A 114,299-nucleotide genomic window follows, 5' to 3' on the forward strand; every position below is an offset into this window, starting at 1 on the left:
AACTATATAAATGCTAGCTAGCGTTATTTGTTGCAAGTTTAACAATAATGTAAGTGTCTACATACTTTATATAAGTGTACATATATATAAGTAAATATATTTACTTATATAAAGTAACTTTATATGTGTACACACACACATACACACGTTCTTTCTTTTTCCTTTGTTCACGGCCAATATCAAGACTTGGGTTGAGAGGAGGAGAGGATGGATTTTCGTGAACTAAAAACCAAAATTTAGGGGTTTTTTTAAGAGTATTGTCTGTGGTCTTCCTTTCCAAGCAGAGCTGAATTGGACATGTCTGAGTCTCCAGGACAGATTTATCAGTCCCAGTTGTTGCCATTGCCATTTCTAGGGGGAGAAGACTGTGCATCTAACCACTTTAGTGATTAGAAATCAACCCAGAGTTGTCAATTGTCCTCTCAGCTGTCAATTGTCCACATTTGCCTCCTGGCGTAGCTTTAGACAAGGGGAGAGAGATGCCCAAATGGATGTGAGACAAGAAGGTGAACAAGTTCCCTCGCACATTATATGACATTCATCTTCCTAATCATCTCTGATCATAATTCCTATCAGAGACCAGAACTAAACAAACCGGAGAAGTTCTCATTCCTTAGGGATCCTTAGGAATAAGTGGATGGGAACATGGCCCATTTTTACTTCTCCCAGAAGTACCCTGCTTAGACTGAAAATAACAGTAATAGAAAGAGGGCACTTAGCTAAGAGTCTATGAATTTCATCAGGGCCCACATAAACACAATGAATAGGGTTCTTTGTTTTAATCATTGAAGTTTGATTGCTTAAAATGGAAACTTTGGCACACACTCTCCAATTACCAATGTTATTTTAATTTCATTCATTTGATGGTAGCTAAAAGGAAAGAAATCCTAGGAAAACTGTAGGCAAATGGCTTCATTTTTGTCATTTAAAATACATTAAAGAATGTTTTGGAAGCTGGTAAGAGTGGGGAGCTAAATTATTGCGGAACTCTTCTGTGTTACATCCAATATTTTGTTGGTGATTTATGTTTTTATAATTAACCCTCTACCTAACACTACTAGCCAATGGAAGTATATTGAAGCTATATCCTCTAACATTAATTTTTCCAATTTTATCTGTCCTAGATTATTAGTCTACAAAGGCATAACTTATGAGGATATTGGAGCTGCTCCAAGTTCTTTGCTAAAATAATGTTCATTACACAGGATCTAACATAAAGTGTTTATATAAAAAAATTTAATAATTCAAAGTTGAAGGTATTATAGGAAGAAAATCTATAAAAAGTATTTAGAAGTAAATGGATCTTTCTTCTTATAACTGATTTGGATTTCAATTATGTTAGTCATTCATTCATTGGGTAATTACCTTCTTGTCTTATACAGGCATTTTTCATTTGTCTCAGGAACTGAATGGGAATGCAGTCTTGATCCATAATTATTTTGCTTATAATTGTTTTTCTATGATAACCTAAAATTTACATTTAAATATATCTCCGAGGACTTTGTGTAGACCCTGTAGATCAGAGATTCTAAACCTGGAGTCTAAAAATATTTTTCTATAGTTTGATAACTGTTTGATTCCCTTTATAATATTATGTATTTTGTTATATGCACTCAAACTACTCTGAGAAGAGTTCTAGAGATTTCATCAGACAATCAAAGAGGTCCATAACACACACAAAAATGAAGAACTACTGCTACAGAGGTTTCCATTCTCTGAACCTGGGAAGAATAAGTAGATTACTTTGACTGGAGGAAGGGACTCTTAGGATGGACAAGCAACATAGGTCAGATGCATCTACAAGGAACAACAAGATCACTGAGATACTCAGTTAATCAGAATTACCCTTTGCACTCCCATTTTAAGAATTTACCACAGCAACTTATAAGTAAGAGATGCTCCATAAATATTTATTAATGTATTTAGAAGAAAGGAGAGTAAGACCAGATTTAGTGCACACATTAGCATCACCAACACAATTGCATTTATTCCAAAGATGTATAGTCAAATCAATTTCCTATACCTCCTATAAATACCTAAAGTACTATATTACCAAAAAAATGCTTTTGGGGATGTTTATAGCTAAAGGCAACACAAAACTTGAGAGTTCTAAATTAAATATAACCACATCTCCAGGGCCCATTTGTACGAAACTCTTTCCTCTTTGGTGGAGATGAAAAAAAGGAAGTCCATTTCCAAAGTATAGAGTCAAAGCCTGGGTTACTTTACTGCATCATCAACATAATACTTAATAATCTTCCACAGATTCTTTAGTTCTCATGAATTCCAGAATATCCAAAATGAGAGAGTGGTCTTTCTATTAGACTACACTGGCCACATCAGGAAGACTCTATCTAGCACAGTGTTCAAAGCATGGGTAAGTTAGACCTGACCAGAAAATAGGATAATGAGACAATTCCAGCTTCCTGCTAGACACTGAATGGTTGTTAGAATTTTAGATGTCTATTTCATATATTAGAGATTTAAGAGATATGTGTTTATTTTCTTAACTTCCTAAATATGACCCAGTAAGATTTTTACTGTTCTGACTGTCCTTTAAGGATCTGACTAGGACCACTGGGTCAAAGTAACAGTGAGGTAGACTTCTAGCTCAATCTAAGCAAAAACATCTAAATGTAGTTAAAACTGGTATAAGCCTGACTCCCACAACTCTATCTTGTAGAACCAAGGCTACCTGCCTATCTGGGAATCCTTGAGGTGCTCCTACAGAATCCTCTTCATTAACTAACCCTTTCATTAACTTCTTGTCTCCTCCTAAGTTGGAGCCTTTGCAGGCTAGAAAAAGGAGTAATATCCAGTCTCTATTCTCCCAAAAAGTAAAAGGTCATTAGCTTGGATCTGACTTTTCCAATGACATCCCAAGTCCCCATGTCTTGCACAAAATGAATGAGAACATGGGAAAGGAGAAGACAAATCATCAAAGCCTCATCCATTGTTTTCACAACAGAATCACTCAGCCTGGGATGACTTCATTCATCTCTTTAAATCATGACTTTTCTTTTCTCTATTTGGAATGAACAAATGGAAATAATAATAGTCCCCTACTTCACACAATGTCATCCAGTGGTAAATGTTTATTTCATTAAAATTCAATGACATCATACACCAAACATATGTGTGTGTATGTGTGTATTTGTGTGTGTGTGTGTGTGTGTGTATGTATTTGGGTGTGTGTATGTGTGTGACTAAAGAGAAAGAAAAGCAAGGTTTATAATCTGAATTACTCAACTAATTTCAATATGGACCAGTCCTTTGAAGGAAAATGTCTATGCCTACTTCTTTTATAGATATAATAAAAATATACAATAATATGTTGGTTAACAGAATTTCCAGATATTTGAGATCTTCTACTCTTGACTAATCTAATCATATGTGGAGCATTTAATTTAAATTATGATATGTTCATTTTGTAAAAACAAATCTCCCAAGGCTTAGAAAACACTATATAAAAATGTCTACTTGAAATACTTGGAACAATTTCCAAGTCATTACTATAGAGAGAAGCATATAGAAATGAAGATCAATGACATGCTCTGTTTATTGACAGATTAAAGCTAAGAGTTGATTCAGTAACCAAGAAATTAGGTCATCATAACACATATTTTTTTTTTAATTTAAGAGTGGTTAATATTGCCTACTTGTTTTGAGGAATACTTGAAACAACATTTTGGTAATACAAAAAGGTTAGATGTCACTTTAAAAAATATTTATTAAAAGAAGAGACTTTATTCTTTTTTCTAATTCCAAATTCTCTCTCTTAATACCTCCCTTACCCAATAAAAAGTTAATAAAAAAATTACAATTTAAAAGCCTAATATAAATAGATATACTGAGGCAAAACAAATTTCCTCATCATTTCTTTGTCCCCTCCCCCTCCAAAAAGAAGAAGAAGAAATAATTCAATCTGCACTGAATTCATCAGTTCTTCATTTGGAGGTGAATAGTATGTTTCATCATAAGAAATTGTGAAATTAGAATTGTGGTGGGTCACTGTGTTGATCACCGACTAAGTCTTTCATAGCTAATTATCCTTACATCTTTGTTATTGTAATAGGTCATTCTCCTGTTCTGTGTAGTTCATTTTGCATCAGTTCATACAAGTCTTCCCAGGATTTTCCAAAAACATCCTGCTCATCATTTCTTATAGCATAATAATATTTCATCACAATCATATACCACAATTTGTTTGGCCATTTCCCAATTGTTGGGTATCCGATTATGTTTTTAATTCTTAATCACCACAAAAAGAATTGCTACAGATATTTTTATACATATAGGTCTCCATATGTTCTTTCTTTGATCTCCTTGGGGTACAGGCCTAAGCAGAATTGCTGAGTCATTGGGAATACAAAGTTTAAAAGTCTTTTAGTTATAGTCCCAAATTACTTTCCAGAATGGTTGCACTAGTTCACAATTAGTGAACCTGTTCTCCTACATTCCCCCTAGAATGCCATTTTCTTTTTTGGTCATCTTTGTTGATCTGAAAACTGTGAGATGATATCTGAGTTGTTTTAATTTGCAATTTTCTAATTATTAGTGATTCAGAACATTTTTTCATGTCACTATTGATAGGTTTGATTTCTTCCTCTGAAAACTGTCTTTTTATATCCTTTAACAATTTATTATTTGGGGAATTTCTCTTATTCTTGTAAATTTGACCCAGTTCACTATATATTTTAGAAATGAAGACTTTATTAGATATGTCACAAAGATTTCCCCCCAGTTTCTGGTTTTCTTATCATTTTAGTTGCATTGATTTTAATACAGAAACATTCATTTTGAACTGTTCTTGATACGCAGTCTGAGGTGTTGGTCTATGCTCTCTAGACTTTTTCGGTTTTCAGAATTTTTTTTTGCAAATACTGAGTTATTACCTGAATATCAGGGATCTTTTTTGCTTAAGCATATGTGAAATCTGGGTTAGCACCCTGGATGCCTTAGAATTAGCCGGAGTCAGGATAAGCAAAAGCCCTTGGTCTTTAGGGGGAGAAGTAAAGGACAATTATCTGTATACACCAAAAGATCATGCCAACACAGAATAGTGGGAAGGGCCATTTTCCAAGCATATGCTAATAGAGTATTGTCCAATGGGTAATTAGCCTTAAGTGCTCGGTTGTCTGATTCCAGTGCACCTACTCAGAGTTTCAGCCCTTTACATCTCCCACTTTCTTTTGTTGTAGAACACTTCTCAAGGAGGTGAGAACCCCAAAAAGGAGGTGATCACATCCTCCCTGAGTTCTCAGGAAAGGAGGTGAAAACACTGAAAAGGAGGTGATTATGCCCACCTGGCTTCTCAGGAAGGGAGGTGAAAGCAGTAAAAAGGAGATGATCACACCTTCCCTGACTTCTCAGGAAGAGGGATGAAAAACACCAAAGGGAAGTGGGGAGTGAAGCCAGATATTGCTAGTGGGTTTCTGAGCCAAAGGATCTTATTAGAAACAGGTATGCACAAACCCATCAGCATGAGCGGTATTACACAAGCACATACCAATAACACACAGGCTAGCAGTGATGACTCTCCCCATAGTCAGGGCAGGCTCAATGTGGTGTAACAAACATGAATTGTACATGCAAGTAGTGATATAACAAACAATATGAATCAACATGGTGTTGTAAAAGATTTCCAGAAGTCCTAGAAGGAGGGTATGTAAACAATAATCACACATACGCCTCCTTCAGCAGACAAGAGATAGTCCAAAACCAATCTATTGTCCATTGCTTCACATGTCAGGGAATCCAATGATCCCTGAAAGTTTTTGAAGTCATGCAACAATCTTTTTATATATCAGAGAATCCAATGATTCCTGAAGATTTTGAAGTCCTGCAACAGTGTTATGTCTCAGAGAATCCAATGATTCCTGAGGGTTTTGAAGTCCTACAACAATCTTTTCATGTCTCAGGGATTCCAATGATTCCTGAGGATTTGAAGTCCAACAATTTTTGATGTCCATGAGTCAAATGCCGTAACTGCCATGCTCTTTCAGTGGTGGGCACAGTCAGTGATGGAATCACCTGATGTTTCTTAGGTCTACTCCTTCATTTCAAGGGTCTGCTCTGGATGGACAAGGCAAATATCTCATATTGGCACCCATCTGATTCCTTCTCCATCTGTAAAGATAAGCAAACCCTCTCCCAAAGCAGTTAACCTATCTGACCCCTTCCATTCACCACTTTCTGGGTCTCTCCACATCACCTGGTAATTATCTAAAGATAGTGGAGCTGCTCGCATTGGACACTGCCCTTCCAGTGGGTTATAAAACCTGTCTGCCGGAGCCAGTGCATCTTTGTCAAAAATCAAGAAGTTGATAGTATAAAGAGCTAAATTTAGAAGTTCTCTAGGGTTATCTGTGGCTCCCCCTTTCTTTTGTTTTTGGAGGAACATCTTAATGTCTCTGTTTCTCCTCTCTACTATTGCTGTCCTTGAGGATTAAAGGGTATGCCAGTAGTGTGTAAAATCTTATCCTGTGCACAAAAGTGTGCAAAATGTTTAGAAGTATATGCAGGTCCATTATCTGTTTTTATTGCTTGTGGCACATCCATAATTGCAAATGCTTGTATGAGGAACTCGGTGACCACTCGGGTTGTCTCTTTTGCTGCTGGTATTGCAAAAGTGAATCCTGAAAAAGTGTCTACCACAACATGGATAAACGACAGATGACCAAAAGATTTATAATGGGTCACATCCATTTGCCAAATTTCAGTGGATCTCAAACCATGAGGGTTCTTCCCTGGAGTCAGTGTAGGACAGTGGAAAGGAAGGCAAGCTGGACAGACTTTTACTATGCTCCTGGCTTCCTCTCTTGTTATTCCAAATTGTAAACATAAAGCTCGGGTAGCCTGATGATATTTAAAATGAGATTCTTGGGCTTCTTGAAATAAAGTATTGGCCAATATAGTTAGAAGGCTATCTGTCTTTGAATTACCATCAAAAATGGGACCTGAAAGTCCATTATGAGAGTGGACGTGAAAGATATAAATCTTGCCTGGATGCTTTCTCACTTGCTCTTGAAGTTCCTTAAAGAGCTGATATGTATTAGAGGCTACAAATTTTATTTGGGCTGTGGCTGAATAAGCTGAATCAGATATTATATTTATATCTCCTGGATAATAAGTAAGAGCTAGAATGATTGCATACAAGTCATTCTGCTGAGTGGACTAAAAAGGAGTTCTGACTACTCTCTTTATAGTTAAGTCACGAGAGTATACAGTGCAAATATTATGTTTGGATGTATCTGTAAAGATAGTTGGTCCTTTAAGAGGAACTTTAGAAACTTTTTCTTCAAGAATCTGTTGCCAATTATATAATAGTCAGGTTATCTTTAATGGAGACCCGTGTATAAAATTTGGAGATGTGGCCAATAAAATTTGCCACTCTCAGATGATCTTGCAGTATACATTAATTTGTGCATTAGTATAAAAGGTATATGTCTTGTCAGAGCTTATCCCAGATAATTGTACTGCTTGCTTACTGGCCTTCAATAAAATTCTAGCCACAAGCACTGGGTAAGGAGTAAGGCTTTGCTCTGGTTGTGCTGGAAGGTTCACCCACTCTTTCACACTGTCTCCTTGGAGCAAAAACTGATATTTCCAAGGGTTTTTGAATGACTCTTTCAACCACATTGGATAAAGCCAGTTCAACTTTTCTCAAAGCCTCTTGAGCTTCTTTTGTAAGCTGTGTGGTGAGTTAAAAGCACTGTCTCCCCTTAAAATGTCATATGATGATTGCAATTGATAGGTAGTCAAGCCTAACACTAGACACATCCATTGGATATCTCTTATCAATTTCTGAAAATCATTCAGTGTGTTTAGCTTCGCTGTTCTTAAGGACAGTTTTTGAACTGTTAGCACCTTAGGGTATACTTCATATCCTAAATATTGAAAAGGAGCATGTCTTTGAATTTTTTTCTGGAGCTATGTGCAATTTGCAGTTTCTTAGTATTTCTATGGTCTTTTGTAGACATGCTTCTAACATTTGTTCCTCAGGTGTTCATCCCAATATATCATCTTTGTAATATAATAACATAACTTTTGGAAATGCTTTTCTTACTGGAGTAAGAGCAGCAGCAACATAATTTGACATATAGTAGTGATGTTTTTTATTCCCTGTGGCAAAACTGTCCATTCATATCTTTTAAAAGGCTCAGCTAAGTTAACGCTGGGCATTGAAAAGGCAAATCTTTTCGTATCCTCCTTATCTAGAGGAATAGAATAGGAATAATCCTTAATGTCTATAACCCAAAGAGGCCATTCTCTAGGCAAATGAGTAGGAGATGGAAGTCCAGGCTGAAGAGTTCCCGTAGTTTCCATCTGTTCATTTACCTTTCTTAAATCAGTCAACATCCTCCATTTTCCAGGTTTCTTTCTTACAACAAATACTGGGGAATTCCAAGGACTTAGTCCTTGGTCAAGTTGCTCCTGTACTATATCTAATAAGGCCTGAATTTTATCACTAGCTAAGGACCACTGTTCTATCCACACTGGTGTATCATTTTTCCATTGGATAGGAACAAGTGAAAGTGTTGGCAGACCTTCAACAGCAGCCCTGCCTAAAAAACCAAAGTACTCATTTGTTGTTGTAAAATGTCTCTTCCCCACAGATTGATGGGGATTTTTTCAACTATAAAAGGAGTAAAAACTCCTGTTTTACCTTCAAAAGTCCATCTCAAAGGGGTAGCACTAACTTCAACTGCTATTGATCCTCCTATGCCAGACATGTAGGTGTCTGTCTTAATCTTTGGCCAGTGACTGGGCCAGTTGGCACCTCTAATGATTATATGATCTGTATCTGTGTCAACCAATCCTTCTCATGGTAGGCCATTTATATAGATAGCAAGCATAGGTTGGTCAGCTGTCACAGCTGCTGTCCAGTATATTCCAGGATTTTGTTGCTTAGAGTCAGAATCTGGGAGACTATCACCAGGTTGCTTATTAGGAGTCTGTATCAGTCGGGAGTCGGGAGGCGCATTTAGGGTTAGGGTTAGAGTCGGGAGTCGGGAGGCAGAGTCGGGAGTCGGGAGGCGCATTTTAGGGTTAGGGTTAGGGTTAGGGTTAGGGTTAGGGTTAGAGTCGGGAGGCGCATTTAGGGTTAGAGTCGGGAGGCGGGAGTCGGGAGGCAGGAGTCGGGAGGCGGGAGGCAGCGCATTTAGGGTTAGAGTCGGAGGCATTTAGGGTCGGGAGGCATTTAGGGTTAGAGTCGGGTTAGAATGCCTCCCGACTCTAACCCTAAATGCGCCTCCCGACTCTAACCCTAACCCTAAATGCCTCCCGACTCTAACCCTAACCCTAAATGCGCGCGTTGATAAGTCACACATTGTCTACCTATATTAGTGACTGGAATATTATCTACACATTCCCCAGTTTCCCCCATTAGTGTATGGATGAACAGTGTTTTGTAAGTACTCTCAGGAGGTGAAATGGTCAAACCTACTGTGCCTGGAGGCAAGGGATCTATAGGCTGGAGAGGAACAGATTTCACCTCTCCAGGGGGTATCTCAGTTGTCCCAGCTGCATACAACTCTATTCTCCCCAATTGCAATCCCTTTCTCCCATCAGGTTGCTTCCTGGCTGATTGATTGTGTAATCCCTTTCTCCCATCAGATTGCTTGCTGGCTGATTGGTCATGTTTGGGTATTGAACTTCTAAAGGCTCTCTGGGTGTAGCATCAGCTGCCATCATGCCCCAAGTATTTTTTGCCTTGGGCCCTGGGGCTGGGGCTCCCATCCTGTTCCCCTGAATCAGCCTACATTCTGATGCCCAATGGAAACCTCTGTTGCATTTTGGACATGGGGTTTGGGGTCTTATTCTCCCACCCTGTTTTCTCACTCTGTCTCTATGCCAACATTGAGCTTTCAGATGCCCTATTTTACCACATTGAAAGCATTGACGAGTCTCTCTGGAAGTCACTTGCCAAAAGGGACCCTGTCTTCCCAAGTTTGGGTCGTGGGGAGTCTGCATCATAGCCTGGCTATAAAAGGTATTTGTGCCCACTGTGGCACAGCATCTTATGATTTCCTCTAAAGGAGCATCCTTGCGTAGTCCTAGTATAATTCTTCTACAAACCTCATTAGCATTTTCTTTAGCAAGTTGCCTTATCATAATATCTGTTACTGCATTTTCACCAATAGTTTATATGATAGCTGTCCACAAACATCCCACAAAGTCAGAAAAGAGTTCATTTGGTCCTTGTGCTCTTTTTGTGAAGGCTCACGCTTGTCGTTTTTATTGGGGAGAGAAGCCCATGCTTTGATAGCAGCAGCAGCAGCAATTTGCTCATATGCTGCTAAAGGGTAATTAATCTGTACTGAAATGTCTGCATAAGAACCTACACCTGTTAGTTGGTCATAGGTGACTGGAGGATTAACTCCACTATGACTATTTTGTTGGGCTTGTATCCTACAGAGCTCACTATATTCAGAAAGCCACAACAAATTTTGTCCAGGTTCTAAGAATGTCCTTGCTATAGATTTCCATTCCCTAGGGGTTAAGACTTCATATGCCAAATTCTGTAATAACATCTTAACATAAGATGATGTAGCTCAATAAAGAGTGCAAGCATTTTTCAGGTCTTTGAGGATTTCTAGATCAAAAAGAGTCTATCTTCTACTTTCTTGACCTGAAGAGTTAAACTGTTGAATCACAGGATACATTTCTATTCTCAAATCAGCTATATCCTGTCCTTCTTCTGTGGCTTTAAGTAGTGCCTTTTGTAATCTAGTCATAGGAGGGGGTGATTGCTGAGGGGGAGGTGCTGGTGGCATCATGGCCCCTCCCACTACTCCTCCTCCCTCCATCCCGGAAGGTGGAGTTGATGGGGGCATGTCAAGAACATGCTCTGGTTTAGGTGGGGTTGAAGCTGCCTTGTAAGTGCAAGAATCCCCACTCCATTCAACATCACTTAAGTTCTCATGCCCTCTGGTGATATTGCCATTAATCTGTCCTTTTGTCTTCCTCTTTTTCCTCACACTTCCTCATCTGGCTGTTCTTAAAACTTTTCTTTTTTCTATAACTTGCTGGATTCTTTAGGGCTAATTGTATTATGTTGTATATGTAGAATGTTTCCTTGGAAATTGAATCAGGACCTTTATCATTGTAGTATTCACATAGTTGATCTCCTACTAGTTTCCAATTATCTGCCCCATATCTTCTTCCGTTAAGAACCAAGAGGATGTGCATTCTAATGAACCCAAGAGTCTAGCGATCTGCTCCCAAGTTACAAGTAAGCCTTGTCCCTTGATCAACTTGAATATGCTTTCTATAGTACCCCCTTGGTGCACTATACATGCCTACTGTTCCCTCAGACAAATCAAAACAGGAAAAAGTCATTTTAATTTGGAAAGTCATCCACTGTATCCTGGGTCATCATCAACTTTTGTCAACCACTGGGCTTTACTGACTAGAGGAAATGCAATTCACTTACAAATCAAGGATTAGCTATCATTAAGGAAAGTTCTGTTTTCTAATGCTTTTAATAATAGGTAGTGTATTTCGTCAAAAGCCTATTCAGCTTCCATTGAAATAATCATTGGTGGGGGTAGGGGTGGAGTTGGGGATGGGAGAGAATCTTTTCCTAATACCTGCCCCATTTCAGCTAGAAAAGGTTACTAGTGTTGCCCTTAACAAAATAAGTTCCCTGTTTGTCTATTAAAATACCCTACAAGGTCTTCTTCAGTGAAATTAGGGTACTTGATTCACATGTTGGGCACCAAATGTGAAGTCCAGGTTAGCACCCTAGATACCTTAGAATCAGCTGGTGTCAGGATAAGCAAAAGTCCTTAGTCTTTTTAGTCCCCCAAGGAGGGGAAGTAAAGGAGATGGACAAAAATTCCATGAGCTCTCCACAACCTCCTCTCTCCTCCTTGTCCACAGCCAAAGCGATCCTGGCTTATCTTACTCCACCCCCTAATCCCTCCTACAATTCTCTGTATACACCAATTATCAAGCCAGCATTGAATAGTGAGAAGGGCCATTTTCCAAGTGTATTCTAATAGAGTGTTGTCCAATGGGTAATTAGCCTTAAGTGCTCTGTTGTCTGATTCCAGTGCACCTACTCAGAGTTTCAGCCTTTTACAAGAATATTGTATACTTAATCTGTTCCACTGATCAGCAATTCTATTAATTACCAACTTAGTTTGATGATTACAGTTTTGTAGGAGAATTTGAAATCAGCTAGGTACTGATAGGTCTCCTTCCTTTCCCTTTGATTCATTTGATCCCCAAGATGAATTTTGTTCTAGTTTTTTCCCTAACTATAAAGTAATTATTTGGAAGGCTGATTGATATGACATTGAATAAATTAATTTAAGTAATACTTTTATTGTGTAATTTTTATTATAATGGCTTAGCTTAGCAATGAGTAATTAATATTTCTCTATTTAAATATGTTTAGATCTTTGTGCCAAGTGTTTTGTAATTCTGTTCATGTAGTGTGTGTGTGTGTGTGTGTGTGTGTGTGTGTGTGTGTTCGTGGTGCCAGGTAGATTCCCAAATATTTATACTGTTTCTAGATATTTTAATAGAATTTATTTCTTCCTCCTCGATTTTGTTCACAATATACAGAAATGGTGATGATTGGCGTGGGTTTATTTTATATACTGCCACTTTGCTGAAGTTGCCAATTGTTTCAATTAGTTTTTTTTTTAGTTGACTCTAATGTTCTCTAGGGCAACTATCATATCACCTGTAAAAAGTGAGTTTTCTGTCCTCTTCATCTGTTCATTCTTTCATGTTTGTTCTTGTCTTATTGTTACTTATTGCTTATTTTACTGCAATATCAAATAGTAATTATATCAGACATCCTTATTTCACCTTCTTTCTTCAAACAAAAAGCTTTTGTCCTTATCATGTATAATGCTTGCTCAGTACATGCCTACTGTTCCCTCAGACAAATCAAAACAGGGGAAAGTCATTTTAATTTGGAAAATCATCCACTGCATCCTGGGTCATCATCAACTTTTGTCAGCCACTGGGCTTTACTGACTAGAGGAAATGCAATTCACTTACAAATCAAGGATTAGCTAACATTAAGGAAAGTTCTGTTTTCTAATGCTTTTAATAATAGGTAGTGTATTTTGTCAAAAGCCTATTCAGCTTCCATTGAAATAATCATGTGATTTTTTTGGATTATTGATGTGGTCAGTTATGTTAATAGTTTTCCTAATACTGAATCAACCATATATTTGTGGTACAAAATCCAACTTTTTCATGTGTATGATCTTCTGATAAATTTCTATAACCTTGCCTGTTTTTTAAATTTTTTTGCATCAATAGTCATTAGGAAAACTTGGATTATAGATTTCTTTCTGCTTTGGCTCTCCCGGGCTTAGGTGTCATGATCATATTTGTATCAAAGGAGGATGTTTTAATGTTTAAAAAAGAACCTTATTACACCCAGTGAAAGAACTCTGCGAAATGAGTGTGAACTACTACATATCATTTCCAATCCCTCTGTTTTTATCCATTTACATTTTTGATTTCCTTCTCAGGTTAATTTTACCTTATTTCAAAATTCGATTCTTTTTGTGCAGCAAAATAACTATAGATATGTATACATATATTGTATTTAACATATAGTTTTAACATATTTAACATGTATTGGTCTACCTGTTATCTGGGGGAGGGAGTGGGGGAAAGGAGGGGAAAAGTTGAAACAGAAAGTTTTGCAAGGGTCAATGCTGAAAAATTACCCATGCATCTATCTTGTAAATAAAAAGGTATAATAAAAAAATAAAAATAATTTTAAAAGCCAAGCTTACATTATATTGAAACTAATTTTTAAGATTCTGTAGGCCCTGGAGTCAGAAGGACCTGAATTCAAATATGATCTCAGGCATTTCTAGCTGTGTGACTCGTGGCAACTTATTTAACCCAGTTGCCTCACAACAACAACAACAACAACAACAAAAAGTTTGGTAGAATTAATTTGTAAATCCATTCCATCATTTTTGTTTTTTGGGGGAAGAGTTCAATTTCTTTTTCTAAGATAGGCTTATTTAAATATTCTGTTTCCTGCATGAGCAATGTTTTTTGTACAATATTTTTGTAAACATTTAGTCTTTTTATTTTTAAATTATCAGTTTTGTCAACATATAACTAGGCAAAATAATTCCTAATAATTGCTTTCATTTCTTTATTGGTTGTGAATTTACGCTTTTCATTTTTGATTTTTTTTTTCCAATTTGGTTTTCTCCAATCCTTTTTAAAATTATCCAACATTTATTTGACTGGGTTAAAAAAAAAAAAAACAATTCCTTGTTTTATATACTGGTCACAGGAACAATCTAATAGTGGCTGCTAGAAATCTTATTCTGACCAGCAGAACAGATCCCTTCATGTGAGAAGATAATAATGCTAGAAGGACACTGAGAAGCAGTTGCATTCCCTGACTCAAATTTATTTCATTCCCAAATCACAAGAAACATCTGCCTCGCTATGGTTGTATTCCATAAATTTTATTATATTGTCTTGTCATAATCTTTAATGAAATGACTTTTTTGAATGCAACTTTTATTTCATTATAGTCAAAAAAAATTTAATGTTTCTGTTTTACATTTGTTGGTGAGGTTTTTATGATCAATTCTTGTGAAGGAGCTTTGCATTGTTGAGAAATAGGTATATTTTCCAGAGATCTATTCTAACTTTTCTAAGATTCTACTACTTTTATTTTATGGTTATATTTACTTAGTGTAGTTTTACTGTTGTTCTTCCTATAACTCATTTAAGTTTTCCCCCCCAAGAATTTGGATGCTGTGCCATTTTGTACATATATGTTCAGTATTAATATTGTCTCTGGTACCTTTTGGCAAAATGAAGTTTCCTGCCTTGTTCATCCCCTTTAATTAGACCTATGTTTGCTTTTGCTTTGTCTGTAATCATGATTACAAATGGTTTTTGGTAGTTGACTTTTTAAATTCAGCTGAAGAATATAGTCTGTCCCAGACCCTGATTATAAAAACAACTTATTTTGGGGTTCTGGTTTCTAATCTGCTTCATCCTTCTCACATACATAGCTATGATTGCTATTTATTATCTTCATTCTTATACTTATCCTTTTTACTCTAAATTTAATAATTTGTTGTACTTCTGATCGCTACACTTCCCTTAATCTACCCTCCTCTCCCCTGTTTCCCTTTTCCTACTAAGATGAGTTTCTGCTTCTGTGTATGTTTGTTCATCTCTCCTTGAACCAATTTAGATGAGAATGAGGTCCAAATATGGCCCACACTATTTTCTTCTCCACTGTAAAATGTTTCCTTGAACACTCCACTTATGACCTCCCTCTTCGTCCTTCCCCTTCAGAGAACAGAGAACATTCCTTCTCCTCACCCTTCCATTCTTCTTGAGTAATCTACGTAACAGAATCATACACAGACCCTGTAACCATACTTCCTCTAAAGCCCTACATCTTTTCCCTATCTATGAGTGTAAACAGTTTAACCTTGTTTAATCCCTTATGTTTGTCTCATGTTTCCTTTTTTATGCTGCTCTGGAATCCTACATTTGAACATCAAATTTTCTATTTCAGTTCTATTTCATCAGGCATGCAAAAATGTTCTCTTTCATTGACTTCCCAGTCCCCCTCTTCCCTCCATGTCCCATGGGGTTATGTTCATTTTTGCCAGATAGGTCATACTTGACTGTAATCCTAGATACTCTTTTAGAATTCCTCCATTCCTTTACAATGGTAACTGCTAAGCCTCATGTGAACCTGATTGTGGTTCCTTGGTATCTATTTTTTTGGTTTTATTTTGTGATCAGGGAGTTCTGAATTTTGACTACAATATTCCTATGAGTTTTCATTTTGGTGTTTCAGGAAGTTACAATTCTTCATTTTGCTCTTTGGTTCTTAGTTGGGCAATTTTTTATAATTTCTTAAAATACATCTGGATTCTTTTTTTGTTGATCATGGCTTTCAGGTAATCCAAAGATTTTTAAATGATCTCTCTTCAACCTATTTTCCAGGTTGTTTTTCCTATGAGATATTTCACATTTTCTTCTAATTTTGGGGGGAGGGGCTTTTGATTGTTTTTATTTCTTAATGTCTCGTGGAGTCACTAACTTTCATTTGGCAATTCTAATTTTTAAAGAGTTAATTTCTTTAAAATGTTTCAGACCTCTTTTCATAATTTTTGAATAGCTTTTTCTTTTTTCTAACGCTCTAGCTTTTTTTTTTTTTTTTTTTTTTTTGCTCTTTTTAAAATATCTCTTCTAGGAATTCATTTGACTTGCGTTCAGCCTGCATTTTTTTCCTTTGCATCTTTGCATATAGATGTTTTCTTCTGAATTTGTGTCTTGAGCTTCCCTGCCACTTATTAGCTCTTATTAACCAGTTTCTTTTTTGTTTGCTCCTAGCCTCCTCCTTGAGTTTGAACTTCTATGCTTACTTCTTACTTCTCGGGGAAAGGGAGATGTCCTGGCCTGAGCTTTTTGTTTTTCTATATCTCAGTCTGGGGGTAAGGTTTCATTGCTTCCAAAGTAGTCAATCAGAGAGAGGTCTGCTCACTGCCTTCCGGGTCTAAACTCTCCAAGTTTCTGACCCATGTTTGGATCTGTTGGCTTCTGCAAGGTCGAGTTTTTATAGACTAATGTTGGACTCAAGTCACTATTGGCTTGCTGGGAGGTTCTGTAGGTTCACAGGGACTGAATCATTTTGACTCTTCCCCACTTTGGTCTTGGTTTTCTGTATTGGAATACAGGCTTATCCCCAGAGCTTAAGGTTAGAACTGAGTCCTTTCCATTCGGAGTCAGAAAGATGGAGCTAAATTCATGTTCAAGACCAGTCCTCTTGGTCCTGGAACTGTGACCAAGGAATGGATAACAGTAACAGAGCTGCCAGTTGGCATATGTTCCAGTTCCCAGCACTGATCAAGGATTTCCCCAGGCTTAACCTCCTTACCTGAAAATTGTCCCCTGCTGCAGACATCACCACTGTGCTCCTGGCTGGGCCCCCCAGCCCCAGTGTCTGCAGACCTCTCTGTCTTCCTAAGTTGTTTATTGTGGCCTTTTTATTGGCTGTGGCACATTTATAGATTGTTGTGGGATTGTGTTGGTGAGTTAGGCAAAAAGGTAGATTCTCACTCCATCATCTTGACTCTGCCTCCTAGACATTTCTTTTACAATTCTTTATGAGATTGACTTGTCTCTGCAATGCAGGTAAAAAAGTCTTCTGAAATTGGACAAATTAAAAGTAATAGATACAAACCTACTATGCTAAATAGCTAAAAGAGTATCATATTTGCAAGGGGGGGAGCTAATTTATCCCTATGAGATCCACTCTGTCTGGCTTTATAAGGATGTTGCTGCTCAGCAAATATCATTATCATCATCATCAATAATAATTAACACCACATAGTTAGGCAGAATATTTACACAGCTCTTCTCTTACAACCAACCCCAAATAATAGTTTATTCTACCGCTGAGGCAACCGAGGCTAGCTAAAAGAGTGACTAACCCTGTACCATACACAGCTAGCGAGTGTCTGACACGAAATGTGGCTCTTTGCCACCCGATTACAATTCCCAAGTTCAAAATTTATAGTAAGATCTTTTTTCCTCATCCCCTTACAAAAGATGATGAGCTTCAACAGTGCCTGAAGATTCATGGTAGAAAAATCAGGTTATCTCATTTTATTAAGTTTTATTATTATTCCATGAACAAGCTCTTGATTTTAGTTTTAACTTAGGATATATCTCATTTAAAATCTGTAAACATTCTGTGTTCTTTGGAATAAAATTATTATGGAATTCTAAAAAATAGTAGTACTACATAAAATAAACATTCTTTTAAGTTTATCAACTTTATGGCTTCAAATAGTGTTATTTCTAAAAAGGCATAAAATTAATAAGTAAAATTGTTTTATGCTATTTGTTTATTGTTAATCTGTAAAGGTGTAGGGCTAGATTTGGAATTAAGAAAACAAGAGATCAAATCCAGCCTCAGACACCAACATGCTGAGTTAATCTCACTGAGCCTCAGGGAACTAAAGACTTTTAGGAGCCCAGCTCCACAAAAAGCACAAACACTAAGGAAACAGCTCATTTTGGTTTTGCAACACATATTTTAGAAATTTTCTAGTCAGTATAATTTGAACTACAGAGTTTTATACACTGTTTTTGATAAAATCTCAAAATGCATTTTAAATGAACATGCATTGACCATCTCTATAGTAAAATATTAATGGGCCATAAGGTCAAGCAGTAATTTAGACTATTGCAAACAACAATGAAACTGTTATTTTACTGTAATCTTCATTTATAGCTAATGTGCAATGACCATCAAAATTATATTTAAATCTATAAAACCTAAGCGTCTCAAATAAAGTGTGACATGATTTAAAACACATACATGGTATCTCATCTGAAGTTATTTTACCTCAAAAAACTTTTTACTATTAGATTTAATGGATATCTCTCAGATAAGCCTTTTACTGCTAGATTTAATGGACATCTCAATTTTGAAATATTATATTCAGTGAGGAAGTTATAATCCTTTGGTTTTAAGTATCTATATGAGTAACTGTAAACAATTTACTAAAGACAAACAGTTCCATTTTCTTATTACATTTCCTTCATCCACAGTTAAGGCAATTCTCTCCTACAATTAAAAAAACTGAAAACAAGTTCTATTCCTTGTCTCCAAAAAAGGCTATACTATATCCAAAAGTCAGTGTCTATGGCTATTCCTAATTGAAAATGTAGCAATACCTTGTTTGTTCTATGCAAGAGAAATGGACTGTCTTGAGATGGCTCCCTCAAACTAGCCTTTATAGAGGATTTTCTGAAGCTTTACAAAATATTTTCTTCATAACTGTGCTAGCATACATGGTGTCCCTTAGTATTCACAGGAGAGTCTAATGTACTTTTCTGACTGGGGGAAAAAAATCTGATTTTATCTCTAGCTTCATTCACTAATAAATAAATAGTGTTAAGCATCTTCTTTAGGAACTTTATCATGTCAAAATACTATCAGTAAAAGTCGACTATATAAATATGTGATTCTGGAATTTGAAGCCATGGAAGGAAAATGGACATGGGAGACTTTTTTCTCTTTAAAGTCCACATAACTTCAATGACCGTTGAGCAATAATTTTATTTTTGTTGCATGAACCTCCTCCTTCTCCCTTCCCACCAAAAATTCATTTTATCTATTTTGAAGAGTTCCGATATCCTATACCATCATTCAATTTTTAAAAGGCATGTCAAGAATTAAATATATTGACACAAAAAGAAATTAACTGGATCAGATGTTTGGAATGTGGTGATCATGATGTTATACAGGAAGAAGGGAAGGTAAAGGAGGATCAAAGAAAGAAGAGGCAAATGGGGATAGTACTGTGCTACCCACATCTCCATGAAATGTTTCTGTGGCCTCTGAGAAGGCGCCTAACTTCAGTCTGAGAAACACGGCCATGGAGGAAGCTTTTATGAATGAAGAAAAAGGGAATGCTAGGTAGGAATAATTTAATTCATTGCTGTTTTGTGAGCCTTAGATTTTTACAAAAATATAAACTACTGAAGATCTTATTTGTGAAATGCAGTATTTCATTACTATGATTTTTAAATTGCGATTGAATTCTGTATTACTTGGCATAATTGAAGTCTGATAAAGTATTTTAACAATGACATGCAGAATAAATCTAGACCCAGGGATCAGATACTTTTACTGAACACATTGTTTCAAAAGATCATTCTCACTACAGTAACAAAAGCAAAGAAAGTTAAAAATAAGTTTACAATCTTTAAATTAAAAACATGAGAAACACAATACTGTACATATGGAAACAAACCATTTTACATGCATACACACATTATATAGTTAGCAACATTATCATAAGCAGCAGTCATTGTTTTTCCCTGTATTTTGATTGTAACACTATAGTAGTTATTTATTTGTTCCTTTTTGGGAACTACTTAAATTGAGTCATATAGCATGATTGTATACACTATGAAAATGACTACATGATTGAAAAACAGACCCAACAAGAGCCTTGAGGAGCACATTCATTTTGAAATAAATCATTTATGCCAGTGCTTGATGAGTCTATAATTTCATAAGCCCAACATGTGTATATAGGCATGTCTGTGAGCACAGACATTGCTGGGTATATATGTGTATATGTGTATATTTATATAGAGTTGGGAGTCGGGAGGCGCGAATTTATATACACATATACACATACATACATAACTACTTTCACAGATAAAAATCACACATGACATTTTAAATGAGCCTGATATTTTGAAATACCCAGTAGGTTCAGGTAACTAGGATTTCCACAGCTGAAAAAATAGCTTGACATAAATTCACATTTTGAAAATCAAAGTAATGAAATCTATCTACCAGGTAATTTCTCTATCAGGGTACCAGCCCTAGAGCATTACTATGGAAGCAGATTTAAATCTGATTTCTCTATTTTTAAATAGCCTCTTTAAAATGTCCCAGAAGATGCATATGACATGTCATTCACTTGTGAATTCTGCTCTCCAGTATAAATGGCAGCATCTTCTATTGATGATGTAGATACATAAGAAATAAAGTACTTGTATATTCGAGTACTTTATTAGCAATATGTACACTAGCTTCATAAAACAACTAAATTTTACATGTATGCAAAATTGTGAATGAAATTTCTGGTTAAGAAGAAAACAAAATATAGTAAGTGGTTTTCCTCTCCATATTTAACTGCAAATTCCCTTTTGCCCTTTATTTGACCCTCTCTATTCATGCATATCACTGAATCCTCGAGGCATTCACCCCACTTTGTCTATGGCGCTCTATTCAGAGCCTTGCCAAAACCCTGGTAATCCAGCGGGACCTTCATCCTCCTAGGAGGTGGGAAGATGCTTGCGAAGGATTTCTTTGGTTGCCGAGGATAGGGTGTCTGGGAAGTTCACCTCGAACTCTATGAGCAGGTCGCCCCGCTGGTCAGGGTTTTTTGGAAAGGGCAGTCCATAGCCTATAATTCTTCTCCTCATTCCAGGCTTCACAACTTCATTTATCGTCATGGGGATGGTTCTTCCTTCCATTGTGGGAACATTGATGGAGCAGCCACACAAGGCCTAAAAGACCAACAACAAAGTCAATTTGCCAAGAAGTAGAAACTTATTGCATTATCTTTTTAAGTTTAATGCAAACAGCGACTACAAAATATCCGTTGTGACTAAGGCAAACCTTACAACTACCAACCACCTGTCAGAAACCACCATCATTTTCACCCCAAACTCCCAATAAGAACAGAGACCACTGTATTGTTTCTGTTCTTCAGCATCAAGTCTTACCTGTGGTCAGTGCAGAAAACGATTCTATTAAACTGAGGTCCAATATAGAAAAACCTTGAAGGGGGGAGGGGGAAGAGTTTCATTTCCAGGTAAGGAAAGTCCTATGAGCCATCTTACCTATTTCCTTTCCCCTTTGGAGGTCCATTTGGCAGGTTAGGAAATAATGCTTTAGAGGGAATGACATATCCCTATTTCAAACTACTTATTTTCCTTTCTACTGTATCCATATAAAGCTTAAATTCAAAATCAACATTTGAGGACAAAGAATCTTGAATTTTTCCCATTTTCCTATCTAACTGTATATATCAATTAATCACCTAGTCTTGGGGGCAGCTGTGACACACCTCTTACCAGACCATGACACAAAGGCTGGATCCAGCAAGGTAATCCATCAGTACTGGCTTCTTCCTTACATGCTAGAAGGAAATGCTGAGCTGGGCCTGGACCTGCTGAGGTGAGAAGCCTAAAGACTATATCTGGGTAAAAGACGCACTGATGATGCTGACCCCGAGGGCAAAGGTAGATGTGCAGGGACAGGAGCGGCGCAGGGAGCATTATCAGTCTGAATGCATGAAAGACATTTTCCAGATATTTATGACCAGAAGAGGAGTTGGGGTAAAATGGGAGGGCACAGACCAGGACCCTGGGGAGGTGGTGACCTGCCCTGATATTCCCCGGGGAGCATGGCCATTCAAGCTCTGGACCTGGCCCTTAAAATCTGGTGCCTGCTTCTCCTCTTCCCCAGGCTGCCCTTACTCAGGATCTCTCTGGGAATACTCAAGCCATGGGCCAGCACTGCAAAGCAGCGAGCCAATGAGGGGCTATGGAGAGTTACAGCAATCGACATCAGCAGAAGGCCCAACCACACAAAGAAAACCACATATTTGGCAAAGGATTGTTGTTAGGGCTTCGTACACAAGATTGAAGGTTTAATGAAAGCTTGCAAGTGAAATTTTTAAATTACAAAACAGATAAAAATTATTTCTTTAAACAGTAAATTGTAAATCCTAACTAAACTATACTATGATAAACAATCTGAAGGCACTGAAAGCTTTCCTTATCAGAGTAAATAATGCCTACAGTGCCCTCCACCATATACCTGGGAGAAAAGGAGGTGGGAACCAGGACATGTTTAATCATAAGGAGTACAGCTGTGTGGTAATGCTAGGGAATATTCAAAGGTATTTATGATGGGGAAGCAAGTTTGCCTTAGGGCATTTTCCAGTCATTTCCTAAATTCTTGTGACACAAATTGGTTAAATGTCAATGTTTCAGATCCTGTTTTATAACTTACCTCTCGTAAACTGATTCGGACGGGATAGATAATATTGGATCCATCCCTCTTAAATTGTGTATGCTCTTTATCTTTAATGACAAAAACAATATCCGCTGGAATACTATTGGGCATTTCATCTCCTTCCCTTGGAAAAGTGATTTTTGTTCCTTCTTTCCATCCTTTTTTTATTTCAATGGTGAGAATTTTGTCCTCTGTTCTAACACTTCTCCCATCAGGGTTCAGCCTTTTTCGGGAAATCTTCATTCGTTTGGTACAACCATTATAGATTTCTTCAAGAGATACTTTAAGTTCATGGATAACTGGGGGGTCTTGCCTGGGTCGAGTTGAACCCACTGGGGTCCTCTCCCTAGGATACCCATTCATGCTGAAACCAAAGGCACTAAAAGGATCTCCATCTACTTCCATTTCTTCACCATCTCTATTAGTAGCCATTCTTCTACCAAAGAAGACTTCAAAAGGATTGGCGCCACCGAAAAATGCTGCAAACGTGGCATGAGGATCTCCATGAAAGGTGTACCGGAAGGTACCTCCATGTCCATCAGTTCCACCAGCTCCTCCTTTTAAGCCTAGGTGAGATGAGCAACATGTTAGAAAGACACCCTTGTGACACAAAATAGAGATGCATAGTTCACAACCCACTTGAGCTATGAACTACTCAAAAGAAACAAGGAATGTGTTCACTTAGGGGAAGAAGAAGGGGTCCACATCTATGATTCCCTTGTTCGAGGGACCAAATTGCTTGGGAACACTGACGGGTTAAGGGACTTGGCCATGGTTAACCAGGCTAATGTGTCAGGGGCAGAAGGTCTTCCTATTCCAAGAATGACTCTTTATTACTTCTTATAATTAAAAATCTAAAAGACTGTGCCACTTTTGTCTGTTTTCTAGGCCAAAATTTTCTAGGGTTGTTCTTTGATAATGTTTTACAATCCTAAAGAGCAGCAATATAGTGAACGAGAAGGGAAAAAATGGCATTTTGAACTTTTCATCACAGAGATGACTTTTGACTTGTCACTTTTAAAGTCAGAGGTCTTTCCATAAGCAAATATTCAGAAACCAGAATTTAACTTGACCATGAATTTCAAGTCAATAGGATTACAAATTCCTCAGGAAAGAGACTTTTTTTGTACATTTAGGGTTAGAATTAGGCTTAGTATTTGTTACTGACTGAGTGGCAAGTAATTGGTAATAACTCTAAAGAAAACTTTAACTAGCTTGTTTAAAACAAACAAACACCCTCTACCAGCTAAAATTTCACTTTAATTGTAAAGAATAAAAAAGAGAAGATTTTCAAGGTATGGAAAGGATAGAAAACTAATCATGAAGCCCCTCAATGGAAAATATCCTATTTCTAAATAACAGAATTTAATTTTAAGAGTTATCACTCTAAGACTGCCACTTCAATCAAGCCGAATCTATAGAAAGAGAGGTGTCAGAGCTCTGGACACATATGGCTGTTGTATCCCCAGCCCTCAGGGCACCTCACTGTCATCAAATCACTGCTAGATGGCTAGATGGCCCAAGAAAGAGACAGTGTAATTATAGAAAGAACATACTAAAAACTGAAAGCTGAAAGTCACAAGATCTTTGAGGAGTTTAGGATAATGCTTCTGTCACTCAATTCTGAATTGGTTAAAATTATGGAAGGGTCTTCTCAAGGATATTCCCCGATAAAAAAATTTAACAAAATAAAATATAAAAAATTATGTTAGGGACAGGGCTAAAAGCTCCAACAGGCTAAATAACCTGCTAAATCCAACCTTAAAATGAAATTCTTTGCTTTATGTTAATAGAAGAAACCACAACAAAAGATGAATAATCATCCCAATGAATATCACTGAGGAAACTCAGCTTGTCCCTCCCCCCAATTGCTTTCTCTTCCATACAAGTGTCTTGTCCCCCCCCTCCCCTTATGTTTGGTCATGCCTTCTGTGTGAGAGTTGGTATCTTCTAGGTAAGTCACCTCCCACTTGCAGTGGCCATGTCGAGTTATGACAACAACTCCATTGATCAAAAGATAAAAGAATCTAATGAAAAAATGTTCATTTGGATCTTTTCCCACCAGTCAAAAATCAGAGGACTCTCTCAAAACCAACACTGTCCCCACTGAAATCCAGGAACCCACACACCCATCTCAACCAAGCATTCTGAACCTGAGGTCCAACAACTTGTTGAAAATGTTGATATAATTGGCTTCCTTTGTAATCCTCTGTATTTTTCTTTATATTTAAAACCATGACTCCATGAAGTGCTCTAAGCCTTCTCTAGACCACTGCCAAATTTGTAAAGAGCCTCTAATCTGGTCCAATACTTTACTAAGAGATGAATCCACGGTATCCCTAAAAAGTAGTCAACATGTCTTTCCACTTCTCGACCCACCCCCGACACACACATGTACACATCCACAAAGACCTCTAGTGACAAGGAACTCCTCAGCTTTTGGGACAGCTTATTTCATTTTGGAACAACTCTAAATGTGAAGGCAGTTTTCTTTTATCCTGAGCTGAAATCCATCTCCCTTTAGCTTTTCTCCACTGGTTCCAGCTCTATTTTTAATTGGAGTCATGTCTTAATTTCAATCATCTCACTTCTTCATCCCAGAGATCTAAAATAATTTTGCCAAACTTCCCATAGTAAGTTGTGCAAAGGCTATTGCTCCCATTTCACTGAAATGCAAAAAATTACCAGATGTGATCAGTATGATGATGACTCTGAGGAAGAAAATTAGACAGAAACAGTGTGAAAGGTCTGCTTATCACAAGGAGCCATTCCTGTGGAAAACCAAAACCCTAAGATAAGAAGGTCTCCATCTACTTGGGATCCCACTACTCTTCTTGGGCCTATTATTCATCCCGGCTCTTCCTAATACAGACTAAACCCTGGCAGAGGCAGGGCACAGCAAAGTTTTCCAGAATTGTCCCACAGGAGCCTTTCTTTGAGCCCTCTGACCTTGGAATTAGCACCTGCTACATGCTGGCATCTATGACTTTCTTAATGAAAAAGGGACAGCATCTGTCTCCTTGCAGGTGCGCAGGCAGAGAGAGGATCTGAGTTTTGAATATACCTCAACCACCTACTACCTGGGGTTCCTAATGGAAATCCCCAAGGATCTGTACATTTCAGTTTCCTCACTTATAAAATATTGGGGTTTTCTTTAGGCTTGAAACCCAGGCTCTTAGGAGAGAGGGCAAAGGAGAAAAAGTGCTCCAAGACATTCTGAGAAGGGAGATGTTACCATCAAGCCCAGGGGCATCAGAGAAGGAATTACTGAAAAGGGAAGAACAGATTCTACAGGTCAGAAGCAGGGTGTGTGTGGCTAACTGAAAACATAAATGGATGGAAGGGAATATGGTAAAAAAGAAATTAGAAGCTCCACTCCAGAATCTCTACTGAAGCCTCAAGGCAATCAAGCTCCACTGTATACTGGAGCAAGGAAGGGACCTAGTTAAGGCTATAAATTAGCCAAGGAACTGTGGCAGCTCTGTGACAGATGGATGGGCAAGGTGAGAGCCTGGAAGCAGGGATACCAACAGGGAAAGCAAAAAAGGCACACTGGATTGCTTAATAACCTGTTTAAGAGATCAGGCTGACCTGTATTTGGGGATGAACATGTGACTAGAGAGAATGGATGAAGAGGAAGCTAGAAATGGAAGGAGAATGCAAAATCCCGAAGGTCAGAGATGGCAGGTTGTGTATTTCCTCAAGTTTTCCTGACTCCAAGTCTGATGCTCTAATAACTACTCCATCTAGCTGCCCAGGTTGTCTGCTTCCAACAGCACATGGGTCAATCTGTCCGGAGAATAGAATGTAAGGACTAGAGTTCCAGAAAGTATCAAAAGACATGACAAAAATGACAAGAAAAATGACCAGTGTGGGTCTTATCTGAGCATCAGATACCAGAGTGCTAGAGGGGCTCTGGGATGACCCTTTTGGAAGCTGTATGGAAGGTGTATGTGAGGGGAACTGTCCAGGTGAGAGGTGCTGAGGAGAGCAAGGAATGAGGACAGTCAGGGCTTAGGGACAGTAAGGGACAAGTCCAGGCCAATGTCAAGGCCAGCAACTTGGGTTCCTGAGAAGGTTATTGTGCCCTAGGCGGGGGTGAGTTGTGTTAGACATGCTGTGTTGGTATGCCTCGGGGCTAAGGGGGAGATAGCTAGTGGTAAGAATGCGAGAATAGTGAGCAGAATACTGATTTTCTAGATTAGCTTTGAAAGAAAGAGCTAGGATAAATTTAGGGTTAGAAGGCTAAAGACAAGATTTTTTGGATTTTTGTTTGGGGAAGGGAGGAAGATAAGGAAGATATGAGCAAGACTAACATAGGCAAAGGAAAGCAGTCAGAAGATAAATGATGGAGTAAAGTCCTAGAGAAAATGGAAGTTAACCTGATAGGAAAAAAACCCACCTGGACTTACCAAAAGGATAAATGTCAGGGCAAGGAGAATTAGGTTAGCTTCTTATAAATGGGTTTTCTTTGGGGATTCAAAGTTATCTGAATTGTTTGCAATTCTAGGGAAATAGATTCATTTGGCAAAATAAGGTAAAGACATTAACTATGTAGAAAAGAAAGAAGTAGGAAAAATCATCACACCTGAGCAAAAAGGGAATAATGCCAACACAACTATTCAGTATCTAAATAAAACTTAGCAAGCCATAAAAAGTAATATTATATTTACAAATAAAATCATTTTGTAGAAAATTTGAATAAAGAAAATAAAAAGGACCCTAAAAAATCCTTATGTGAAGTTTTCTGTAGATGATATCTGATCATTTGTCTATCTTCAGAGGAAGAAATCTACATTTCCTTTTCAGGATATAGCCTTCTTCTTCAAAGATCTCATTTTAAATGTGAACAATTCCATGATAATGCTTAATTATATAAAATTTCAACTGTGTTTAAATCATCTTTTTTCTAAGGTTCAGAATTCTTAACACATCATAAATTGGAGGGGAAAGGAGGCAGGCAATTGGGGTTAAATGACTTGCCAAGGGTCACAACAGAGTGTCACATATCTGAGGTTGAATTTGAACGCAGGCCCTCCCGACTCCAGGACTGGTGTTCCATACACTGTGTCATCTAGCTGCCCCCACATCAAAGATTTTCAAAAGGTTCTTTTTTGGAATCTACATTCATTACATGTACATAGCCATACCAAATAGAAACAGTGATGGACATTTTACTAGTAGCTGCAGCTCTGTAGTTTTAAAAAGTCAGTTGCCCACAAGCTTTCTCCATAGTCCTGATCCCAATAGCTCCTCCATGCACCTGATGGTCTGCTTTTGAGTGTATCTCTTGGGAAGGGTCCTTATCCCAAATGCTACTCAGGCACACAATGCTGGGCACTCAGCAGGGACAGGATTATAGAAATATGCATTTGGAATGATGGATAGACACAAACCCAATGATAGAATATAAAGCAATACTGCTTTAAAAAGAAGTCTTTAATGTTAGCTATAGGGACTAGACCCTGATTCCATTGATATGAGGAGCTCTCAGATGAGGAACCTTCCAATATGGCTGACATTTCTGTGAAAGACAATCTTCGGAAACTAAGAATTTAAGCAACTTGCCCAGGTCTTGGAGGCAGTAAGTAGCAGAGGACTTGGCCTAGGTCTTCTGTCCACTAAACCATGCTGTCATCTCCTTAAGTTGTTCAACCAAGACAAAGATATAATTGGTTTAGTGTCCCATTATAAGGATAAATTTTCTTAAGGCCTTTCTTAGCCTCCTCAGTGCTAAAGACATAGTGTGCATTTAAAAAAATGCTTGTAGATGGACTATGGTTTATTTACTGTGGCAAAAGCTAAAAATTCGTCAAATTTATTTTTCACACCCTCCCCTCCCAAACAACTTTTTATTTGCTATAAATTTAGATTGGTCAAATTCTCTTGTAAGACAAATTACTTTTTTCTTAAAAGTAGTATCTTTTGGTAGTACTGAACTGCCTTAATAATGAGCTTTTTTCAATATTTGCTCTGCAAGAATCTGACATGAGCTATCCCACTCACAAAAATAACCAGTTAAAAAGTATAACATTCCATCAAGCTGATTATTTGCATTTTAAAGATTTTTAAAAGCTGCCATTTATATGGCAAAATTAAACTAAGATAACTTCTATCAGGACATAGCATAAATACTATCTATCAGTTGCCCCTGCCCAGGGGACAAGCTCAGGAAGTGATGCTCTTATGGTCCTCTAGTGGAAACCCCACAGCTCTCTTATGGCTACCATGGTGAAAACAAGGTGACCCCAAACAATGACTTAGTGCTGATCCACAGACATTGTGGAAATCTATTAATAGAGACCCCTGGCAAGCTTTCTCTTTACAGTTAAGAGAGCCTTCTCAAAAGTTTCCTCTTCAAAATTAGGAAGATGGAGAGTAACTTTGAAAACAAATTCTAAATTAACATACTGAGGAAATTAACTTGAGTCTGGCTAATATCTAATCTCTTAATCTACATAAAAACACCGGAAGGAAGAAAGGCATGCTTTTGGTTCAATATTAAAATTTTGAACGAATAATTTTGTTTCAGCTCCAAGATTCCATGCCTAAATTCAACAGTGTTCTAACCTGGTAGCCATTTTAGGGTAAAAAATTGCATTTCGGGGGCCTCACTTTCTTGGCACATGATTGCTGTTTACAATTAGGCTAAAAACTTGTTCTGGTATTTTATGACATCAGGCAAATTCTTTCCTTTCCAGGCACCAAGCCAAAAACAAGCTAGAAACTAGATGCCAGAGCTCTTGCTTCTAAGGGCTGCTCTGTCTTGTTCAGTCAATACACTAGGGTTCTTGTATATAAGGAGATAAATCATTTGCTTTTAAAGGTAAAATAAAATACATAAAAATCCTCCTAATTTTAATTGTCAAACAAGACTCAAAAGAACAACAGGCTATTTATTCATCTCTCGAATAAAACAAATTCCAAAAGGGGTTGGACATAACTTCTGAAACTCAGTGCCTGGAACGGTTTTAAGTTTCTTTTCAAAAATAGATCCCAAGTCAAATCATGGAAAGTGCGTCGTATAAAAACACATCGCTTATTCAAACGACACATTCAGCAAATAGACAATTCAAACACAAGCAATCAAGCAGGACGTGGTCCGGTCATTTTGGTCCCTTTCTGGCCCGTGTACACGCTCTCCTCCTCCACATAGGTCCCAGCGCCCCGGGTGAACTAGGACAGAATGGGAGACAGACTGACAAGTCACCCCCACCCCCACTGACATCCTCCCGCTCACACACACAGACACGACACTTACCCTCCTCCCCATACTGATCATAGATCTCTCTCTTTTTAGGATCACTCAGAACTTCATAGGCTTCGGCCACCTCTTTAAATTTTTCCTCTGCTTGAGGAGATTTGTTCTTGTCCGGATGGAATCGGAGGGCTTGTTTGCGGTAAGCTTTCTTAATTTCTTCATCAGAAGCTCCTTTCTCAATCCCCAAAATGGAATAATAGTCTTTCCCCATTCCGAATGTCTTGAAATGAACTTAGATTTCCCTTTATGTAAGAAAAAAGATACAGATGTACCTGTAGTCTTAGCGACAGAAGGACCCTAAGAAACCGAGAGCTCGCTGGGCAGTGCCGGGCACCGGGAGCCGCCGCCTCCCTGCTTTGCTCCCTCCCTCCCTCCGGCTCCTTCCGAGACAAACAGAGACCTCCTCTCTCCTGGTCCTCCCATTTTATACTACGTGTCTCGGCACCTTCTAGAAGAGCCAGGGCTCCGCACGTCACTTCCCAGGCTGCCTCCGGCCAGGACCAGGCTCTGGGCTGCGCTCCTCCGGGATTAACTCTTGCCCTGCCTTCTCGCTGCGCTCAGTCCCTCCCCCTCTCTCTCCCGGTCTGGGCCAAACGTTTGGGCAACAATAAAAACCAACCAAGGTTATTTTGTTTCCATTCCAGATCATTAAAGATCAGATAGACTCCTAAATGAGCCCTGAAGTAGACTCCAGAAAGCCCCCAAAGCTGCCCACCATTGCCCTCTCCTTAACTTTGCAGAAAAGCCCCTACCTTTTAAGTCAGCTTTTGAGGAGCTGAATCTCACAATCCTAACTTTCTTTGGTATTCTCCTGTTTTTACTTTAAGACAGCACCGGGTTCTCCAAACCTAATGAATCATTTTCTTCTCCTTTGCTTTTTAGAAACGTCAGGCTAATGCACGAGGAAAATGACCCCTGCTAATGCCAAAAGACACTACCGATTTCTGTAAGCTCAACGAGACACTAATTAATTCCAGGTTACATGGGGAGCTATATAATTGGCTCATCAAGAACAGGGGCTGATCAAGGTAGAGATTTGAGTCTTAAAGTGAAATACTTGAATCTGTCACTTCAAATAAACAAGGCAATCCCAAATCATAAAATGACTGTCCAGTTTTCCTCAGAAAACCTTTCACTCTGTGAAATGCTAGCAGAAAATCTGGCCTCAAGTTACCCTTCTAATTAATGTTAGCTACAGGACACCAAGAGCTGAGCTCTAAAGCTGGAAAGGAACTACAGTCTTCTTCCTCCTCCCTGCTGCACATGGAAGGAAACTGAGTTCAAGAAAGGAAGGGTGGACAGTTGGTCTCAAGTCACCCCTTGTAATCTCAATTGAGTGCCCTCTAAATACAGACTGAGGGGAAAGCGTTAAGGGAAATTTTCATGGAACACATCGTGCCATATCCTATTGTAATTTGGGATGGAAGGAGAAATACCAAAATACTCAGTGTATCCCGCTGGGCTGGGAGTGTGAATCCCATCTCAGACACTGCCTCTAGTAGCAACTGGAAAGCAGAGATGGCCTCTAATTGCTCTGGGCCTGTCTCATCTGTAGGAGGTTGAAGGTTGGACTCAATTCCCCAATCATGTCCCTGCCAGCTCTAAATCTCTGGCACTCTGGGTGGTCACAGGGAGCCACTCCTCTTGGAGGGTTTTCATCTCCATCTTCTTTGGCACCCATGGTTCTTTACACATCATGATTCTTTAAAACCTTTTCCCTCAAAAAAAATTTTTTTTAAATGTAAATATTTTTAAAACTACCCTAATGGCCTAAACACAGAGATACTCATGGGTATTATGGGAAAAGTTGTAAGTATGGAATTGGGAGCCATGACTTCAGTTCTCCCACAAGTCACCAGCTAAGAGGGAACCTCCATTTTTGATCTGTAAGTCATAAGAGCTGCCATATTTCAGGGAAGCTGTGACCCTGTGGATCAAACCCATGACACACATTAAAGCAACCGTACAAAGGTGACCCCACTATTTTTAGCCATCTTTGGATTCTCACCTCAGAGGCCAAAGAGCTGCACACGGGGAGTCCCCAGGCTTCACTGAACCTTTGGGGACAGCCTGATCTTGTGTTTAGGAAAAAGCACAACTCCATAAGGCTACCTTCTCATTTCAATTATTCTAAAATGCCCAATGCCAAGAAATTGAGGACAGGAACAAATACCTGAAGCAATGAGCATGAACATATGAAAATTACCCTACAATGAGAATGTATTTTCTAGGGAAAACACTGAGTTTCTTTAAAAAACGAAAATGCAAATTATCATCAGACCAAATCATTTTTAAGTGGCCAGAAATGTTGTTAGAGTCATTCTATATACAATGAAGACTTGAAAAAAATGTTACTAAGATTTGTTTTCATTACACTGATAGAAACAAAATCATCCAATCAGCTGTACAAACCAAGGTGTGTCAGTGGACTAAACCAAGGTAAGCACGAGAGGATGGAGAAACACTGCCCCTCATCCAAGGGGAATTCAACCTAGAAAGCCAAAGTTTGGCAAGTTTGCCAAACTGCCAGCTAGTTGTTTTGGTTGGCTTTAATTAGTTGCAACATGTTTTTAAAATCACAAAAGTAAATTTCAATTTAATTCCAAGTCAGGATCAGCCACTGTCCTTTCTAAAAAGTGCTGATTTTTGTTATCTGATAAAACGTATAAATGTTCTCCATAACTTGGAGCTGGACCCAGGTCATCCAAGTTTTATAATTTTGCAGAAACTTAATGTGATTATTATCAAATCTGTATTTGTTATTACAAAATGATCCATTTGCAAAGCAAATTAATCATCATGTATCCCTGATTTTCTTCACTACCATTCACAACTCCCAAATTCTAGTTCAAATGGTTTTCCCTTTTTGCTTGGACAATTAAAATAGCTTCCTAATCTGTTACAAAAATAACAGAGGTAGTTAAGTGGCTCAGTGGATAGAGCAATGGGCCTGGTGTCAGGAAGATCTGAGTTCAAGTTTGACTTCAGATATATAGCTTTGTATCTTGAACATGTCACTTCATCCGTTTCCTCAATTCAAAAAAAGAGATAAGTCATCTCCCTCCTATTAGGTGGATCAAATGAGATAATTGTAAAATGTTTAGTCTAGTGTGTGGCAAATTTTATGTAAATGTTTATTTTTCATTATTACTACTCCAACCTTACAGTTGTGAGGATCAATGAGATCTAGGTACAAAGGAGGCAATTACTAAATGCTCTTTTCCCTACCTAATCAATTCGTCATTAACTTCTCTTTCCTCTAATCTGCATCCAGATTAAGAGATTAAATTAAAGTACACCACTCCACTACTTAAAAATCTTGAATAGTTTTCCAATGGCTCCCAAATAAAAATCCAAAATCCTTTCACCTAGGAATTCTCAGGCCTCCTCAACCTGGCCTCCAATGCCTTTTTCAGCTTGCTTTCCTCCTGCACTTCACTACCCTTCCAAATACTTCTCATAGTTTCCCAACTCTGAGCTTTTGCTCACATCATTGCCTCCTCCTAGAATTGTTCATCTCAATAGATACTACTATAATTCTTTTCTTGCTTCAAGGTCCATCTCAGATGACACCTTTCCCTGGTCTTCTCAGGCAGAAATTATTTCCCAATACCTTTTCCCAACATCTGTTTTATAGTTATGGGTCTCATTTCCCCCATTAGAGTATACATTCCTTTAAGGCTAGAATTAGGTCTGATTTATCTTCTTCTTTACCTCAAAGCTTAGTAAAGTAGCTTGCATACAGTAGGTGATAAACATAAAATACATGAATATTTAACATCTGCATTAGGAAGTTTGTTCTCAAAAAATATATATATTTCAATTGCACAGTTTGACTTATCTTGGAAATTTCCTTCAATAATAATCATTGAAAAACTAGCAATATAAGTCTACATATATGTTGAGTTCAAATTTTTTATTTCTTCTCTTTGCATTGCTGTAGTCCATGTTTATACATTTGTGTGTATGCATGTGGTTTTTCTGCTCCTGCTTGCTTTTGTATTAGTTTGTGTGTTTTCTCATGGCTCTCTAAATTCTTCATAGTCATCATTTCTCATGGCACATTAATATGCAACTAAATTAGTGACATACAATTTGCTTGGCCATTAGTCAATGGCCCATTTGGTGGATATGGGACATTTTTGGTTTTGATCTCCCTAAAGAGATCCTTGGATCAAACACAAAAGTGTTTTGTAAACATCAAAGTACTACATAAATGATACCTATGATGTTTTGGCAAAACTTCAATTTTTATTTTTTTCTATAATAGGTTTTTTATTTTTCAAAATATATGTCAAGCCAGTTATCAATATTCACCCCTGCAAAACCTCCTGCTCCAAACTGTCTTCCCTCCCTCTTCATCTCCTCCTCCCTTAGACAGCAAGTAACCCAATATAGGTTACACATCTGCAATTCTTTTAAACACATTTCCATTTGTCATGCTGTGCAAGAAAAACTAGATCAAAAGTGAAAAAAAGAGAAAGAAAAAACAAGCAAGCAAATAACAAAAAAAGTGAAAATACTACATTGTGATTCATATCCAGTCCCTCTATTCTTCTCTCTGGATGCAGATGGCTCTTTGCCCAAATCTTTTGGAATTGGTCTGAATTACCCTATTGTTGAAAAGAGCCCCGTCCATCATCTGACATGATGATCAGCTTATCACATAACCTTTTTATTGCTGTGTACAATGTTCTCTTGGTTCTACTCATTTCACTTAACATCAGTTCATGTAATCTTTCCAAGCCTTTCTGAAATCAGCCTGCTCATCATTTCTTATGGAACAATAATATTCCATTACATTTGTATAACTTATTCAGCCATTTCCCAACTGATGGACATCCACACATCCACTCAGCTTCCAGTTTCTTGCCACTACAAAAAGAGGTGTCCTTTTCCTTTTTATGATCTCTTGGGGACACAGACCCAGTAAAGACACTGCTCAACTTTTATTTTAAAAGGAAGATTAGCAGGCAGCTATTGTTATTACCTCTTTAAAATTTTTTGAAATAACATGTTAGGAATAAAAACTACTAAATGGCAATTTTGGGGAGATGAAGCTGAAAAAGAGGTTGGGGTTCTTGGGCTGAATCTAGTAAGATGAAATTCAATAGGAATAAAAGTAATGTCTCACTCTAAGGTTTCAAAAATTCAATTTGCAACTATAAGTTGGGGGAAGAATGGCTGGTGAGCAGTTTTGATTAAAAAATATCAAAGGATCTTAGTAACCTGAAACTTCCCTTTAGGTCATTAAGTGATAGGTCAGTCAAAGAAGCTGATTGATGTCTTAGGCTTCAATGACAGAGTTCTGACTCTCAAGCACAGGAAGGTGACAGTCCTTCTGGTATCTGCCCTAATTAAAAAAAAAAAAAAAAATCTCCAGTATTATGATCATTTCTGGGCCCTGACTGAAGTTTACAGAGACCTCTGATAAACTGGGAATCATCCAGAATCAGAGTGCAAAGGGTGAAAGGGCTATGAGAACTGAAGAAGAACTGGGAACCCTGGGTAGAAACCAGTAGGAGAGAAGCTTCAGGGGATTAGGGCTGCCTTAGGAAGGCCTAGAGGCCTAACCAATAAGTGTGAACCCATGAGTTAATCAAGTTTCCTATCTAAAGAATGTTCCTAATAAGATGGCTGGGATAGCCCTTCCAGAAGGGCCATAAAGAAAATTCACGTACCTTCTTGGCCTTGGTGGGCCTCTTGTTCAGGTGTTCTTCACTTGGCAACTGGGATTGGATACTATATTTCAGTGGTTGCCAAGGATGCAATTCCATAGCACTTTCAGAGAGTGATGATAACTATTTTATTCTTGTACAAATTCTTCCTGTACATGGCATCTTACTCATTTGTTTGTTTCCAGGAAACCTGAGCAAAAATGAGCTAACACTTTTATATCTATGTTGTGTGCACCACTTGATATTATTCTTCGATCAAACACTCATTAAGCAATGACTGCATACAGGGTACTATACTGAAAAGACAAATGAAATCTTTCCTGCCCTCCAGAAGAGTTTACATTTTTCTGGAAGTGGGGAGGGTACACCAGAGAAGTAAATACAAATCACTTGGCCTTCCTTTGTATCCCCAGGGCCTTAGCACATCGGTGGCAGTTCTAAAAATTTGATTAAAAAAAAAAAAAAAAAAACATTGTCAAAGAAGGGGCAGTCACAGGATGGGGAGGTAGAAAGGAGAGGTCTCTCCAAACTGGCTCCCGGATGATAAAGATTAGAGGAGAGAGGCAATTCCAGCTATGAGATGTTCCTGGTGCAAAAGTATGGAAACAAGATGGTGAGCTGAAGGAACAAAAAACAATACAAGCAACAGTTCAGAGACCTGACTGGAAGTAGAGTGGAAGAAGGAAACTCACAGGAAATAAGACAGGAAAAGCAGGAAGAATCCAGCATCACAAAAAGGCCTGAATTTCCAATTTCAGAATTTTGGTCTTTGCCAAGGATGCTAATAATTCATGGAAGATTGCTACATATAGAGAAAGGGGGATATGATCAGTTCTTTTTCTGGAACAGTGATTCAGCAACTCTATGAAATAAGGACAGCAGCAGGGAGAAAGATGGACCAGTCAGTCAACCAGCATTTAGTAGAAACACTTCTTATGTACTAAGCCATAAGGAAGCTGTTTCAGGACTTGGCAACTTGTAAGGATGAAAGAGAATAAAAAATCCAGTCTAACTACATGGTAGAATGATGATACCCTCAAGAGAAAAGGAAAAATATGAAGGATAGATGGATTTGGGACCAAGATATAAGGAGTGATACCTGCAGGACATCTACATGGAATTTTTCAACCAATCATGGTGATTTTGACTCAGTTTCCAACAAAGGAGAAAGCACCAATCTGGACATAACTAAACTCACAGATGGGATCAAGAGGATATAAAATGAAAACAGATGGAGACCCAGAGCAGAACCTACAGACATCCACAGTTAAGAAGAAGTTTGGAGGACAGATGGGATACTGCAGAAAATGTAAGTACAACTGAAATTATTTTTAAAAATAAAATAGCTAGCATTCATCTGGCTGAAGGATCAACAACAATCCTGAGAGGTAGGTGCTACTATGATCCCCATTTCAGAATGGATAAGGTTTGACCCGCCCAAGGTCACACAGTCAGGGAATATACTTTCTCAAGTCCTTTACCCATGTTCAAATTGGCAGAGTGGAGAAGGAAGCGGAGAACTCCAAGTCTGACTCCTTCCACAAACAAGTCGGTCTCTTCACCTGTAGAATGGAGACAATAGATGCCCCTACCACACCTTGAGTGTTTTAAGATCAAATAAGTTAGCCATGTGTTGGGTAGCACTCTGGAAATGCTATCAGAGTCTCTGCCCGCAGGACACGGGCACTGAACACTCACACATGCTTTCTGAGGACTAATCCAAATAGGAACAGAGAGGTATACACAAGCTTAAGGTCGGCTGCGTGGAGGTGAATGACCAAGCAAAGACAGACACAAAATGGCCCACCTCAACCCTGTATATCATGTGAGTTAAAGATCAATCATTAGATTGAGAAAAATATCAATCTTGAAATCATAAAACCAGTCGATACTGGTGCAGAAAGAAGGTACACTAAGTAGGAGGATGGCTCACAAGTTCTCCTTGGGAAAAACAAGCAGAGGAGTTGGCAGGATTGACTCTCTCGTAGTTAAAAGCTAAGCAGGTATCATTTCACAGGATATTCGATCATCTTATATTTCAGTGATAAGCACTTGCAACCCTCCTTCCAAACACCGTAAGGCTAACTGAAGTTTAGGGACCAGTTGCAGATCATGTGAAATCCCTTGAAAGATCTAACTAGAGAAAACACTTGTGACTCTCTGATCATAATATTTGGGAAGGCTTGAAAACTGGTCATTTCACCAGATTCAAGGAAGAGGTCCAGTTTAAAGAGGCATTTGTTACAAATGGGGAGATTCTGGAGAGACATAATATCAAGCTCCATTACCCTCTCCTGAGTCCTCAGAGGGGCTGGCCTTAGCACATGGATGAAGAATGCCCCTTATCCAGAACATTACAGGCAACTGAATGGCCACCTTACAAAGCTGACCTAAATCGGGGATTGACCCTGCCTAGGAGTGTCGTCAAGGAGTACTGAAAGGTCAATGAAGTAAAGACACATGCATGGACCTGAGAAGACTACTGACCTTATGAAGGAGGGCACAAAGGACATAGCTGATGAAATATATGGCCAGAAAAGATGCCTGCTGGGTAATTTCAGAGAGGCATGGAGAGACCTGCACAAACTGATGCTGAGTGAAGTGAGCAGAAACCAAGAGAATCTTGTACTTGGCAGTAACAAGATTATGTGATGTTCAACTCTCTTGGACTTGGCTCTTTCCACAATGAGGTGATTCTAGCTAGTTCCAATAGATTTGGAATGGAGCCATGTGAATCTAGAGAGAACTACAGAGACTGAATGTAGATCACAATAAGTATTTTCACCTTTGTTGTGGTTTGCTTGCTTTCCCCCCCTCATTTCTTTTCAATTTGATTTTTCTTGTGCAGCATAATAAATGTGGAAATATTTTTAGAAGAATTCCAAATTTAACCTATATTGGGTTATTTGCTATCAGGGGAGGGAGAAAACTTTGGAACACAAGGTTTTACAAGGGAATATTGAAAACTATCTTTGCATCGATTTTGAAAATAAAAAGCTATTAAAAAATTTTAAAGATGGCTTCTGGGCTACATACTCTTATAGCCATATTATCCCAAGAGAATATGAAAACAGCCAATGACCAGTTTAAGAAAGGGTTCAGACCAGGCACACAGTGGTTTGCAAACTGTCTCACTGAAGAGAACTCAAAATGTCAGGCAGTTAAGGGATTCCACTAGAGTCTAAGCCATAAATCATCCATTTTCCAAACTGCTGCATTATTTGGGTTTATTTTAATTAATTGTGTAAGTTTTTTAAAACTACATGGAGAGAAGAAGACAGCATGTCCAAAACAGAATTTGTTCCCCTTTTTGCTAAGGACACTCCCAGCCCACCAGTCATTCAAATGTGCATTTTTCCCTACCTCCACTCTCACATCCTATTCTGTCTCCAAAACGTTTCTCTCATCTTTCTCTTTTTCTTTCTCTCTCGCACATGCTTCTTCATAATCTCTCTCCTGACCAGTAAGCCTTCCATTTGGTGTCCCTGCCTCCTCCTCTCCACATAGCTGCCAATGATGTGCCTAAGGTGTAGGGGTGACCACATCATTCCCAGGAACTCTTCACAATACCTAGAATCCAATATAGTACATATGTTCCTGCAAAGTCCTTTCCCCCTCCTCATATACTTCAAAACTCAGCTCAAGCACCATTTCTCACATGAGGACTGTTCCGGTCCCCAATCCCTAAAACTTCCCCCTAATCACATAGCATCGACTTTTGTGTTTTGTATCTACTTCTATGCGGACACGTTTCCTTAACAGAGTGTAAACCCTCAATGCAGAGATGGGGTGACTTGAACTTTGTCTCTCCTTCACCTAGCACAGCGTCTGGAACATATCATGCATTTAATAAAAGCTTGGAGGATTGCTTCATTGAATAAATACTAGACATGGACATGGAGTCAGGAGTGATCTGACACAGTGGCCACTGGCAAAACATCATCTCTCCAACTGGGAGTTTCCTCACCTGTAACGCGGACAATGCCTGCAGCACCTAGCAGACAAGGTTTTTGGGAAGATCTAACTTGAGAGTAGTTTGTACACATGTATAATTCCCTTGTTTGTGGAAATGTGTATATATATGAGCATTTATTCAGACATAGGCAAACATGTACATGGATGCATATGCACAGATATAAAGCACTCTGCACACCTAAAGGAAAAAGAGGCTCGACATCTGCCAGACCAGCCCTCTTTTCCCCTGACAGAAACCTTTCAGGTTTCTGAAAGATCAAAGGATGAGCAAGTTCTGAGAAGAACATAATCTTAGCTTTGCACATGTTGACTCGATGGTATCAGCTGGAAATTGTGAGTCTGCAACTCAGAAGAGGGGGTCTGGGCTACAATGAATGATTTAGGAATTACCTCTCTTCCTTCCCTCTCCTCAGTCTAAGCCCCCAGACCCTGGCACTCACTCATCTGTTCCCCTTTGAATTTCCAAGGCCTTCTCAATCTACATCCTTCAGCATTCAAACACTTCCTAGTGCTGATCATTACAGTCTGGCTGGGCTTCATGTAACCCAGATGATGGTGCTCAAAAATAGATGCCTGTTCTAACAAAACAATGAACTCTAAAGAAATTCCCAAAGGTGGCCCTGTGGACCAACAATTAGTAAAAGGGGCAGTGAGGAGTAGGCAGAGTAGGGAAGGATTTCTACTGAGGCATTCATTCACACTCATCCATCCCACCCCGTACAAAATCTTGTATTCCACTTTAAGTAAAACCTGACCTAGGGAAGAGAGGACAAAAGTAATTTTCCTTTCTTTGTCTTATCACATTTTCTTTCCCTTCTTTTCAAGCCCCAGCCCATCACTAGCTTATTTTGGAGACAAAGGAGTCATTTGGGCTAGGACGCCTACTTGAGGGTCTAGTCTATTACTCGATTCCCAGTAAGGAAGCACCACTAACTGAGCTCCTCAAATGTATAAATAGCTGTTTCACTGTTCAAGTGTAAGTGAGAACTAAGAATGGAAAAGGGAGAGGCTACCTCAAATAAGCAAGACGACCATGCAAAGCATACTCTGACCTCTGAATGGTGGAGACCTTTTGAGTTGAGCTATAATACACTGCTTAGCTCAGCATAATTTTTTTGGTAGTTCCCCACTGGTTTTTTAAAAAATGTCAAGTGTTTCTCTTGAATTTGAATGATTAGCTTTCACTGTGAAGCAACATTTTGCAATAGACAATGTACAGAATGGCATAAGTCTGTCAAAAAATCAACTAGTCAATTACATCGACAACACTTCTGAATAAATAATTCATTATGATCTCTGGATCCCATCATTTACAGTCAAGAATGTGGCTCTTCAGTGTTTCGATAGTCTTTAGAGACAACATTCAAATGCTGCTCACTTTAATAAATAGTCTCAATACAACTGTTCAGTTCAACTAGCATTTATTAAGTCCTGACACTAAAATGGCCAGAGAGGTATTTTTCCAGTTGGGACCATTGTTATCACTATAAAACTTTTAATTTTTTAAACACAGAAAAAATTATCAAGTCATCTGGGATATTTAGATTCAGAATAATCTGTTACACTTTAGGGACTATCTGAAAAATTAGGTAATAATATCTAATCCATATTATGGAAAAAAATTTTTTTTAATTCTGAGGGTCTACTACTAAGGGTTTATAATCTGAGAGAGGACAGACATACATAAAATGAGGGGCAATAGGAGTTGAAGGTATTTCGGGTTAGGGTTACTTAAAATCACAATACCAGATGACTTATAGGTGCTCAAAGGCTAAGTAAGGTGCGGCCAAACTGCAAAGGCTTTAGCAATGGGCCTGGTATGTTTGCTGCCCATGAACCATCCTAGTTAACTTCAAAATGTTTCTTAACAGTTGGAGACAGTAGCTGGACGTTGGCATCTGAAGTCCAGATGACCCAAGTTTGAATCTATCCTCAGAGAAGTATTAGCTGAATGACCACAAGTCATTCCCCTTTTGGCTGCCTCATCATGAAACGGGGATCCTAATATCCCCTATCTCCCTGGATCATTGGGAAGACCGAATGAGATCTATTTGTCAAGCACTTATTATCTGGCCCATTGGAGACACGACTTAAGTGTTAGCTGTGATGGTCAGCAGGCTCAGAGATTCTCAAAGACCATCTGTGGAATTTCAGAGAAGGGTCGCAATGGGCCTCAAGTGAAGGCAGTGTCTCTGACAAAACTACAATTCCTGCAGTCAGAAGATTAAGAAACCAGAGAAGCAAATGAAGAGGCCAATGAATACCTAGATAAGGACTACAAATCAAGAACTAGAACCTGCCCCTGGGAGATGGCCATAATTTATTCCAGTGTTGCTAAGAATCGACCCATTTCTGGAATGTTTCTTCAATTAACTCCTTTAAATAAAATTTAAGAGAGGAGACAATCATTCTTGTTTTTAACTACAATGAAATTGAAATCAAAACTTTTACCTAGCACTTGGCATCACAAAAATCTGTGAGATGTACTATTCTCGTCTCCATTTTACAGAAGAGGAGAGTGGGAGAAAAGTTAAATGAGCTATCCATGGTCACACAGTAATGGTAAGAAGTTTCAAAAGGCCATTAATAGTTAATAAAACTGAAAATTCAGCCACGGACACATCTTAGCTGGATGACCTGGGCCAGTCACTTCCCCTTGGCTGCCTCAGTTTCCTCATCTGCAAAATGATCTGAAGAAGGGCCAAGACCTCCTGTATGGGGACAAAACTGGAAAATGATTCCACAACAAAAGCCTTCTAAGAACCAGCACTATCAGCAACCTTTCTGACAGTGATGGGATACCAGGAGGAGGTCTTGGTAAGAAACTATGTGCTCTCACTCCTTTCAGGTCCCACTGGATGAATGAAGCAAACTCAAAGATGTCTTGATTAAACAGGATCCCATCACCACACTATCCAGAAGTGTATTTCTAGGGGCCATTCCCATTCTACTTCCATCTTGAATTTTGGACAACTAAGATCGCTCACTTTTCTTTGAACACGTCCCTCATCCTCCTGTTTCCACATAGTCCAAACAGTTTTCTGCCTCAAGACACAATCTTGTCTAACCCCATGTTTCACAGCTACAATCCAAATCCACCTCCACAGTTCTTAATTCTCAGAACACTTAATTTTTTTGCCCTTATTTGTTTACTTTATAATTGTTTTTCCTCCTCTCTTAAGTCTAAGCCCTTGAAAAATTTTTAAACCACTTTTGTATGCTTTCCTACAGCACCTAGCATAGTATCTCATATAACAGATGTACTCAAAGAATTAAGTTCTATCCTATATTTTAAAATAATTATTTTCTATAATAAGATATAGCATTGATAAGATTCTGGCAAGAATTGAGGCCTGGACTAGTGATCACCAAGACCTACGGTACAGGTGTTTCAAATGTTTAACTTACCTAAAAACAAAATTTCAAGCAAAATATTTTTAAAACTTTAAATAACTCCTCCAAATGTGTAAAAAAAAAAAAAAAAAAAAAAATGAAGTTAGACTAGGATTTGATGAAGTGACAGACAAGAGCAAATGAAACCAGGAGGCAAATTCCAAAGAGATCACTACTATAAATATAATGTCAAAACAGAGAAGAGTCCTATTTCAGGGGGGAAAAAGTTTATTCGAATGTAATTTTAGATACTTTCAGATCCATTATGTTTGTTTTCATGGGAAATAAGAAAAAGTAAGATTCATCTCATGATAATCTTTCTCTAAAAGAAAGACTTAAAATTAAAATAAGATATTCACAATTAAGTGTTGGAATCCTTACAAAGTGTTAACTCATTAGAGTTGATAGAGACAATAATTATCTAATTTAGCATGGTTTAGTATGATTGATCTGATCCTACGAGGAGATATTATGGGCCAGAACTTGAAACAAGGTACTAAGTGGAATTGAGGAGACAATGTTTAAATCTAGTTTAGCATTGATTTAATCATATAACAAATAATGATTTCCCAGTGATATAATGATTGGTGTGTACTCAGTGAACAGCATATAAGCAAGCAGCTCTTAGGGCCAAAGAGCACTCTGGGAGATACAGAAGCCCACAAGCCCACTCTTGGAGCGAAGTCAGATTCATTCCATCTTCCACCTTTGTGCTGGCTGGAGACTGAAGAAAGCAGAGGCAAAGGACAAGCTGCAAGAGCTCTTGGAACCAAGCAGAGAGATAGGCCTCTAAGAAAGCCCAAGGGGCCCAAGAAAGAGATAAGAAATAAACATTTGGATTTTATCAGCTGGCTGCATTTGGAGTGATTATTACTCTGAAATGAAACTAAGGCTTCCTCCAGAAAACCTTCCCAAGAAACCTGCTCCCAGAGAGAACCATTATATTTTAAAGAAGAGAACACAACAATTAAGGATTATTAATGAATGTTAAGTGAAAAATCAACATGCGCTTCTGAATCACAATAAAGATTTTTTGGTTAAATTTTCCCCCATTATACCCCTAAGAAACAGGGAAACAAACTGAGAATAATAGAATACCTTCATTTCATATGTACTATGATTTGATGCAACCAATTCAGTGATACCATGGAAAGAATACAGATGAGGATGTCAGAAGAACTGAATTTTCATCTTGGATCAATGAATAGCTTTTCCTCTTGGCTCAATGAATATAGCTGGCTGAGTAACTAGGTAAGTCATCAACCTCTCTGGGATTCAGTTGCTCCTACAGAAAATCAGAGATTAGGGTAGAGGACATCTAGAGTACCTCTAGAGGCTTAACATTCAGTTACTAATGGAAACTGAAGGGAAACCCATCAATTAGGGAATGGCTAAACTAATTATGGTATAGTAACAGGATGCTATTTTGCTGTAAGAAATGAAGGGGATGGTTTCAAAGAAATCTGGGAAGACCTATACAAAATGATACAAAGTGTAGCGAGAACTAGAACAATCTATTCAGTAATAGCAATATTGTAAAAACAATCAACCGTGAAAGAGTTAGGTGTGAACTTTGATCAATACAATGATTCACCATAACTCCAAAGGACTCATGATATCAAATGCTATTCACCTCAAGATCAGCTATTCACTAATGGGAAAAGATGATGTCAGAGGGAAAACTGGGACACTAATACATTGTGGGTAGAGTTGTAAATTGATCCAACTATTTTGTAGAGCAATTTGGAACTATGCCAGAGATAGCAAACTACACATGCCCTTTGATCTAGCAGTGTCACTACTGGGCTTGTATCCCAAAGAGATATTAAAGGAGGGAAAGGGACCCACATGTGCAAAAGAAAAAAAAAAAAAAAAGTTCATAGCAGCCCTTCTTTTAGTGGCAAAGAACTGGAAATTGAGTTGGCCTTCAGTTGGAGAATGGCTGAATAAAGTTATGGGATATAAATGTTGTGGGAAAATGGGATGATTTAAGCCAATTCCAATAGTCTTGTGATGGAGAGAGCCACCTGCATCCAGAGAGAGGACTATGGGGACTGAATGTGGAATCACAACATATTCATTTTCAACATTTTTTGTTGTTTGCTTGTTTTTTGTTTCTCTTTTGAGCTGATTTTTGTTGGGCAGCATGATAAATGTAGAAATATGCTTAGAAAAACTGCACATGTTTTAACTTATAATGGATTACTTGTTATGGGGGGAATAGGGGGAAAGGAGGGAGAAAACTTTCAGACACAATGTTTTGCAAGGGTGAATGCTGAAAATTATCTTTGCCTGTATTTTGAAAAACAAAGTTTTCTTAAAAAAAAAAAAAGAAAGAAAGAAAACTGATGGAGTTCAAATTTAAGTATAACTTCCCCCTTAATTTCTTTTTATTTTTCAAACATGGCTAATACTGAAATGTTTTGCTTGAATTCACATGTATAATGGGTATTGTATTTCTTGTCAGAAAGGGAGAAAATATGGAACTGAAAATAAATATTCAATTACTCTTAAGACAAGTTTCAGCCAAGCCCTGCCCTAAAGGCTTCCTAGAGTCTTAAGAGACCCAAAGGATGTGCAGTCAGGCAAGAACACATGAGACTACAATCCTGAGTATTTAGCAATCAGATATCTCCTAAATTATGTTTTATTTATAAGAAAATACAACTTAAAGAAAAGTACTTTCCCCCCCAACTCACCAAAAAGGCATTTAATATATGTTGGTTAGCTTTTCTACATGTTTTCTAATCTCTCTCATGAAATAAATGTATAGCCTTACTAACAAAATACAGCTTAAATATATGAAGGAAAATAAATCCAACAAGTTCATTAAAAAGGAGCAACATTTAGTCTTAATGAGCACAGATCTATGTCACATTTGACAGAGTCAGTACTAGAAAATATCTTTAATATCACCCAAATGACACTTGGGTAGCCAAAGCAGGATCCAGAGGTAAAATCTTTGGAGACCAGATAGGTCCCACCCTCTTGGTCTGGTTCCTCTGTCCAGACCAGCAAGTGGAAATTAATGCAGCACACAGAACCTGACTCAGGACTGCTAAATGGCCTGCCCTTTTTTCCACTTTTTCCTTTGTGGTTTTGAATGAGACCAACAACTCTGATCTAACCCTGTCCAGCTTTTCACCTGGCCCCAGCCAGCGGCTGCCTCATCTCTTTGTCTTTATTCTTTCCTGATCTTACTTTACAACAGCAGGGACACTGGAGTAGGAAGAAGAGCCGCGAGGGGCACAGCAGGAGCTGCACTAGATGGCACAAAGAGAAATAGTGACCTTCTCTACATGGCAGCTTCATGACCTTTGTCCTTGGAGCCTAGTCTCCTCTGGGACCTTGGGTGAGTAAGGGGAGAGTAGTGTGGATCAGTTTGTGAGACATATTTTGAATGAACTATTCTTTCAATACCTTCCCAGTAAATCCCTTTTCTAAAAGCTCAGTTAAAATAACTGATTGCTATGCAGAGTACTTTAGAGGGGACTCAGAAGCTACAATCCTGAAACTAGGTACCCTTAGAGCAGTGAGAATAGTCAAATCTCCCTAGGGAACCCAACCTCTCTGCACAAGTGCCCAAATGGGTACAGCCCTTAGCAATGCTGCATATGCACTTAGTCTTTCAAGAAGACTAACCTTAGTAACAGACCACAAGGCCTTAAGATTTGCAAAGCACTTTATATTATTTCATTTGATTATCTTATTAGTTAGCCACTATTATTTTATTAAAATAAAAACCATTAAGCATCCAAGAATGAGTGGATTCTTCTGAGTAGTATCTGAGAGGATATTCTTCCTTTGGATGAAACTGTCTACTTTTACTCATTTGCTATTTCTTTTTTACCCCAAATATGAATATAATCTGTACTAACTTCCTGCATTTTAACAGACATACTAACTTTAGATCAAAAATCAATGAAAACTGGTCCTGCCATGGGGAAAGTAGTTAAAGGGGGGACATGGAACCCTTCTTGAGTATATCTTTCCAGAATCCATAATCTTACACACTGAACCTAGGAGCTAGGTGTATAATGGAGAGAGTACTGCAACTGAAGTAAGGAAATCCATTCTCACACATGGCTGGAAAGATTGCCTTTAGAATGATCTGAATAGAGGTATTTTACTTATTTAGCTCGGGTAGAATTCCTATGATCATGACCTTAGATGGAGTTCAAGACACACCAACCTTATACTAACATCTACCCCACAACTAATACTGTGTTTAAGATTCAAGTATAAAAATTGGCAATATTTTTCCTTTGCCAAAATAAAAAATAAAAGAAAATCCTTGTGTTGATTAGATCTTCTAAAGGAAAAACAGGTTATAATCTCTTATTGCCCCAATAATTTCCTCCTCTATTCACAAATTTCTCAACACCTCAAAGCAATCTGGCTTCCAACCACAATTCAAACTGCTCTTTCCCAAGTTAGGATGGTCTCTCTAGTTGCCAAATTAAAAGGTCTCTTAGTTCTCATCTCAATACTTCTCTGAAGCATCCGACACTACACCACACCTCCTCCCAAAGGCTCTATAGCTTCTGAGTTTTCTGTCCTAGTTCTCCTCAGCTGGAAAGTACTTATAGGTCATTTCCATGGGAAACCATTCTTCCCTTCAGGAGACACACTTCCTAGACAGGTATCCATCAAGAGCCTACTGACCATTTCAAAGCAGGTGTTCCCTTGGATATCTCAAATTTGGTGTGCTCCACAGAGAACCTACTAGCTTCATCCCCCAGCCCCAAATCAACCCTTCTTTCTGTTTTTACCAAGAACGACTAAACAGAAATCAATTCCGTGCTATCCTTTACCTCTTGAATCTAACATTTCCTTATCCTGTCACTCTATTTTTACATTTCTCACATTCCCCTCTTCCCCTCCTTTATTGTAGTGGTCATTCTCTATGTCAAGCCCTTATCAAGTCTTTCTTCTCTGATCCATCCAAGTCTGGTCATGTACATTCCCACACTGGCTCCATTCCCACCCAGGCACCATTCCCACCCCAAAAAGGCTCCAATATCTATTGCCTTTTGGATCAAATACCTCTGTCTGGCACTAAATAAATATATGTATATGTATAAGTGTATGTATGTATATATATGTGTGTGTATATATATATATATATATATACACACACACATATATACTACACATCTAACAATTTACACTACCTCCAGCCTACCTTTCCAGAAATTACATCTTATGCTCTTCCCAAAATGGCCTTTATATACTCTGGTGTTCTTTTCTTTAAAATAATATATAATGGTTCTCTCTGGGAGCAGGTTTTGGAAATCTCCCATACTTGTGAACTCCAATGAGTACTTAAAATACATTAGTGAGTTAGAGAATTAAGTACCATGCTAAAATTAGGCAACTGACTTATCACCTTGTAAGGATTTGCTCTAAGGTGTGAACCAATAAGCATTGTATCAATTCCATCAAGTTAACACTAGGATTCTAACAATATACTCACATATTGTCTGTTCCCTTGTAATAATGAGCATTTTATGTGAGTAGATTAATTGCATTATTGTGAAAACAGACACCTCGAACAAGTTATTTAGGGAAGGGGTGGAGTGCTTCTAAGGCTCAATTTCTCCCCATGTTTTAATATCTCCCCCATCTTCAAACATCATGATTACTGATTCCTTAATACTCTCACAATAGTGCTCAGCACCAGTTCAGACCTTTCTACATATACTTAGCCTAGTTCAGATGCTTTTCTCAACCTAATTTTCTTTATAATTATTCAGTGTCATATTTGCTTATTCAAGAAACTCCAAGGGGTGATAATCTACTTTCCTTGCTACTGAAAAGGGTTTGTTATTAAAAAAAAAAAAAAAAAAAATCTTTGCAACATCTATCAAAAATATAAGGTTGATTCAACATTATGAGAAGTATACACTACTTACAAAAACAATAAAAACAAATACCAATAGAACTTTTACCAAAACAATGTCAAAAACAAAGGAATAAATGGATTTTTACTTAATATAGCAAACTAGAAATCAATCTAAAAACAAGAGTCAAAATTACCTTTAAAAGAGAAACCCTAGAGGCGTCTCCTGTTATTTAATACAGTTCTAGAAAATACTATCAATAAAATAAAAACAAGGAGAACACTGCTTGACATTTACATAATACCTTTAAGGTTTGCATAGTGTTTTATAGATATGATTTCATTTTACACTCACAACAAGCCTGGGAGGTAAATACTGTTATCATTTACAGTATTTACAGATGAAGGTACTAAAGGAGATGTTCAATTATTTGTCTAAGACTCAAAGAGTCAAAAAACTTGTAAGCATCTAAGGCAAGATTTGAACTCAGATCTTCTTGCCTTTAGGCCCAATGCACAGAGTCATTTATGAATCTTATTATCAAATAGGAAATAAAACTAACACATGAAGATAATGTGATGATTTTTTCAAATACTAAAAAGTCAACAATTAGTAATCAGTAAGTAGCCAAATATAAAGTGAAGGCAAAAAAATTACCAGCTCTTTTATCAGTGACAAAACCCAGCAGATAGACTCAAAACTAACATAAAATATATGGAAGTCCACCCCAGACACACTTACATTAATGTTAAGTATAAAACATTCTTTACCAAAATGAACCCTTAAATAATTACAAAATGTCCACTGATCTTTGTTAAGTTATTGCAACTTGATAATAATATGTAGCTTCACAGCAGTCAAACTGCCAAAGGATCACACTACAGAATTAAGACAAAAAGGTAGCAAAATTCAGATGGAGTTCAAGAATCTCAAGATAATGAAAATAGAGGAATGCAGAACAGGTCTGACAATGATGGATCTCAAAGCATACTACAAAGTGGTAATCAACAAAAGCATTTGGTATTTATTAAAAACTGGAGGGAGGGAGGATGCTCAATCAAACAGATTGGATATGCAAGATCAAGCAATGGAACATAGGGCAGTGGGCAGTGTTCAGTAAACGAAAGGACCCCAACTACTGGGATGACTCCAGATAGCTGATAAAAACTAAGAAAACTAGAAAGCAGTCTGATATAGATAAGACTAACCTTCTGCATTATAGTTTACATAAACTCCATATGGATACATGACTTAACCTATTCACACCTGTGCCTTGTAGTCATTTGCACTACTTGCCTTAAGTCAGATTACCAAAGTATAAACTAATTTAATTTGGTTTTAGCAAATCCATGGAGTTTCCTAGCTCTGTTTTCTGAATGATGTTTGTAAATGGTAGTTATTTTCATGGTGATCTATTTTCTCAATTACTCATCACATTATACAAGATGACCTAAAGTCCCCCAACATTTTCCCTGTTCCCTCTGGACATATAAGAAAACTAGAGTGTGAGGAGGCATTGTAGTCCCTCCTTCTGTCTCTTCTGGTTTCATTCACAGAAAGAAAACCAAGATTGGTTAAATTCAATTACTCCAAGAATAAATCAGGGACAGGATTTCTCTCCCAGGAGAGAATCAAGAGAATGAACAGAAACATATCTCAAAGGGATTGAGCCCCCCTTTTCCAGGTCCTCTTTGCATACCCCTCTTCTACTGTGACTACAGGAGGCCCATCCCCAGCTCCGAGGAATGCTGGATGCTGTTCTTCACTTCCTGGATGGCAATTCATCATCAAAGTCTCCTAATGACAGACCACTACGTTCAGCTCCCAGAGTGACTGATAAGAGCCTGCAGGGAGTGCTAAATGAGTCTCACCCCACAAGGAGACATCAGAGAAGAGTTGGGGAGTCTGCTTGTGAATTGATACTCTGTAATCAATATTTAGTCTGGAGAAGCAAACATTTCACAATATCATAAGGTAATTATGATAAGGGGAACAAAACGTTACTTCTAAGAAAGCATCCAACCTACTATCAAGAAAAAGATACTCTTTGTTTCTCAAACATACAACTGTCAAAATTAACATTTTTAGTGTTCTTCATTTAAGCTGAATAACATCTTGCTCACAAGAAACCAATAATTTTTGTTAATTTTTCTTTTTATTCAAAGAAAACAAACATTTCCACAAAGTAGAACATAAGAGAAATATAAAACTGCAGATCTATACTGTACGACTTGCTTTTCCTAATATATAAGTAATTCAACATGTAACTTTCAAAGCTGTCTTGTGTTGTATCTTTTCCCTGCTAGATTTCATCCAGTTGTCTTTTGCACATTTTTAAAAGTGCTTCAAGGACCCCTTTTCAATTCTTTTTCTCTTTGACATCCCCAAGTCATGCCCTCCATCAAAAACCAAACCCTCAAAACAAGTTCTCACACTGGCTATGCCAAAAAAAAAAAAAAAAAAGTCTCATTTTGTACTAAAAATTCATCATCTCTTGTCAGAAAGTAGCATACTCTCTGGAGTTAGTTGGTTACTGAATTAAGATTTTCAAAATAGACTTTCTGTATACAAATATTAATTATATAAATTGTTTTCCCGGTTCTGTTCACTATCAATTCATACATACCTTCCCAAGTTTCCCTAAAACCATCTCTTTTAACATTTCTTACACTGCAACAGTATTCTATTATGTTTATTAACTGCAATTTGTTCAGCCAATCCCCAAGAGTTTAGCGCACATCTTTTCCCTCTTTTCTTTGACCTCTAGGGTACAGACCTAAGTTTAAACATCTTTCCCAATTGCCATACACAATAGCTACAGTGAGACTGTGTTAAATGGCTGTGCCCTCCTTGTCTCCTACAATCTTCATTTTGCTTTTCTATCATTTTTGCCAGTCTGAAGGTATGAATGGACTCTTAAGACGGTTATTCTGCATTTCTCAATGAGCACCTTTCAAATGACTCCCCCACGACAGCTCATCTGAAGCAAGTCCATCCATAGCCACACAAAAGTCTGCACACAAGTGGTCACCACTACTTCCCTCCTGCCATGTTCTGCCAAGGCTAAAGGGAGTTCAGCCCCACCAATACCACCTCTTCCTCGAGGCAGCCTGTTCTCTCTACTCCTAAACCTTTCCATGATTTCCTTTATGGCTCAGCCCAAGCTTTTCTCTTGAGATCCATAATTATATTTCCAAGCGACTCCTGGACAGGGACACCAACCATTCAAACCTTAGCTTAGCTTTCCCTCTACCATTCTCTTTTCCCCTTCTTCCTTGCTACCTGGACCATCTTCCTGGGCAACCCAGTCAGGATTCCTCTTCATCCTTTCCCTCACCCCACTGCCATGACCTCCAAGCATTTGTTGTTGCCCCCTCCTCAAATCCAAGTGTGCACTATCGCTGGATCTGCAGGCCCCTAAAATCGTGGGCTCCCCACACACCTTAGCCCAGAAAGGAAATCCCTCACTCCACTTTTTCTGTCTCCATTAATGTCCCTCATGTCTGCCCCTGTCGCCCCTACCTGTCCACCCCAACCCTCCACCTGCTGAGTTCTCTGAGGAGGCCGCTGCCCACTTTTAGATCAATGTCATTGCTCCCATTTGAACCTTGAGCTTCCTTCCTTAGACGTGCTCAGCGGAGGGGTGGAGGCCGTGTCCTAGCAGCCACCTTGTGACTCTCTCCAGGGCCTGAGCTCCCCAGGAGGACTCTCCCTTTGTTCTCCTCCTGACCGCCATGTGTTCCCGAACAGAGCGCCCCGGCTTCTTTTGGACCCTTTCCAGTTCTGTACAAAGCGAACAAACATCTTGAGACAGGAGTGCACAGACCACTGGTGATTTGGGGCTGTCAGAGACCCCTGCCAGCAACCAACGTCGATGGTGAAAACCCATGGCCCCCAAAGAAGCTGCAGCTTCAGGCATCTCGGCCCCTTCCTCAAAAGAGAAATGCTGACTGTGGATTCAAGACAGGCTGGCAGAGAGACAGGATGGTGAGGTGGCTCTGGGGGCAGAGCCCCGGGCCTGGAAGACAGCCCTGGGTGGTCTCTCCCCTTTCTGACTTCCCCAAGGGCCTCACAAGGTTGTGACTGCTGCTGTTCCCTCTTTTCACTTTTCCTGGCTGGCGGAGGATGAGGAAGACATCCAAGGGGACTCTGGCACTCGAGCACCCCAAATCTTGACCCTTTGCAGTCATCAAATGGGCTCAAAAAGCTGGTCCTCGGTACCTGCTGCGTGCAAGAAGACGGGCAGAAGAAGGGACTGCCAGGAAGGAGGGGAGGACCCCGTGAAAACGACACATACACAAGACAGACAGAAGACGACCTGGGCACCCAGGCTTGTGGCACACAGCGAGACTCCTCAGGGAGCCACTGGGGCCTTCAGATGGGAGCACAGCCAGCAAAGTCCAAGAGACTTCTGGGAGGGGAAAGAAGAAGCAAAAAGCCACTGGAGGGACTGAGATGGGGGGGAGGGGGGAGGAGAAGGGAAGCTACAAGGGAAGGTTCTCAGAACCCCAGAGAAGCAGGCAGGGCCCCCCTATAGGGAGAGGGGCAAAGGAGCAGGAGGAGTGGAGGGGGAGCCAGTCTCCTGGGCCCTCTCTCTCCTGCACCCACCGCCTGTCCTCACACAAGGGAACTACCTGATCCCCGCCCCCTTTGGAGAATTCCCCACTAAGAGTCATCTATGCTGCCCGCCCGCCCCCCCCCCGTGGCTTTATTATCCATGTCCCTCCCCCCCACAGCCAAGCTCCCCAGGGGAGGGAGCTGTCAGTTCTTTTCCCGCCCCTTCCCCCCACCCCCGCTAGTCACGGAGGCGGGGTCTGCATTATCCCGCCGGCTACAGTCTCAGGGAGGCTGTTATTCCCAAGCCAAGGGGGAAAACGAGTGGTTGTCTTATCCCTGACCCCCACAATGTCTCCGGAAGGAAGGGGCTGCTCCCCCTACAGTCCGGGGAGAAGGGGCTGCTCCAGCCCGGCCTGAAGTCTCAGAGCAAGAACCACCTCCTTTCTCCGCCTCCGGCCCTGGGGGGGGAGCTGTCATCCCGCCCGCCCCCCCCCCACAACGCAGAAGGGAGCTGCCTTATCCCCCTCCCACACACGCCACGTCCCGAAGGAAGGGCTGACCCCTTCCGCTCCTCGATTCCCCCCTCCCCCCGCCCGGGGCTGCAGAAACCCCGGGGTGAGGAAACCCGCGGGATGGGAGGCGGTGGGGAAGGCTCTACGCCCCTCCCCCTCGGACTTACCCCTCCTCCTCCAGAGAGCCCCCCGCCTGCGTCACGGCCGCTTCCCTTTCCTGGCCAGCATGCTGACCTCGCCCGGCCAGGCCGGCCCTCGGAGGTTCTGCGCAGCCCCCGGGCCGCGTCCGCCCGGACATCTCTCCGGGCCGCCCGCCCTCTCTCCCCGACGCCTCCACAGCTGGCCGCAAAAGAAAGCCCCAAGGCGGCCTGCGCCTCTCTCTCCCGCCCGCGGCCGCCGCGACGTCATGACGTCTTCTGGGACTGTTGCGTCACTGGCGGGCTGACGTCACGACCACAGGACCTCCCCCCGCCCCTCAGAATGGCCGTCCCGCTCTCCGCTCTCTGGGCCTGACCGAGCCGCCGAGCTCTGTCGCCGACCCCCGACCAGCCACCCCACGCCGCGGCCCCCTCCCCACTCCGGTCAGCCGCCCACCTTTCGCTCCTCACCAGACACCGAGTAAGGTCGCCCCGTTGGACCTTACCGAGCTTGCTTGCTGGAGGGGGCGGGCGCCCTGCCGCCAGCAGCAACGAAAGGCGACGGAGGCGGGACCCGAACGCCATCCCCCTCTGGCGTCACCTACAGATCTCGCGAGAACTTTGGCGCTGCGCCGCCGCCTCCACTCTCTCTGCCCAGTTCCTGGAATCTTCCCAGCTCGCCCCGCCCCCTTCCCCAACCTCGCGAGATCTCCGTGCCGGTGTCCCCGCCCCCTGCACGGCACGATGGTCGCGCAAGAATGTGATCCGGTCCCGCCGGCCGCCATTTTCTTTCTTTCTTAGCAGCGCGCTGGGAGAGGGAGCTCCGGGACGCGCGGCAGCGGCCACCGCAGCTGGGCCATGGCAGACTACTCAACGGTCCCCCCTCCTGCCTCGGGCTCTGGCGGCGGCGGTGGCGGCGGCGGCGGCGTCAATGACGCCTTTAAGGACGCGCTGCAGCGAGCGCGGCAGGTAGGGGCGGGGTGGGGGCGTGGGGCGCGGGGCCGCGCGGCCGGGGCCGGGCCTGAGGGGACCGCGGCCGGGCCCGAGGCGAGGCCCGAGGCGAGGCCCGGGAGGGACGGGCCCGGGGAGGGACAGGCCCGAGGCGCTGGCCCGGGGCCTTCCCGCGCCCGCTCAGCACGTGCCTGCCGTCCGGCCTCGCGGCTCGGCCGGCCGGGGGCCTGCAACTCGGGGCCCGCCCCCTGGCGCCCGCCTTCAAACGGCCCGGGCCGAGGCGGGGGGCGGACAGAGGAGGGGGCTCCCCACGTGGGGGGGCACTCCAGGCTTCCGGAGGGGGGAGGGGGGCGCGCACGTGCGCGGAATGCTTGGGGGGCCGCGCGCTTCTGCGGGGGGAGGGGGGAAGGAGGAACCGGACGCGGTGTCGGAGTGATCGGGGCAGGTCTGAAGAGCGGGAGGAAGGGTCTACGTCAGGATCTCCCCTTCCAAGGAGGGGAGCTCCCGTCTTCGCGGGAGGCGTGATGAGGGTTCAGCCCCCACCCCAGAAGGGACGTTTCCGTAGGGAGGGCACTTGGGGTTCACTCGCCTGCAAGGGCGGCGCGTAAGGGATCGACCCCGAGCTCCCGAGTGCCCCGGGAGCTTGGGGAAAGGTTTCAGGGAGGGCCGTTCCTGGCAGGGCCCCGCTCCCGCTCGTCTTGCCTGTCAGCGAGGTTCTGGAGAAGCCCCCAGACGTGGCCCCCTTGAGATCCCTAGAGCCAGGCCCCCAGCCAGGCGTGTCCCCTCGGGACTTCCCTTGCAGGAGGTCCCCGTTAGAACAGCTCGGCTGGGGACCCCCTCGGCTCTCCGGGTGCCCACGGCGCCCTGAGCACCACCCCCCGGGGTCTGCACGCGCCGGGGTCCGGCCCCACTGGGGGGGGGTCCTCTTAGACGGCAGCCTCCGTAGGGGCTGGCTGATCTCGGGGAAGGTCGCAGCGCGGTGGCTAACGTGAGTTCTTGGAACGCCTTCCCTCTGGTCCATCCCGAGAGCCCTGGGCGCAGGGTGAGCCTTCATCTTGGATCAAAAAACTCCTGTGAGCGTAGCTTTAAAACTCACAGAATGCGCTGCAGGCTCTGCCGCCTTGGTCCGCTTGTGCTTGGTGGAGGGGCCCCTGATTCTGGGAGTCGGCCTGTCCGCGGGTCTCCTTTCCGGTCAGGGAGGTGGGCGCAGAAGCCTGGTAGCGATCTAGACAAAACGCTTCCAGAGCGAGAGTGACAGGTGATGACTTCCTAAAACACCAGAAGGACCAGGAACAGCTATTGCAGAAAAGGAAACTTAGTTTGAAATAAAATGTTTCATCTTAAGCATCTTATTTGTCTTAGGGGTGGGGGGAGGGAAGCTCTGTGTGAACTGATGAGTCTTGGTCCTTATTCTTGAATCCTGACTTGGGTAGTGTTCAGGCTTTCTGAGCACAAACCACCTGTGAAGCATTGGGTGTTAGGAGGGTAGGAGAACAGGCTCTTGGTGAAGAGCCTGAGAGCAGTATTAATTGAGTCACCTTGAGCATCAGTCTAGAGAATCTGGTCCAGTCTTTTAGAATTGGGTCTAACGGGGTGTATCTTGAACCTTTGGGCAGAAAACTTGGTACCTTTCACTCCCATGTTTTCCTTGCATTGTTGCTGTGATGTGTCAGCAAAGCTGAAATGGGCTGTGGCTGCCGGAGTCCAACCCCTAAGGTTACAAAGAAGCAGACTGAGGCTTAGATGAGGGACTTGCACAAAGCACTGGGCCGCTCCTTGATTTCAAATGCTTTTAACGCTTAAGAATAGGCTGTGAAAATTTAAGAGCAAAGCCTTTAAAATGGATTTTTAGAGATTAATTATTCATCCTCCGTTTTAAGAAAGTCTTATAATTTGGAATAATGATAGAACCCATTTACAACCAAGAAAAATTTGTTGTTGGCCCTTGGCTGCTCTGTTAACTTTTCACATTTACACTGTTATTACTACTATACTTTATTGTAGGAAATTAAGGTTAGACCACCATTGTACATATTGTACCACAAGCTCAAAGCAGACATGAAATAAATGAAGTTAAATTAAGAAGTTAAGCCAATTTTGTTAATCAAAAGAAAATAAAGTCAGATGTATCATTGTAATGACATGGATTGGAGAATTTCTATTTTAAACAAAGAATGCAGATAGTCCCAGAAGAGAAACACATAATTTCCATTGCAGAAAATTATATATATATACATATATATATTCTAAAAGGCAATGGAGTTAAGGATAAGAACAAGAAATGTCAGGAAAAAAATTTTTTCATCAGATACCTCTGAGAGAGTTCTGAAGTTAGTCCTGATTAAAGAATATGCTCAAACAGTCCTCGCCTCCATATCAATAATAAATATGCTCACCTGAACAACTTCAACATCCGAGCAGTTTGGCAGATGTGCCAGAAAGGTTTTTGATTATTAGGAAGATGGAGTTGTGAATTGGTCCACCCGTTTTCAAAGCTATTTGGAAGGATGCTCACCCAAAAGAAAATCAGTAAACCTTGTTTAAGCATCGATGTGCTGGACAGCATAGAGTGCTGAGCTTGGGAGCCTTGTGTGACCCCAGGCAAGTCACTTGACCCATCTGCCTCAGTTTCCTCATCTGTAAAGTAAGCTGTAGAAGGAAATTCAAACCACTCCAGCACCTTTGCCCAAAACATTGCAAAAGGAGTTCCAGAGTTAAGACCACCAAAAGGACACAAAAGGGTGTCCAGGGAGGGGGAGCAGAGGAAAGAAGCTGTTCCATCCTGGAAGAGTGGGCTCCACAACAGAAAGTGCACCTTCCTGGGGCCTTTTTGAAACCACTGGAGAAGGCTAGCCCCCCTATTCTCCCGGGTGACGCTGCCCTTGTTTGCTTTTACCTTTGGTTCTCTGGGCAGACATTCTGGGCTTCCATCTTCATCTGCATTTTTAAGTACCAGTTAATATTCATCCCATTCTGGGTAGTACAAAAGGATTTGGGAAGGCAGCAATTTTTGGTTGACAAGGACTGACTCACTGCAGCAATTTGTATTTTAAATAGTCTTTAAAATGATAAAGGGAAGTTTTTATGGCAATTTTAAATATTTTAGGAAGCTAAAACCAAAGTCAACTGGTGGTTTTCTGTTTTGATTCTCCCCCCAAGTGCTTGAGGGCAGAGTAATGAGGTAAAAATAGAGAATGATCGTTACTCACAAAATAACAAGGGAAACCTAGAAAATACAGTTAGAAGTACACCAACACAAAGTGGACAGGCTGAGTTGGTGTGGACCCTGGAGTGGGGGTGTGCAGGCACTGACTGATGGGCAAGAAGTGGTTCAGAAGGGCCATGTCTGAAGAAGGTGGGGGGAATCAGCTGCATTCTGCTGAGATCATGAAGCTCTTGGGCTCTATCCCAGGGGCCAGTTCAGTAGAATTCAGGGCAGCCTTTTGATTCTGTAGTAGACCCAGTGAGTCAAGAAGAGAGGGGTTTGTCCCACTTAATGCATTCCTAAGGCCCTAGTCATGCTAGATTGGGCTCACGATTGCAGCCCTAAACAAAGAAATAGTTAGGCCCACTCACTGTCTTTTCCAGAGCTCCCCAAAGTCTCATGGGGGAAGCCTTGGTCCTGGAAGAGAGAGCAGGAGAGGGGATGCCATCTCTGGTCTCACTGTGTGGGAGCCATATGGGACTTGAGATCAGCACCTGCTTGATGCTGCTGTTGGGGATTTATGGGGACAGCAGCTCTAGGGAGGGGCCCAGGCCAGTCACTGAAGAGTGAGAATTTGCTGCTCTTGGGAGGATTCAGACCCCTTTGGCCATCCAAGGAAGCCCATGCACATGTTCTATAGTTAGAAGCCAGCTCAAGTGAAGAACACTTTCTTTAGTAGAATTGAGTCCATGAAGGGATGATGGGACTAGAGGAAGGAGATGGCGGTAGTGCTGTTCCAGCTGCCTGCCTGTCTTCTTTTATTTATGAAGTCCTTTTCTCCTTTTTCATCTCAGAGATGCTATCAGTTTGCCCAGTTTTGAGTGTGCTGTGCTTGTGCAGTGCCACTTAAGAGTTGTAGGAATGGGGGGAGGGGAAGAGGCCTTTCCAACCCTTTTGTCTTCCCCTCCACTGCACTCTGGCCAAGGGACCAGGCTCTGCCTGAAGATGCAGCCAAACCCACTTCCAGGTCTGCCCTAAAGCCAGTTTCCTCAGAAGCTCCTCCACCATTCAGCCTCCTTTTAAACTTGAGTCAAGGGTATACCGTCCTTCCCCCTCACCCAGGTCCAAAACTGCCACTGGGTGCCACATCCTGCTGAGTTCCTCCATTTCTTCAGGCCCTCATCCTCTCCCTCTTGAGAACAGGAGTTTCCAAAATAAAATGACCTTACCTGAATGGGGAAGGGGGTACAAGAAGTTTGTTGAGGGCATAGAGAATGTCGGATAAGGAGTCCTCACCAAATCTCAACACCTTCTCATGCTCCATTCATGTAAGAAATTCAGAATTCTTTCCTTTCCTATTGGCTAGGGGGCAAGGGAAGATGTTTCAAAAACCAAAGGTCATGGGCATCCAAAAAAGTCAAGAACCCCTGGCAGAGACTGGTCCTGACCCCTGACCCCTGCTGGGTTGCACAAACCTATCAGTTCCTTTAGGGCTTAAGGGCATGGTCTTGCCCCCTCTTATCTCGCCCATAACCATTTTCTGGCTTTAGAATCCTAGCCCTTGCAGGGAACCTTGCATTCAGCAGCCCTGTCATTCTTATGCCTAGATGAGGCTGCTTTCCTACCCGATTTAGAGATAACTCAAAGGCCGTGGTCTCCTGCTGTCTTCTGGGGCTGTCTCCAGTCCTGATTTCTATCCGTCCACTGGACCCAGGTGGTTCCTGAGGTCATGGTCTTCTTTGAGAACAGAGAAATGAGACCATGGATAAGGCAGAGGAAGGAAAGCATGTTTTCAGTCCCCTGCTACATGGCAGGCTCTATGCTGGCTGCTTTATATATACTTTATTTGGTCCTAGCAAAAGAGGTATGGTATATCCCCATTTTACAGCTGGAGAAATAGTGATAGGTGAGTGTCCCAGGGTCATCAGGTAGTAAATGTTTAAGGTGTGGGATTCACATTCAAATCTTAATGACTCCAGTCAATATTCATTGTGCTCCCCAACTACCCTTAGTAGAGGAATATGTGTAAATATTTTTAAAGAATTACTTATCTGATCAGAAAAGAAAAATCTTTTATTTTTGTTTTGTTTCTTGAAAATAATGAACATGTTTTTGCTTTTTCCCCCCCCTCAAGATTGCAGCCAAAATTGGAGGTGATGCAGGCACATCACTGAATTCAAATGACTATGGTTATGGGGGACAAAAAAGACCTTTGGAGGATGGAGGTACGCTATTTACAATTTCAGTGTTTTCTTTTTTTCTCCCAAAGATTTCCAAGTTTGCTTAATTGCAGCACAGACACTGTGACAAAAACATCCCTTAATTTCAGAGAGGAAGGAGCTACAACTGTGGCCAGATCTGTTGGCTTGGGATCTCCCTGAGCTATAGGTGCCCTTGCCGATCCTTCTGTAGAAAAGGAAGCGGGATGTGGATCCCGCCTGGGCCCATGTCCTCTCTGTTGTTGTTGGCAGCAAGACACTAAAAGGATGTGCCCCTTGGGGTGTTTGTGATTGTCGTGTTTGGTGTTTGTGGGGTTTGTTTTCTGTTTAATTTTAAAATTAGTCTGGGTCTTGGAATAAGGGCTCTGTGTCTTTCAAAACACTTTGTTTTGCATCTCACTGGTAAGAAGCAAGCTCTAGTAAGTCCACTCAAGTTGCTGGGTAGGGTCGATTTAGGAGCTCTGGCACCTTTTTTTTTTTTTTTTTTTTAGGTCTTGTTTTTAACTTTTCTTTGTTTTTTTGTTTGAAGAGGATGGTAGCAGCCTACAGAATGTATCCCTAGCCTTTGACCAGGAGTGCTTGTTTCCATTCATAACAATGTTTTTGCTATTGAGCGTGAGGTCTTGAATTTACAGAAATGAGCTAATGATGCTTCAGATGCTATATGTAATGTATTCTTTTTATCTCATGTGTAGATGGCTCTTGGACAAATCCGAGCAGTACAGCACACTGGGAGGGAATGCCCTCTCCTTTTAAAGGCAGGAGTTTTTATTTATTACCTGTGTTTAGTGTGTAAACGTGAAATAAACGGATGGCTTCTCGAAATGGACACACACAGACATTTCTTGGATTCTGTGTCTCAGTTTTTGCTGCACATCTTTACATTGTTTCATCTGATGAACTTGAATCTGGGGTGGGAAGAAGCCTCTGAAGGGTTATTTCCTGATATCGAATGTCTATTTTAAAATATTCATTGCATTCGTTTGCACAAAGGACTGGAGAAAGAGGGGATTTATGTGCTGGGCATGTGTGACAGTCAAGATTGAGGCTGCGTCACAGTGGGATTTTTTTCTTGCCTACCTTTGTCACTATCAGGTAGACTGAACTCTTGGTATGCCCGTCTTTTTCCACATTTGGAGAGGTTTTTTTAAATCTTTAGTTCCTACTTTGGAAGCATCATTAGCCCTTAGCATCCAATTCTTTGCTTGGTAATAAAGCTAAATACTGTCTTTTATCATTCTAAAGTACTTAGCTGATATTAAGGTCTCCGGTCGGATGTCTCTAAAGTTTTTTTTTGTTTTTTGGGGTTTTTTTTGTTTGTTTTTTTAATGTTTGTGCCTCTTTAAAAACAAAGAATAAAAATCTTATTTTTTTAGGATATTGTTTGGGGTTGGTGGCTTTTTGTGTTTTTTTTTTTTTTTTTTCGTTTTTTGTGTGTGTGTGTGTGTGTGTGTGTGTGTGTGTGTGTGGTTTTAATTTTTAAATTTTGGTTCAAATGTCAAACTAAAGTACACCTCTAAAATTTCAATAAAATATGTACATCAAGGGGTATTCTTTTTAAAAAAAAAATGCTACAGTTGACATTCATGGGACAGCCACTAGTTTAAAGGTTGTCTTGTGCTTTTAGACCAAAATGTTTAAAAACTCTTCATTTTCTAGATCAGCCAGATGCTAAGAAGGTCGCTCCTCAGAATGATGGTGAGTATCCTGGTTTCAACTGAGCAGGAAGATTTTGTTAGTGTTTTTACACAGTCAGGATGATTGAGATGAGTTATTCAAGAGGGAGTTTATTGATTCTTGCTGCATTGATTTAGTGCTTTCTCTGTAAACCCTTCTCAGTTCCTTCTATGGTCATTTCCTCACTTCTGGTCAAGGGTGAGCAGTAAAAATTATGCTAGTTAGATGGTCAAATTAAAAATCCTACCTCTGACATTTCCCAGGCTTGGGGATTTTTCTAGACCCTTGTCACCTCCCTGGGAAGGCTTATGGCCCCAATCTGGGGTGATGTGCCACACCATGACAAGCCTTGAATTTTCAGTCACTTCAAAATCAGAACTTCACTGTGCAAGCCAGGAGGGAAGTGGTTAAACCATGCATTTACTGATGAACAAGAATCTTTTCAGTTCTTAAATCTAAAATGTTCTTGTTTGGAAAAGGACATGGTTATTGTGCCCTATCCCTGCTTCTAGTGATCACCCTTGAAAAGCCCAGAGAATTGAGAATAAGTTGCTTGAGACCATTACCTTTTCTCCTCACTGACAGCCACTTTCTAACTAACTTTGTTCTTTTCCTTCTCACTTTGAGTTGTCTGGCTCATCTTTTTTAAATGAAGTGTAATGATCTTAGCTAATTGTGAACTGTATCATTCAAGAAAAGTTCTAAGTTGCAAACATTCATTCTTTTCAGCCTTTGGAACCCAGTTACCGCCAATGCATCAGCAACAAAGGTAGATATGTGCACAGTTCCTCCACATTCCTTTCTTTGCATGTTCTCAGTTCATTGTTGGTGCACACATAATAGATTTGTGGGAGGTGGCAGGGATGTGCATTTTTACTGGGATGAATGTGATTTAGGAATATAATTGATTAATTTAAAGGAAATTACCAGAAAACTAAATGTTTCACATATAATGTACTGGTATTTTCTTTTTTTAACTTAAGACTCCAGTCTTTTTAACTCAAGATTTCAGTTTTGTGTGGTTAAAGGGATTAGTTCTGTCCATAAATATACATTGAAAACTCTGGAGTCATTGGAAGCAGTACAGTACCCAGACCATTGGGTCTGGAGTTAGCTAGCATACTACCTAATGTTTAACTTGGTTTCTTTTCTTTCTTCAAATTAAGGTCGGTAATGACAGAAGAGTACAAAGTTCCAGACGGAATGGTTGGATTCAGTAAGTGATGAGAAGTTAGAAGTAACAAACTAAAACATTTGTCCAATCTTATCTTCCTGAAATTTTCAACCACTGATTTTCTGTCTTTATTAGTAATTGGCAGAGGAGGGGAGCAGATCTCACGCATACAACAGGAGTCTGGATGCAAAATACAGATTGCCCCTGGTAGGAGAGCTTCTCTTAGTTTGTTTTTGCCTGCTAGGGACTAGATCCAGACTCTTGTGTCACTTTTAAATGGTTGCGATTTTTCTTTTGTTTCAGACAGTGGTGGCCTACCTGAAAGGTCTTGTATGCTAACTGGGACCCCTGAATCTGTTCAGTAAGTATGCTAGGGTCTGGCAAGCAGGCTCATTTTGCTTACTGAGGACAGGCTCCTAGAACTTGCGATTTCAACTCTTCCAATCACTTCGTCCTTCATCACCCTTTGCACAGTTAAAGATGCTTAAAGTTACATTCTCAGATGGCGGCAAAGCTAGAGGATCTTCTTAATCGAAACAGATTTTGATCATCTAAATTTGCCCAATTTAAACACTGCTCTTGAACAGACTTTTTAAAGGAAAGAAAAAACATTAAGGTAGTTCTGAGCCAAGTGCTAGATCAAAAAGGTTCCGTTTAATTCTCACAACGATTCCCAGTGGCAGTGCTCTTATCTGCATTTAAGTGACTGGGGCACCTAGCTGCTCTGCCATGTTGTGCATTCAGAATTAACTGAGTGTAATAGAGTATGAGGGAGCAAAGCCCTAGAGACATTGGGGGGTCCAGGTCAGTGGTAATCCCAGTAGTGCGGTGTGTGGGTGTGTACAAGTACGAGCGCAAGTGCCTTCTCTTTAGACAGTATGTTGACTGGGTCCCTGCCATTTACCCTCTCCAGATCAGCCAAGCGGTTACTCGACCAGATCGTTGAAAAGGGAAGGCCAGCCCCTGGCTTTCATCATGGGGATGGACCAGGCAATGCTGTTCAAGAAATCATGATCCCAGCCAGCAAGGCTGGGTTAGTTATTGGGAAAGGCGGAGAGACCATTAAACAGCTTCAGGTACCAGGCTATAAAACACTTGACTGTTTTGAATCTTTCTCGTTGTTATTTGTGATACACATGACTTACTTTGAAACAGGAGCGAGCTGGTGTTAAAATGGTGATGATTCAGGATGGACCCCAAAACACAGGTGCCGACAAGCCTCTGAGGATCACGGGCGACCCCTACAAAGTCCAAGTGAGCATCGCTGTTCTGTTGGGGGGGGGGAATGAGATCTGTGCCCACAGAGCCTGTCTCAGCCTAATGGACCTTGCTCTGTCACCCTTTTTCAGCAAGCCAAGGAAATGGTGTTGGAGTTAATCCGTGATCAAGGGGGCTTCAGAGAGGTGCGGAATGAATATGGGTCAAGAATAGGAGGAAATGAAGGCATAGATGTAAGTATTGTTGCTAGGGTCGCTTGGAAGACACTTAGTGTCCCCTGCCCCCTCTATTTTTTACAAAGACAAAGTGAGTAAACAGTGACTAATGCCAGCTGTGTCAGGGCCAGAGATGGCCACCCAACCCTGCTTTTCTGACTTAGAATCAACCACTTGTCACCATGAGCCAGACCACTCCACTTTCAGAAAAGTTTTGTCATCCTTTCATGCTGCGAAAACCTGACTCGTCTTGACTCCCACTAAACTCCATTGCCTTTCCCCAGGTCCCTATCCCAAGATTTGCTGTAGGAATTGTGATCGGCAGAAATGGCGAAATGATCAAAAAGATTCAGAACGATGCCGGGGTTAGGATCCAGTTCAAGCCGGGTGAGCATTGACGCTTGACTCTTAGGGTCATTTCCTCCTGGGGGCGAATTTGAGGTGACCCCAATGTGTGCACTCTTTACAGATGACGGGACCACCCCAGACCGAATAGCCCAGATCACGGGCCCTCCGGACCGATGTCAGCATGCGGCAGAGATCATCACTGACCTGCTTCGAAGCGTCCAGGTGAGGGCATCCAGTCTCAAGTTGTTGCCTCTCTCTACCCCTCAGTTCTCTGCTGCTCCTTCATTCCTAGCTTGGGAGGTGGGGGGGGGGGGGGGGGGGGGGGGGGAGGAAAGGCCATCAGAACATGCCTCCGCCCTAGACCAGACCTCCACAGGTTGGTGCTTGTCATTTCTCCCTAGGCCGGCAACCCTGGTGGACCAGGACCTGGTGGTCGTGGCCGGGGCCGGGGCCAAGGCAGCTGGAGCATGGGGCCGCCCGGCGGGCTGCAGGAATTCAATTTTATCGTTCCAACTGGGAAAACTGGACTAATCATAGGAAAAGGCAAGATTCTCTTCCTTCTTTTTCCTGGCCACAGACTGATGATCTCAGGAAGGAGGCCCCCAAGCAGGGTAGGGGAGCCAGACATGGGTGGGCTTTGTCAAGACATCAGCAGCTGATAAGAAAAGTGATTTTTGTTTAACCCTAAAATTAGAGGGAAATGGACTTTTTCAGATGTTAAAAAAAGGGGGTCTAAATTCAGGCCAGATGTTTTCATGAGTTTCAGCTCTTTTTCTGTCTGAAAAGATAATGCGTTTCCTTAAAAATTAGTTTGGAAATTATCCATTCTTTGGTCCTGCTTTAGTTGTTCAGCTCTATCTTGAAGGTCATGTTCTAGTAAGTGAAATGGAAAATAAGGCCCAATTGCTTTCGGATGGCATAAGGACTTGGAAGAAACAAGCCGACCAACTTGTATTTCAGGTGGAGAAACAATCAAAAGCATAAGCCAACAGTCTGGTGCTAGAATAGAACTCCAGAGAAACCCCCCACCAAACGCAGACCCCAACATGAAGTTATTCACAATACGGGGAACTCCCCAGCAAATTGATTACGCACGGCAACTCATCGAGGAAAAGATTGGTGTGAGTATCCCTGGGTCTGCTCAGGCTAGGGGGAGGGTCAGCAATCGCCTCCATGAAGGGAGCCCCACACCATCTTTCACCTCTTGTTCCCTGACTCTCACACGGACCATCATAACCCACTAAAATTGTAACAAGCGCCATCGGTCAGTTGGATGATTGGGCCAATCAGTTAGTGGGGGGACAAGTGAGAGAAGTGTCTGGAGCACTGCTGCAGTTATTGGTCATTTCAGGGACTCCCGGGGCAGTCTCTTGTCCGTCTGGGAGAGAGGAAGGCTGATTTTAACCAGCTATGGCGGTCCATGTGAGAGTCAGCTTTGACCCAAACTTCTGAGTTGGGTTTGGGATCAGTTTGTTTAGTTACCTTTTATAGAGAGAATGGTCTGGATTAGCCAGTAATGGGGGAGGTGAATGACAGGCCACGTCTTTGTCCTGCAGGTGTATCTGGGAGTAGAAAGTTTGGGTAGGCAGGGAGGAGGAGGCCGGGAAAGGGAGCTAGGCCGTCTCTCTGTAAAGGGGGAGCAGCCTTAAAGGCTCTTTTTAACATGGAGCATCAGGCACTTCAGTTGGCACTTGGATCATTCTTTTTCCTTTGCCATGTAATTAGGGGGAAAATGAATTGATGAAATGGTAGGACTTTTTCCTCAACAATTAAAAAAAAAATGCACTGCATCTGACATGGCTTGGTTGGACTGATGCTAACACAGTGGTGCTGTCCAAGTGGAAATAGGGGGCCAGCGCCCCCAAAAAGGAGAGGACCTCCTTTTTGTGCAGTGTCAGAGACCTGCTGTACAGGGATGGAGAGGGAAGAACACTCTAGAAAAGGAACTGGGATGGGGGGGGGGGGGAGTCTTCATCTGTAGTGTTTGAACTGTCATGAGAGGAGAGAGGAGACCCCCCCTGGAGCAGAGCACAAGCCTGAAGGAGAGATCCCAGGCCACGGGAGCCTGTCTGCTATCCCTCAGTCTTGTGGCTTCAGTAGTCACTATCTCTAAGCAGATGATTCTCAGATGTGTCAGATGCCGTGGACTTTCTGCTCCAATACTGGATTCCCTGTCCAAAACAAGGCCCGGCCTCTTCCTCCCTCCCTCCCTCCTTCCTTTCTTCTCGTTCTCTCTTTCCCCCTCCCTTCCCCCACCTCTTTTTCTCAGGGCCTGCCTTGTCCCTCCCCCTCCATAACCTCCTGGGATGGTCTGAGGCCCCCGAGTGGTCTGCTCAGAGCCCTGCATCCCCTACCCTACTCTCCATATTCTTGCACCTCATCTCGCTCCAGCCAGAAAAGTCTCTTATGTTTGCTGAGCACAACATATCCACAAAGGTCAAGAGCACTTCTTGCATTGTGGTTGGCTCTCCTCTCCTCTGGCGTGCCTCAATCTCCTTGTCTGTGTTGGGCTTTGCCACCCAGCCCTTCCCACCCCCTACGGCCTTTACGTCTTATTGTCTGTGAGTTGTCCACACAAGTGGCGTAAGCTCACACTCACACAGAGCAAGCCCAGTTATTTGCTTTAGGGCTTTTTCCCTCCTTGTGTGCCCGGCGCAGTAGTGCCCGGGGTGTAGTTGTCACCTCATAAATGCTCATCTGACTGATGCGCTTGTGCCCAGTCTCTGTCCTGCCCCTCTGGGGATGAGTCAGAACCTGTTATGTTACTCTCTTAAACTGTGTTCTTCTGCTTACAGGGTCCGGTTAACCCCTTAGGTCCACCTGTTCCCCATGGGCCTCATGGTGTTCCCGGCCCCCATGGGCCTCCAGGACCTCCAGGGCCTGGGAATCCGATGGGGCCCTACAACCCTGCACCTTATAACCCAGGACCGCCAGGCCCTGCTCCTCAGTAAGTACTGAGTGCTTATTCTGGGGCTTGTGACTTCTTCCTCGGGGAGACGGATTTGGAAACTTACCTTTGATGTCCCTTTTTTTTCTTTCTCCAGTGGTCCTCCAGCTCCATATGCTCCCCAAGGGTGGGGAAATGCCTATCCCCATTGGCAGCAGCAGAACCCACCTGATCCAGGTGAAAGATAGAACAGTATTTCAAGCCTTGTTCTTATTCCTCGGTAGAATGTTCCCAGAGTTCTTGTTTGGGGGGAGGGGCAGTGTCCTGTCCAAGCACCCCCATGAGCTGGGGGTCTCTTCTAAACGCTGACTGCGCTCATGAGAGGCAGCTTTGGAAGTGTCACCCCCGACCTGACCCCCCTGGGGACAGCTGCCTCGCTACCGCCCTGATCCAAGGTGGGGAGGCCTCCCCGACTCCCCTCTGTGTGCATCTCCTTCATGGGGACAGATTGAGCCATCCCGAATAGAGGCGGGTCGTCGGGGAACGTGCTGATTATCAGCCTGGAAAATGAGTGCTGGCACCTTGTGGCATGGCTGACTTCAGCTGCCTGCAGCAGTGGGGACAAAGATCTACCCTCGCTTGGGAATGGCGGAGCCAGGCGGTTTTAGGAACTCCTAGAACGTTATCCTTGGAAATGGGCACAGGCTCTAGTACTTCAGGGTCTCTAGTCTTTATGCAATATCTTCCAGCACTAGGAGAGATTTGGGGGGTTTGCTTCCTTCGGGTTTACCAGAGGCCGCCTCCTGGAAATTCCATTCAGTTCCCACAAATCTGAAAAGTTCAGAGCTGAGAGAGTTTTTTTTAAGCTTTGAAATTATGATTTATACAGTAACCCAAACACATCATCTAGTCCCATCTTGAGGAAGATAACAGACTTTCCTGGGGGCAGCCCCCTGGATTTTGGAACAACTGCAATTAGTAAGAAGCTACCATCTCACAGCTCCTTATGGGACAAAATGGGGCTGCTCTTAGATCCCCCTTTCTATAATGTGGCATGGGCTTACATGCCCTCCACCGTGTATGTTACCCTTCTGGATGAACTATAAAAATGTGGACTTTCTGTCTTCTACCCTCCCAAATTAGGGCTTTGTGACCAAAGCAGAAGGTCTCCCATTTGCCTAGAATTACAAGATCATAGGAGTGACGAACACAATGACTTTACCATTCATGAAATGCCATTTTTCCCTACAGTGACCTACCTCTCCGCCACGTTGTTTGGGAGGAGTTGGTGTTCTGAACCCCGAGGATTGGATTCTGTCTCTTTTTCCGTCTCGGGATGACATCTTTTTGTTTATTAGTTCTGTCATTCACTGTACTAACTATTGCCTCCACAGTGCAGCAGGGAGGCCATTTTGCATAGTCCTCTTGTGAGTGTTTAAAAGAGCCTTGCTTAAAAAAAAAAAAAAGAAAGAAAATTTGAAAATAGAGCCTTTTTCCCCCCTCACTGCATCAGTCTGGGCTACCCACATCATGAAAGACTCAGGTCACTAGGCCAGTCACCCTCTCAGGGAAGGAAGTGGTGGGGTTGATCCAGTATAGCGTAATTCTTCATTCTGTCTCCACCACCAATATGGGGATAATGTGCATGTCATCCAGATACTGTTCTTCACAGGTAAATCTCAACCTTGTGTTTTGATTCTAGCAAAAACAGGTACAGACCCAAATTCTGCAGCTTGGGCTGCTTATTATGCTCATTATTATCAGCAGCAAGCACAGCCACCTCCTGCAGCTCCAACAGGTGCACCAACTACAACTCAGACTAATGGACAAGGTAAAAATTAATTTATCCAAAGAGGATATTTTTCATTATAAACCAAAATTTGATGTTTTTGAATTCATTTCTTTTTCATTATGATTGGATAGTATGGAGCTCATTTTAAAAGGATATAGCTTTATTTAACTTTAGTCATTTGGCCTGCCTACCAAGTCTTTCTCCAAAATAATTGGTAAATGGGAATATGTAGGCTGATTCAGTAACACAATCTATTCTTGGTTTACCATTTTTCTGAAAATGACATAAAAAACTATATAAAACTAAAACTGTTTTGAACTCTTTTTCAGTCTTTGATTTATATCAAGTATCATTGGATGGTGTTAAACACATTGAAAATTAATCTGAATCTTGAACCCATGACTTGTTCTAAAAATTGTTTGTGTTTTAAATTAAATCCTGTCAGCTTGTTTGTCACTTTCTCTTAATTTTTAGAGTATAGGAAAAAAAAATTCCAGTTATTTCAGTTATCTGGTTGTTTGGTTTTCAGACAAACAGGAATTTCTGTACTGATGTCCACTTTAGCCAAGACCTGCTGGCCTTCTCTGTGACTCTAAGAGCTGTAGCAGTCCTGAGGGGAAACCTGTGATGGCCCAGGACCTCGTCACTCCTGCCTCTTACCATTTATATTGATGAGTCTAGTGGAAAAGACAATTTCATTGGGCAGCTATAGTTAGTAATAGTTGCATGGTATTAAGTGAATCATTTTCATTTACAGTATATAGTATCTTTAAGACAAGTCACTTTTCTCATAATTTATAAGTTAAAAGTGTGTGTGTGAAATTAAGGTTTAAAATTGATTTTGAGATATGCTTTATTTTTAAATAAGGAGATCAGCAAAATCCAGCTCCAACTGGACAGGTTGATTATACCAAGGCTTGGGAAGAGTACTACAAAAAAATGGGTATGTTACATTTTTATTTGTTTAACATCTTCATAAGGCATAAATTTCAAAGCTTTTTCTAATCCCTTTCATTTAAAGATGAGAGTATTGAGTGGCTTTCCTTAAGTCACACAACTAGTCTCCTTAATCTTAGTTCATTGCTCTATCCCTACTTTATTTGTGGATGTTTGAGAGGGAGTGCATGGGGAACCATTATTGGATTGCGTCAATTGACTGCCATCTTATGCTAACTTTGAATTTATGAAAGAGAACTCCAGAGAAAAAGAAGAGTCTGGTTCTTAACTCTACACATCTACTATACATTAATAATGGACATTGCCCATCCACTGATTTCTTGTGGCATTTGAACAATGGAGTAGCGTTAAGTGTCTTGAGGACTTTCTTCTGAGTAAGCATTTCTGTGGTCCCTAAAAATATCCCCGCTGTGTCATGAACTGGTTCTTGAGTGGCATTTGCTTATAGTAGGAGACATGGAGTTAGCTAGAATTAACTCATTAAAAATAACTTTAGAGATTATATAAAGCAAACATGGGGTTACTTTCCAGAATCTAATATTTTGCCACTGGATCAATAAGTTTATTTTGAAGATGTGTCCTCCATTGTGTTAGAAGGCCCTAGATTCCTTGTCCCTCAGATATATGCAACTACGTACATCTTCCTTAAGCCTAGAAAACTTGTTATTTTCACTTCTGGTGGGAGATAATAGAAATCTTGGCCCCTTGTCCTGCAAGAATAGAGCATCAAGAAGTCTGTGCTCTGAAGAATATTCCTGGGTTTTATTTGAGAAGATGAAAGGACAGTGGAGAAGAACTTCCCTTAAAAGAGCGTTTTCATACAGTAAATTTCTACACCAAAGATGTGCTTGGGGTGAGAAAAGCCCTCCGTGGAGAAGTATTCATGTGAACGTGAGCAAGCGCTTCTCCGGGGCTACACGCCCTAGGTCATCTTGGGGACCTGGCTGGTATGTTGCTCCTCGCTCCCTCCCCCAAGCCGCTCCATCTCTGCAAAGAAAAACTGCAGACTCTTCACCACACGCTTGGCTCACTGGTGGTGAGAGGAGCTCCCATTGAGGGAGAATAAACACTGATGGGGGGCCTGTGCTCAATGCTGGGCCCCAGGAGGCAGGGAAACCCCTCCATGGGGATTGTATGTCTGCAGGCGCGGGATAGGGTGCACTGGAAGCTGTGACTCGGACCTCCCAAAGATTGATGGGAGAAGCAAGGAAGATGGAGAAGCCGAAGACGTGGGAGCCCAAGGTGCGGGTGCTGAAGAGTCTGGGCATCCTGGACCATGGCTGCCCTCTGGCATTTGCCTGCTTCCACCCCCAGAGCTGGCTTTAGGGCAGCAGTCTTGAGAGGCCAAGTTGTGACTCCTTCCAACTGAAGGGAGCAGGGGGCTGGTGCCTTGAGGGGTCTGACTTGCAAGGATGGGATCCCCAAAAGGGCTCTCAGTGTCTTTGTGCCATCGTCAGCACTCTAACTGATCCGCAATCTCATGGGCCATTAGTCTGGCAGCCAGATGATTGGTTGGAATAATGAAATTTCAGAATCAGTTGGAGTTCACTTTTCCAATCATTTGGAGTTTTCACATGAAAGGTGGGGTCCATTGTTCCTGTGCCTCATGTTGCCTGGTTTTTCCTCCTGATTTGTACTGTAGCTAATTAGAGCCGCATATGCTGTGTATTTCAACATTATTCAGTGTGGTTGGGTCCCTTTGGGGGGAACTTTTAGAGAAGAGGGACAGTTGGTTCTTAATTATTATACCCAAGTTCCTAGCATAATTTGGTAAGTCCCTATTGGGTGGAGGGAATCTTTGAAATACTCTTAAGAAGGATAAAACTCAAAAAGTCTAATAGGTCGGGTTTTTCTTACTTTTATTCAAAAAGCTGGCCACAGTCCAAATTGTGGCATGTCAAACTCATTGATCCACTGAACAAATGTTAAGGGCCTTGTTATTGCTGATGGTTTTTAATCCTCTTCCTAACTTGGGATTTCCAAGTTCTTATTGAATTATTAGAAACTACTGATATCAGATTAACAAGGGAAGCCCTTAGTCATTGAGGTAATGATAGAAATGAGTATGGTATGTACGTTTGTACATGAGGTGGTTCTGGGTTGTTAAAAAGAAATGGTGAACCATCAGAGCTGCTGCTTTGTTTTTACCTCAGATATATCAATGATGTGTTACTGGGGCAACTTATCTTGGTCCTGTACCCTTGAGGTCAGACTTGGTGAGGAATTGAAGGACTTTGCAGCCAGGACCCACAAGAGAGGGACATGGGGGATTGGGGGCGTCTTATTCAAAGGTAGGGGGATGAGCCCCAAAGGGCTTGTTTGACAGGTGGTGCATTTAGGGTTAATATTCATTTTGTTCACTGTTTTAGGGGTTTCTTTTTGAGTAGCTCTTAATGAATAGCTTTTAAGAATTCAAACGGAGTGATTTTCCCATTGAGCGAGGGGCAGGCCTGGCTGATTGAACTCCATCAGGCCGTGGTTAATATGTGCATTGGAGTGTAATTTCTAGGGTCTCTTCAGTAGTTACTTTTTTTTTTTTTTTAAATAGTTATGATGCTTGCAAATTATCACTAAAGTGAGATACTCCCAATTGTCCATAAGTGAACAAGAAAGTTTAATCTTTTTAAGTCAGCCTTGGTGAGTTTAGTAGTAGTTTTTATCTAGAAGTCACTGTTTCAAACCAGCTTTCACTAAAGACTGTGATGTGCTAAAGGGGCTGGTTCCTCCATACTTGGAGATTATCCAGTACTATCTAAGCAGTTTTAGACTGTTGGGGGATCCTGATCCCGACCCCTTCAGCCCCCATTTGCCAGAAGGACAAAAAGACACATATTTCTGTCAGTTGCGTAGGAAGATCCCTATCTTCACTGGCACTAGAGAGATGCTGGTTCTTTCAGAGAGAGGGGGAGAGTGTTGTATGTCTGTGACTGTATTTAAAAGCAGCTATTCCGATGGCCCAGAAATATGCTTTAAAAGCAGGGCCACACTCTCCCCGTGTGCTTTGTCTTTATAACCTGTAATGACAGTGGATATCATTCTGTATTAAAATGTAGGGGGTTTTTTTTAGGTCAACAAGGGCAGACACAGGATTATTCAAAGGCTTGGGAGGAATATTACAAGAAGCAAGGTATTGTTTTTATTAGAAATGAGATTCTTTTGCGCTCTTCGCTTGGGTTACAGTAACGACGTTCTTCTTCTGCTTGGTCTTAGGTCAAGCTGTTCCTGCTCCCACTGGAGCCCCCCCCGGGGGCCAGCCCGATTACAGTGCGGCCTGGGCCGAATACTACCGCCAGCAGGCCGCGTACTATGCGCAGACCAGTCCCCAGGGGATGCCGCAGCACCCACCAGCCCCACAGGTAGAGTTGGCTCTTTGGTCTGTTTGTACTTCTCTGCATGTCTGCTGCGTGGGTCACTTGGAGTGGAAATGCCTCTTTATTTTTTCCTGGCAAAATAGGCCTTTAAATGTAGTGACGTGGCGTGTCTTAGAAATTCTCTCTGGCATCTGAGTGCTGAATCTCTCCGCAATGCCTTTTGATTTAAAAAAAATTTTCTCCCCCCAGGGTTTTGACAATCATGCAAGAAGCCACCACCATTTATATTAACCAATTTTTCTTTCTTAAAGGATTCACTCCTGAGTTAACTTGATTTAAAGGATTTCCTTTAACTTTTTGTGTATCTCTTATGTATCTCTTCTGCACAGGGCCAATAATAAGAAGTGGACAATACAGTATTTGCTTCATTGTGTGGGGGAAAAAAACCTTTGTTAAATGTATGGATGCAGACGCCTTGATGAAGATCTTAATTTTGTTTTGGTTTAAAAAAAAAATAGTGTTTTTTGAAAATGTACAAAATATCTATCACTACTGATAGGAGGTAATATTTCTGTGTAGAAATGAACATTGGTTTGTTTTTAGTATCTTAGTGTAGATGTACACATTCCAGCAAATGTATTTGCAACTATTATGTGGTCAATGCTTTGTGATATAAATGTACTTTTTCAATGTATACTTTCACTTTTAAAATGCTTGTTTTGTGCTTTACAATAAATAATATGAAACCTCCTGTGTCGGTAAGTTGGATATGTGGGTATGTCAAGGATTCCGAATTGCTTAGCTGTGATGGATTAAGAAACAGGTACACAAAGAGAAGCTTTCCCCATGAAATCTTAATAGAGCTTTGAAACTGAAGTCACTGGCATGTTCTTTTTTCCCCCTTTGCAGTTTAGTGGTAGTTGGAGGAGCTTTCCCACTTGGTCTAGATGACTGTTGGGCACAAATAATCTGGAGATCTCGGTTTTCCTTCTGTTGAACTATAAGAATTGCATGTGTAGGATGACCTTACAGCATTTCCTTTAACACATGACCGCTGTTTCAGGCCTGGGCCGCTGCTATAAACAACAGTTAACCTTTCTGTTCTTAATCGGATAATACCTTGGTTACCAAGACTGTCTGAGCATAAATGATTTTAAACATTTTTCAGAGAGCAAATATGAACTAGCATTTTCCTTTGTAAAGCCTGTCTTCTGAGGATGCCTTTAGAGAGCATAACTGCTTCTGTCATTGAAACCTGAGGTTAGAGCCATTTTTGGAAGTATGGATAAGCTATGTTTTGTAAATGCACAAGTCCAATCATTGAACCAACTAATTTTTTGATGTACTTGAATCCTTTTCTTACTCTTTAACATTTGTGCTGCAATTCTGATATTTGGTTGAAATCCATTGTTTTGCTCTTTGCATATTTGTTGGCTCTTTGCATATTAATCTATTAGACAACATGCAAATACAGTCTGTCTTGCCATTGTCTGTTGAAGCGCAGGTTTGAACCATCCAGTATAGGACTAGATCTGTAGGGGTGAGGAGGCCTGGGCTGTCTGTCTGTCATCCTTGATTGTGTTCCTTCAAGGAGCATGGCACTGTAAGTACATCAGAATGACAAATGGCTGTCAAATGTTCCACATAATGCAAATGCCGTACTTTGTGTGACTATTATGTTGGAATACAGTGCTGAGAGCTTGGGCTGTCTTATATATATAACTATCAATATCTAGATATGATTTTTTTTTTAATGGGAGCTTAATGGGTAAGTATTTATGAAATGCTTAGCTATAGCAAAACAAACTAATCTTTACAAAAGTGAATATAGTATTTTCCTCTGGTGCTCCTGAGGTAAAAAGATTGTTTTTCAGTATGAAAAATGCATATCTTGTATATGAAATGCACAAGAATTGGAAACTGTTTTGTCAGACAGAAATTTTCAGTTTGATTGCAAATAATAAGCCATGTGGATGCTCCTTGACACCAGCCCTTCACTGGGGAGGGAGGCCCATTGGTGGTTCTGAGTATATTCTAAAGGAAGGGTGTAGGGACATCAGCATGAGGCTACTCGCTCCATTGGGGTTGTGGAATGAGCAGTGACCGCCCTCCCACCTGCCAGACCAGACCAGGAAGACAGACGGATAGCAGTAGTCAGGGAGCTCGTGGCTGCAGAGAGGGATCAAGACACCCTGTCTGTGAGCAAGAGCATTGGCGGTACATTGATTATCAGTTCAGTTGGATTCCCTGTCCTAAGTCACAAAATGGAGGCTGTTGATTTTGATTCATTTAAGGTTTAAAATCGTTCTTAATTGCAAACAGTGCAATTATTTATACTTCACAGTGCCTTCCCAGACCTTCCACCTTAGGTTCTGCTCCAAAAAGCAACAGGTAAGCACAACCTAAGGAACTCTATAAATAAATATTTCAGTACATTAATGTTGTCCCTGTGAGATTTTTGTGGTTGTGTATTCAAAAGCAATCTGCTACTGCTTTACCACAATGTATTCTGTTATTCATGGTTCCATTTCAGTGGAAAAAGTCTGTAAGTTGTTCAAACAACCGTTGACATTTCTGGGTAAATGTTTTTTTGTTTCTCTTTTTTTTTTTTTTTTTTTTTTTTTTTTTTTTTTTTTTTTTTTTTTTTTCGGTTTGTTTTTAATTTTAAGATGAGTGGATTGCTGCAATAATTGAATTATAGCCAAATCATTTTATTAACTTTTTTTCTTGAATATAGCAGATTGTTAAAATTAAGAGAGCACAGTTAAATTTTTCAATATACAGGAAATAATTGGTCAGAAACTTCAACAGCCTTCACATATGTTTCTAATGATTGACAGGACATTTTCCCTGCCTTCCAAAGCTAAATATTGATCCTTTGTTTCTTACTATTGAAGCTTATTAATTCAGTAAAAGGTTATAATGGGTCAGAATTTTAGTATGATTTTAGAGCATTTAGTTGCCATAATTATACACTGAGAAAATGATATTTCATTTATATAATACTGGCAGTATGTTTTTTTAAATAGGCATATCTATGCATCATTGAAATGTTAACTGTATAGCAAATAGCCTTTCATAATTTGTATAGAAATCAGTAATTTTCTGATCTGTAATACTTTGATGCTGCATTTAAAAAAAATAATTATTTTGTTTGTTTTGGTTTGGGGGTTGTTTTGGGTTTTTTTTTTTCTTGCCAGTTTAAAATGTTTGTGTTTTTATAGATAATTTTTAACTGGTACAAAGTCTTGGGGGGGTGTTGTTTTTTGTTTGGGTTGGGTTTTTCTTGGGGGGTTTTTTGTGGGGTTTTTTTGTTTTGTTTGGGTTGGGTTTTTTGTTTTTTTGTTTTTTTTTTAGTTGAAAGTAGAAAAGCAGCATCATATCAGTTTTTGTTTCTTCATTTTCTAAAATGTGCTGATCCTTTTCAAAAGTCCTGCTTCTCTCTCCATTTAAGATACATATTCAAAAGTACTGCCTCCATGTTCACACACAGTGCTGAAGATCCGCGAATACCCAACCATAGCTCATAGACAAGGGCCCTGAGGTAGTTACTGCCCCAGAGAGGAAGGAGCCCTTGGGCTGTAGGCCATTGGCGAGCCGATGAGCATGGATCGTAGAAGGGCTCGAGGTAGAAGGTAAAATGGGCAAAAACCGTATTCCCAGACAGAACGGATCCACTCTGATTTGCTGCCATAAATTTGCTGCTCATAAATGTTCTATGAACTGTTAAGTTTCTTGAATTATGTAGCTGCTGCACCACTCCTGTTTCCATTTGTTCTTTTTTATATAAACAGCCATGGTCAGGTGTGTTAAGTTTTATAATATAAGGGTTTCTTTAAAATCTGTGAGTCATCACATTTTGCAGTTTTAGCTTGAAATTTTATAGATTAAAAATAAGACCTGAATGCTGATAGTTATGCTCTTAGATGATGTATTATAGGAGCATTGTTTCTGTCTCTTGAGAACTTTTTAAAATTCATGACCATAAGCCTTCACTGCTCTTACCAGCCAGCATTTTTTAACAGTGAAAAATGGAAAGCAGAAAAGGTGAGCCAGCCCATTTGACTACAGTGGTGGTTAGGAGGTTTGAGGATAGGATGCTTAACCTGGAGTTGTAGTCTTTATAGCACTTACCCCAAATATACAGGGAATCTGTTTATTTTACTTTTCTTCTTGGGTTACTGAGTGTAGTAGTACTTCAGTATTTCTTTCAGAAATGAGAAGATAAAGTAAATATTATTTTTCATTGAAGTTTATATTTAGAGATTGTAAACATCATAAAATTATTACTTCAAAGAATGGGGTTTTGATGGTTAAAATGGGAAGGGTCATGGTGGGGATGAACTCAGAACAGAAAAATATGCAGATGTCTTGTAGAATCATTTCTAACATTTCATCTCTTGGGCAAGGATGCCAAAAGAAATTGTGTCACCAAGGGGGGAGGGGAAAAAAAAGTAATGTAGAGTTCTGATAGGTTATTTCATTATGATTTGCTGCCAATTCTCACTTTAATATGCCTCTTTTTTTGTTGTTTTTTGTTTTTTAACATCCTCATTGAGAACTTCATTGGGTGCTTTAAAAAGCACTGGTTTTGTATTATTATTCTGTTTTCTTTCCACACTATAATTGTTCTGGGGGGGGGAGGGGGGAAATGAGGGTGGGGGTTAGGATTTATAAATCAGCTTTCAAAAGGAAATCAGTTTTTAAGATTTTATATTCTTTAGTTATCCCTATGAAACTCTTATATGTATTTCCGCATATATATATATATATATATTTTTCTTATGCATGCTCGATGCATTTTCGTCCTGAGAAAAGTGTTCTCTACAGAAACTACCCGTGTGTTTAAAGAAGATTGGCTTTAAAAGGCTACTGTGATGGGAACAGTGTCTTAGGGAGATGCAGCTTGGACTTGAGGTAAATTGAATGCTTTACAAAATGTGGTTTAGAGCTTGCTATAATGACATTTGTATGTAAGAAGGGCACACGTTACTGGAATTTTGTATCATTTATGGTTTTCTCAATAAATGTAACTGAATGGACATGCTACAGCAGTGTTGGGTCTCTCTTTTTTTTTTCTTTGGACATTTAGTTCCCCAAATTTAGAAGTACTTTTGTAAGTTCTAGAGCACTTGAGAACAAGTAATTAGAGAGAACGAGACATTAAAGTCTCCATTTAGATACTGACTTCATACTTGTAGAATGTTTTATTTCAAATTCAGGAATTACAAAGAGAAAATAAGGTCTTTTTGCTCTTTAAAAAGCAACTGATCCTAGAAATGTAAATAAAACCAAGAGCTATCTCTAGCAAGTTGTTACTTGAGAATAATCAGAGAAGTTTACTTTAATACAGAATTTATTATTAGTTTTACATTGGAAAATAAAATCCTATCTTCCAGAAAGTTAAAATAAGAATAGTTTGAGAAAAAGAACATAAGAGTTAAAATTATTTACAAACTCATTTCAAAAGACCAAAATCTTAACCTACAGGTTTAATATGAGATGTTTGAAGTTTGTTTATAAAACTTCTCTTCTTCCCTTTTCATTCCCAGAACTTCTAAGGCTTCATCATTTTTTATAGATACCAGGGTGGTTTTTTTTTTTTCTTTTTTAAAAATCCTAATGAATTTATATGAATGGTTAGTATGGAATTTTCAAAAGCATCTATACAATTACAAGCCAATGTAATTCATTTGAATAAGATAAGTCTTTGTCTCAGTCATACTAATACTCAAAAGTCTCAAGAATGTTTTGTGATATGTTGACAGTAAGTTTTATCTTTTGAATTTGTAATATGCCCTTTTACCAAAATGTCTCTCCTGCTGAAGGTCCCCAGAAACAATCTGAATTTAATATTGTTGGAAGAAGAAAGCTATCATAATATAAAAGTTTTAAACTGTTATTAAAGTATGGCTGATTTATTTTAGTTTGAGAAGGGAAATTAGCCTGTCATCTATGTATTTTTTTTTAATATACCTTGAAGGCTAAAAAATGTTTTATATAGTTTAGATAGCCTGCTTCTGACCTTTTTTTCGCCCCCTCTTGCTTCCATTTTGATTAATTCACCCTGCGTATGAATAAGCATGACTTCTCAGTCAGAAAGGTCTGAATGCATACCATTGGGTTACATGTTGAAATAGGGAGATGGGAATTGGTAACGAGTTACCCAGACAGATTTTTCCCCCCTGATTTTATTCAGGCTTGCAGGTCTCCATGTTAAGCCTTTAAATAGCTTTAGAAAATATTTTGAAGAGTGTCTAGCACAGGCGTGATCGCTTCTGATTTCCTGTATTTGGCCCCTCCACAGAAAGAGACGGATGCAGTAGGAAAGTTGAGAAGAAGGAAGCTCCAGAAAAAGAAAAGCTAATAGTCGTCAGCTAGAAGAGAAGAGAAGACCATTAGTGATTGTCGTGCTCAAAGGGAAAGAGCGAGTAGGTTGGAGAGGGATGGAGGCTTAGCTCTTACTTTCGATGGTGAGGATGCAGGTGCTGGCCGCGGTGCCCCTGCCATTGGCCGCGTGGCACATGTACTCCCCCTCGTCCTCAGGGAAGGTTTCGGGGAGGTACAGGCAGTAAGTCTCCCCCCTCTCGATGTACTGGTAGTCCTCCCCATCCTGGAGCCTCTCCCCTTCAAACCACCATGTGACTTCGGGCTTGGGGTCTCCAGTGACTCTGACAGTGAATCGCACCGGCTCCCCATCCACCACAGTCGTGTTTTTTAGAGGCTTTTTAAACCATGGTGCTCCAGACCGAGCTGGCTCCTCCCCTTCTTCAAGCACAGAGCCCTTCACAGGGCCTCCTTCCTCTTCCTCCTCCTCCTCCTTTTTCTGTGGTAAAATAAAAAGATGCAGGGTGGACTTGTGTTATTCAAAAGACTGCATCAAGCTGGGAGAGTGAGAGACCCTGGCCTTAGGCCAGAATCGGGGGTCTGCAAAGCCAGGTTAAGTCCGTGGCCCACTCAGGAGATGTGATAGGGAAGCTTGGCCTTGTTCTGGGAGTCTGGGGGCACCCGGGCTCAGGTGTGACAAGGGGAGGAGGGTCCTGACCTTCTGGAGGGCTGCGTCGATCTCCTCCTGCTCAAACTGCATGCGCTGCAGCTTCTGCTGCTCAATCCTCCGCTGTTCCTCCTCTTCTCTGGCCTTGGCCATCTGCTCAAAGCGCGCCTTCATGTTGACCTTGTGAGTGAAGGGCGCCTCACTCTTCTGGGCCGGCTTCACATCAACGTCATCTTCCTGAGGACGTGTGACCAAATGAGAGTCAGAATACAATTCATTAAGACCCCAGTCATTCCAGGAAAGATGAGGGTCTTTGTTCCTCAGGAGCCTAGCACCTAGGCGAGGCCTCTGAGGAGACCCCAGGCATTTCCAGGTGAAAGATGGCCGCCCATGGACAGTCCCCTCATCTCCACAGAAACTAGGCCCACATCGGGTCTGGACCTCATCTGCAGAAAGCACTTGCTTCATTTTTGCCTGCTGCCCATTTCTTACACTTTAAATACACTCCTAGCAGCCCAAAACATGACTAAAAACTAATTGTGGAGGCACAATTATGACCCAATATTGCCTGCTACGACAAACGCTTCCAAAGCAGCCGGAGTTCCATTTGCTTGGTTCAAGCTTTGAGAGCTCTGAGGTGCCGCAAAAGGCAGAGATGGTCATTTCATGGCCTGGTTGAAGAAAGAGCGCTTGTGATTTTAAGAACCACGGCCCAGGGAATCACAAAGGAAAAACCTTCCATTCGTGAGTCACTTTATGGGGGAGAAAATGAAGGTCCTCAGCTTCCAAGGCTCAGACCAAGATGATCTTCCCCTAATCTACTAGAGTTATTTAGCACCTGCAGGACAGGGAGGAAAGGGAGAGGAGAGTGAGGAGTAAAAGTGCGCGGTGGCAAGTGGAAAGCCCTAGTGTGGCCTGGGTAACCTCTTCCCCTTCCAGGGTAAGTGCACCAGTCTCCAGAAAGGGTGTGGGGATACGGAGGGACTGCGGCAGCCACGCATCTCAAGGCCACACTTAAAATTCCCTGCTGTCTTGCAGACTCATTTGCTTCACAATTATTCATTAAATGATTTTAAATCTCTTTTCTAAGATCCTACCTGATCTTCCCAGAAGACGTGAACTAATGCTTCTTCCCAGTGCTTCTTGTTCTGTCTAAAAATGTTCTCAGTATATTCCACAGGTTTAGCACTTGGGTTAGTTCATCCCCCATTTCCTGCTCCTTCCACTTCCTCCTGTTCCCCCCTGTCCAGCAGGTCGCCCCGACAGTCCTGGCTCTGAGCCTCCCCCCCATCCTCCACCTATGCTCCATAACAGACATCTTTGTTACGGATCTCACCACCACAGACCTAGTCTGCCTTCCTTGCTGCTTGTCTTATTTCTCAGCCGCTGCATCAGCTCCGGAGCTGACCGGCCAGTCCAGAAGCCGTTTGGCCACTTCTCTGTCCCCCTCCCCTCCCTGCTGCGATGCTGTTGGCTGTTGGCTGTGACCCTGACACCATTGTGGGCTGCCTGCCTCCTGGGCTAGATCCTAGCCTTCATGACTTTTCCACATGGTCACTACCTTCATGAGGCCCAACTTGGGACCATTGTCTCCTGGCTTCCATCCACCCTCTACCCCTGTGCCTGCACATGCTCAGTCAGCTGGAGACTCCTGACCAGTCTGCCTTGCTACCCTAAATCTCTGCTTCGGCGCCTGCCATCTACACTCTCCACTTGGCACTCATGGCCAGCTCTTTGGGAGCCTGGACCAGTACCGGGCCTGCCAACGGCCAGCACCGAATATATGGGGCGGGAGCCCACTCCTTGTCAGAAAGCAGATACGGGGTATGGGATAGCTGGGAGGGGGACGTCAAGGGGGAGGATCCCGGAGAAGCCCAAAGACCCCCAGGGGCAAAGGGAGGAGGGTGCTGGGGAGCTGCTCGGCTCCCCCAGATGTTGCTCCATAGTCGTTGCCCTGGCTCTCTCCATCCCCCATTTCCAGTTACTCGCTGGGTCCCAGCTCTCCTCCAGAGTCTGTCCCATTAATGCACTTCTCCACTCACGGCCACCTCCTGAGGCAAGGGGCATCATGGACCCCAGTCTCCCAACCCCAGCCCTTCAACCCTTGGGGATCGCAGCCTCCCCACCCCAACCCTTCCTCCACACAGTTGCCAATGTGATATTCCTAAATCCATGAGTTGAACCCGTCATTCCCCTGATCTGGCTCCCTTTTGCCTCTTGGATCAATTCTCCATTTGGCAGGAAAAGAGCCTTTCACAGCTTTTATTTAGGGACAACTTCCTGTCTACCGGCCTTGGGAGGTTCTGGAGCTGGTCTGGCAGGCGTCTACACCTGTCACTCCTCCCATTGTGTGATGGAACTGATGAGATTTGGATTCCGAGACTTTGGTGGGGTCTGACTTGGGGCCCCTCCATCTCTAAACTGTTGGACCCTTTTCCCAAGGACCGCTGCCATGATTGCTTTCCTTCCCAGTCATCATCCTTTGGGGCAAACACCCCCAAATTGTCACTGGTCCTTACGATGCAGGGCGCTGCTGACCCCCTTTTTCCCTCTGGACACTGCTGACCCCCTCCCACCCTCGACGCTGCTGGTCCTTGGGACGCTGCTTGATTCCCTCCCTCCCTCAGGAGGCCGCTGACCCCATCCCTCTGTTTGCTCCTCGTGGAATACGCTTGTCGGTCTCCTGGCTAAGAAGCTGAACCTGGCGCACTGGACGCGGTTTAACCAAGCCAGGGTCCGGCGGGTCTAGACCTCTCTGGGCTCTCACGAGCCCACGTAGGCGTCTTGGTCTCACAAGTGACCTGAATTTTTATTCCAGGAGAAAGTTCCAAAGCTAAACCAGAGAAGGTCCCACCCCCCTTCCCGGGAGGAGGACCTACTTCCCAGGGAGCCTGGAGATAAGAGGGGAAGCGTCAGCGAGGGAGGGCGGGGGCCCAGGGGGCTTTGGGAAGGGGCCCTCCAGCCGGCTCCCGGCACGTTCCACTAGGAGCCGTGATCATTCTGGAGGACGTCGCACCCGGGACCGCAGGATCCGGACAAGCGGAAAGGGGAGGGGGCAAGGGAAGGCCCATTGTGGGCCCGGCGCCCGGCGAGGCGCGCGCTCTGTCGGCCCCGTTTTTGTGGCACGCACGGAGGCGCACGGGCTTGCCCCAGATTAAGCCCCAGGCAGTGAGTGGGAGAGAGGGAGAAGGACCTGAGGTTACCCACAGAGGGTCTCTGATCCCTCCACTGCGCCCCCTCCCCAGAATGTTGGCTCTTAGCGAGGAGCTTAGCCCAGTGTGAAGACTTACCTCGTGAAAATGCTCTGCTTCTCGTTCTTTAATCTCCAGATCAATGGCCCTTCTTCTAGCTCGCTCTTCTTCAATCTTTTTCTGTATTTCCTTTTCAGACAATTGTCCAATTTTTTCAAACTTGCTTTTTAAGTTCTTAGCTTGTATAGAACCACTCCTTTTTAATTTAATTAATTCTTCATACTCCCTGCTAAGTTCAAAGGTTTCCGTTTCCTCCTCGTCCTTGAAAAAATTAAAATCTTATAAGATGATTGGAAACGATATCACCATATAATTTCATACAAAAGAATTTTTTTAACCTTTCCGAAAAAAATTTTAACTTCCCATTTTTAACCAAAATTGAGCACTTTACTACAAAAGAACATCCATTAAAAAATAATTATTTTCATGCCCATATCTATTTTTTTTAAAGTTTTATTGGTTCTACTTGTCTCTTACTCTACAACCCTTTCCTCTGAACGCTCAGCACCACCACTACTCCCTTTTAAAGGGAATCCCCGAATCAGTGGAAGATGAGAATAGCTCCTATCTCATAAAATTGCTGTGTGGATCAAAAGAGATCGATCACATAGACAGTGTCTGTGCAAGAGGTTGTAGAAACAAGCTATTACTGCCGGCAATTGGGACTTTGGGTGGGGGTTACTTTTTTTACCCCACTTACAATGTAGTTTTTACTTTTTTTCAAAATTTGTTTTTTACATGCACCTCACATTGGAATGTTTAATTATATGATTTTTAAAAATGTGCACAAACCTAACTAAGGCACACTCATTTTCTCAAAATTAGAATTTTCCCATTATTATTGGAGTTGGGAGAAAGCACTAATTGTGCCAATGATCAGCCCGTGGCTGTGCGTGCACGTGTGGTACATGAACAGGACATGGTGACTGCACGGTCAGAAATGAGTGAACCCCCAAGCCCTCCCCCATCTGCCGGGGAGACAGCGCGCAGCTGCTACCACAACCTATCCCTGCAGAATGACCCTGGCCAGAAATCAGAGGAGGAACAAAATCACCAGTGTCAGGCACAAGGCGCCCCCTTAAACAGTGCCCAGGGCTCCGGATCTCCCCCATGCACCCATTGGGTGCCCGTAGTTTCTCAAAAATGCCTCTTTGTTATATGATCGCCCTGGGGAGGGCTGGCCACCCGATCCAAGCCATGATGTTTGCAAGGTTTACATGGAGGAATCAGAACATTTGGATCCCTCTCAGATGAGGCAGAAAAGTAAGCGGCTCTGATCGATGGGTCATTTAAAGAAAAATTGGTGAATTTGAGGGACTGGATTGGAAACCTGGCACAGAGAGGGCCAGGCACAGTGGGATGGGAGACCAGCAGCACTTTCCAAAAGCAGAAATGCTGCTATCTTCAACTGCCTTTGTGGCAATCTTGTCCTTCAAAAACTGGAGGGAAAGTCCTTGCAAAGTCATTTACACAGGGGTCTCAAAAATCCATCCTCAGTCCCCTCCTTCTTTCCCCCTGACTTAGATTCCCTGGATCCCGCCTTTCTCCATAATATTGTGTACCTGCTTAGTGTGGAATGATGTTCTGCCCCTCTCAGTACCTCCCCCCCACCCCCTCGCTTTCTCTCCTCCCATCAAGTCAGTGATTTCTCGGAGATCAATCTGTAACCCCAGCGATAAACTCCCATCCATCCTGCCGGACAGAGTCCGTACCCTCCCCTGAGTTCTCCCATGTGACGGGGCCTTCCTCACTTTCTTCAGGGAACACCCCCCCCCCAGGCTACTCCCGATGCTTTCCCATTTTGCCTCATTTCTACATCTTGTGCTTGTGTTTCCTTGGGTCCCCCATACTTAGCACAGTGCCTGGTATACAGTAAGCACTTGATAAATGTGTGTGACATGAATGCCACTGCAGGCACTTTGCTCTGCTACTACTGTTCCCTCTTCCAGAAAACCTTCCCTTCCCCCTCTCCCCAATTCAAAGGGATCTCACCCTCTGGTTTCTCATTGCACTTTGCTTTAACATCTTCCTATCTGTCCCTATCTTCCCTGTGTCTCAGTTACGGGGCCACATTCCGCTTCCTCTCCAGTGGAGTCTAAGCCTATTGGGGGCAGGGATTTTGTCTTTTCTTTCTGTGGGACTGCAAAGATGAGCCTGTGACCTCCCCCACAGCAGGGGCGAGGGGATGGTGAGCCAGATTCCTTGCAGGGTCCTCCCCATCAAGGGCCTTTTTCTGCTTCCAGTGAGGACTCTTGTCACAGTGAGTGGTCAGCGTTCATGATGCTGTTTGTGGGTCACAAGGGAGGCCGACAGGGCCGTGACTGCTCACAGTCCCACAACAATGCTGGACAGGTCAGAGAAAGACCTTGAGCCCCTGGCCCACAGCCCACTGCCTCCCACCTAGCTGGCTGTGACCAGTCTCCACACACAAGGGCATATCCTTGTCTTAAAAAGCACCTTAATGCTGAATGCTCACCTGCCCCATTTCCTGTCTCAGTTGTTCAAATTCCTGCTTCTCCATCTCCAGTTTATGCTTCCGTTCCTCCTCAGTCCGTCTCTTTTCTTCTTCCATTTTTTGTTTCAATAACTCCTCAAAATTAATTTCTAGTTTCCCTGGTGTAAGAGATTCTTGGGAAACTGTTTTATAGATCTCTGGAGAATCACTATCTAGCACCTGTTGAAAGTAATAATTTCCCATTTGTGGAGACCAAACAAAAAGGAGAAGCTTCATTATGGAGATGCACATGCTAAAAATAAAACATGTCCCTCGAAGGTACTAGAATTTTTTGGCATTTGAAAGAGTCCGGGAGTGACCAGAAGCCGGGAGGTCTGAATTCTACTATGTGGCCAGAGAGAAGTCATTGAATACGAGGAGGGCCTTCTCTTCCTTGGGTCTTAAGATGGATTCAACAAAATTAGCCTTACATAACTCACAGATTTATGCTGAGGGTAAAGCAAAATCACTGGGTCAAAGACTTTAAGGTGGAAAGGACTTAATGTGGGTGGAGGAATTTTGAAAAATATAAATCCGTAATTTGGAAGAACACTGAGAGGCCACCCAGACCACTTCAAGCCCAACCTCTGCCATTTACAAGGAAGCCCCTATTCCTCCCTGTCTAGCCCCTCACACCCCTAGAAAGAGAGGCATTTTGTTTCTGAATTCCCAGTCCTGGGAGCTTCCAGGACAACTACAGAGAGGAAAGATGGGGGCAGCGGAAGTTCTTGGGTTAGAAACAAAGAGGGAGATTATATTAAGGATGTTCAAAATTAGGTGTTTCCAAAGAAGCGTCTCTTCTGGAGACCAGCTCTTTCCAATCCCCAGGTATCTCTCTAAGTTGGGCTCTATGAGTTCAGGGGTCAGAGCCAAGCTGGCGGAATGAAGTCAGAAAGCTGCATCTGACAGACTCCTCTCCAGCTCAAGACAGATTGGAAGGATTTTAAAAATGGTCAGTCTCACTGAGGTGAAAGGGGTGTTCAGCCCAGCAAAAGCCAGTGAGGGGGTCGTAACCACTGCAGATCAGTACCTGAGACCCTCAATCTTGGCTCAGTAGAGCAGAAGACCAGTGGGGCAGCCTCCAATCCCAGCTCGGAAGGCAAATTCTGGGGAACTAGGATATTTCCTGGAAAGAACAGGCAAAGCTCTACTCCCTGCTGTGAGCAAAACATCCAACACAAGGGGCCCCTGTGCCCAAAGCCAAAGCTGAGGGCTGTACAGGAAGCTTGGGATAGTGCCTCCTTTACCCGGGTAGCAAAACTCAACCATAAAGGTAAAAAAAAGAGGAAATACAAAAAGAAAAGGAAAGAAAATGATCAAGAAATAGAAAAGAACTTGGACTATAGAAAGATATTATGGTGCCAGGGAAGATCAAACACCAACCCAAAATATCCACAGAGGAAATCTCAAAGAGTGATAGGAATTGGTCTCAAGCCCAAAGAGGTTTCTTGGCAGTGCTCATGAAGGATTTAAAAGGCAAATGAGAGGGAAGAAGAAATGAGAAAAGGAATGAGAGGTATGCAAAAGAATCAACAGGTTGGAAAAGGAAGAAAAAAAAAACTGACTTAAGAAAATAATTCCTTAAAAATGCAATTAGGCCAAATGCAAAAAAAAAAAAAAAAAATCCACTGAAGTAAACACCTTGAAAAGTAGAGTTAATCTAATGGAAAAGGAGATATAAAAGCTAACTGAAAAAAATCACACATTAAACACTAGAATGGGGCAAATGGAAGCTAATGATTCTATGTAACATCTAGAATCAGTCAAACAAACTAAATAGAATTAAAAAATGGAAGAAAATGTAAAAACAGCCAACCTAGAAAACAGATTCAGGAGAGACACTTTAAAAAATTATTGATCTACCTAAAAGCCATGATCAAAAAAAGAGCTTGGATAACATTTTTCAAGAGATCATCAAGGAAAACTGCCCTGATATATTAGAACCAGAATGGGAAATAGTCATTAAAAGAATCCATCCATTACCTCTGGAAAGAGATTCTACCAGGAAAACTCCAAGGAACATTCTTACAAGACTCCAGAACTATAATCTCAAGGGGAAAATACTGCAAGCTGCCAGACAAAAACAATTCAAATATTAAGGAGCACCAGTCAGGATTACCCAGGATCTGGTAGTGTCTACCATAAAGGATCGGAGAGCCTGTTAGGGAAGGCAAAGGACCTGGGGTTACAACCAAGAATTAACTATCCAGCGAGACTGAGCATCAGTCTTTCAAGGGAAGAGATCAATGAAATAAGAGACTTTCAATCATTTCTATTGGGAAAAAAAAAAAAACAGAACTAAATAGAGAATGTGATCTTCAAACATTGGACTTGAGAAAAGCATAGAAAGGTAAACCAGGGTGTGTGTGTGGGGGGGGGGGAGATATATATTATTTAAAGGTTAAACTGTTTACATCCTTAGATGGGAAAATGATATCTGCAACTCTTGAAAACCGTATCTGTTACTGGGGCAATTGGAGGGGTCATCACATGGACTATGTGATTGTGAATGGACTCTGATGTGATGATACCAAAGAAAAAGACATTAAAGGGTGGGAAAAGGACCATACCAGGAGAAAAGGAAAGGGGAGGTGTCATGGAACAAAGTGGATCACCTGAAGAGTCACAAAAGACTATTAGAAGAGGATGAGCATTGTCTGAAGCTTGATCTCATCAGTTTAGGCTCAAAGAGGGAAGAACTTAAAACCTCATTTGGGGATGGAAATTGATCTTATCATATAAAGAAATAGGAGGAGAAAAGGATGTCGGTTTCTAAAAGCATCTTAGTTTCAAACACCCTTGAACATGTTTTTACATAGAAATGCGCACATGGTTCCATTTCCACCCTGGCCCCAGCCCCCAGAGATCCCTTCTGAACCCAGAAGGTAACAGCTGGAGTGTCCCCTCTGCCAACTAAGAGGGTCCTTGGACAAGATTGGAAGGGTGTGGGCCTCTGCCTCTGAACCACTCCTTTCTGGACCTCTCTCCCTCTCATCTCTCAGAAGCTTCATCCACCCCAGGGGCATGCCCCAAGCCCACCCCTCTTTGGGGGCATCCATTGTTTACCATGCTCTTCCTTGCTTCTGCGAAAGCTCTCTTCTCTTCTTCTATTCGCTTCCGGGCTTCTTCTTCAGCCCTCCTCTTCTCCTCTTCTCTTCTTTGCCTTTCTATATCTTCAAAGCTGAGCTTGAGCTTCCCAGGCCGAGGAGACTCTCGAAGAGAATTTTCCATTTCAAGGCTGCCTTCCTCTTCATTGACCTGACCGGGGCAAAGATCTGTACTTAAAAATAGGGTCAAATGTGAAGGAAGGTCAGACATCCTTCACAGGAACATCTTAGAGCGAGGGGGGAGGTTCGAGGAGGTTTCAGGAAGGCAGAGAACCCCAAGAGTGGAAGCTCCCTCCATTGATACAGCTGATCATTACTTGGCACCTGGCTCTTGGAGTATCCCTTGGGGGCACTAAGAGGATGGAGGCCTTGCAGGTAATCACAAGAGGAAGCCCCAGCCTCAGAGACCATTCTCCACTCTTTCTCAGAACTTACAAAGTCAGAAAGTTTATTCATGTTACAAAGGAACTCTCTGAAGGTTCCTCCTGCTCCTTCCTGGGCCATTTCCAGAAGCCAAAGCCTCCCTCCCATGACGGCCTCCTCAGAAGACCACCAAGGAGAGCGTCAGGGAGAGGGAGACCGCTGACGGACTGTCTTCTCGTTAGCAACGGTCCCCAAGGCTGGAGCTCTACCACAAGCAGCGCATTCAAGGCTTTGCCTGTGCTTCCTCCTTCGGTCTTAAATGGAAGATCAAGAAGGGCAGGATACCAAGCCCCCACTTCCATAGTCCGTCCCACATAAAATGAGGGACTCTGACCCTGTTCTGAGGGGATGGGGTGGTACAGTTACCATCTGGGAGAGAGGGAACCAGGCTTCTGGGATAGGTGGGGAAAAAAAAGGAGCAAGAAAACTTGAGAAACAAAATTAGTTACTGTCAATATTCTGAGGGGCTGCCACGAGAATTCCAAGGGTAACCTTTATTCTGTGAAGAGACTCCACCCATTTCATTTCCTCCCACTCTTCTCTTAACCTCTGACAACCTGGCTTTTGCCTGCTCTCCCCAAAGTTACCCAAATTTTCTTAAGCCAAAGCCGAGTCTCTTCTCAACCCTCATTCTTCTGGATCTCTCTGCAGCCGCCTCTCTCCTAGTCCTCCTCAGTGACCCCTCTGCTGGATCTGCCCACAGGCCATGATCCCAAATTGTGTGAGCTCCCTAAGCCGGTTTCATTGGATGATCTCACCAGCTTCCATGATCACCCCTCAAATCCACCTCTCCATCCCTGACCTCCAAGCTCATCCCTTCACCTTTCAGGTACCCAGGAGACATCTTATACCCACCCCTCCTCCTCACTTTCCTACAGTGGGGAACCCCGTCCCTCTACTCACCTATGTGCACATTTAATTCTAACCCCCAATCCTCCTTATTTCTCATTTCCTCATCCAATCCCCACAGGCACTCTGTGATCTGGGAATACCCGCCCGCTTGGACACTGTATCCCAATTGCAGACATGCTCTCTCTGGCTGTTCACTGGCTTCCTTCAATCCCCCCTTCTATAGGAAGCCTTCCTTGATCCCTCTTAAATGCTGCAGCCTTCCCTCTGGTACCTCCTGCCTGCAGGTCCTGCATGGAATTGCTCTTCTCCAGGGATTTGCCCATTGTCCCTACCATTACACTGTAGACTTTTTCATCCTTTCTTTGTATCCCCGGCACTTAGGACAGCTCCTGGCACATGGGAGGCCCTTAATAAGTCTCAGTGACTGATTTACTGACAGAATTGAGACCCTAAATGGTGCCAACGGAAACCAGGCTCCCATGCCCAGGAGAAGTCTTCAGGGCAATTGTGGCGATTCTGTTCTGACTTTTCTCACAGCTGATGCCTTGATGAAGTAGGGGAACAGGTAAACCTACATTGGATTACTTGCCATCTAGGGGAGGGGGACGGGAGGGAGGGAGGGAAATATGGAACACAAGGTTTTGCAAGGCCGAACGTTGAAAACTATCTTTGCATGGATTTTGAAAAATGAAAAGCTATTATATTAGGAGGCAATGTGGGCCTGTTGAAATTTTTTTAAAAGAAGAAAAAGATGTAAATAGGTTTTCCATTATTATGATGTCAATGAATGATGTAGCGAGGAACACAAAAAGTGTGCCTACACGTATGAAACAGATTTGATACTAATGGCAAATAAGCTAAAGGCTTATGAGAAAAGACATTTCTCTTTTTATAAACTGCGGTGGACTCCAAGCACACTAATTAATGAAGGCACTGTTTCACTTTTAGTTACTTATGAGTAATATTAAAAAGTCCCCCTGGATTGACTTAGAACCTGGAACAAAGATAAATGCAGAGAAAAGTTAAAAGATTGGAAAAAAGAAAGACAAAAGAAAAAGCAAAGCTGCTGTCCTACCTGTGTCCCGTTGGGGAGATTGAGGGAGTGAGGGGAGAGGGGAGGCCCAGGCCAGGCCATGCTTTAACACTATGTCACACGTTTGAAGGGGCTGGACTTGAGAATAGGGAAAATAGGGGCAACAGGATCCTTTAGAACAAGGAATTCAGAAAGTTAATCTTTTCATTTAGGTCAAATTGTAATCAACTGATAATGAGGTTTCAAAACAGTCTGCGAGACTCAGAACCCTTTCTGTAATGTCAGTAAAGGATTTCCGTAAACCCTTTCTTTGCCTGTCAGCATGTCTGGAAAACATGATGGAGGGCATCGGGTTAGCAGGGACACGACGGGGGCACCGGGTTAGGGTTGTAGGGACACGATGAGGACACCGAGTTAGGGTTGTAGGGACACAACGAGGGCACTGGGTTAGGGTTGTAGGGACAGGGCACCGGGTTAGGGTTGCGTGCAGCAACACGAGGAGGGTACCGGTTAGGGTTGTAGGGACATGACGAGGGCACTGAGTTAGGGTTGTGTGCAGGAACACGGCAAGGGTACTGGGTTAGGATTGTAGGGGCACGATGAGGGTACCGGGTTAAGGTTGTGTGCAGGGTTAGGTTGTGCGCAGAAATACTTGATGGCGGAAATGGGTGGCCCTTTACCATGTGCTGCCGGGCTTCTTCGAAGGCCCGCCTTTCCTCCTGCAGCCGCTGCCGGGCCTCCTCCGCCGCCCGACGCCTCTGGCTTTCTTGTCTCTCCTTTTCCATTTCCTCAAAAGTGAGCTTCAGCTTTCCGGGAGAGAGTGCATCCTTGGCGTCTCGGCTCTCTGCTTCCTCGTCCTGAGGAGGGGGAAAGAGCCGCTGTTAGTCACAGGCCAAGTTAAGGGGGCAGGGTGTGAGCCTCTCACCGCCCGCCGGGTCCGTCCTAGAAGCGGCCATACTCACCATCACCAGCGAAAGGCACTTGGCTTCTTTGAGGGATCGCCTTTGTTCCTCGTATCGGAGTCGCTTTTCCTCTTCGTGTCTGCTTCTTTCCTGTTCCTCCCGCTCTCTTTCCAGGTCCTCAAAACTCTTTTTTCCAGGTGTCTTCTGGGACTTTACGGGGACCACTGAGACAAGCAGGGAATCATCTCCTTCCTGGTGCATAAGGTGGATTATTAGAATCCTACTCAAAATCTGAGCTTCATGGACTTACCCCGTCTCAGATCCTCCTGGTTCTATCAAACAGTAACATGAAAAAGAGGGGTTTTTTTTCCTCCCCACTTATCAACAACGACTGGTCCATTAGTGCGTGTGTGTGTTTGTGTTAGTTTTTAGCCTCTGGAAATCCTCTCCCGGGACCCAGACTTGCAGACAAACATAGATGCTGCTAAGAGGGTGACTGGCGACAAATCTGGAGCTTTGGGAAAAGGCAGCTGCGCATGCAAGCACTGAGAGCCCAGAAGATGCTATCTCTGTGGTGAATGGGCTTGGAATCAATTTGATGGTGAGCTGGAGGGAGGAAACAAACGGTTTCCTGATGCATCCTTATCTCTGGAAGGTGCGAATTTCAAAATTGTTCATATTCATAAACAGTTATTTTTACTATGGAGAGACACGGTATTTCCATCACTAGGAGCGTTATAAAATTGCCTTTTTTGCTACTTAAAAATTGATTTTTAAATGGTTTTGCTTTCAAGTCATGTAAATTAGTTCCTTCTATGCTGTGTTTTTGCTCCTGATTGTTAGAAATATGATACAGGGCACTGGGGAGCACAAATATACACACTTAAAATAAAGCTGCTCCGCTCTGCGTTCTACAGTCATAGGAACACCATCAAATTGTTTGTTAGATGTGTTTAGTTTCCGCATTGGACAAAAAGAAATGGTTCTTAAACACTGTGTAGTTGGGGAACTTCCACTGTAGGGGATGCAAACACACAGGGCTGTTTAAGTGGACAGGAAAATTGGAGTGGCAATTCCCCTCCCTAGGACATGCTACCAAGGGGGGAGGGGAGTGGGGGTGAAGGATCCAAGGGAAGCTAGTATCTTTAAAATAAGCGATTTGAAATCATCTAAAATGTAGCAGGTCAGAACTCATTTGCAAGACACTTCTTTTGGGAGGGATACTTCAAACCAAGGCTCTTAGGCAGGATATTTATATTTGATGCCAGCTGATATTTTAGATGTAGCCAGGAAAGTAAAAAAAAAATTAAAAACGACTTTTCCACAGATATAATTTTGGCTGTAGATTCAAAAATGCACAAACATGGTCTTACTTGGTGAAGTATTTCATCAACAAAAGTGCCCTTCTTACCAATGTTTCTTTCATTAAAAAGAGAGAGAGAGAGAATTCGTGAATCAGGTCATTGTAGGGGAATGTTTCATCAAAAGAAATATGTCTTTACCTCTGATGCTGATTCAGTTCCCGTATTGTTTATGTCCTCAATCTATTGAATGAGAATTTCATATCATTACATTGGGTTGGTGCTTTGCCTGTGGCTTTCAAACATACAATTGAAAAATGATCAAATCAAAGCAAATACTTGCAGTAAATTTTCAAATGTAAAATTTTGGAAATGTGGTTTTTGATATTCATCCAACAGGCTGGTGAGCTGCTGTTCAAACTGTAACTAGCAAGTCAAGGGAATACTTTGCACTTGAATATTAACATTAGATTTAGCCATGATATTAAAAAAAAAAAAACACCTTTCCATCAACATTATTTTTCCTGTTATTAACATTCACAGGAACCAACATTTTAAGTGGGTCGAAGTCTCATAACTGCCCAGCGGACTTAAAGCAGCCACGAACAGTTTTGTCAGTTTAAGCTGAGATGGTCGACGTACACCCTTCCACATTAACTCCTCCCTCTGTGAGAAAAGACAAAGTGATCTCTGAAGAGTCTAAATGCCAGAAATGTATAACCAGTGCAGCAGAGTCACCCAGAGTAGATACTCTTTCATGCAATTCCTTTAAAGGGGGAAAAAAGTTATTGATTCAGGATTCTGCCACATTTACCCAATGGGGGAACAATTCAGCATGGGGAGCTGTGCCTCACAAAAGACTTGATTGATGGGCTCAACCCCAACATTGGATGTGAAAAAAAAGATGAAAATGGTTTAAGGGATACAACATTGCTCTGCTATCCAGGAAGACCATGGAGAGCCAGAGAAGCTGGCAGAGGGAAAGTCCTGGAGTATTTTGTTTTATGAATTTATGAATCCCTTAGAGGCTCTATCCCTCAGAATCAGGAGGAAACTCCAAGATCACGGTGGTCACGGCCTCCCGACCAGCGGCCTCCAAGCCACAGTGCTTCAAGACCTCCAGGGAAGGGACAACTGCCCACTCCAGAATCAGCCCTTCCCTTCTGGGGTCACGAATTTGCACCCGGTAGCACTGGGATTCCACTCCTACTGTCCCCTGAGACCAAGCAAAGACCCTCTTCTCTTCCCACTACGGGGCCTGTGCCCCCCACATCTCTGAAGGGCTGGCAGCACATGCCCAGTTCCTCCCACTGACCCTTGTGAGCTCCTGTCCCACACAATCTGGGCTGTTGTGAGTGAGGGTTTCTCCAACATGGAGCCTCGGTCTACCTGCTGCTGACAGCGCTCCCTCCGCACCCCAGCCAGGGGTGACTTAACACGGGGCAAGGAGGGAGATGGCCTCTGGAGCAGAGTTGGGGAGTTTTCCCCCACAAACAGCCGTGTGTGCTCAGCAGGCTGCCCCGCGGCGAGTGCTTAAAAATGTCGCCATCAACGGGAAAAGAGTCTTCCACAAACAGACCTGCAATTCCTCTCTACCTCCCAAAGGATAGTGTTTGAAACAATAGAAAAGTCATTTTCTCATCAATCTCATCATCTGACTTCTAAAGTGTCCCTAATTTACGAGAGAGACTTCTTTTTGCTCTACCTTCTATACGCTCTAATGGGGAAGCTCTTTCTTTACTTGGAGAATCTGAATTCAGTCCTCCCGAAGGCGCCCCAGCGGGCAGGGACTTGGAGTCAGGCAGGACACACGTGACCCTGGGCAATCCTTCACCTGTCCCTGCCTCAGTTTCCCACATCTCCCAGCCTGGGAGGCTCCTTTCGGAGCCCAGAGTCCCACCTGACCTCGCGCTATCCCCCCCTTCCTCCCACGTCTATCTAAACAAGTCCTCCAGCCACAGGGCATCGCCGCAAGCCCCTTCAAAGTCAGGAGCCTCAGAACACAAAGAGGCCACCTTCGTCCTCTGCACCCCTGGTTTGCCTGCCCCATTCACCCCTCGAGGCAGGCTCTGCCAAGCCCATCCGTGAGCCCCGTCAGTCCCCAGAGTGCAGAGACCATGGGTCAGCCTTGACTTAGACACCAATGGCAGGCCTGAGCACTAGCTCCCTGAGCCAGCATTTGGTCAAGCCCCCAAGGCCCCTGTGATGGACGAGTGGCCCTCTCCCTTTGCCCCTGCCGGAGGCCTGCACACCTTCCCCCACGCTCGTCCAGCTGCGGACACGGCTCCTGGAGGCACAGGAAGTCATTTCCTGGTCTCTGCCAGACAGCCTCCCTCGGGAGGCCAGCGGCAGGTCCCAAGGCCTGGCTCTGTTCCACCATCATGACTTTCCTGGCTAGAGAGGCCGTGGAGGCAGAAGAGTCTGCCGAGCCCTTCCTGGAGCACCCCAGGCCCGTACGAGAGTCTCCTTCCTCACTGTCCCAAGAGCTTCCAGAGGGAGGGAAAGGAAACGAGACCTGGCTTGGCTCAGAGGCTGGACACCTTTCTTCATCCTCAGGTCTGGGATGGAAGCTCAGGTCAGAGGGGTGACCTTCTCGAATGGCTCTCACTTCAATAGTCCCATCAGGTTTCCCCCACAATGTCAGGGGCGCCCATTTAAATACACAGGGCTTTGGGGAGGGGTCTTAATTTATCTGAACCTGAAAACAGAGATGATATCAGAACTAGAGACCAGGTCCAGATCTCCCAATTCCATAGCTAAGGAACTTTCCAGGAGACCCTTGGTAACTCAGGGCTGGAAGAAGCCTAAGAGCTCCCCTGTTTGGGAGAGGAGGAAACCTAGGCCTCAGTCTCTCTGATCCTAGAAAACAACTCTCCTTGCCCACCTCCCTTCTCTTTTCCTGTTTTTTGCTTTATTCTAAGGGCTTCTTAATGACAGGCTTTAAGTCCAATCCAGCAAACAATAAGTCCTCGTCATATTCTACAGGCAAGGAAACAACAAGGAAAGGTGATCTCCCGTCCCCCCATCTATCGGGATGTTAAATATTAACTATGATGGAAGTTAGAATTTTGTGAGTGGACATCAGAGAGGGATGAGAGAGGGGAGGACAGAACAAAGTCCTCCTCCTAGCCAGAGGAAATCTGAGAAGGCTTCATAGAGGTAGTGACGTCACAGCTGAGACCTGAAAGCCGCCAGGGCAGTTGGTTCCTGTCACTCCATGCACAAGACAAGATGAGGGATGAGAGGGTCAGAGGTTAAGGTCACCTAGAGCATCATTTTACAGATGAGGACCTCGAGGCTCGCTGAGGGGGACTGCCCACACAAGCATTAAATGGCAAAGCAGGGATTCGCACCCAGCACCCAACTCGGATTCTCACCCTCATGCACAAAAACCATGCTGCACAGTCAGGCTGGAAAGGAGCTGGGGCTTGGGTCAGAGAGTTCTCACCCCCCCCCCAAACACAGAGATGGGGGCTCCTTCCAGCCTCCGCATCAGGCCGCGCAGAAGGCAGGGTTTGGGGATGGGCCGTCCCAGCTGGTCACAAAGGACAAGGCGAGGACCCAAAGCGTCCATCACGCTCCGCACTGCGCCCCACAGAGAAGACCCTGGACGGCCACCCTCCCCTGCCCCAGAAAAATAGGACTAAACTAAGAAAAGCCTGAGGAGAACTCTGGGTTAGAACGGGAACGGAAGCACGAATAGGGCCCTGCCGGAGAAGGATCGGGAAAAGAGGCAGAAAGAGAGCCACAAACTCCTCGGACCCACTGGTCACAGTTTTTGAAAGACAAATTCAAGACGTGACTTTCAAAGCTATTCTGTTTGTTTGTGCTCCCTCGCAACTTTCTTCTCTTTGAGCTCCGGAGAGCTTCCATGGCCCTCATTCCTTCTGGGGCACAGAAGTGGACCCGGCTTCTCCTCCTCCCCAAAAACCCATCCTCTGTAATAAATGGGCAGTTGAGCAAAACAAATGCCACAGGCACTCAGTCTGCCCACAGCCCCTCCCCCTCTGCATTTTCTGCCCTCTGAAGTCATGGGTGCCCATTCACTTAATTAAATAGGTCTGATTATGGGCCGCCACTTAGGATTTCAATTGACAGTTATTCCCCGGCATTACTTCTGTGCTCAGTGCTGCCCCCCCATCCCTGGAGATAGCTAGGAAGAGGAGCAGCTCGCGGCCCATGCCCAAGCCAGCTGCCACTCTCAGCGCCTGCCCACCCCGAGCCCCATGAAAGCATCCCGTGGCCACCCAGCCTCCTCTGCTCCCCTCCCAGGGGTCAATGTCACTGCCAGGGCCAGCCTCTCTCGGCCGCCCAGGTGCATCCCAGACCCAAGTTACACCCCCACTGTCCCCACCCCAAGGCCCGGGTCCAGTGTCCTACGGACCTGCTCGGCTCGCTTTGCTAATTCTCGCTGGATTTTCCGCTTTTCTAACAGGTCTTGCTCCATCCTGCGCTTTCTTTCTTCTTCAGTTCTCTTCCTTTGCTCCTCTTGCCTTTGTTTTTCCATTTCTGCAAATTTGCCCTTAACAGTTCCTATGGACAGAAGATAATTTTTTAAAAGTCGTGCATTTTGCAACAATTTTATTTTACTATTCCGTCCCCAACCAATTCTTTTGATCCCTCCCTTACCTGTTAGCTTTGGGACATAAGCCTTTTCTACTTTAGATGTCTCCTCTTCCTCGTCAGAAGCGAGCATTTCCTTCAGCTAGACAAGTGAAGACATTTCATTGGAAAGAGCATCTCCAAACAAAGACACAACACGAACAAATTCTGTTACTACACATGAGACAAAAATTAGCTTACAAATTAAGCACATTGTATCATGTGCGTTTCAGCAAGAAATAATGCTTTAGAACACAAACAATCTCAAAAACAAACAAGCAGCAAATCCAGCCACCTCCTGCTTTCGCCTGTTCCACTCTCTCTCTCTAAGAAATTGTTCTTTTCTTCTTTGCTTCTCGTCTCTAGATCTTCTCTGGGTTCTCTCTTCCCTCGCTTTCTGCATGGCTTCAAATTTATCCTTGACATCGCCCTTGCCAAGTTTGGGTACATAGGTTTTGGGGACAGGTTTAGATGAGGAAAGCAGAATCTTTGTTAGATGAAGAGAAAGAAAAGATAAGTTCTTAAAAGATGGAAAGAAATTAAGACCAGACTAGATTAGATTGAATGTAAGAAAAACATATTAAAACAGAAAATATGTATGCATCTGGGAAGCTCAGTTTCCTCCGGCAAAAACTGATTTTGTGTCTTGTAAAGTTCAGATGGAAAAAGAAAATGGAAACACAATAACTAAAGCTAGATTCTCATGAGAATAAGATCCAATATGAAGCTTTATGTGAGTTCCATGACAAGGGGGAGCAATGCAGACAAAGCCACTAAAAAACCAGGAAGGAGAGGACTCGGCTTCTTTTGCCAAGTGCCATCCACATTTCATTTCCTGGTTGACATCGCTAGTCTCAGCACATTAGAAGTATGATTGATTTAGCTCATCCACGACCCTCGGGGGCAGGGGACTTTAACCCAGGACCCACCAGCCCCTTCTCTATGGAGAGATTTGGGGGACTCCACCAATGTTCTGTGGTTCTCAAATAGTTCGATAACTGCATTTCAGCAACATGGGTTTCCTTTGTAATCCTATACTTTCCCTTTTTAATTTCCTTCCAAAACATGATTCTAAGGATCCATAGGCTTCCCCATACTACCAGAGGGTCCATGACACAAGAACCTGAGAACCTTTGCCCTGAGCATTCTCCCCCACACTCGCTTCCATAGAAGTTGTGATTCCCTTAGTTAGAATTTTATTTATTCACCTGAATTTCAAGGCTACGTATGGACACAAAAAATGAATCGGACATTGAAGTCGTGGTTGTGTTGTAGAATCTCCTAACTTGGGGTGGTTTTCATTTCCTGTGCCGGGAGCTACACCCCTTCCCACTCCAGCTTCCCCATAGCCACGGCCAGCGGCCTGACGGACGGACTGCTGTGGCCGCCAAGAGGAAGAGCCACCACGTGGGGGTGAAGTGACCAGTTCTGGAGCAAAACCCGGAGTCGACCTGGTCAGCTCGACTTGTGCTCCAGATCATTCTGCATTTAGTCCCAAATATAGCCCGTCACCTGAAACCAACCGCTTCTGAAGTGGCCTGAGCCTTTGTGGGGGTTCTGAGGGCAGCTTCAGAAGTTCTGGCCCTTCCACACAAGCTAATGCCGCCAACAGAGCGACCTTATCACTAAGGCCCCAGTTCTAGGACCAGACTAGGGTAGGGCTCGGCCCTGGATGGCCAAGCTTCTCATTAGGCATCTCCTCTCGGTCAAGCGTGGTCTCAGTTGGGTCAATCCCTGAAGCCTTTTCAGGCTGGCGAGACCTCGAGGACCAAGGGCCGCACACCAGCCGCTAATGCATCCCAAGAGCAGACACTGGGAAGAGCCCCAAGTCACTCACAGAAGCTACCTCCCTCCCTCCCTCCCTCCCTCTTTGAGCCTGAGACTTACCTCGGCCTTTTGGGAAATGTCATTCATGTTTGCTGGAGGTGGCTCTGGCAACAATTACGAAGAGTGCAGAGAACTTGGCACCTGGAAGAATTTTTCCTGGTTAGTATCTCCATGAGGACGGGATTGATGCAAGTGGTCCTTCGATCGAAGGCAAAGGGGACTGTTTCTCCAGGTGAGCGGCCTCTTCTCCCCTGCCCAAGCAGGGACTCCCCTGAGTCACTATAGCCTGGAGGAGCTCCAAGGACTCTGTGGCCCAGCCTGTCCCAGTATGACTCCCCCCTTCATCCTAGCCCTATTTCAGGACCTCCAGTGATGGAGAGCTCAGCTCTTGTCCACATCCAGCGGGAAGTCTGTGGCTTTTCCCTGGGAGAGAGCAATAAAAGTTCATCCTTCCCCACAACAGCCCTTGAAACCCTGAATTGTTAATAGGATCCCTGAGTGGGGAAGACCCATAGACGCTCTCCCGCTCCTCCCACCCCGGAACAAGAGCTAAGCACGGGCAGCGGGTCCCAGCCAGGCCCCTGCAAACAACCGACGCCATCCACGGCCCTCTCTTGCCCAGTTCCGCATTGCCATGGTGGGCTTAGTACCCTGCCTGTCCCCCTCTGGCCCAGGTCCAGATAACCAACCCCCTGCCCTCCCCAAACCAAGCCTGGCTCTGCCGGAGCGCAGGAAGCGGCGCTTTGGGGGGCTCCGTCCTCCTGGCCACGAAGCACCCGGACACTGGCTCTCTCATCTCTTCTACAATGGATTTTGGGAACCAAAAGGTAACTTCGTTACTCCTATTGATTTCCATCCTAGATCCGACCCAGCGTGCCAGCCTTTCAAAGCAGACCCATTGGATGGTAACCCTTTGGTGTCTTTTTGTTTTTGTTCTCTGAACACGGGGCACAGGGGAGCAAACTGGAGGGTCAGGGTGCAGACCTTCGTTTTTTAAGTGGTGAGTCTTCGTTCTCCCCCAGGATTCTCTCCCTTCCCAGGCCCATGGCCTCTGCTCTCCTGTCAAGTGTCGGGGGTGAGGCTTGACAGGTGGCAGTTGGTGACTATGTCTGAGCGCCTCAAGGTTCTTCTTTCCACCAGAAAAGCCCAGAGAAAACCCTGTGTCCTTGACACCTTGCACCCTGTGCACCCAGTGCACAAGGCAAAATTACCCAGAGCACCTGAGAGAGCCCTAAAAATGGGAGTGCGCCAACTGCCTTGTAACTCTGGGCAATCTTCACCTCTGTTTCCTCATCTGTAAAATGGGACAATAATAGCATCTACTCGAAGGGTCGAAGTGAGGATTGTGAGACAAAATGTTTGTAAAGGGTTTAGGGCAGTTCCTGGCACATAGTAGGTGCTTAATATGTGCCTGTTCCCTTCTCTCGCTACAATTGATTTCAAAATTAAAATGACTGTTTCCTTTTCCTCCACCGCACTCTTCCACTGGGATGAGATTGCTCTCCCTTGACCATTGACTTGTGATTGGACAGGAAGAGAGCACTGGGCTTCCCGTTCCCTTTGAGACTCTCTTGTTCTTAGTTCTCCATTATTTAAGAGCAGCACAGACTCACAATGGCCCAAAGGAGTAGTTGAAAACATACGCTTTCCTGACCCTTCTCCCCTGAGGGGATCGACTCCTTCTCTGCAGGACGGCTGAGATCACTGTGAGTGACCCAATCACCTAAGGGCTAGGTCTCTGGTAGGACTTGAACCCGGCTCTTCCTTGCTCCTACAGCTTGGGAACTGGCCCATGGCTGGGCTCCCATCTGGGCACTATCTCACCCTGTGCCTACTTAATAATAACAGCAATAAAAAATTAAATGTAATTGTTCAGCTGGGTGAAAATTTGTGACCTTATTTCCCTGGCGCCCTGTGGCTCAGCTTCAGGTCCTGACTAGTTTTCGGGCTACTTGAGGTCAGGAGCCCCTTCAGCATTATTTCCTGCTGCCAGACCTGCCTTTGCCCTTTACTCTCCAAGTGATCAAGGAGAAGTCACTTCTCTCTGGGCCTGTTTTCTCATCAGTAAGAAAAAAAGACCTCCAGTCATGTCTGAAGTCCTGCTCGCCCCGAGTTCTTCATGGCCTGGCCGCCACCATAGCAGCTTTAGCCAACTGTCCCCTTCGGGAGCTCTTTTTGCTGCTGGCCTTTTGTCCTGTCTCTGGCCTTCCAAGGGCATGGTGGGCTCCCAAGCCAGCTTCAGTCACTCATCTGGCCAGCTCCCAGTGCCCGATCCAGAACCAGCTCCTCTGCACCGACACTTAACGAGGTCTCTCGCTTTCCACAGCCCTCCACCATTGCCTTTTCCCATCTCTTACCATCTTCCTGGGCCCATTTTAGGCTTCCCTTGTAATGACCGTTCGCCCAGGACAAGGTTACTTCGTAATCGCTGGCCGGCCCCACCAGAACCAAACCAGGCAGTGACGAGGCGAGCTTCAGCCTTCAGGGCTGGAGACCCGGGTCCCAGCTCCAGCCCAGGCCAGCCATATGGCCCCTTCAGCTGTGGTGGGGAGAGGGTGTCAGGTCCACCCACTCCCCTGGGGATGTTTGTGAGAAAAGTGCTTTGTGAAGCAAACAATGGGGCGCAGCGGGGGCTGTTGTTGGGAGAACCTGCCCTTCTGAAGCTGATTGGTGGGAACCCAGGTTCCACGGCTAAGCGTCCCCTCCTATGTCCAGAAGTGAATGTGGCCAGGGGCTCCCAACCAAACCCTTTGGCTGAAAATCGCCCCTTCCCCCCCACTGCTGTGGACCTTGGACCAGGAGTATTCTGCTTCCATTTGTTTAAAGGATGCTTTCCAAATAGCTCTGGGGACTGAGCCTGCTTTCAACGGGCCCCCCAGGCTTGAAAATATGCCACATCGGGGCCCAAGGCTGAACGAGGTCAAGGAGAGCCCCCAGATGGCCGTCACGGGGACTTCAGAGAAATTAGTTGGTCAGGGGAACATTAATGAGACTTTTCAAAGTCTGATAAGCAGAGAGATGTTTGATGGTGAAGAAGGAACCTGTCACAAACAGTCCTGGGGAATGCCTCGACCCCCAAAGCTGGGGAACAACGCCTCACCCCCCCAAAGCTGGGGAACAACGCCTCACCCCCCCCAAAGCTGGGGAACAACGCCTCAACCCAAAGTGCTTCCTTCACTTCAAACGTAAAACATCTCAAAAGGAGAGCTTGAATTGTTTGTGGTCAAGATGGATGGCATCCTTTAACTGGCGGGAACAAAGCTCTTCCAAATGAATCTTCCTTCTTTGAGTCAATGAGTATTTCAGTAGCACCTGTGTGCCAGGCACTGTGCTGAGCTTGTGCTTGTGGGTGAGTGGACTCTCCCTTTCTGCAATTCTCCTTCCGGTCTTCCAGCCAACTATCTCTTGGCCCTTACGCCAGGACCGTGGCCTCCGATGCAGCTCCCAGAGCCCAAGACTGTCCATCATCCTTCTGTCTCACTACAAAGTTCACCTTTTCCAATGGTGGATTTCCCACGTGATCTTCCTGGGTCACTTCTTAGCCCAAGTCACTGCTGCCAACATACGCCCATCCCGCGCCTCCCCGTTCCTTGTGGACTCTTCAGACTGCAGGGCTCTGTGACTTATAACCACAGGGCGTTAAGGAGGGCAGGTTTTGTGGGAGAAATGTTGGCCGCTTCCCAAGCGCGATCCCGCCTCTCTTTTCCCCCGACGCAGGTCTGTGCCCAATTCCCAGCCCACCCCCAGTGACTATCTAAGACAAAGACTGAGGCACTAGTTCGGTCAGCTGTCCCTTCAATTGCCTGCTGTAGCCTGGCCACTTGTGTTATCATCCTGTTAGTGCTCCCCGTATGGATTGTCTGGGCCGGTCTCCCAGGAGGTCCCAGGTGGAGACCCTACCTTTCACCCTCCATAACGATGGCAACCCCCTTGGCTAACTCCCATCTCCTGGTTTAGGGCCCTCCCAGTTTTGATAATCAGAGAGGATCCATGAAAAGCTTGTTTCTTGACATATGCTGGGAAGACTCCTCGTGAGGAGAACTTGCACTGTGGTTTTGACCTTCTTGCTATCTTTTGTTTTCTCATTTTCCTCATTTCCTTCCTCCACTACTCGGACCCTTCTAACAAAGGTTACAAGAAAGGGAAGAAGCCGACCAGCAAAAGTGAGCAGCAACACATCGACGGCGGCTGACGAAAGCAGGGGGAAGGAGCCTCCACTTGCTCTCCAGGGCCAGGCTGGTTCACTGTAAGTCCTAAAACAACTCATCTCCAGAAAGACCTGCTGGTTCTTTTCTCCTGTTCCATCTGGAGTGCCTGCCATGAATACACAGACAATGATCCCCACTGAATCTAGAGTCTAAAGCTCGGTGTAAAATGTTTGGCAATTTTCTTAATTGAGTGACAGGATTTAGGGCTGGAAAGGCCTCTAGAGAATTTTTAGAGACTAGAGAAATTTTAGAGGTGCAGAATTTGCGATCAGTGAACGTGTTTGTTTGCATATATTTCAAGAACTCTTTCAATGTAATGGTTTCTTTTGTATTGATTCCAAGGAGAGGTCTCTCTATTTCCCCAGACGGACAAAGGGGTCCAAAGCCCAAAAAGGGTAAAGGCGTCACTCTCTCCCAAAGATCTGCCCAGCACCACAGGGTCAGAGTTGCCCCCCTGGGATCCAAAATGTGCCCCTCACTTTCCTCCTCTGGTCTCTTCATGTTATACAGACTAGCACAATAAACCAAAATAGTCCCATTGACTTGAAGTATTATTGGCAAAAATGGTGGTCCCAATGGGATAAAAACTCTAGCTCCCAAAATACAACTGGCACATCCTCATATGCACAATCTAAACATTTAACCCAATGCCTGATTTTGCCCCATTATATTTGAGATACTGAATGATAATGATCACGGAAACGGTGAGTATTGATCACTCACGGAAACAGGAGATAAACAGGAGAGTCGTTAGTTTAGCTCATTTCACAAATATTTATTAAATGGAAATGACCTGCCAGCCACTAAAAGTGCCTGGCCTTTCAGGCCAGGGGTCCAGGGCTGTGCTGAATGCTGGGGACACACAGGCAAAAGCGAGACCAGTTGTTGCTGCTGGGCTTCCGTTTTCAATGAGGAACATTAAAAACATGGAGGACATCCATGGAGGGAAAGAAGCCGTGTTCCAAGCAGATAGGGGAGGCGTGAGCAGCTGGGGCACCAGGAAAGGAGGGGGGAGCTTGGAGCACTTGAGGGAAAGTGCCCCTTAGGCAGATCCACCAGCAGCACCCATCATAGTCCAGAGCTGCACCCAAACATGGAGGCTGCAGGGATGTGAGGTGAAGAGACAAGGATGGCTTCCAGGTGGCAACACTGGGGACTGGGGAGATGATGGTCTCTCTGCACGCACAGGGGAAGGTCAGCTAGGGAAAGATGTGCTCCGTTTTGGGCACCCCGAGTTCAAAAGATCAGCAGGTGAGTGATGATTGAGGAGGGGGTTGGGAGAGAAGGGAAAGAGCTGAGCCCCTTCTGGGGAGGAGGGTGACAGGAGGTGGGAGGAGACTGCCCAGTGAAAACCATAAGAGAAGAGAAGAGGGTGAGCGCATGACCCAGAGGAGAAGCCAGTGAGAGCTGGTCAGAAGGGAAGGAGGGGAACCGAGAGCAAGGAGGAGTCCTGAAAACCCAGAGAGGGGACAGGGCACCCCTTGATGTCCAGGGCTGCTGGGAAAGCAAAGACAATGAGGATTGAGAAAAGGCCTCTGGGAGAGGAAGAGGTCATAACAGCAAAGTTAAGGACGTGGGGGATGGCGTGGGTGAAGCACCTCATGGGCGCCAGAAGCAGCGGGTGAAGGCGAGGGTGATTTGCTACAGAATGCGGGACAAAATGGGATCCCAGGGAAAGAGAAGGCTTGGGCTTGTCAAAGAGCCGAGGTAAAGGGCAGTGATGAGAGGAGTGTGAGGGAGGAGAAAGGGAGAAGAGAGATTTCTCTTCCAGGCTTCCTCTGTTCCTTCTCTTCTGAGAGGGTGAGGGGATCGGAGGTGTGGAAGATTTGGGGAGGGATGGGAAGGTCAAGAGCCATGGTGGAAACTGGGAAAGTGAATCAAGCGCTTACTCGCAGCAATGGGACCTAGCTGAGATGTCACCTAAATGGATGACGACTTTGGGGGATTTTCTCCATCTTCTTGCAATGTCAAGTGAGCAGAAGCAGGGGCAGTAGCTGGAGGGCATCATTCTAGGAAGAGGCTGGGGAGAGCAAGATTTTTGGTAGGAAAGGGAGACAAGGGATTCAAGAAAAGGTGTGAAGCTGAACTTTCACTTTGGGGTCAAGATGGGGAAGGCAGGAAAGTGAGGTCAGTCCGGGAGGACGGGAAGAACTGAGGGGTGGGGAGAGTGGCCAGTGCCGCAGGGCAGCAGCAGACCATGGCCGAGGACTCTGAGAGTTCCTGAGCACAGAAGCTGGGCATTTAGAGGCGGAGAAATCAGGGATGGGGACTCAGTTAGTGGAGTAGCTAGAAAGTTAGAGTGCTTGAGGGAGTATCAATATGGAGATCAAAGGCCCCTTCTAACAGAGCCCAGGAGGTGGGAAGGAGAGAAAGTCGGGAGCCCAGTCCTGAACTCGTGAAGGAAGGAACAAGCGCGTCCTGGACACTGGGAGAGAACAGCATCTAGAACTGGTCTGAATGAACCTTGGATGGAGTGCCTGGAAGGAGGGTTCCAGCTCCCCAGAGCGTGAGTCAAGGCTTTTGGAAGCGGGAGGAAGCAAGAAAGGAGAAGACTGAGGATGAAAGCAAGTCCGTTAGCTATGGAGCAGGCATGGCAGGGAGCACTGCCATCTCTTCTTTCGGGAGCTCCCCACCCCCACCCCATTCCCCGGCACCAGTTAACAGGCTTCCTGTTATGCTTAATGGAGCATTTGGATGCCCCCGGCTCCCACTTTTTATATGGTACCAGGGGTTTTGTTTGTGAGTCACCGAGGGACACTCCAGTTCTGAGTAGTCTGTCACAGGGCAGGAGATTTCTAGACTGACGTCATCTTGGAGTTATGGAGCTCAATTCTCTCCTCCCACAAAATGGGCATGAGCCTCGCCTTAAACTTGGGGCTCTGACCCCTTCTCTTCCTCTTCTGTCCCCATTCTGCTCACAGGCAGCCCTAACCTGGATACTCTGGGGGGAGGAGGCCTCGGGGAGTGAGAGGATGCCTGCTCCCCTCCCTGAGGCGGAGCGTTGTCTCACTGATGCTAAAGCTGGATGTACCAGCATGACACACATTCTGACAAAGACGGGGCTTCGAGATCAGAAGGTGGGCTGTTGGTTGGGGTTTTTTTAATAGCACAGGTTCCATTTTAATGTGAACAGGGAACAAAGAGGTTTCATTTTCTTTTGGAATTAAAGAAATTTCAAAGCCCGGGGTGAGGGCAGGGTGCCTTCTGTGCTTTGAAACAGAATGACCCCAAGTTCCCGGAGCTGAAAGGAAGCCCAGCAGCCTTTCCGTCCTGCCCGTCTACCCAACGAGGTCACTGAGCCTTTCACCGACGATGGCCAGAAAGCTCTCCCAACATCGATACAGAAGCAGCTAGGTGGCAAAGTCGATGGCCGGCATCAAATCCTGCCCAAGAAACTTCATCAACTGTGTGACTCTGGTCTTAATTAATATCAGTCTCCTTCAGTCTCTTTAACAACTACACAATGAGGATCACAATAGTACCTCTTGCCAATGTAGTAATGAGGAGCAAAAGAGGGATTACTTGTAAAACTCAGAGGCACAACGCCTGGCACATGGTAGTGACTTTTTTACTATTTGACTAAATGGCCACTCCATGAGGCTTGAGACACGTATTTTGAAAGATTGTTTTGTTTTGTTTCGGAAGGTACACAGATTGTTGCTACCCAAGACAGCCAAGCATCGGCTTTTCTGAAATGAGTTCTTCAAACCCATCAACCAGAATTTCCATTCTTAAAAATGGGGTGCTTGGAAGTCTCAGGGTGGCTCATCAAATTCCACAAAATAATCCAAGCTCATTCAAAGGGGATGGTTCATTTTCTTCCACCACTCCCCACCCCCAATCTCCTCCGATTCCTTGGGTTTCTCATTTAAGGCAACAATTCCTCTACCATCTCTTGAAAATTCAAGCAGTGGATTCTCACCATCCTTTATTCTGTGGTTATTCACAATGATAATCGTCGGCATTTATACAGGGCTTTAAGAGAGAAGAGCAAAGATTAGTCCAGCTCCACTCCCACTCATCCCTCCCCCACTGAGGCAGGGCGAATGAGTGAAAGTCAGCCACGGCTAGCGCCTAGCCAGGGAGGCTATCATGTTCTTCTCCAGGCACTTCCCAGGGTCCCTCATGCAATGAAACAAAATATGAGAGTATTTTTCCAACACGGCCAGTTTCCTGACATCAATATAGAAGCAAGTAGGGGCCTTCGGCAACACGTCCAGGAGAAGTTTGAGGATGTGGATAGAATGTGAGGTCTCCCCCCAACATCCTGCTAAGCTTACTGCCTAGACCCAAGACCTTGGCCAGTGAAGTCATAAAGTCAAGTGTTTAAGCCACTTTTCCAGTCCCGTCTACCAAGTTACAGGCCAGTTCCAAGCTCTTTGGCCCTGGCCAGGAAACCAGAGATCGCCGGCTTCTTGCAATAAATTATCCTGGGAATAAGCCATTCCAGGTGGTCTGGCCCCGCGGCCAGTGACTAAGACAATATCCATGTGAATGGTTATTTAAGCTGCTCCCAAGACATGCTTATGCGGGAAGAAGGGGCCAAGTCCCTTTGCCCACTGGATTAAACTGGGTCAGCCCCGAGTTCAAATGCAAAAGAAGCTGATGACGGAGCCCCCATTTGTTGCGTGCCGTGCCATGCCGCTGAGTTTCCTAAGCCCCCTCGGCTGACCCTGCCTTTCCTGAGGCCAGCCTGCGCGGATGACATCTCCCCACTATTTTGCTCCTGCGGTGACATCTCCCCACTATTTTTGCTCCTGTGAGTATAGAATTCCCTGCCTTGACATTAAAGTCCTCAGCACATATAAAGTGAAGATGGGTTCGGGATAAACGCTGGGTCTGGAGGCAGAGGAACTGGGTTCCAAACCTGCAATCTCTGGGCCGTCCTTTCCTCATCGAGTATAATAAAATAAGAATGATTTATTTCTACAGCACCTACTATGTGCCCTGGGAGGGAAGTGTTATTATTATCCCCAGTTCCAACGGAGGAAGCAGAGGCCAACAGGGGATAAGTGACTTGCCCAACTGGGGGATTGGTTTCCTTACTCCCTCCACCCTGAGAGGAAGACTCTGGAAGGAGTCCCCCCTCCCTTTTGGTGTTGGGTCCCGATGTGGGGGCTTCAGAGATTCCTGCTCCCGCCTGTCCTCCCCACCTAGAACCAAATCTTTTATAAAGAAAAAATGGGGGGTGCACAAAGCAAGTTAAGTATCTGAGGTTGGGCGGGAGCGCGCCCCGGTCTCGGTCCTCGGCGGCCCGAGCCCCGTCCCCCTTCCGGGCTTCTCTCCACGCACTCCCCTGTCCGGGCAGATGGGAAGTCGATCCCAAGGCCGGCAGGCAGGCCAGTCCTTCCATGGGGTTCGCTTCCCTCCCCCAGCCCCGGCTGCGCCCACCCCTCCCGGGGCAGAAGCCCAGGATGGGGAGGCTGGGGACGGAGGAGCGCCGCGCTCCGCGCCTTCCCCCGCTCCCCAGGGGCCGCCCGGCGGGACCCTTCCTTCAGACGCCGGGCAGAGGCCGCCGTCTGGCCCGCTGGGCTGCGCGACCCAGGGGGGCCCATCTGGAGGCCGGGAGCGGGCTGCGCTCTCACAGGGCGATCGCTCGGGAGGTGTCCCCAAGGCACCTCCGGGTCCCGCCCCCTGGCCCCCCAGTCCCCCGGCCCAGCCCGAGAGTCAGCTGGGACGGAGGCCGGGAGCGGCGGCGCGGGGACACCGTGCGCAAGAGGCAGGTGGAGGAGCGGGCGGGGGGCGCCGAGCCGGGACCCCCACGCGGCCAGGGACGGGGGAGGGACACGTCCGGGGGCACTGCCGCGCTCCCCCCGGCGGCCCCAAGAGCTCTTACCTCGGCCCGGCCCCGCGCACCCCGCGCGTCCTTCCGTCTGGATCCCGGCCGGGAGTGGGGCCGTGCTGCGCCGCTGCTGCCCTGCGCCGCCGCCGCCGCCGTGAACACCCCTTGGCCGCCGCCGGTGCCTCCCCGCCCCCGCCCCCCAGCCCCGGGCCGCCCTCGAGCTGCAAGTTTGCCCGGCGCGGCCGGCCCGCATTCCAGGCGGGCCCAGGGCCGGCCCTGCAGCTGTTCCAAGGCACGCGGCCGCCGCTGTCCGGGTTCCCAGCCGCCCCGCCCCCATAAGGGGGGGGCGCCCGCGGGGGGCCGGGACCCAGCCCCAGAAGGATCCTGCCCCAGAGGGGGGACAGGGCCCCCGTCCGGAGGAGAACCTGTTGACGAAAGGATGAGACGGATCCATCCTGTGCGGCTGCGGGGGCGGGCCGGGCTGACCGACTTTGCAAGGAGGACAGGCACGGGGTCACGAATTTCCTGGCTGCCCCCCCCCGGCCGAGTGGGGAGTGGGGTCCGCACGGATGTCCTTGAGCTGGGTCCCCAGGGGCCAAGCTAACGGTCCCGGATCCCCGACTTCCCGGGATGGAAGATGAAGATGGTATCAGCGCCCCCCCCCCAGGTGGCCAGGAGAGTCCGTAAAACCCTGCTCCCTGCGCTGGATTGGGAGAAAGACTCCCTTCCTCCCCCCCTCTCCCTTCCCTCCCCCCCTCCCCAAGCTCTGCTCCTTAGTCCGGACTTCAGGCACTCACTGGGCTGAGCTTGGAGAGCTCCCGGAGCGGCGCCGGTAAACTAGGGGGGGGGGGCCCGGCAGTCTGCCGCAGCCTCGGGACCCTTCTCAGAATCAGGGTTGGGGCCCATAAAATACTCAGCGTGGCCAAGGAAAGCCACGAGTTTTTCTTGGGAGTTCAAGGACAAGGGGTCCTTGAGTGGAGTCCTGGGTGAAGAGTCCCCAGAGTAATCTCTGAAGTCCTCTCTTCTAGTCCCGGCACCTGGAGCAGGGAGAGCCCACCAAGCACTCCAGTCCCCCACATTTTCCAGCTCTCCCTACTGTGGCTAAAACCAAGGAAAGGGTCTTTCCCGCTGCCCCAGCCTTCCCCTGGAGCCGGACCAGCCCGATGGATCCAGCAGCCCAGAGTCAGCCAAGAAGCATGTACCCAGTGCCCTGTGTGTCAGACACTGGGACAAGTGCTGGGGACCCAGAAAGGGCCCTGGGGAAGCTCACAATCTCTCGGCAGTCTGTGTACAAAGACAAACAAGTTCATTGAAACCGAGAGGAAATGGGGAGGAAGGCCCCGGAATTAAGGGAAAGGCATTCAGGAAAAGCTGGGGCTTTGGCTGGCACTGGAAGGAGGCCCAGAGGAGTGTGAGAATAGGAAGGACAGTGGTCGGGGGGCAGCCGGACAGAATGGCCAGTCTCCATCCTGGAACCGCTGGGAGGTCAGGGTTCCCACTGACAGTTGCGGGTTGGACTGGAGACATAAGGAGGCGAGACAAGCAGGAGGGCATCGAACACCAAGGGTTAGGGTTAGATTTAGGGTTAGGGTTGAGATTCCAAGTTAGAGTCCGGAGGCATTTAGGGTTAGGGTTAAAGTTACCGTTAGGGTTGTGTTAGGGTTAGGGTTAGGGTTATCGTTTGGTTTAATGTTAGAGTTAGGTTTAGGGTTGGGGTTAGGGTTAGGGTCAGGATTGGGGTTAGCGTCAGGCTTGGCGTTAGGTTTAGGGTTCGGCAGGGCACCTTTGTTTGACCCTGGGATCAGTTTGACAAGTAGAGGATGCCATTAGGAAACTTCAGCTTTGGGAAAATCATTTTTGGAGCTGAAGGGAGGACAGAGCCCAACCCCAGCAGCGAGAGCTTGAGAGGGGCATCAGGAGAGATGGGACCTGGGAGAGATGCTGTCCAGGTGACAGTGACACTCCTGGGCCCCAAGTTGTCTCCGGGTGATGAGGGATAGGGGTTCAGAATGTTCTCTAAGCTGGGAACATGAATGATTCGGAGTTAGGGCTGTGCCCTCAGTCACATGGAAGCCAGGAGTGGGCTTCTTTTAGGGGAAAAGTGAGAGAATCATGCATCTGGGAGAACGATGGGATTGTTTCAAAGGCCACAGAGGGGTCAAGGAGAATCCCAGTGGAATGAGCAACCAACTTTGGAAAGCGTTCTAATGGAGTGATGAGGTTGGCTGTTGGTTAAGAAGAGAGGGAGGCTAGAGAAACCAGAGGAGTTTAGATAAATGTGCAGCAGGGACATGGGTTGATGGTCAGCGAGGGTGGAAGGGTCAGGGAAGGCTTGACAGGACCAAGTTTGTAGCCAGGACGAAACCAACGGGAGAGAGGGATGGCGAAGCCAGACACAGGGGAGATGGGATCCCATGAGGAGTAAGGGTCCCTTTTCATGTGAGATGGTGGAGATGGAGAGAGAAGATGGTGTCCCATGGGACAGAGACCAGGGATTCAAGAGACGGTGCACCAAGGGACGGCAGAGACACATGCTCAGAGAGGGCGCCATGGGCAGCTGGGGGGCCAGAGTTTGCATTTTATTTCTTTGGTCATTATCTGAGTTAGATCTTTATTGAAGAAAACTTTGGACTTAAATACATACGAGAGAGAGAGAGAGAGAGAGAGAGAGAGAGAGAGAGACAGAGAGGGGAGACAGAGAGAGAGAGAGAGAGACACAGAGAGAGAGAGAGAGACACAGAGAGAGAGTCACAGAGAGAGAGGAGACAGAGACACAGAGAGAGACAGACAGACAGAGAGAAAAAGAGAGAGAGAGAGACAGAGACAGAGACAGAGAGAAAAAGAGAGAGAGAGAGAGAGAGGAGACAGAGAGACACAGAGAGAGACAGATGGACAGAGAGAGACAGAGAGAGAGACAGAGACAGAGAGGGGGGAGAAACAGAGAGACAGAGAAGAGAGGAGAAATCCCCCCTGGATGTTCAGGACTTTTTCACTGTTTCATTTCTACATGTGTAAAGCCACATGGAGGTCCCTTCTGGCCCTGCCTTCTCATCCCAGGACTTGGCACAGAGCTGGGGCCACCATCACACAAACAGGACCCAGAGCCCTCCACCTGCTCAGCAGCAGAGTCTGAGCTTCTTTTAATAGCAGGCAGACCCCTTCATTTCCCAGTTGGAGATAAGCTTCTAAAATAAGCACCCGCGAGAGGAAGGGGCCTCACTGGGGGCTGCTGCAATCCACAGGCGCCTGTGCTGCTTCTGGTGGGAGGGGAGGGGCGGCCGAGGCCCCCAGATGTCCCCCCTAAGGGAGGTGGGAAAGCAAGTGAAGTGTCACTTGGCTAGTGTCACTGACACTACTCAGGGGAGATTCCATGAGGGGGAGGGGCCTCTTAGGACTTTAGTCCCCAAAGGTCAAACATCCTATCGCTGGGAAACCCCAATGCAGATGGGCTTAATTTAACACCATTTCATAAAAATTTAGGTACATAAACAAGTCACTTTTCACTATCATGAAAACCTTGGCCAAATTATTTGAATCCAGGGGTCCCGGCCTCCCAGAACCCCAGCCAGCATCCCCCTCCCCTTCTCCACAAAGTCTCTCTACCAAAATCCCAGACGCCAACCTAAGACCTCTGATCTAAGAGTTCCTATGCACTCCATGAAAAGAAATCCAAATAGTTCCA

At 43.8% G+C, this 114,299-nt stretch overlaps 3 protein-coding genes and 1 long non-coding RNA gene across 16 annotated transcripts; 1 reads left to right on the forward strand and 3 right to left on the reverse strand.

Annotated features, from left to right (window-relative positions):
• Positions 1 to 19,459: 19,459 nt before the first annotated feature.
• On the reverse strand, positions 19,460 to 54,822 carry DNAJB4 (DnaJ heat shock protein family (Hsp40) member B4). The gene is given in 9 exon segments (XM_031968845.1): positions 19,460 to 21,075; positions 22,589 to 23,157; positions 29,853 to 30,051; positions 30,053 to 30,094; positions 49,946 to 49,949; positions 54,454 to 54,539; positions 54,541 to 54,636; positions 54,638 to 54,777; positions 54,780 to 54,822. Coding segments are annotated over 9 exon segments (1,398 nt in total). The 5' UTR covers positions 54,808 to 54,822; the 3' UTR covers positions 19,460 to 20,841.
• Positions 50,878 to 54,289, reverse strand: LOC116423717. The gene is made up of 2 exons (XR_004234219.1): positions 53,978 to 54,289; positions 50,878 to 53,152 (listed from the first exon to the last, which is right to left on the reverse strand). It is a non-coding gene; the product is annotated as an uncharacterized LOC116423717 (long non-coding RNA).
• Positions 54,719 to 80,291, forward strand: FUBP1 (far upstream element binding protein 1). 7 transcript variants are annotated; one of them, XM_031968832.1, is made up of 22 exons: positions 54,719 to 54,916; positions 60,178 to 60,268; positions 61,922 to 61,960; positions 62,669 to 62,708; positions 63,106 to 63,155; positions 63,249 to 63,320; positions 63,417 to 63,474; positions 64,027 to 64,189; positions 64,269 to 64,367; positions 64,463 to 64,564; positions 64,831 to 64,933; positions 65,016 to 65,116; positions 65,296 to 65,437; positions 65,855 to 66,015; positions 67,690 to 67,841; positions 67,939 to 68,018; positions 69,484 to 69,612; positions 70,442 to 70,516; positions 73,598 to 73,657; positions 73,741 to 73,886; positions 78,672 to 78,758; positions 80,149 to 80,291. In XM_031968832.1, the coding sequence occupies exons 1-21, from the start codon at positions 54,806 to 54,808 to the stop codon at positions 78,717 to 78,719; spliced, it is 2,022 nt and encodes a 673-aa protein (XP_031824692.1). In that variant the 5' UTR covers positions 54,719 to 54,805; the 3' UTR covers positions 78,720 to 78,758; positions 80,149 to 80,291. The 7 variants fall into 7 exon arrangements, with proteins under 7 accessions (XP_031824692.1, XP_031824689.1, XP_031824691.1 ...); XM_031968829.1 differs by lacking the exons at positions 78,672 to 78,758; positions 80,149 to 80,291 and adding exons at positions 76,186 to 76,232; positions 77,296 to 78,665; XM_031968831.1 differs by lacking the exon at positions 80,149 to 80,291 and having other exon boundaries at positions 78,672 to 78,890.
• NEXN (nexilin F-actin binding protein) lies at positions 79,034 to 110,721 on the reverse strand. 7 transcript variants are annotated; one of them, XM_031968841.1, is made up of 14 exons: positions 110,672 to 110,721; positions 100,688 to 100,768; positions 99,096 to 99,230; positions 98,828 to 98,903; positions 98,583 to 98,731; positions 94,400 to 94,441; positions 92,958 to 93,149; positions 92,676 to 92,852; positions 89,647 to 89,838; positions 86,563 to 86,760; positions 84,126 to 84,347; positions 80,887 to 81,072; positions 80,307 to 80,667; positions 79,034 to 80,218 (listed from the first exon to the last, which is right to left on the reverse strand). In XM_031968841.1, exons 2-14 carry the CDS (start codon positions 100,712 to 100,714, stop codon positions 80,205 to 80,207), a joined length of 1,971 nt encoding a protein of 656 aa, XP_031824701.1. In that variant the 5' UTR covers positions 100,715 to 100,768; positions 110,672 to 110,721; the 3' UTR covers positions 79,034 to 80,204. The 7 variants fall into 7 exon arrangements, with proteins under 7 accessions (XP_031824701.1, XP_031824697.1, XP_031824698.1 ...); XM_031968837.1 differs by having other exon boundaries at positions 99,096 to 99,287; XM_031968838.1 differs by lacking the exon at positions 110,672 to 110,721 and adding an exon at positions 102,985 to 103,188 and having other exon boundaries at positions 99,096 to 99,287.
• Between the last annotated feature and the right edge of the window lie 3,578 nt (positions 110,722 to 114,299).

Source organism: Sarcophilus harrisii, chromosome 4 (genome assembly GCF_902635505.1).
Source record: "Sarcophilus harrisii chromosome 4, mSarHar1.11, whole genome shotgun sequence".
NCBI classification, from domain to species: domain Eukaryota; kingdom Metazoa; phylum Chordata; class Mammalia; order Dasyuromorphia; family Dasyuridae; genus Sarcophilus; species Sarcophilus harrisii.

What these genes read in the sequence shown, in the direction of transcription:
- NEXN (XM_031968837.1), bottom strand. Translation starts at nt 100,714, where the DNA reads ATGAATGACATTTCCCAAAAGGCCGAG. An exon ending in GGAACAGGCGAAAGCAGGAG is followed by an intron (nt 98,904 to 99,095) that starts GTGGCTGGATTT and finishes TCACTTGTCTAG; the next exon opens with CTGAAGGAAATGCTCGCTTC. An exon ending in TTATGTCCCAAAGCTAACAG is followed by an intron (nt 98,732 to 98,827) that starts GTAAGGGAGGGA and finishes TTCTGTCCATAG; the next exon opens with GAACTGTTAAGGGCAAATTT.
- FUBP1 (XM_031968829.1), top strand. Translation starts at nt 54,806, where the DNA reads ATGGCAGACTACTCAACGGTCCCCCCTCCTGCCTCGGGCTCTGGCGGC. An exon ending in AAGACCTTTGGAGGATGGAG is followed by an intron (nt 60,269 to 61,921) that starts GTACGCTATTTA and finishes TTCATTTTCTAG; the next exon opens with ATCAGCCAGATGCTAAGAAG. An exon ending in GGAATATTACAAGAAGCAAG is followed by an intron (nt 73,658 to 73,740) that starts GTATTGTTTTTA and finishes GCTTGGTCTTAG; the next exon opens with GTCAAGCTGTTCCTGCTCCC.